A 125,298-nucleotide genomic window follows, 5' to 3' on the forward strand; every position below is an offset into this window, starting at 1 on the left:
ATATAATTATTTATATATATATAAATATATATTATTTATAATAATATATATATATATTATATTATATATATTATAATATAATAATATATATATATAATATATAATATATTATATAATATATATATAATATAATATTATATAATATAATATATAATAATATATATATATATATTATATTATTATATATATATATATAATAATATAATATATATATATATATATAATGGAATACTATGCAGCCATCAAAAGAAATGAAATATATATATATATATATATATATATATATATATATATACCACATCTTTTTTATCCATTCATCTGTTGATGGACATCTAGGTTCTTTCCATAGTTTAGCTATGTGGACACTGCTGCTATAAACATTGGCGTGTATGTGCCCCTTTGGATCACTACTTTGTATCTTTAGGGTAAATACCCAGTAATGCAATTGCTGGGTCACAGGGTAGCTCTATTTCCAACTCTTTGCAGAACCTCCATGCTGTTTTCCAGAGTTCACCAGCTTACATTCCCACTAACAACATAGGAGGGTTCCCCTTTCTCCCCATCCTCACCAATATCTATCATTTCCTGACTTGTTAATTTTAGCCATTCTGACTGGTGTGAGGTGGTATCTCACTATGGTTTTGGTTTGTATTTCCTTTATGTTGAGTGATGTGGAGCACTTTTTCACGTGTCTGTTGGCCATCTGGATTTCTTCTTTGCAGAAATGTCTGTTCATGTCCTCTGCTCATTTCTTGATTGGATCATTTGTTCTTTGGGTGTTGAGTTTGATAAGTTCATTATAGATTTTGCATACTAGCCCTTTATCTGATATGTCATATGCAAAAATCTTCTCCCATTCTGTTGGCTGTCTTTTGGTTTTGTTGACGGTTTTCTTTGCTGTGCAAAAGCTTTTGATCTCAATGAAGTCCCAATAGTTCATTTTTGCCCTTGCTTCCCTTGTCTTTGGCGATGTTTCTAGGAAGAAGTTGCTGTGGCTGAGGTCGAAGAGGTTGCTGCCTGTGTTCTCCTCAAGGATTTTCATGGCTTCTTGTCTCACATTGAGGTCTTTCATCAATTTTGAGTCTATTTCTATGTGTGGTGTAAGGAAATGGTCCAGTTTCATTCTTCTGCATGTGGCTGTCCAATTTTCCCAACACCATTTGTTGAAGAGACTGTCTTTTTTCCATTGGACATTCTTTCCTGCTTTGTGGAAGATTTGTTGACCATAGAGTTGAGGGTCTATTTATGGGCTCTTTACTCTGTTCCATTGATCTATGTGTCTGTTTTTGTGCCAGTACCATACTGTCTTGATGATGACAGCTTTGGAATAGAGCTTGAAGTCTAGAATTGTGATGCCACCATCTTTGGCTTTCTTTTTCAACATTCCTCTGGCTATTCAAGGTCTTTTCTAGTTCCATATAAATTCTAGGATTATCTGTTTCATTTCTTTGGGAAAAAATGGATGGGCTTTTGATAGGGATTGCATTAAATGTGTAGATTGCTTTAGGTAGCATAGACATTTTCACAATATTTGTTCTTCCAATACATGAGCATGGGGCATTTTGCCATTTCTTTGTGTCTTCCTCAATTTCTTTCATGAGTACTTTATAGTTTTCTGAGTACAGATTCTTTGCCTTTTTGGTTAGATTTATTCCTAGGTATCTTATGGTTTGGGGGGCAATTATAAATGGGATCGACTCCTTAATTTCTCTTTCTTCTGTCTTATTGTTAGTGTATAGAAATGCAACTGATTTCTGTGCATTGATTTTGTATCCTGACATTTTACTGAATTCCTGTACAAGTTCTAGCAGATTTGGAGTGGAGTCATTTGGGTTTTCCATATAAGGTATCATATCATCTGGAAAGAGTGAGAGTTTGACTTCTTCTTTGCAGATTCAGATGCATTTTATTTCTTTTTGTTGTCTGATTGCTGAGGCTAGGACTTCTAGTACTATGTTGAATAGCAGTGGTGATAGTGGACATACCTGCTGTGTTCCTGATCTTGGGAGAAAGGTCTCAGTTTTTCCCCATTGAGAAAGATATTTGCTGTGAGTTTTTCATAGATGGCTTTGATGATATTGAGGAATGTGCCCTCTATCCCTACACTTTGAAAAGTTTTGATCAAGAAAGGATGCTGTACTTTGTCAAATGCTTTTCCAGCGTCTATTGAGAGTATCATATGGTTCTTGTTCTTTCTTTTATTAATGTATTATATCACATTGATTGATTTGTGGATTGAACCAACCTTGCAGCCCAGGAATCAATCCCACTTGGTCGTGGTGAATAATCCCTTTAATGTACTGTTGGATCCTACTGGCTAGTATTTTGGTGAGAATTTTTGCATCCATGTTCATCAGGGATATTGGTCTGTAATTTTCCTTTTTGGTGGGGTCTTTGTCCGGTTTTGAGATCAAGGTGATGCTGGCCTCATAAAATGAGTTTGGAAGTTTTCCTTCCATTTCTATTTTTTGGAACAGTTTCAGGAGAATAGGTATTAATTCTTCTTTACATGTTTGGTAGAATTCCCCTGGGAAGCCTTCTGGCTCTGGGCTCTTATTTGTTGGGAGATTTTTGATGACTGCTTCAATCTCCTTACTGGTTATGGGTCAGTTCAGGTTTTCTATTTCTTCCTGGTTCGGTTTTGGTAGTTTATATGTCTCTAGGAATGCATCCATTTCTTCCAGATTGTCAAAATTTGGTGGCATAGAGTTGCTTATAATATGTTCTTATAATTCTTTGCATTTCTTTGGTGTTGGTTGTGATCTCTCCTCTTTCATTCATGGTTTATTTGGGTCCTTTCTCTTTTCTTTTGGTAAGTCTGACCAGGGGTTTATCAATCTTATTAATTCTTTCAAAGAACCAGCTCCTAGTTTTGTTGATGTGTTCTACTGTTCTTCTGGTTTCTATTTCATTGATTTCTGCTCTGATCTTTATGATTTCTCTTCTCCTGCTGGGTTTAGACGTTCTTTGTTGTTCTTTTTCCAGCTCCTTTGGGTGTAGGGTAAGGTTGTGTACTTGACCTTTCTTGTTTTTTGAGAAAGGTTTGTATTACCATATACTTTCCTCTCAGGACCATCTTTGCTGTGTCCCACAGATTTTGAACAATTGTGTTTTCATTTTCATTTGTTTACATGAATTTTTTAAATTCTTCTTTAATTTCCTGGTTGACCCATTCATTCTTTAGTAGGATGCTCTTTAACCTCCATGTATTTGAGTTCTTTCCTGCTTTTCTCTTGTGATTGAGTTTTACATTCAGAGCATTGTGGTCTGAAATATGCAGGGAACATCCCAATTTTCAATATCGGTTGAGACCTGATTTGTCACCCAGGATGTGATCTATTCTGGAGAATGTTCCATGTGCACTAGAGAAGAATGTGTATTCTGTTGCTTTGGGATAGAATGTTCTGAATACAGGAGCCAGAATTTCTAAAACAAACTGAAAGCCTATGCTATCTGAGGACCTCTGGCTACCGCATTGCATCAAACCTAATATGCCATCCATTGTAAGACATGCCATTATTTTATGCAGCACTAAGGAAAACCTCTATAGTTGTGACATAATACTTTCTTAAATTTAGGTTTTTTCAAATTTGTTATTGAAATAGTTCTTTTAGACTTATTTGGGTTTACATTTTCATTCTATCTCCTTTTTAGGCATAATAATAGGGCACATGGGAACAAATTTAAGGTCATCTCAACACTTCACACTTAGTCTGACTCTCCTTAGATCTAGGATATGTCATCCTTTTCTGTGCCAGTAAGGCCACTGGTAATGGTGTTTGTTTTTTTTTTTTTTTTTAAAGGAATGGTCCAGTGTTCTCTTTAGGACATTCCTCAAACCCAGTGGCACCCATTCTTCAAACATCAATATGCATATCGAGCAATGACCATGTCGCAATTACAGCCTGGCCACCAGTGATTGTAAGACACATTGAAATATTAAACTATAGAAAATGTGGAATATAGTGTATGTGCCATTCTTGTCCTGTTGCCATGGACTCTACCTATCAACCAGTGAACATGACCACCAAGAAACCACCCTACCTCTTGCTATCACAGGGCTAAGTGCAGCTTCAGAATCAGGTCCAACAACTGGAGAGAGAGGGCCAAAAAGAGGGTCTGAGTTGCAGGATCTTATAAGGCAACAGTGATTGTTGAATGATGAATCATTGGTGAAACTTTATGCCATATCAGAAAGCAGTTTTTCAAGGCCATGGCAACTGGCTGGTAATTGGGATTATAGCCACATTATAATTCTTCGTCCAACACATCCAACCTGACTGAATAGTGTCTGACATTATTTACCACAATACAAAGAGGAATTTGGTATCAGTGGTTTAGAATACAATGTTTTTAAGTTAGTGTAGTAAGTGATGGTCTATGTCCAGAGTCATTTAAAAAAAGATGTGTTTATCACAGAGTATGGGGGGGGGAGCTTGGAAGCAATTTTTATAAATTAGAATACAATTTAAGAATAAATATATTCAAGCTAATAATATATTCACAAGGAAAAGAGAGACTCATCTTGAAATTAAATGTCCTCTAAAATCGGTCGTGTACAGTGAATGAGTCCTCAGGATGAGGTGGGCACTTTGAATATCATCATTTCCTAAAGGAGAATGCTGAGGCTTGCAAACATTAGGGAACTTGTATGAGGTCTCTCGTGGGGAAATGGCAGAGCTAAGCTGGGTCAGACCTGGTCTTTTGATCGACTAAGCCTAGTTGCTTTCCCTTACACCTCACTGTCCATTGTTGCTAATTTGCAAGGTGATAAAATAAAACCCGGGGTCCCAACTGAGCCTTCAGTGAAGATCAGAGGGGTGCTTTGTTCAACTCTCACCCAAACAGTAGAGTCCCCTGCATTGATTTAAACATGTAGCTTACTCAAATTTTGGAATTCCTCATCTGAATTGGGATATGTGAGAAATGGTCGGAGGACCCATAATTTATACATTATACATTGAGGGCAGGATTGACAACATTTAAATATATTCTTTTGTTGCCATTGACAACAATGGGCAGTACCTGGTTGTATGGAAGTATAAAGAAAGAGAAAGAGACAGGGAAAGAATGAATGATGACAGTGAGGACAGACACATGGATATAACATATAATTGGACTTTTTGGAGCATTTTATCATTTTTCTCAGTAGCCATATTCAGGGCTGCCTATGGCATAAAGTGAGGCAATCTTAGGTTCAAGCTCTTGCTTACTGGTTGCGTGACCTTGGGCATATCTTTAAAAGACGGAATAATATCTTCTTTTCAGAAGTTTAGGACTGGTATATATGATATGCCTTACATAGTGTCTGACACATCCTTTCACTCACTCAGTCTTGGTTTTTTACTCTTCATATTAACTGAGCACGTACTATGTTTCAGAAATGTCTCTAAGTATCAAGGATACAGCAGTAAGTGATGAAACAAATTAAGACACATACCATACTCTGATGAAGTTCATAATTTCGTGAGGAAAACTACATTATATAAAGAATTAACTGTGAAAACTATACTCAAACAGAGCAATTTACTGAAAAGAGCTCCCAACGGCCAATTCTGGAACAGCAGGAGCAAGAAAACAGTCCTCAATTATAACCCAAAGTATAAAATAAATATTCATGAATTCATACAGATAGAAACGAATGAATGAATGAGTAAATGGGGGAGAAGAGAGAAATCTCCAAATACGAGCACCTGGGTGGCGTAGTTGGTCAAACAACCAACTCTTGATTTTGGCTCAGGTCATGATCTCAGGGTTTTGGGATTAAGCCACCATTGGGCTCAGTGTGGAGTCTGCTTGTCCCTCTCCCTCTGTTCCTCCCCCTCCCACCTCTCCCCTGTAATATAAATAAATACACAGAACATTACCTCTGTGATCTTCCTAAAAAACCATCACTCCAGTCTAATCATGAGAAAAACTCCAGCTAAATTCCAACTAAGGGACATTCTACAAAATTCTTGATCAGTACTCCTCAAGACTGCCCAAGGTCCTCAAAAAGAAGGAATATTAGAGAAACTGAATCAGCCAAGAAGTTGAGGAGACATGACGAGTAAATGTATTTGGTGTCCCTGGGTAGGATCCTGTGACAGAGAGAAGATTAGGTCAAATTTAAGGAGATCAGAAGTATTGATTTTCACTAGAAATAATTTATCAATATTGGTTCATCAACTATAACACATGGGCTATATTAATATAACATGCAAATAACAGTAAAATAGGTGCTGGATATACAGGAAGGTACTATCTTCACAAATTTCCCAAAATATAAAAACTGTTGTAAAAATAAACTTTATTTTAAGGAAACATCTGTAAAAAAAAAAAAAAATCCAGAATGTGCTTGTTCTAAACTCTAATAATCATTCTTTTGAAAGTTTTTTTAAAAGTGCTCTTAGCGACAGGCATCTGGCAGTAGGAGAGCAGGAAACTGCTAGATTTGACTTCTGACTTCTGTTTTTGCACATTTATAAATGGTTTTCCTGAGGCGGTATTGGAAGAGCTGAATTCAGGCTCATTAAAGAGTAGCTAATATTTTAATTCTAAGATTTGCTTATTAAAAAAAAAAAGAAAGAAACAAAAAGAAGAAAGGGGGAAAAAAGGATCCACTCCCTTAGCCAGAAATCTATACCACGCACTGCTGGAGTCACTCCTGTGAGTCAGTCTTACCCTGGAGCGGCTGCCTGGGGGAGCAGACGTAGCCCACTCAGGGCATGACGGTTTTTGTCCAAAATGCTTCCACCAGCCCATCAGCCTACGAAGGAAACTAACATGTAGTAAACGCCCGCGTGCCCAGCATGGAGGTCAGGTCCTCAAACAGAAAATCCTACTCTTGTATAGCACTTCTGAAGATAAGTGTGGAAACCCCCATTTCACAGATGAGGAAACTAAGGTTCAAAATAATGTGACAGACCAGCCAGAGCTGGTTCCCTGCTTTTTCTACCTGACATGGAATAACTGTTTACTCTCTACAACTGTTTACTCTCTACAACTCTCATTAGGAGAGTCCTAATGAGAGAGAATCACTTTTAAAGGTCTGTCCTAGCTACAGTCATATGAGAATGTACAAAGTTCACAGAATGGTAAAAATGTCAATCAACTTTTCTTGCTAAAAATTAGAAAAAAGAAAGAAAAGAAAAGAAAAACAACTCTTCTGGCATAGTCAGTAGTCAGATGTTTGAACTCAAAGGAACTCAGCAAAGTAGGTCTTGGTGAATTAAATGTGCCTTTAATTGGTGTTTTGGTTGAATGTCCCTTTTGCAGCAGAAGAATCCCAAGTAAGTGCCATTAACATGGAGCTCGTTTTCCAACTGAGTGAACAGGATTGGGGGGAGGTTGTAAAGTTTGGTTTTTCTATTTTCAGTGGTGCTCTGTTGTGTGAAGTTAATGGGTTAGAAGTAATTTGTATGGACAGGCCAAAATCTTTCCAGCAACCAAATCCAAAAATACTCTAGCTGGCCAAAGCAAACACAACCTGTTCTGCATTTTACACTGCGAGTGGCCTTCTCCCAGCCCAGGGCTCGGACATCACAGCGCCCCCCCCTTCCCCCCCACCATCCCCCCCAATACCAAGCACACCGTTGTGTGTTCTGACACAAACTGCATATTCTGCGAGCCATGACACAGTCTCTTTTTATGTGAAGGGAACTCTTCCCTTCCCCCTTCCTCAGTAAATCTTTCTGGATAGGGAAGTAAATCATTGGAACTCCTGTTTTGCTTCAGTAATCTATAGCTAACATCCTCTGAATATTTCAGAGTCTGCCAGACAAAGGTGAAGCACTTTATATAATTATTCTCAGACCACCTTGTTTTAGAGAGAAGGAAATTAAGCATCAAGAATGGAGGGGCGGGGCGCCTGGGTGGCTCAGTGGGTTAAGCCTCTGTCTTCGGCTCAGGTCATAATCCTGGGGTCCTGGGATGGAGCCCCGCATCCGGCAGAAGAGTCTGCTTCTCCCTCTGCTGCTCCCTCCCCCTGCTTGTGCCTGCTTGTGCTCTCCTGCGCCTGTGCTCTCTCTCAAATAAATAAACAAATAAATAAAATAAAAAAAAGAAGAACGTAAATAATTTCACCAAGATATCCCACCAGTGGGTGGGAGAGCTACAGTCACAGCGAGCCATTCCTGGGACAGGAACAAAATATAAAGCAAGACTTCCCGCCCTTCTCTTTTCTTGACCCAACTTCATTCCAACACAACAAATTCCGTTTTAATACGTATTTTTTTCACTAACCAGTGTATTCAGGGAGCACTTCACCAACAGCAGTATGTAGCTTTTACCTGAAAAATAATTACTATTATAAGTAATAACCAAATGCATTCTTATTATCAAAATGCAAGTGACACTTAACTATTTTTAGCTGCCCGTCATTTCTTTTCCATGGTAACCTCTTTGTTTTAATGAAGGTGAAGATGTTTCTACCGGATATCTCTGAGGCCGGTAAGACTCGGCCATTCCAGGATGTGAACCTGCCGCTTCAGCAAGGAGCCGCCTCTTCTCAAATGTTTTTGGACCTTTACTCTTCGTTTCTTAATTTCTTCATCCCTGGCTTGTGATTATTGAATGTCTAATGCAGGTTGTACGGTAGCCTGCCTCTGGTGCGCGTGCGCGTGTGTGTACATGAGCGAGTGTGAGCGCTGGCTGGTGGCGGTTCCTTAGTCTGTGCTCTGTCTCCCAGTCACAGGGGACCCGGGGCAGGTCTCTACTATTCTAGGGCCCCCTCCCGCTCGCTGAGGGTTTAGAGAGGGTCACACGCAGCGTCATCCTTTCCCCCTCAGAGTGATTTCCCACATCTGTCCAGCAGGATCTAGACCTCCTCTCAACTTGTATCTTCCATGATCTTTAAACTGCGTTAGTCATGGTATGCCAGAGAAGCAGAACCCACAAGACGGGTGCGTGCATAGAAACATAATTGGAACTATACGTGTATACACACACACACACATATGTACACATACGTCTATGGGAGACAGAAAGAGATTTTAAGGAATGGGCTCATATGATCTTGGAACTTTGGCAGGTCCACCATCTTCAGGATAGACTCGCAGGCTGGAGCCCAGGGGCGGTCAGCATTATGGAGGGTGATCTTCTTGGCCCTAAGTCTACTAATCTAGACGTTAATCTCATCTAAAAAAAAAAAATATCCTCACAGCAATATCTAGAATAATGTTCGACCAAATATCTGGGTACCATGGCCTAGCCAAGTTGACCTATGAAATTAACCACCCCCCCACACACAAATCCTCCCCCCCCCTTTTTTTTTTGATGGCTGCAGGTAAGAGAAGTGAGATTTGGAGACAGGAAATTTCTCCCCAGTGATTAAGTTACTATGTATAGGACAGTATATCTCTCAGGATAAAAGTCTCATGAAAGCCAAGACTGTGGGACACCTGGGTGGCCCAGCTGGTTAAGCAACAGCTCAGGTCATGATCTCAGCGTCCTTGGATGGAGCCTCACATCGGTCTCTCTGCTCAGCAAGGAGTCTGCTTCTCCCCCTCCTTCTGCCTGCCGTTCCCCAACTTTTGCACTCTCTCTCTCTGTCAAATAAATTTAAAACATCTTTGAGAAAAAAAAAAAGAAAGAAAGAAAACAGATGCTGGGCCCGCTGCCTCTAGTAACCCCAGTATCAAGTGTGACGTAAGCACACTTGTGAAACGGTTCCTTCTGCTGCAATCCCATAGGCCAGACATCTTGATAAACTTCTCATTATGGAAAAGACTAGTTACCCACCCAAATCTGTCTTCATAGTAAAAGAACGTTATCTTATTTGGGGCATCCTTGGAAGGACAGTACCCCCCAAATAGAATCTGGGCAAGGTCATATGACCAAATTGTGACCAGTGAGATACAGCCGGAAGTGTTGAACAGGACTTTGGGGATTTAAGAGAGGGACACAATGTCTAGCCCCTTTCTCTACTTGCAGTCTGGATTACACAGATGATGATGAGCTCAGTCAGGATCCTGGCACAGGACGTAGCAGGTCGCACCCCAGCTGAGGGCAGGAAGGAGACTGGGCCCCTGATCAAATCTCACAACCGCTCTGCACCCCCCACCCCCCGCAACGTCTTCCTCTAGACTTATGTTACATAAGAGAGAAAGAGACTTTTATTCAGTTTAAATCCCTGCTATTTCCTATTATAAGAAACCAAACAATTCAAATTAATATAATTCCCACTAAAAGAGCTGGAAATGTGGATAGAATATAGCACATTCACATAAATGCATAGCTGATCTCATAAGACAGAACACAAATTTAAGGAGGGTTTAAAAAAAAAAAGTCAGGGAGCCAGGATGCTTAGATGAACTGCACCAACCAAAATGAAACGTGGTCTGGAAAATGTTTGCCCCTGGCAAAGGAAAATGAAAATGGAATTTGCCTGTCTCCATCTTCACTCTGGATGAGATAAAATTTCTGCTAATTTTAACCATGGACCTTTCCTTATACAAGTATTAGGATATATATAAGATGTATCTTACATCACTATATAAAATATATACACTTACACATGCATACACATATACGTACATCTCATCTACATTCCATGTCATCTCAGAAAGCCCGAGGTAGGAAAATTAGGATAGAAATGTGTCCCCGAGGGGCGCCTGGGTGGCTCAGTCTTTAAGTATCTGTCTTGGGCTCAGGTCATGATCCCGGCATCCTAGGATCGAGCCCCACCCACATCAGGCTCCCTGTGGGGAATCTGCTTCTCCCTCTCCCACTCCCCCTACTTGTGTTGCATCTCTCACTTGTCTCTCTGTCCCATAAATAAATAAAATCCTTAAAAAAAAAAAAAGAAAGAAAGAAAAAGAAAAGAAATGTGTCCCAGAGAAAGCAAATGTGAAACCTCTTTGGAGGGACCCTCTCTCACAACCCAGGAGGCAAACTCTGGTGGCCCAGGATTTCCCCATCTGAAAAGCCCCTATTGAATATAACCTCGAAACCTAAAATGACAAACTTCGAGGACACAAGACACTTTCAGAGAGCGAGGACAGAAACAACAATTCGACCACAAATCGCCTCCTATCCTATAATTATCATGCATAGTCTATAAAAGAAAGATGTTCGCCATGTTTATGAAATAAAAGATGGAATTTAAAACAAAGGCAAACAAGACTGCACAGCTCTGTCAAAAGAAACCAAACAGAGGGGCACCTGGGTGGCTCAGTGGGTTAAAGCCTCTGCCTTCAGCTCAGGTCATGATCCCAGGGTCCTGGGATCGAGCCCCGCATCAGGCTCTCTGCTCGGCGGGGAGCCTGCTCCCCCCCCCCCCCGCCTACTTGTGATTTCTCTCTCTGCCAAATAAATAAATAAAATCTTAAAAAAAAAAAAAAAAAGAAACCAAACAGAACTTCTAACACACAACACACACTGCATCTACATTCGTGCATATTCATTCAGCCAAGTTTTAAAATTCCATGGATGGATTAAATGGATGGTTCTAAGGCAGATTAGAGTGTGGAGAAGGAAATTCATGACCTGGAAGGTGTAGCTAAAGAAGTTACCAAAATGTGGGGTGCCTGGGTGGCTCAGTGGGTTAAAGCCTCTGCCTTTGGCTCAGGTTATGATCCCAGGGTCCTGGGATTGAGCCCCACATCGGGCTCTCTGCTCCGTGGGGAGCCTGCTTTCCCCTATCTCTCTGCCTGCCTCTCTGCCTACTTGTGATCTCTGTCTATCAAATAAATAAATAAAATCTTAAAAAAAAAAAAAAAAGAAGTTACCAAAATGTATCTAATCTGAGTTTTAAAGAGATGAGAGAAGCTCGGTCCAGAGACACGTGAAGCTGTGAAAGTCAAGGATGTTAGAGAAATGAGGGAAGACGCGTGTCAGCAGGTGCAGGAAGCAGAAGGCTTCTCGAACAGTCTGTGGAGACAGGTCTGGCAGTGGGGAGCCATGCGAGAAGCCAGGTCTGCCCCGTCTGCATGGACCACGGTGCAGCATAGCGTGTCCTGGAGAAGAAAAGGAATGTACCAAGTGCCAGGCATGGCACAAACACATCACTCGTTTAGTCCAAACAAAGTACAGTGAGCCAGAGATCATCACTCCCATCTCACAGAGAGAAGACCGATGTTCAAAGACATTAAGGAACCTTCCAAGGCGACTCAGAGTGAACAGTAAAAGCCCGTTCCTTTCACTCCACCCCTGTGCCATTTCCCGGTGCGAGACCCCCTTGCACAAAACATGAAACCCCTTCTTATCTCATCTTCTCTTCTTCAAAACAAGAGGAAATCACCCTCCTGCTCTAATCACTTCCCAGAGGGGCCACAAGGATAAAACACAAATACAAGCAACTTCTGAAATTCTAGAGACCTATGATTCTCAAAGCACATTGACGTTGCTGACCCTCCGGGGTTAACACATGGTGTTGCTACCCAACCGTGGCGATGACCTTGGAGCACCTCAAGGGAGGCACTGGTTTTCACAGTAGTGCATTTTGGGGTCTCATAAAAATCTCAGTTTTCTGGCTGGTGTGATAAGGTAAGGACAGTTAAACTTCAAGACTCCTTATAAAATGGATTAATGTAAAATTAACATAGATAAAAATTTTCTATGAATCTGGCTCTGGGCTAAGCATTTTCTGCACCTTCTCTCCTATGAGCCTCACCTGGACCTAGGAGGTAAGTGTCACTGTTGTCCTTATTTCCAGATGGGAACAGAAGGGCTCAGGGAAATTAGAAGACAAACGTGAAGTTAGCTCGCTGGTCAACCGTTAGTTGATATATCAACCCAAGTGACTGGACGGTAAGGTCCATGCATGTTCTTAAACATTATACTCCACCAACTCCTAATACTGACATGGTTCTTGAGAAGAACCAACAAAAGTGCTTTGCAAAGGACAAGAACACACTCAAAATCTAAGTTTCCATTTTGTGTAAACCACAATGAACACACATTAGGGATTAGGCCCATTTACAGCCACAATCTCAATTTTGTTTGAAAAGTTAATGTTCTCTTTACAATAATCTTGCCATTGACTTCAGCTTTATCATTTGAAAAGGTATTAATGCACAGAATTAACATTTTTTTAAAGATTTTGTTTATTTATTTGAGAGATAGAGATCACAAGTAGGCAGAGAGGCAGGCAGAGAGAGAGGAAGGGAAGCAGGCTCCCCTCTGAGCAGAGAGCCCGATGCGGGGCTTGATCCCAGGACCCTGAGATCATGACCTGAGCCGAGGGCAGAGGCTTTAACCCACTGATCCACCCAGGTGCCCCCAGAATTAACATTTTATTATTCTACGTCTGCTATTAACTCCCAAGTCCTTCCAGTCTTTATAAGAATTTTTTTTTTTAATTGATCAATGTTTTCTTACTTGGATGTGGAAAGCTTGGGTTTGCTGAGTTAGCCAGAGGTGGTTTCATTGCAAAAAAAATTCAATATGCCCTAAATGATACCACATATAACTTCTCAGGTCCTTCGTTCACCTGAAGAATTCAAAATATCCATTGAGAGCGAGGAGTAGTGTGCTTGTGTGAAAGGGAGGGAAACGTCATGGTTAGGGCATAATTATTTTGTCTGGGGTGTGTGTATGTGTGTTGTGCACCATACAGATATATATATGTATATGTTTTAAAGTAGAATTAAATCAAAAGTAAAGTAAACTCAAGGAAGTAGATAATGACATGATCATTTAAAAAGAGATAATCTGGGGCACTTGGGTGGCTCAGATGTTTAAGTGTCTGACTCTTGATCTCAGCTCAGGACTTGTCCTGAGTTCAAGTCCCATGTTGGGCTTCATGCTGGGCATGGAGCCTACTTAAAAAGAGAGTGATCGAGAGAAAGATGATGTGATGACCCTTCTGAAGAAATTATCTGAAAGTTAGCAGAGATTTTTCTGTGGGAAGTTTATCTTTACAGTAAAGAAAATAGAGCACAGCAAATTACACAGATTAAAGACCATGATTGGTGTTCTCTAATATTAATAAAGGAAAATACTGCCTTGGTGCCAGATTTTTTTTTCTAAAATTGTTCTTTTACAAAAAGCAGTATTTGCTTTTGCTTTGGGGCTGAAATAATATTGCTTAAAAAATAAAACAATGAGACATCTGGAAACTCTAATTTCAAGATCAATTATCAAACCCAAGAATGACTACGAGAAGGAACAGGGACGGGGAAGAGGGAGCTTCTCCACTCATGTTTAAAGGACAGAATGTGGAGGGTCCCACTGGCAGCCATGATTTTTAGAGGGAAGCTGGACTAGATAAATTCTCGAGTCATTTTATCCTACAATTAGGTCATATTGAAAATACTATTCAAAGGTGTCAGGAGGACCAAATGCTATTTCCTAGAACACAAAGCAAAAGAGTGTGTATGTGTGTGTGTGTGTGTGTGCGCGCGCGCACGCGTGCGCATGTGAGTGCATGTACACATGTGCATATTTTAGTCAGTTCAACACTAGATGGCTCTAGTTACAAAATCAGTACATTTCACAAGTCTAAGATCCTGAGATGTGACAGCAGAGAACAGATGGAGTCTAACCTTGTGGATCAAATTCTGCTCTCCTCCCAAGTCTTGGAGGCATTAAGAACAGCACCAAGCTTTTATTTTTAATTTTTTAAACGACTTTATTTGACAGAGAGAGAGAGAGAGAGAGAGAGAGAGCACAAGCAGGCAGAGCGACAGGCAGAGGGAGAGGGAGAAGCAGACCCCGCTGAGCAGGGACCACACCGTGAGGCTCAATCCCAGGACCCTGGGATCGTGACCTGAGCTGACGTCAGCCGCTTAACCAAATGAGCCATCCAGGCGCCCCGAGCACCAAATTTTTAGGTTGCAATACTGTGCACCTCTGGAAGAGAGGGCAGTAGAAGTCCTTACGTCACAGATTCAAAGGCTGCACCGACACAGCCTTGAGGATGGAGGTTAATTTGCTCTGTAATTCTTCCTCTCCATGCTCCGACAGTTCGCTATTATTTTCAAACCACTTTCACATATGCCAATTCATTTGATCCTCTCTCCAGGACCATGAGGGAGATGTTGTCCTCATCAAAGGCAAGGACACTGAGACTTCCACAAGGAGCAGAAACTTGCTCAAGGTTACTCATAAATAATAGCTCATACGTGATATAGCACCTAAATGATAACATTAGCACTGGATTCCCCAAGTACCAGCTCCCGGTTCAGAGTTCTTTCTACACCCTAGACATGGAGAGAGAATTAGACGTTTGCCCTATGTAGTGTGTCTGGCATGGCCCTTTCATTTTCTAGAATACTCCACTCCAGTTCATTAAATACCCCCATCAAACACCCAAAATATATTTTGAATTCTTAAGAAATTGAGAACAGTGAAGAAAACTTTTATGGAGGCAGGAGAGGGAGGATTTGGGCTAAGAGGGAAACGTCTCGTTCTTGGTAGTCTTTGGCTTTAAATTACCTTCGAAGTTCTTTTTAAGCTTCATGTTTTACCTAAACCATCAATAGATAATCAACGCTTTTTACCCAAATAAGCCAGCTCTGCTGGGTGACAAAGTCAGTTTGATATTTAAGGCAAGATTAGTTAAAATCCATAAGACAAATAATTCACATGCAAATAATTGCTGAAAGCTAGCATCTAATGAGCGCTTATGGTGGACCACTCTGCAAATCTCTCCCTTCACCCACTCTTTCTTGCTCTAATGCCACCACCCTAATCTCAAACCTTCCATCTCCTCTCTAACTGACCTGTCAAATATGTCACCTGCCTAAAATCCAAATCGCTAACTCTTATTTGAATATATATTCGACTATACAACTCTAAGACAAGAAACTCTAAGACAAGAAAAGGGGAGAGGCAATGTTATCTCAAGACAATTTATTCTCAAAAAAAAAAAAAAAGACAATTTATTCTCAACCTTATACCCAAAATAGACAAATAGATCGTGTGGTTCACTTCCTTAAAATCCTTCCAGTGACTTCCCACTGCCTGGGAACAGCACTGGAAATCTGTGGCTCCAGGCTCTTCTCCCGCTCACCCCTTACACTGAGCCTTCTACTGGTTATTCGAATGTGCCAAAGTCATTCAAACTCAGGACGCCCACTGTGCTACTTCCACCTGCCATGATGTCCACCTCCAACATCCCACCCCCCTTGGGTCTCAGAGGTTCTGGAAGTTTCCTCAGCTCCCTCCCAGTTCCACACTAGCTTAGGTCCCCATGGGGAACGCTTTGTGTACCATCCCGTCTGTACCCCTTTGTAATACTTATTCCAACTCCATTTAATGAAGTATCACGAGGAGTATTTGCTCGATCTACTTGGTCCGCTCCTGAATCCCTGAAGGCTAACGTATTATTTTGAAGCTTTTAAAATTGTGCTTCACAATAAATTTTAGATCATAAAGGTACACACACACACACACACACACACACACAAAACTGAGGAGTTTTATGAACACGCCCCTTCTGCATACAATTCACTTGATAATTTCTACTCTGTTTTAAAAATGTTGGCTGCAACCCGGTTTATTGAGTTTACAGCCACTAAGAGACTCAAACCTCATGTGAAATAAACTCATCTAATACAGTGCTCAGCAGATAGTAGGGCCTTGGTGATTATTTACAGAACAGACAAATGAAAAACATACTCACCAACCGCTACTTAAAATGATTTGGTTTTGTCTGCATTGGATAACAGTGGATTGATTACGACTTTGTCCCTCCCCAGGGAATGCGGCCCCAGAAGGGCTAACCCCGGCCACCCTGGGAACAGTTATTCCCCTTGACCAGAGTGATGGGATCAGGTCATGGGGTGATCTCCTCTTGCTCCCTTACCCCAGACTGTCCCCTGAAGTACCCTCCAGAAAGAGAGACTGTTCATTATTTCCCTGTTTACAACAGACTGTTATATCCCTATCCCTGCAAAAAAGAGGACTTAGAAAGTAAAGAACTTTCCAGCAATATCTTAATGACACCAAATGCCCAGAAGAAGCTTTCTCCAGAAAAACCAGGGAAACTGCTCAGTGGGGGCCTGGTCCAGTGGTTTGTCCAGGGGTGTGTCCTTCATGCATCTCTAGGTCTGCGGGGAACTTGAGTGCTCCCCCACCCCCATGAGCTCACTCCCAGGGCACAACTCCAGGGCAAAGCACGTGTTCTGTCACCCCGGTCATGCAACACTTTGGAAGAAGTGGAGATAAACCGAGGCTTCCACGAGTCTGAGAACTGAAAACCGGTAGCAGAACTAACATTCCAGCAATAAGCATTATGACCTGCATTTTAGATTCCTGTGTGCTTGGTTGATGCCTCATTCTCTACATCCATATGATGGAAGGATTGTTCATTCTGTGCGTTTTTGTGGCCCGCATGCTTCTGTTAATAGTTGGCTCCTAGAAAATCTGACTCCTCTTACTTGAACTGAAGCCAGGTGAGGGTAGCTTCTATTCTACAGGGCCTGCGGTTCCCAAACCCTTAAGGCAAAATGTACTCAAAATTGGGAGGGCTTTGGATTTTTTAAATTTTTTTTTAAAGTGGGCTTTATACCTTTAAGATCTTCCTCTATAGACTAGAGCTCTTAAGGAAGAACTTAGAATCTCAAGGTTAGATCTTTGAAAATGTCCCTTCCTTTATTCTTCAAGAATCACGGTTACCACTGAGGTTTCAAGCCAGCAACAATAGCTTTGGATCTCACATAACCCAGTCCACAGCCGGTGCCCTCTTAAAACCCAGATGGGCAGCTTGCATAAAAAAGAAGCCCATTTCCCCAGCCGGATCAGACCCTATTTACTTTGTTATGTAAATGCTTTGTGTATTTCGGTTTTTGTAAGCCAGCGTTTATCTGCATACTTGACCTGAAACTCCACACTTTACTACATGTGAAACAGTGATCTAAAACAGCATGAACAAAAGAAAGGAAGACAAGACTCTCCCAGATTTACCCTTAGACTTAATATCCCTTCCACGGAACAGAGAACAGGGGAGTTAACATAAATAAAAGCCGAGCTACCTGAACTACAGTGAGTTCCGCTTTTTAAAACACGTTAACTCACGATGACAGCTTCAAAGGCAATATTCACATCAACGGTTTTTAACACAGAATATATTTTAATGTCGTCCACTAAGGAGCCTGGCCCTTTTGTAAATTCTGCGGCCCCCGTGACCCAGTTATCTGGTCAAAGGGCTGTATGGATGCAAGGGACAGAGCGAGTTAAAGTTTAACTCCCAGGAATTGTAAACCAAACCTAAAGCCACTGAACCTTTGGAGTTTGATATGTTGATTAGAGCATAACCAGAGTGACACGTTGAACTCGCCACAGCCAAGGAAACCTTTTCCGGGTGGGGACCTCTGCAATCACTCAGGTACGGTCCATGTGTTTGGCTTTTTCTTGCTTCAACTCTGTGAAACTGTGCATTGTGGCTCAGTGGGAACGCAGCGAGAAGAGCTTCTATCCTATTTCCTAATGCAGGGAGCTTTCTGGCTGGGTTTATACTAATGGAGCAACCTGAAAACAAGAGAATATACTTCAAGAGTCACATAATCTCAGAATGAAATGGCTGCCATCTTCTGGTCCTCGATTTAATCCATTTCTGAGCTAAAAAGTAGACTTACCGCCTTGGGTTCAAGAGTACGGCTAACGTTTCTGAGAAGTTTATTTAGCTGGGAGCGTTGCGGTTGACTGTGGGTCCTGGTCCTAGGACCCCCGGAAATATACAAAATGTAATTACAAGAAGAGCATTAACATCAGTGGTAGATTCTGATTTCTCTGTGTAGGTCGTAATTCCTCTCATACCTTAGCTTTCGTATTTTTAATTCTCTCCTTCCCTCCCCTTTGCCCTTTGCAACCACCCAAAATCTCAAAACCCCACAGAAAAGAAACCCACCCAAAGTCATCTTGGTGGATTCTTGCTATCTCTTTGGCCAGAATCCTACTCACCAAAGGAATGCCTTAAGCTGTTCCCTTTTTCATTCTAGCAAAAGAAAAAAAGAAAGGAAGGAAGGAAGGAGGAAAGAAAGAAAGAAAGAAAGAAAGAAAGAAAGAAAACAAAAACAGACATGGAAAACGACTGGCTTTGAATGTGTTAAAATCTCAGCCTTGGGCATAGCTAATTATTAGAGATTTTTCTCGGGCTGGTTTGGGCGACAGTACTGCAGTGGATATATTTTCCCGTGATCATTTTGTTCCCTCCAGAAAGACGATTTGCAACCAAAATAGGCTACGATTGTATCTTAAGAAAGGTGTCAGAGCACGTAACAGGAATATCCATTCCTGCCAGAAATCTCTTAAACTCTGATTGAAATACTTTTGTTCCACAATTACAAAAATGAATTCCAAGGAGAACGGGCTCCAAGTTAAACAACTGTGTTTACAGGAGGACTGCTGAGCTATGTCTTGCTTATTTTCCAGAAGGGGAGGAACACGGAATTATTTGTGCCCTGTGCAAGATTAGTGTTTTGCAAAATATACACTGACAAGCTCAACTTTCGTTAGAATTTAGAAGCTTCAAAGGTGTGTTGGTCTGGTCTGAAACATCCTTCATGATTATGTGCTGGAGCATACACAGTAGGAACAGAGGTCTGGAGAGAACAGTGAGTACTAGAATAAACATGGACCTGTTGCAGGGCAAAGACCTTCCCCTGCTAAATACAGAATAATGGACAGACGACTTATGGGTTCACATTTTAGGGCCATATTTTCTGGAATTTTATTGATAGTGCCCATTTGAGATAATTCTCACATTTTGCTGTTCCAATGTATTATTTATTGGGTATAAGGGAAGGGGAAGGAAATTTGGAAAAAGAGAGGAAAAGAAAAAAAAAAAACTTAGTGGGCAAATACAAACTGACATGATGGATAGGAATACGCTGAATATTTAGTTATTATTTTTAACGGGGCTAATCCCAAGTTGTTTTGTGCCGTTTCAAATGTGACATTTCCTACCCTATAGTCAGTGGATGTTCATCAGTGTGGCTCAAAAAAAGTGACCCCATTGTCAAGTGGAGGAAAGGCAGTCAGATACTTTAAAGCAGGTCTTGTTATCACGTGGACGTTTGGAGTGAAACTAACAATGACAGATGTTGGTTGAGCCTTATATGGGCAAGCGTAGTTCTCAGCACCTTCCCGGCATTCGTCTATATTATTCTTAAAACAGTCCTATAAGGTAGATACTATTATAATATTTTACTAATGAGAAAATTGAGCAGGGATTAGTTACCTTGCAGACCCAGCATCACCCAGGTGGGGAACAAAGAGCCAGATTCCCCAGCCAGGTGCATGGACCCCGGAGCCCAAGCGTGTCACCATCGTAACTGTCTTCACAGGCACTGGGGAGTTACTGTGTGTGTATGTGTGTGCATTTCTTGTGAGCATCTGGCAGCACGAGATGTTTCGTTTCCTCGCTTTGTTTACAACAGAACGGCTTTCAGGAACGTCTATTAACGTGTCTCAGAAAGGGATTCCACAGAACGCAGATTAAGAAAGAATAAATCCTTTCGAGAGCTCACACCCAGTGTTCATAAAACCAGATCCCACTGAAATCACCAGTGAAACCATCCGAGGGACCTGAAGGTCTAGCTGTCTTCCATCAAACAGGACCATGCCTCTTTTAGACACTTTCCAAATTCATTCTAGAAAGAACACTGGACTCCTCTCCTGACAGAGGGTGGCTGGAAGGCAGGTGCCCAAGCCCCAGCTCTGTGGCCTCGGGCACACTACTTAACGGCTCTGAATCTCAGATTCCTTGAGTTTGCCGTGGGGGTAGAAGCCACCTTGCAGAATTCGGTGAAGATTAAATGAGATGACACAGCAAAACAGTTGAAGCCGGTCCCTGGCGTTCAGTAGGAATTCAGCGAAACTCTCTTCCCCTTCCCATTTCTCTATTTGTAACAACCTCCAGAAAAATGTCCAGAGGCCTTCCAGACTTACCCAGTAGCTGTTCTTTGTCAAAACTCTACTGATAGAATAATAATAATAAAAAAAAATTCTGCTGATATAGTCAATCAAAAACTATACACAAATAATAAAAGTTCTGATTAGTCACCAAGAGTAACCGGGTTCTAGACACAAAGACAGAACCTCTTATTTTCTCTTATTCTGAAAAGACAGCAGCAACAAAAACACAACATAGCACGCTTTTATTTTAGAGAATGTTGCTCAAGGAAACTCTTAGCTAAAGTAGCCCGGTGCCCTTTTCCCCAAAACCCACCGGGCAGCCTGTGGTGGCGTGTGTTCATTTCATCACACAGCCAGTTGATGTTACAAATCTGTTTCAATAACTGTCTTTTAAAATACTGTCATCCCTCGGCAAGCTGGGGAGGACGCTGGGTTCTGTTGCACAATTGTTGTCATTACCTTATGTGTCTCTAAATGACTCAATCAGTTCAAACAAGACGGTATTGATCGATGGAGGATAAACACCATTTGATCTTACTCATGGAAACAGTAACCAGGCTCCTCTGAAGTGTAGTTCTAACAGCCCAATGCTCCCCTCCCCCCCCCGCCCCCCGCCCTGGGGGAAAGCATCTGGAAAAGGGGAGACACCACTGCAGTGACATTACCTATTAGAAATCTGAATCCCATCTGCTCCTTGCAGATCCTATAGGATGCAGGTGGTTGTTAGGGAGTATTTCCTGCTGATTGGATCGGGAGAGAGAGCTCATCTATCATTTGAGTCCATCCGACTTAATCTAATCAGAATCTCAGTCTTAAAAACTACATGGAAGCTTTAATTGGATAAATTAAGGTTTTGTGTTGAATATTTTTGATTCATCCAAATCAAAAATTTAAATATTGCCTTTTATAATAATGGCTGCTTGGACTAAAATATGCTGGTAACTTGAGCTCCCTAATTTGTTTTTTTAAGGTTTTATTTATTTATTTGAGAGAGAGAGGGAGAACACAAGTCGGGGGAGTAGGAGAGGGAGAAACAGGCTCCTTGCTGAGCAGGGAACCCCCCTCCATACAGGGCTCAATCCAGGACCCCAGGTTCATGACCTGAGCCAAAGTCACACACTTAACCAACTGAGCCACCCAGGCCACCCAGGGTCCCCACTAATTTAATTTTTTAAAGATATATAGACTCATCTTTTTTTCTTTTCCTTATACAGCTATGCCTGTGGAATTTTATAGGGTATTAGAGATCCTGTGGAAAATATTTACCAGGTTTATTTCAACAGGGCTCCATCCCTGGTAAAAGGAGTAGGAAGGCCATAGTATGGACTAAGATAATCCCCTCCAGTCTGCAAGGGTGTGCACAGTGTTCTGCCTCCAGCAACCATATGGCTACGGAATTAGCACATGACAATCTGGCCAGACAGAATGACCAAGAGAGCAAACTGGTTTGCAACTCTCTAAAATCTCACCTTCGGTGATGTAGTAATGTCTCCTCTTCTTCCAGTAGTTAAAAATGAGCATTGTTTTGGGATGCCCAACCGATTCAGAGAACACTACACTTAACATAGCAGAATCCACTACTGTTGCTACCTTATTTCTATAGAATATTCTAGTTTACTAAGCATTTTAGACAGAAGCATTTAGACTTTTCTTTAAAAGATTTATTTATTTATTTATCCGAGAGAGAGAGAGAGAGAGAGAGAGAGCATGAGAGGCAAAGAGAGAGGGAGAATCTGAAACAGACTCCCCACTGAGTGCAGGGCCCAACCCAGGGCTCGATCTCACCATCCTGAGATCATGACCTGAGCCGAAATCAGAAGTCACACACTTCACCACCTGGGCCACTCAGGGACCCCTAGACTTTTTTAAAGCCAGATTTCTTCATGGTCAGTGCTGCACGCCTACCTTCTTCAAGGTAGCTCAGCCATCACATCTCATTCCAGTTGTGCGAAGCTGGTTAAATGTAAGACACTCACACAGAGTCCAGAAGCCTAGCGGGGCTCTCGCGGCGGAGGCAGATCACGGCCGGAGCTTCAGCCACCGCGCAGGACATGACTGCCCCGGTGATGAGTAACTAAGAGGTTAGATGAAACTGGGAAGAGAGGGTGAGAATCCCTGCGGAAGGTGAGAGGAAAACTAGTCCCATAGGAATCCCCGAAGGAAAGAATCCTACAAAGATTTCGAGCATGGCACATGAAAGAAGTGAAGGGAGGGAGCCGGGCTCCCTCCTGGAACATCCGCTGGGTGTTTGCAGGGTTTTTGTATCAGGGCAACTCTTCCTTCTTCCTCTCAAGTGATCTTTCATATTCTTCCATGCAGCTTTTCTGTTAGGACTGGATTTAGGGCTCCTCCTTCCAGCTGGGGGCGTCTGCGTAAAGTAAGCTGGCTTCTTAGATTTGTTTAAGCCCGAATCCCTCTGGTTACTTTCCCCAGCAGTCAGAGATCAGATGCTGACACCATACAGCGAGAGGCTGTGTTGGCACATGGACATGACCAGGTCAGGTACCCTCTTGCCTGAAGGTCCCCAGCAAAGCCTCACAAGGCAGGCATTGACTGCTGGCCAGTTAGAGTCGGTGCCCTATGACGATGATCGTGACAATGACACGAGTAATAGCTCTTCTGGGCTGACATAGCTCCTGCCACATGCCAAGCACAGAGATGGACTTGTTCAATGGGATTCTGTGGAATGGGCTCTATGGCTATGCTGTTTTTCCAGTAAAGAGGTCAAGCCTCAGGACCATGGAGAAACTTGCCCCAGGTCACAGGGCTGGAAAGTGGTGAAGACAGGAGTGAACCCCAACAGACTGGTGTACACCACTGTGCAGACAGAGTGTGACCAGAGCGTGGAGAAGCACTGGATCTTGGAACTGGAGCTAAAGTTTGAGGTCCTCTACTGGACAGAGAAGAACTAAATGAGTTTCCCCAAGGACAAAAGACATTTTTGTTGTTGTTAGGGAAAGAATCCAAGTGTAGACCCCCCGCCCTCAGTAACTGCCCTAAATGACTTGGCTTCCTAATGCTCAGATTCTGCGAGGGTCTGAACACAGCACCTCCCACCCGGAGGCCACGCGCTTCTCCCCCGGGAAAGAAGAACTGGGCTGCTAGGTCTGTAAATGCTCAGGGAGCCCCAGATTTAAACTGCCCTAGTTTGGAGCTTTAAATGGAGACCCAGAAGTTCCCAAATAGCAGCTGTACCAGCCTCAATGGAATTATTCATTTAGGATACCAAGAGCGTGCTTCCAGAAGTTCCTTGTTAAAATACACATTAGTTGGGAGACAGGACGTGAGTGATAGGGACACTGTGAGGTATTGACATTCAGGAACCCATTAGCCTAAAATCACTTAGCAAATTAACTAGCCTGGCAAAGCCCGCCGAGAAGGGCGTTTAGGACTAGTCAATTGTGACGGTAGGAAGAGAAGACGGAGAGGAGAAATGGCCAAGGATAGAGGTGTCGTGGGGAACAAGAGGAAAATGTAAGGTATCTGAATGATGGCTATTTGTCTGATCTTTGAGGAAGAATTTACTTATGAATTTCAAATGATTATTAAAGACATTTGAGCATAACACTTACCAGATTCCTCCCTGTCTGCCCCTCACTACAGAACAGAGAGTTAAGACAGGTGTCCTGGCCAGAACTGGAATCTTCCAATAATGTTAGTACCTGGCCCTGCTTTTCCAAGGCAAAGATGTTCTCCATCATGGACAAGGGCTCCTAATTAAGTCGGGATAAAATAATTGGAAGGAACCTGGGTCATTAGCAAGGTAGCAGAATAGAAATCCAGATCTTCACACCAGAGGGCAAGCCTCTTGGCCTGTGTTGTTTTCATGGTTACTACGAAGAACAGAACGTCAGGACTCAAAGTCACTTGCAAATAGCAGGGTTATCTGCCTGACAGAAACGCAGGTATGAGATAATATAACCTGTCCCCAAATCAGTCCCCTGCAGAGGGCACAGCAGAAGACCCCTGAAGAGAAAATTATGGGGGCAGGGGCTAAGCAGAGCATCAGGACAGAGGAGGAAGGGGCTAGGGATTAGCGTCTTCTTCAAGGGATTAGCTGCTGGATGGAAGGGAAGGAAGGCGATCCCTTGGGATTACTGCGTTAATCTGTCCGCTGGGACTGATTGATGGACTCCGTGCTTGTATTCAGCATTATTCTAGTCGCTGTGTTGGAAACAAAGATGTATTGCACTTTTGTCTCTAACTTCAAGGGGCCCAGGAAGGGTTCCCCAGGGTTCCTATCTCAGTCTTAGGGTATTTATTCTCTCCCTTCTCCAAAGTCTCTTACTTTGCTGGAGAAGGAATACTATATTAGTGCTACACTGAGGGTTCCTGAAAGGCAAAAAAGTTATCCTATTTCTTTTTCAGTGTGCAGACCTACCGCCTTGCTCTACACAGAACAGATTCACACTATTGTTTGCTGAATAACAGAGCCACCTAACTGGGGAGAGCAGGACAGGAGGTAGAAGAGGCCAAGAAAAACAGCATTGAGTGCCTGGTACCCCACTCTGGGCTGTGTACTTGTCCTATCCTTTTGCATCACTCTGTCAACACCATGAGACAGGTATCCTGATCTCCAACGTTGAAAAGAAGAAGCCGGGGTCTGGTGAAAACAACTTGAGCCAAGTTTACAAAGTTCTTAAGGGTAGAGCCCCCACATTAGAACCTGAGTCAGTCTAAAACCATGATCCCATGGTGTGTCTACTGGGCCATGATCCCCACTTGGGAATCAAAGAATGAACAACAAAGGGGAAAATACTGTGTGCTTTATTATTATGTGGTGAAACGAGAAAATTAGGAGGGAACCAAGTGTGGAGTGGTCCAAGAGGCTATATGAAATTCCCATTCAGTCCAGCAAATATGTATTAACTGTGTCTACTAAGTTCCAGGCTGAGTGGAAGGGCTGGAGATAAAAAGATGAGTGTCCATCCTTGGCGAGGGGATGGTCCTCCCTCTCTTCCTTTCCCCACCTGTCCCTAAACTAACCCTTCTGCCTCCAACACATTCTCAGCAACACTCATGGAGTTTCCTTCCTAAAGTGCAGAGGGGCCCATTAGAGTTCTTCTGTGCTGACTTCGTGATAAAGCAAGAACGCTCTGTCCTGCCGGGATGGACATCATTTTTGCCTGCCTCCCCAGTCTCACCTGTTGTCCCTCCCACTCCCGATCCCCTCTGTTCCACTCACGTTCAGCATCCCAACATACTCACCTTCTCCGTTGTCCACGCTGTTTTCGCTTCTGCCTCTGTCCCCTAGAGCCCCCATCTCCCTTCTTCTCCTGACTCCTAGGCTTCTGGACCAGTCTAAGTAGAGGAAAGTTATCCCCTGGAAATTAATACAAAGTTGGGTACTTTTCATAGGTGATGACATTGGTTGCTAGCGCTGGTGAATATGGGGCCAGGGGAAGTCTTCGAATAGGAAAGTAACATAATAAAATGGTCGAGAAAATTAACAAGTGTGAATACAGAGGATGTTAGAGTTAGAAAAGGTAAGACAACAACCCAGGTATGAAATGATAGTTGCAAACATGGTAATTAATGGCCATGGGAATTCAAAAGAAGGGCAAGTATCAGAACTCAGGGGCTGACTAGACAGAATGAGAAAGAATTTAAAAGGACAGTTTATGCCAAGCTGTGAAAATTAGCATACAATCAGAACTTCTGTAATCTGGTCTCAAGGATTTGAGCCCAGGCATTCTGGGTCTGGAAAGGGAACATAAAGCTGTCTTTTCATTGTGCGTGTCACGTTCCCTCAGGGCTACTGCGCTATAGAGCTCCAGAGAGTTGGATTTTTGTAAGCTCCACTCAAGGATCAAAAATATTTTATTAATCAGTGGTTGGCCGTCTTAGTGAGAATTGAGTGTTCGGCCTAATTTTTCCAAGTTGGTCTCAGGAAACCAGATGCAGCAATTAAGCTCAAAAGGACAATCTCAACTAGAAAAAAAGAGACATAGTAACATGAATCCAAGAATGAATGAAATACAGCACTCACAGCTCATCAGGCCCCTGTAATCTGCCACACAAATAATTGGTCCCAGGCCTATGGAATAAAACATCTGCTTTTAGGCTGAGACACATCTACGTGGCACACTGGGATTACCACTTTCCCAATTTGTAGGTCAACTTAGAAATTAAACATATATGCAAAGACTTTCTACTCTTCTTAGGATATGCCATTCTAGAATTTCTAACCTCTGCCAATCGTCTTTCCCAGGGATCCTCAAGAGAGTGGGGCACAGTGGGAAGACTGGGGTATCATTACTAAGTGAAGAGAACACAACCACCATCTGTAGCCTCATCTTACAGTTACTGGGAACATGACCACACTGAAGCCATTTATGTATAGGTATTAGCTAGGGTTCTCCAGAGAAACAGAACTGGTATTCCAATCAGTGCCCATACAAAAATGGTTTTGTTGTTGTCACTGTTCTAGCACCTGTAAGATACCAGTACTGGCCACTCGCACCTCTAAGATATATCTATCTGTCTATATCTATCTGTCCATCTAAAGGGATTTATTGTAAGTGGTTGGCTTGCATGATTAAGGAGATTGATAAGCCTCAAACCCTGAAGTTGGCAAGCCGGAGACCCAGGTCAGATGACATCTATTTCCAGCCTGAAAGCCAGCAGGCACGAGACACAAGAACCAGTGTTTCAGTCCTAGTGAGTCCAGAAAAGACGGATATCCCCGGGAGGGCAGAGTTCTCTCTCACTCAACTTGTTTTTGTTCTATTCTTGTCTTCAATTGATTGGATCGGTCTATATTTAAAGTTAATCTCATCCAGAAAGACGTTTACAGACACACCCAGAACAATATTTAGCCAAACATCCAGGCACCCCGTGGCCCCATCCAGTTGAGACATAAAATTAGCCATCATAGTAGAACCTTAGTGGAGTAGAGTTCATATGTTGTCTGGTTGTAAAGCTCTGTGTTTCTTCCCCAACACCCACTCCGCCCTCCAACACATGCCATTTCCACCTGCTGTTCAAGTTTTCCCAAATCATTTTTGGATTAAAAAAAAAAAGTGTTCATCTCTCAATCTTCAGTGTTACCAACGAAAGCTCGCATGTGAGGGTCTTTCGGAGTTTCTGATAGTCCTGTTCAAGCTGACGCGAGGCTGTAGGATTTGAGCAGGTCACAGGGTCAGAACCAGTTACAAAGGGAAGGGGAGTATGGAGAGGTCTTCTGTGATATTGTGCTACCAACACTGGCCACCAGGCCAGTATAGACACCCACGTGTCTATATGCATTCATGTCCTCACACGCAGGCTTGGGAGTTCAGAAATATATATATACTCCTATAACTATGCACCCCCCAGAGGGAGCGGCTGGAGTTTGTCTCATTCAGGGAGACTGTGGAAAACAGCATGGAAACTAGGCACAGCAAGTCACAGCGGGAATATCAACAACTTATTGGTCGGTCCTCATGGAACCATGCAAACTGATCACGTGAGCCAGAATCTAGTAAGAAGGAGATTTTTTTTTTTTTTTTTGGAATTTCTAAACACTATCATTAAGGAAAACACATATTCATTAGGAATGATGAAAATGTAAACAATTACTAGAGAAAAATATGGAATCATCCACACATTTTTCCTATCATCTAGTGTCTACCTTTCTTTTATAGGTTTTTTTCTTCTCTTTAATACAATGTTCTTTACATGATATCTATCCCGTCTCTTCGGCAGGTGGGATAAATTCAATGACTGTCCATTGCTTTGTTTTGACATTTAACACGTATAGGCTCGAGCTTCATTCAGCAGTTCCCAACTCAGTGGCGAATTACGGTGACTTTGAAGGCTTACAAAGTAACCATGTCCAGCCCCCCCACCCCAGACCAGGAGAATCTGGCCCCCTCTGGGGTGAGGAGGATCCTGCCCCAGTGCAGATGATTATAACGTAAAGCCAAGCAGGGAGTCTGTTCTTTCTCCATGGCTCCCGCTCTCTGATCTGCTGTCAGCCCTGTTGACTAAAGCTATTCTTAGATGATTTCTTTTTAGTGCCAGCTTGGAGTGTGCTGAATAGTGGTACAATATTTTAAGGATAGGGCCCTGTTTAGCAAATGATGGCAAGTCACGATTAAGGAAAGCGTGCAAACTGGACGCATCCTCTGAGAAGAGTACAGTGAAGTTGTTTTTTAGATTATGATAAGGGGTGCCTGGGTGGCTCCGTCTGTGAGGCATCTGCCTTCAGATATGGTCACAATCCCTGGGTCCTGGGGTTCGAGCCCTACATCAGGCTCTCGGATCAGCGGGGTGTCTGCTTGTCCCTCTGGCCCTCCCACCCACACACTCCCACTCAGGCTCATGCATGCTCTCTCTCTCTCTAATAAATAAATGAAATCTTTTAAAAAATTGAGGAAAGGGAGATTTAACAGAGTGCATGTGACTTGCTAAAATCCAGAACTGCTTGCGATGAAATCTGAGAGTTCTATTTTGACAAAGCATGTGTAGGTTAATGCTCTCTCTCCTGCATTTCCTTGTGCAATTTACAGTTTCAAGCTAAATCCCAGGGATTTAATGCCTTCTTGTTGATATTTAAAGGGCATTTTAAGCAAATAAGTGTGAAATGTCTTTTGAAGTGGATCAAATGTTCCTAATCTATTCGATCTACTTCAAAATATGCTAAAAAGCAGGAGGTGTTCCCATTGGACCACAAATTGTGCAGTTTTAAATACACTTTTTAAGTGAAAATACATGGTTCTATTTGAAATTAATGTTTCTGTCAAACAAAACAAAACGGTGGTCTAGGTGTCAGGACTGTTTTGCAAGAATGATGATCTGGGCATCAGGTGGACATGCTTAACTCTCCCGAGAGTCTGGGGACCGTTTTCTTTTCAAATGAGACTGTATCTGATTCCCAGTTTTGAATTCATACTTACAAAAAAAAAAATAAAAAGAAGAAAAAAAATTTGAAGGACACACCTTCTCACTCCTTGCATGTTTTTTTTTTCCTTGCATGTTTATAATGCTGAGATTTAGTCCAGGTGCATGCGTGCGTGCATGCATGTGTGTGTGTAGATACATAAGTGTATACGTATCTGCACAGACAAGGACACACACAAAAACTACAATACAGTCATTTGTCTCTTATACCTCTGCTCGTTCCCTTTCTCTGATAATGTTAAGTCAGTAGTTTCCCAGTGGAATTTTGTCTGGTATAGTTTTATTTTCTCCATAGATATTTTTGCAGCAGTGCAATTTCCCTAGTGTCTCAGGTTTTGCTATTTTAAGTTACTCTATCTAGGACTTCAAATGACTCCAACTAAGATGGCATATAGATTTAAGCATCAACAAACAGTCCTCAAAGTAGCAGCTGGCCCAAAGCATCTTTGCCAAAATAACTGTTTCTTGTCAAAATTACACCCATCAGCATCGCTTCATCACAGCTCTTAACACCTTTGTCTTAAAAGCAGGCGATACCTTCCGGGTGGAATCAGCCACTTCGTTAGTCAGGGCTGTCACCCAGGGAGGAGAGAGAACAAAGTCGAGGATTAAAGAGAGTAAGAGACGGGAAAAGGCAAAGAGGAACTATATGGACATTTGAAGGTGGGGGCAGAGGGACCGGGAGGAGCCCCGCCCCCAAAACTGTTATGTTTGGTGCCTACTGGAAGTACCTGTGTCTGTTAGCTGTCAGGGCCCCACATCAGATGTTTGGCCCACAGCTGGCTCCCTCCCCGCTGGCTGTCTACGAGTCAGAAGAGCTAAAGGTCAAGGGCAAGCAGGAACCAACACTTCAAATGTAAGAATACAAATTAACATGGACTCCAAGTCACATTCTACCAAGTGACACATCACCTGGTCATCTCTGAGTGATGCTCCCCATTCTGCCAGCGAGCACGAAGGCTGAGGTTTCAGGGGGGTATGACCAAGTGCATAGCAGAGAGCTGGCAATGACCAGGTATCCACTTTGGACCATGTCCAAAGGGGGTCAGACCCTGAATGTGTCCAGGTGAACCATCACACGGTCTACCCACAGCACTACTCAGATGGTCATAGGTCATTTTCTTTCTAGCAAAGAGGCTAAGTTACCGTAGTGCTTTAGATGACCAAAACCATCTGGCCCTATGGAAGAAGACACAAACTCACAGTATCTGCCTCACCGGTTTCCTCCTGTCATGGGGTTCTCCATAGAAACTCTTTGGGAAAAGCCGGATAGATACTATAATCTCCCTACTTTTTCTGTGCCATTCACCTATTTCCGAATATAGTAATGAGGGACACAGACTCTGACCCCAGAGTACCTGGATTCTAATTACGGGTCTCCCTCCAGTTACCTGAGTGACCTTGGACAGACATATTAACCAACCTCCCTAACTTGATTTATTACCTGCATCATAGGAATGATAATACCTACCCTCACTGAGTTTTTATGAGGATTAAATGAATTAGGTTTCAAGTTTCTGGAATATAGCATATAATACGTGTTCAGGAAAGGTTAGCTCTGTTCATTATTTGAAATCTTTTCGAATTTTGCTATGTAATAGGCAAAGCCAAGGTATCTTGGTTTTTTGTTTTAACTTACCTTTTCTGAGCTGATGACTACATATAAATAAGTTTACAAACTCTTTTTCTTTCTTTTTTTTCTGTGAATTGACTGCCTCTGTACTTTGCTGATTTGTCCACTGATGTGAGCAAATCATTATTCAATCAATTTTTATTATTGATCTAAAAGTATTCCTTGTATATTACAGATACTGATTCTTGGTCTATTACATAAAAACAGCAATGATTTTCTTCCTGTCAGTGGTTTCCTTTCAAATTTATTGTACAGATGTTTATAATATTTTTAAAGATTTATTTATCCGAAAGAGAATGCATGCGATGGGGAGGAGGGGGAGTGGGAGAGGGAGACAGGGAAAATCCCAAGCAGACTCCCCACTGAGCACGGAGCCTGAGGCCTGGCCCCATGGGTGCTCTATCCCACAACCCTGAGATCACAACCTGAGCTGAGACCAAGAGTGGGATGCTCAGCTGACTGCGTCCCCCAGGCACCACAAATCTGTTAGTCTTTTCATTTGTGGTGGTTGCTATGCCTGGTTAGGAAGCTCTTCTGCATCACAAGATTATAAAAATGTTCCCCCACCTTTCCTTCCAGTAGTTTCACCGTGTTTTTAAAGGCTTTTCCATTAATCCACTTAGAATTTCAGTATACGCTCTGATAGGATGGGCCAACTTTTTTCTCGAAGTGTCTATGATCTATCCTTCGAAATAATACCTACTGGCAGATTCCAACATAAACAGGACTATGGGTCTAGGCTTCTTTGTTTCTTTCCATTAATCTATTTGTCCATTCCTATGCCTGTTTTAATTTTAACTTTGAATTAGGCGGGTTCCCAGGAATACTATAATTCAGTACACTTTGTGGCATTTCCTGAATGTTTTTCCTGCCAGGTGAACTTTAGACTCATCTTGTCAAATTAAAAAAAAAAAATTATTGATTTTCAAATTTGTTTGCATTAGATTAATCATATGGGAAGAACAGATCCTTTTTAATAATAACACTTAACATATATCCGGGCCTTAGATCCTTCAATATAATTTTATTGTTTTCTTCATAAAGAATTTGGGTACTTCGTCTTACATCTATTCTTACGAGTTTTGTTTCTATTGTTCAGATCTTCTCATTTCATCTGCTATTTCTGCTTCAATGATGAACTTGTTTTGACTGTTCTTGTGGTATTCCTTTATTCTAATTGTTCTGCACAAGAAGCCGCAGTAGCCTAATGGATAAGGCACTGGCCTCCTAATTGTTCTGCACAGTTGATTTACTTGTCTTTAATGAGAATGATCTTAGGCGCCTGGGTGGCTCAGTGGGTTAAGCCTCTGCCTTCGGCTCAGGTCATGATCTCAGGGTCCTAGGATCAAGCCCCGCTTCAGGCTCTCTGTTCAGTGGCGAGCCTGCTTCCCTTCCTCTCTCTCTCTGCCTGTCTCTCTGCCTACTTGTGATCTCTGTCTGTCAAATAAATAAATAAAATCTTTAAAAAAAAAAAAAAGAATGAATGATCTCAGTGTTTTAGTACTAAGTATGTTTTCTGTGTGTTTCTGATGCTCTTCATCAAATTAAAGATGTTTTATTCTATTACTAACTTAGCAAGTTTTTTTTTTCCTAAACCAATAGTGGGTGTTGAATTTTATTAAGTGCCAGTTTTAATTTAATGGGATGATCATGCTTTTTCTTCCTTGCCACTGAAATGAATTAATAGAATACCTAAAGTTGCACAGTATTAGTATTTTGGTGATAAATGCAATGTGTTTATTGTATATTAGTATTTTAATACCTTGCTGTATGTGTTTCATATCTAGACTTACATGTGATATTGGGGTTCACAGTTTTCTATTTTGTGATCTATTTGTCTGGCTTTATATCAGAGATATGAAATTGACAGATTTAGTATAAGTTCTCCTTTATTTTCTATGCTTCAAAAGCTTTATATAATGAAAGAATTATTTGTTTCTTAAATGATTTATAAAAACTGCCCAATAAAACCATCTGGACCTTGCATTATTTAGGAAGAAGACAATGAGTTCTTTCATTACAGTGTGTGATTTTTAGCTCATTCAAATTATTATTTCACCCTTGAGTTTTCTAGATAACTGATCACTGCATCCATATTATCAATGTATTAATAGAAATATTAAGAGTCAAGAGTCTCTTATCTGTGGTTACAACCATTTTTCCCACTTTTTTTTTATAAAAATATTTTGTGTAGTGTAAAAAAAAAATAGAGAAGATAAAGAATAAAGCAAAATAAATGCATGATTTTATAGGCGAGAGAGAACTTCTGTACCCATTTGGACTGTTTTCTTCCTGCCCCTTTTCCTAGTATTTATGTATCACCTGTTTTCAAAATGGGTTTCTCCGTCTTACTTTGTCCTGGTGCCCAGAGGTGCTGATTCACCAACCTTTCAATCAGCCCTTACATTTATCAAGTCTGCGGATTTTTCAGTCTTACCAATTCACCTTTGATTCCTTCTGATTTCGTTATGTCTATTGTGTTTTGTCCCTGGCCTCTTTAGCCAGACCCTTGGAGTAATTTTCAGCATTTTTCTCTAATTAATGATCAACAGGTTCCCCAGAATAGAACCATGACCACATCTCAGTCTTTGATGATTTGTTCTCATTGGCAATTCATTTATTAGAAAGATTTAACTTATTTTTAAATTATTAGAGTGAGAGCTATATATTACAGAAAGCTAAAAATAGTCAAAGGAGAGTGGCAAACTGATCTGTTTACCTAGTCAGCCTTTTATATTCCCTTACGAATATGAAAGTTAACACAAATGAAATCAGACTATGCCTGCTGTTTTCAGCCTGCCCTTTAACTATTCTATTCTATTCACAAATATCTGTCTGAACTGTATGTTCTACTAGAACAGTATTATTAGATGCATTGTACCACTACTTATTCCCAATTCAAATATTTCTTAATCACTGATATTTAGGTAGTGTCTAATTTTCATTACAACCCCAAGGTGCTCTGGGGCTCCTGGGTGGCTCAATCATTAAGCATTTGCCTTTGGCTCAGGTCATGATCCCAGGGTCCTGGTTTCGAGCCCCGCATCGGGCTCCCTCTCCCACTCCCCCTGCTTGTGTTCCCTCTCTTGCTGTCTCTCTCTCTCTGTCAAATAAATAAATAAAATCTTAAAAAAAAAAAAAAGGCTCTAACATGCTCGCTCTCTCTTTCTCTCCCTCTCACACACACACACACACACACACATACACACACACACTGAAGACCTTAAGGATGTTTTCCTACTGAGAAGTGACAACAAACCCAAGAAGCCACCCGATCAAGTACTAAAGCAACATGAAAGAAGACAACATAACACATTCCAAACAGCATTTCTGTGTCCCTTGGACAGTTTCTGGAAAGGATAGCCTTGCAGAAGAACCCAGGTGATGCTAAGATGAGTCAACCAAAGCAGCAGACAAGGAACAAGAAGGAAATATTTACTGAGCATCATCCAAATGCCTGGCAGTTTATTAAGTTCTCTCCTATCCATTACCCGATTTATTTATTTATTTATTAGGTTCTCTCCTACAAATATCTGATTTATCTTTGCTAAAAGATAAATGGGTCAAAAAACAAAACAAAAAAACCTTCAAGTTAGGTATCAGTGCTCCTGTTCTTAGAATAAGAACCAGAGCCTCAGAGAACTTAAAATCGTGGGGGTGGGATGGAAATTTCAATGCAAGCTTATCTTTCTCTGAAGATGCGCAACCTACGATAGACAGAGGATATTTTCCGTAATTATAAGTCAGTGTATCTACTAAGAACGACTTTAATTTTTCTTTATGTTAAGCCTTGACTAGGCACAAACTGACCAGGCCCCAAATTAAGGTAGGATTGATTACTATTGCCTTAATAACGCAGAAGGGATTCTGGTTACCTTAATTTTTTGGCTGACAATATATTGATTTTTAAAAAGAAGGTGCCACATTTTGGGACTTGGTGGGGTGTTTTTAGGCCACATTTTGGAATTTTATGTATTCATATTCTCTAATTTTGCTGTGGTTCACGATACATGGCCAACTAGAGAGCTATCATGTGAATTCACTTCCAAAGTAAACTTAAGACCGATTGTAAACATTTCCAGAGAGAACATTAGAGCTAGTTTCTATTTCTCTATCAAGTAATGCACGATAGTATTTACTTAGCATCAGTAGGCAAATGCATAAACTTTGGTCATTAATCCTTCACAGACCACGTCGATACCATTGGAGCTCCTTCTGTGTAAAATTCCCAGGACATACTAAATGCTTGGAACTCCTTATAAAACCAGTTATACAACTTGCATGCTGGTAAGAGTTACCATGCAACATCAGTGCATAAACACTGGGGAAGCCTGGATTGGGTCTGGAGAGGTCCCATTGGGCATGAAGCCATCACTGACCTTGCTGGCACCAACCCCAATGTCTCCCACCTGGTTACAAAGGAACGTCTCTCCTCCACTTACCAAGTCAGAAATAATCTTTCCCCCCACTCTGTGTCCTTATCCCTCCTCTTTAGAAAAGTCCATAAAATACATACAGAAACTCTAGCAGTAACAAAATGACTCTATTTCCCAACTAAACCATCTAACACAGTGCCCGGCACATTGGAGATATTCCTTTAATACTCATGGGAGAGGGAGAAGCAGGCTCCCCGCTGAGCAGGGAGCCTAATACAGGACTCGATCCCTGGACCCCAGGATCATGACTTGAGCTGAAGGCAGGCACTTAACCGACTGAGCCACCCAGGCGCCCCCATTGCATTTTTAAACCAAGAAAGCTAATCACTTGAACCTCTGTCTTCCGTCCCTCTTGTCCTCTTCCTCACACCATCACACCTGCCTTTGCTTTTCCAAGCTTCTCTTTCTGTGCATGTTCAGCGGGCCTGCCCTTCTCACCTTTGTCTGTCTTGCCCGATTTACTATTTTAAAAAAACAAACCTGTTTTCCCACTTTCTCTGTTGCCACGGCCACCAACTGCTGTCCCGCTAGGGCACTCATCTTCCGACACTGCCCAACTTCGGGCAAATCTAGGTAAAAAATATCACTTACAATCCCCTTGTAGTTTCCCTTTCACAACGTGCAAGCCAATTTATATGTACAACTTTCCCATATGCTTTTCTTCTTTATAGCCTAGGGTAGTAAAGAAAGGGCAACTCTACTATCCTCCTCGCGGCTGTGGGGGCAGAAATGCTGGCATTTGCTTCCCTAACTGCTTCTCTCTCTTGCCTCCGTATCTTTGTCTCCCTGCCACCTTCTCGGAGCCAGGACCCACTGGTACCTGAGGCCACCAGGGTCAAGGGTCAGGAACAGCAACTCTGACCTTGCCCTACAGTGAACTCTGGAAATTTCTACTGAAAAGTCTCGACCGAGGTGAGGTGTTCATTCCAATCCATGTGTAACTTTCAGGAAGGCAGAAATCTTGAACCCTCAATAACTTCTAGACCCTTCTCTTCTGGATCAAGTAGGCTCCAATGTTGCAAATAGAAAACCAGGAAGGCACTGGGAAGAAGAAAAGGGAATTCAAATATCAACTCTCCTTTTCAATCACTTTGCACTCTCGATTTTACTCTTTTTGTCTCTCTTCCAAAGACGAGAACGTATATGTAAACGCAGTGAAACCACTGACATCCATCTTGCACAAAAGGTAGAGTCACAACTCCAGGACAGAACTTTCTAGAAGTGATTGGAACAAGAAGAAGAATAAATAGTAGAAGATTAGATGCAGATTCAGTTGACTTCAGATCAAGTGTAAGTTACTGTCATTTATAAAATGCTAGTCCAAGGTCTTTCAATTGTTCTCCAAGTTATTTACTGAGCACTTAGCACAATGCCAGGCTAAGAATTTTGGGCAAAGAAAGAGGAGTACAGCACAGTCCCCACACTGAGAGAGCTCACAGTGTAGCGAGACTGACAGCCGTGCAAGCAGATAATTACAGTATCATATGCAACGGTACATGGATGTACAGACTCAGTTGAGAGTATTAAGGCTGTGGCTCCTAGCATGACCCTGACAGGGTATCAAAGGAAGGCTCCCAGAGCAGACCTTTCCATCCAATCTAGAAGGAGAACAGGGCCAGTGTAGCGAAGGTTAGTTGTGGGAAGGGAAGGGGAAGGATTGACATTCCAAGCAGAGAGCCAAAAATACAAGGCAGCATGGGAGCCCCCAGCGGCAGGGAAGGGAATGAGATGGCTGGAAGGGAATCTGGTCCTGGAGGGACAATGTATTGTGCTAAACATGTAAGATTTTATCTTCCCGGAAAGTGATTTTGAAATTTTGCCCGTTGGAATTAGAAATTAATTATAATAAGAATTAAAACAGTATAATAGGTAACCCTCACCAGGCAGTTATTAAATGCCAGGAACCACTTTAAGTATTCTTTTTTAAGATTTTATTTATTTATTTATTTGACAGACAGAGATCACAAGTAGGCAGAGAGGCAGCAGAGAGAGAGGAGAAAGGAGGCTCCCTGCTGAGCAGAGAGCCTGATGCGGGGCTCGATCCCAGGACCCTGGGGTCATGACCTGAGCCAAAGGCAGAGGCTTTAACCCACTGAGCCACCTAGATGCCCCCACTTTAAGTATTTTAAATCTATTCATAGTTAGTCCTTAAAACAACCCTGTGAAGTAGGAACTGTTGTTATCCTCACACTTCATATGTAAGGAAATGGAGACTCTGAGTCTCCACCAGAATGACTGGAGACAGAGGAACAGAGGAGGGGACCATGTCTGTACAGCAGGTTGGCTGCGGAGTGTCCATCTGAACCAAGCATCACTTTGCTACGAAAACACACGCAGGACCGGGACACACCAATGGCCAAGGAGTTGGCAGAGCCAGGCGAGTCCCCCAGATCTCTGGATTAGGAGTCCCTCCCTCACCTTGTTCCAGACTGAAGGCAAGGGGCAGGGAGAAGGGACGGGACCTGTGCAGGGTCCTGCCTCATCCAGCGGTGATGGGGGAGGCTTTTCCCCAAGTTGCTGGGCTGCCCCCGCTCTGTGCCTTCTTCTCTCCTCCAGCTGGAGTTACTGGCGGTAACAGCAAGTTACTAAAAGATGTCAGTAAGCCCCACATCCCCCCAGCAGCACTGCCTGTGAGCCCCATTCACATGTAAGCAAACTGATCGGGGGCCCCGCGTCTTTCCTGTAGCGCTGATGCCAGCAGTAACTTTTCTCCAGTGACTTCCATTCACTGCCCCTCTCTTCCCGCAGCCATTCTCATCTGGGTAACAGTGCCTTTGCACAAAACCGTGGAATGTCCTACTTACTGCAGAACCTGAGAAGTTGGGGTGCTCAGTCACTGTCCTGTCTCTCCCTTCCCCCCTTTCTCTAAATCACCAATATCTGCATCTAACACTAATCTCGCTATGTGCCAGGAACTCTCTCAACGCTCTTTCGATATATTTATTCACGTAATTAAATTTATTCATGTAACTCACACAACCCTGAGAGAAATATTACTGCTTCCTGAGTTCAAAATACATGGACGCCACGAGGTTAAGGAACTTTCCAGGCACACAGTAAGAGGCAGAATGAGGATTTGAATCCAGATGTCTACATCCCTATTCAGGCTTCGTCTTACTTGACGCGACAGTGTGTGTATTTCACATCACTCATTTGTTCTCAAAATCCTTTCTTCACTTGGCTTTCCATCCACCTCCTGCTCCTGGCTGCTCTCGGACTTTCCAACTGTTCCAGTTCATTCTCCTCTATGGCTTCCTCCTTGTCTCCCTGACTTCCAAGAGCTGGAGTGACCCAGAGATCCGTCCTTGGACCTACTTTCTATCCTCCACTCGTAGATGATCTCACCTGATTCCATAGCTTCAATGTCACCTCTAGGCTGATAGATTCCCAACTAGTATCTCCTGCCTGGAACTCTCCCAGGAAATTCCAGCTCCTGGAACCAACTGTCCGCTCAGCCTCTCTGGGCTCATGTGGCTATCTGCTGGGCATCTCAAAATCAGCATGCCGACAGCAGAGCTCCTGGTCCTCCCCAAATCTGCTCTTCCCCATCTGAGCTAATAGGTCTATTCTTCTAGCTGCACAGACTAGAAAACTGGATGTCATCCTTGACTCCTTATTTTTTTCCTCATTTCCAGATGCATCCCATGCATCCGGAAAGTAGATCCAAGATATCCGCTCTTCACCACCCCTGGTCCACCGCTGCTCCCTCTTGCCCAGAAGGTGCGATGGTTTCTGACTGGTCTCTCTGCTTTGCCCCGTGAGCTCTCTGATGACCAGAGTGAGGTCAAAGCTGAGCAGGGCCCTGCCTCCAACGCAACACGTAAGGACATTGAAAAACTCAGGAATCAAGACAAGGGGTGTTTTCACACAGTATTTTTTTCAAATCAGAATCCATGCCAAAAATATCCTAATGAACAAAATAGCCAACTCTTGCACGAAAACAGAACTAGAGTGTTGGCATCACTCCCCTCCGTCCCAGCCCTTCTCGACGGTCTTCAGTGGTAGACAGACCCTGCTAAGCATCTCATTGATCCTCTGGCTTCCCATCTCAGAGCAAAAACCAGTCTTCACCTTGACCTGCAAGATCCTTTATGGCCTGGGCTGCCATTATCTCTCTGATAACTCCCACTTCTGACCTCGTTTACTCAACTCCATGCCCTCCACACAGGCCGGCTCCCTGCCCCATCAAGGAGCTCCCACCTCAGGGCCCTCAGGCTGGCAGGCTCTCTGCCCAGAATGGTCTTCCCCAGATACAGGCCTCACGTCACTGGGTCTCCTCCCAAATCCACCCCCCTGGGATCACCCCATCTATCATTTCACTCCCTCCTACCACACACAAACTTCATATTCCTTTTCTCTTCATTTTTTTTCTCCTCAGGAACTATCTTTAGCACCTGCACATTTTACTTGTTTACAGTCTCTCTCACCACTAGAAAATGCTGTGAGATTTTGGGGAGAGGGGTTTGTTTTGTTCTCTGCTATTTTCCTAGTATCTCAAAAAATTCTTGAATGACAGTAGGTACTCAGCAAATTTTTTAATGAATAAGTGATACTTATTGAGAAGTATATTCAAATATTTACTACTCACAAGTGCTCTCTTTCGATGCCAATGTTCCTAACACCTACTTTGTATCGGTTTTGAATCCTATTGCCTCCATAAATTACCCTGGGAACGACTCTTTCAAAAGGCAGTGGTCTTGGATCTGAACAATTTTGGGATATTAGAAAATGTATTGCACAATCTTTCTTCTAAATAGACCAAATTTAACAGACATTTGACTTGCTTAAAAAAATATTTATCTGGGATCCAAGTTCATCCCTCAGATCAGATCAATGTTGGGAGAGGGGCCTGTTTTTGAGAACTAAACATCAAAGATGAGGTGTTTCTTGTAGCAAATTCTGAATTTTATTTCTATTCCCTGACTTCTAATGACTTGACGCTATGTCAAGATGTTGTTGAGATTTTTCTCAGCAATGTCAGAGTGAGTTTCTGTGATCAAAAGACCTTTCTGACGTGAAAGTGTCCTCAGGTCCCTGTTCTAATCATTAACCAAAACTAAAGGTAGGTCTTGCATAAAACTTGCCATTTCACCATGAACTGTTATGTTTTGATGGAAAAGATGAAGCTCAGCAAAGAGTAAAACTACAACTTGGCCAAAAACACAAGAGACTTTGCCTCCAGACATCTGGAAGACACTTGATGACCAAAATGACTAAGCTCACCACATCCCAGTTCACTGGTGGCCTCCCTGCTTCTGCAGATTAAATCCATAAAGGGGCACCGGGTGGGGGGGGGGCAGGGGAGGGTGGTATTGAGAGTGTCCTGATGAAAAGACAATTTCAGCAACATTTGGAGAAAGTGCAAGACTTACGTTTTGTCCTAAAGGCTCGTTTTCTTCGGAAATCCTCCAAACGCCTTTTGTAGTTTTATTTTTTAAGAGGATTTATATGGTCTCATAGAGATTTCTAGAACTGTAGTCAGCAGCCAGTTAGCCTTATAAGCTGAACACAGGTTTCCTTTTGCCCCGCTACCCTGTAGCATCCCTAGGAAGATGGTTTACACTGTAAAGTTGTCAGGGAAGCTACAAGTCCCAACCTAGATGTTAAATGTCTATCCAATCACCACTATCTGAAAAATGGTTTCAAATTTGTCTTAGCCAAGATACAAAGTTAGGATTAGAAAAAAAAAAGAAAGAAAGAAAGAAAGAAAGAAAGCTAGCTCGCTCATTGCCTTTTGCAAAGGACAGCAACAGAAACTGGTACATTAACTTAATAGACATTCCCTAACACACGGTGCCTTAAAACAAGGCAGAGGGCAAAAGGGGCCATCTGGCACGGACTTGGTACCACTTGAGAGAATGAATGAGTAAGAGTGGAGCTGGCCAGGGCTGGAAGCAGGCAAGAATTACTAGAACAATCAAGGGCAGGAATGGCCATGCTTACACATGAGGCATGAAATTATTCTGTCCCGGTAACAGCTGATGAGTCGTCCCTCTGAAATCTCATTTTTCTCTTGTCCTCTATATCTTTTTAGAAGTATTTACTTTCTAGACAATGCTAGATGATGCTTGCCTATGCATTTGTTTATTAGTTATTACCTTAATAGAAGACTTTGAATCTCTTATTGACATGATCACCCCAGCTTCACTTTTCACTTTTTTACACATTTCCTACACTATTAATGGCCCATTCGTTCTGAATCTTTAAATGACCACCAAAAGTAGCATAGAATACCCAACTTCTGTAGCAACATGGACAGGACTGGAAGAGATTATGCTGAGTGAAATAAGTCAAGCAGAGAGAGTCAAGTATCATATGGTTTCACTTATTTGTGGAGCATAACAAATAATATAGAGGACAAGGGTAGATGGGAAGGAGAAGGGAGTTGAGGGAAATTGGAAGGGGAGGTGAACCATGAGAGACTATGGACTCTGAAAAACAACCTGAGGGTTTTGAAGGGGCGGGGGGTGGGTGGTTGGGGGAACCAGGTGGTGGGTATTAGGGAGGGCACGTATGGCATGGAGCACTGGGTGTGGTGAAAAAACAATGAATACCGTTACGCTGAAAAGAAATAAAAAATTTTAAAAAAAAGAAATAATAATAAAAATATTAAATAAAAAAAAAGTAGCATAGAAAAGCTCAAGGCATAACAGAAAAGCCTTAAAAGGGCCTATGTTGAAAGGCATTCAATCCGCATGTGATTCAGATCACTGCGAAACACCCTTCTTCGGTCTTGGCTGGCAGAGCACAGTGGGCAGAGCAGAAGCCCAGCACAGAACCTTCCTGAGCCCTGACACTAAGTGAGGTCAGTGTAAGCCCTTCTGGGCATGGGAGCCTCCAGAGCCTCCCGCCACCACAGCCTGGACCACTCGGGATGGCCACACCCTCGCCCTGTGAACCTCTAGGTAGGAACAATTATCCCATTTGCAATGGGATTCAAATCATGCTCCCAAATAAAAGGTACAGATGAGAAAGCGCTGAAATTGCATCTTTATATCTACATAAGCATGGAGATGTGTAAACTTGTAGAATTCCTTACATTTTTTTGCAAAGGGCTTCCTGTCCTTTCCTGAGTAGTCTAAGTGACAGATGATCTTAGTGTCAGTCGGCCCCTTCTAGCACCACTTAAAAAAAATCTATTTTTCTTGTTTTATTAAAACCCATAGGACACCTTTATTACACAGACTAATTTGCATGATGATTCCTATAGATGCAATAGAGCACACTCTGTTCTAGAAATTTATCTTTGGTGAATAAGTAGATAAAGGTTTTAGGTACCACACTGAGTAGAGAGAGAAAGCTCAATCTCTCAGGATTTTAATACTATATCCTAGTTGATTTGATTTAATCACCCCGTTCTCTTCCCACATCTGCAAAGACCGTTCTGCCTATTTTTAATTGACAGGAGCTAATTTGTTTTTGACCATTTGGTGACATTCCCAAATAATTGGATTACGCTTTACTGATCTGCGTTCTAATCGGAGAAGGGGGATTACTCGTTTGTGACTTCCGAATTCCAACTAAAATTGAACGTTTTTTTTAAAAACGCTTTTTTAATGAGAACACTTCACCAGCCGTGTTTGTGTGTGGCTGTTCGTTAACGCTAACCTTAATGACTTATTTACAGAGAATGTTTCCTAAAGATGTCCTCTGTGAGAAGGACAAGTTTGGCAACAGTAATTTACTTAATTTATCTTAAATTTGGTTTCAGTGAGCAACCCTAATTAACCTGATTTTTTGCTGATAATCACTCTCAATGGAATCAAATCACAAATCCGGGGACGGATTGAGCGGCACCCAGAAGGAAGCAGCCCTCCGCGCCCTGGTCCAGCGCACAGGATATAGCTTGGTCCAGGTAGGAACTTCTTGTGACCTCTGCTGAGATCCAGCACTGAATTCTCTGAATGGTGGGAATATTCGTGGTCCTAAGATGCAAAATGTGAATGGTCAGCTGTGTAACTCTTGATGGATGTTCGTTCCCGGGGGGATGAAGTTACATCATTTCAGTGTTTGTAGGTGACCGTGCAGATGATTTTCTTTCCACTCTGGCTCTCGGCTTCATCTTAGCTGGTCCTTTGGAAGCAGAATCCACATTCACAGTCATTGGGACTATCATAGCTTTAAAAGACCACTTAGGTACATGAAAAGCCAATTGGAATTTACTACCCAAGGTATTCTATGAAGTAGAACCACGCTAGTGTTGCAAGAATCAGCAGAGAACAAGCTATCCTGGAACTAACTTTAGTTTCCCGAGAGCTTCCCTACTTCTAGACTTCTAGGGGGATCCCAGGACTGACCTGTTGGTCACCTGAGCATTCCATGAAGCTTTCTCAGAACACCTCCCCAGCCAGCTTTAGGATCTCTAATAGTTTCTCTCCATGTCCGGCATTTTTAAAAAGGAAAAAGTTCTACAACTGACTATTCATAGATGTTGGTTAAGAATTATCTATATAGATTATTGCTGTTTCTATGAAAGCCTCCTTTAGAGAGGTTACAACACACTGAAAAGAAAGCTAATATTAAGCAATCTTACTTGAAGAAATAATGTTGCCCTTTTTACCATAAGACAAAGTGTAATCTCACTACTTTCTACACTTGCGACAGTTTTTACACACACTACACTTTTCATTCCCAGCTGTAATCTTTCCCCCACATACCTTTTGAACTTAATCAAACCCATATGCTATCACAAATACAAGTTTCATTTGGATAACAATAAAACATGCAACATGCTATTATTACATAATCCTTTGTCAGATCATTATAAAGAGTACTGCATTTAGTTATGTTAGATACGTTACCAACAATACTTAATTTCTTTTTCTTTTAACCTTCTTTGTATCTGAAGCACTTATGCAAAGATGGTCATAGTAGAAAGCATTTAAACCCTTTTGAAAAGCAATTAATATTTATACCTAAGGATGTTTGCCTTCTGAAAAATAAATCTGTAATGGCCCAAAATATAATGATAGGAATACATATAAACCTGTCTGGCATGGCATTATTTTTAACACCTCAATATCACACACCTAACTGGATAAAGGAAAATCATTAAGTAAACTATGAATATATAATCATTACATTCAATAACCAGAACTTCATGAGAATTAACCACAAAACATGTAAATTGTCTATTCAGTTTTATTCAAAGCACTAGTTCTTCCTTTTCCCCAGATGAAATTCAGGGCATGTCTCATGACTTTTCTGGTAACTCTCAGGTAATTAAAAAAAAAAAAAATCTTCCACTAAATAATGGTATGTCCACTGCAGTATGATAAAAACTTCAAATTATAGCTATTTCCTTTCCCATATATGTCAAGGTAGAGGGTGATTTCTATTTTCTTCCTTTATGCTTTCGGAAGCATAATTTCCCATGCCAGTCTGCTAACTACGCGTTCGGACTCAGAGCTGAGACAGAAGGAAGGGATCAAAGCAAAGAGTGGGGGCAGCGTGTGCTTGACCCATAGCCAGCCCTGGGCTCTCCGGGCCCTGCAGGCAGGCAAGTAAGATCATCACAGACTTCCTTAATTCCATTGTTAGGCATCTCTCCCCTGCTTCATGCTCCTCTGGCTGGCCACTTTCCTGGGCCTCTGACCCCTTCTGCAGAGTTCTTTTTGACACTCTAAGCAGCGCTCCTGGGGAGGAGGGAAGATAACCCCTCTACATGGGGCCTACATGTGGCCCCCTGAAAGCACTCACATGTTCTCTGACCAGCAAAACCTGGAGGTACGGTTTCCACAAAACACCCACCTCTCCTTCTCGCCAACATCAAAGCAGGAGAACCCACCGCTTTCACCATCAGGCATTTCAGGAGGGAGCTAGACCTACCAGCCTAGTGTGCTCCCCAACACAGGGGGTGCATCTCAAGCTCTCTGAGCGGCTTCCTTATTGCCCCTGCCACAGTTCATTGAGATGCACCTCACAATTCCTCTCACATTGGGGAAATCAGAATCCACAACTCACCAGCAGGGGTGTCCAAATAGCTCTGAATGGACTCCACAAACCCCTCCCAGACTCCCCCACTGCTTTCCTAAACCCAGGGATGGGGAGCGGGGAGCAGCGAGGAGGTGTTGCATCAAGAACGTAAACAATTATAGCAGTTTCCTCCTACCTCTTCTGCCCGCTTGGTGGTCCAGTAACTTGGTTCCATATCCAAGCCAGAGGCCAAAGAGAGTCCCATCCATCTTAAAATCCTGTTGCAAATTAAATAGCATTCGGTCATGAAGTAATCACTTTAAAAAATTCTGGACAGAAAATTGTAACGTCTTATTACAGCTATGTGAAAAGTTTACAGATCGTATATGTTTTAAAGACTCAAATAGCAAAGGAGATCGTTTTACCAACCAAATGCAAGGATGTAAGATCATTTGCAGTATAGACAGAGGGAGACCAGTAGGGCTCTTTTCCTTTTATAATGAGAAGTGAGTTGGGGGAAATCGGAGGAGGAGACGAACCATGAGAGACTGTGGACTCTGAGAGACAAACTGAGGGTTTTGGAGAGGAGGTGGGGACGGGGTTGGAGGAGCCTGGTGGTGGGTATTAAGGAGGGCACGGATTGCATGGAGCACTGGGTGTGGTGCATAAACGAGTTTTGGAACACTGAAAAGAAAAATAAAATGAAATGAAAAAAAATGCTTCCCAATCAAATCACCCTAAAAACATATGGCCGATCTGCATATTACTTTGAATTTATATATTCAATTACATTCAGAAAATGTCAATAATGGAATTATTGACATTAATTGACATTAGTAATTGACATTAATAGCAATTAAATAACAACAGACATTTAGTAGGCACTTCTATTCTAGCTGCTTTGTATAAATTCATTCACTTGATCCTTACAACAACACTATGATCATCTCCAGCTTCCAGGTAAGAAAAACAAGGCACAAGGAGGCTAGGTACCTTGCTCATGATTTATAGGCTACAATTCCACTGCTACTGGCCAGAATTTCTGGCAAGATTTACAGAACTAAGAGAAGTTACAATATTATCTTTCTGATTGCAATTTTAGGCATTAGCATGACAGGGCATGCAAAAACTATTTTGTTGAGCCTAAACTTTATAATGGGATTCACTTTCAGTAGTACTATTTATTTGCTAACAGTGACTGACTGGGTCAGAAATTCTTCCATAATGTAAAACCTAGAATGCTAAAACCTACCTATCTGGACTTAAACCCTCTAGTCAAGGTCTACATACATACAGGACTTGGTTCAATCATTTTGAATGAATTGGAAAATCCCTCCTGATTTTGGCTGCAAAGTATAGGAAGTCACCCAAGACTTTAAATGGGAGACCTGTGGTTTAACTTGTTCCTTGCCACAAGTTGTATGATCTTCAACAGGTCCCTTAAGCACTCTGGGTCGTAATTTCCAGAATACTGGCTAGGTCCTGCCCCCATTCTACTAGTCATGTTGTTGCCATCCTGGGATCTGCCCAGTCCAGTCACTGGTCTGCAGCCCAGATTAACTGGCTGGAAAAGGAGAGCAGCATGTTGAAGGCACCGCCTCAGCGCTTTGGGACTTAGGGGAGACCTTTCAGCCTTCTCCATACTTTAGCCTTTGCAAAGAGGGCAACATCGGGTTTCCTTTTTTAAAAAATCTCTGTACAAAAAATTAAGATAAAGAAACAGCTTAATACAATTCTGGGAGCATACCCATAAAAAAATCATTTTAAACATGAAGGTATTTGCTAAATTAGGTGTTGGAGAATTTATTTTGTCGCATCTTCACAGCCTCTGAGATTGAACATTGAACACTCGCAAAAGGAGAATTCAAAAACCAGAGGGTGACTAATTTGTGTTCTCTTATCACCAGCAGGACAAATACAGCAGTCAAAAATAGAATTTTGCAGGTTACTTAATAACGTGAGCCAGTTATCCCAACTGATGCAACACTTTGTGCCTGTGAGCATTTGAATTATTGTGAAAAAAAAGAGAGAGAGAGAGAGAAAGAGAGAGAGATCACAAAGTATATCTTTGGATATTGATAGCTGGAAATTTCATCAAAGTACCTTGGAGAAAATAAAAGGAAGTTAATGCCATATCCTGCATTTAGTGGACATTCAATAAATATTGATAAAAATTGTGTAACATTGACAAGTTAGACCTTCAACTTCACACTTGTGTTAGCGCCACATAGAAATATTTTGGAAGGAATTATGCTGCGACGTTGTTGCTTTGTCAACAGTCTTTGTCTCCAGACAATGGAATTATGGGTGGTGATTTTGTTCCCCTACTCTTTCATTCTTAACTGAACTTGCCAGATTTTCTGAAACAAGTGTATTTTTGAGAGTGAAAGAGAAAAAATCAGATCATGCTGATCCTTTCTTCAAGAATGCTTTAATGATGTGGGTCATGAACTCTGACCTATGATGATCCTTCCATCTGGAATTTTCTCCTTTATGCCAGAAAAATCATTTTCATAGATGAGCATTTTCCGCAAACTTCCCACCCAACATGTGATTAGTTTACATGAATTTTAATTCTAGTAAAACTAAAACTAAAAATATATTTAATAAACATCACCCTAGAGTAGTCCAAATATTTTTAAAAGTAGGATACTTCTTCATGTATTATTATTTTTTCTTCATGTATTATTTTAAAATACTTGTATTTATCATGCATTTTCCATACTTAAGTATTATTTTTAAATAGTTCAAAATATGGTGTGTATTAGCACTGTTGTCTGATTACCCCGATAATCTATTTTCTAAAAATCATTACGACACACACTTTTATGTAGTATGACAGTCCCATCGCTTTCTTAATCCAGTGGTTATCATTAGTATACATAAAGGATTTTTTGTTTTTCTGTTTTGTTTCTGTAGTCCATCTCATTGAACACAGTGTGTTAGTAGGAGGCCTTGGGATTATAGAAGTAGAAGATGCAGTGTCTGCCCTAAAATGCATATAAAGTAGTTGCAATGAAATTGAGTTTATCCAAAATTAAAAATGGTAACATAAGACCCATTGAGTGAGCAATACAGCTGTGGGTGCCCCCTTTCTGTATGGAGCCATAAAACAGACCGTTCCCTCATCTAATGAGTGGGGACAAATACTTAGACATAAGGATGTTCATCATAGTGGAATTTATAATGTCAAAAACAGATATATCCTAAATGTTCAATAAAAAAATTACTGGCCACAAAAAATATGGTCACCTTTCTATTTCCTGATTATGTAGTCAGGAAGTAGGATTTCAAAGAAAGCCATGGAGCGATGTCCAAGCATGAATGTTGACCTAAAAATGAGAATGCAAAGCTGTATACAGCTTCCAAATAATGTTCTGAGAAATTCTTTACACACGGTACAAACACTGGGAAAATAATAAAATGTAATCTCTGGTTAGAGTTAAGTTTTTCTTGCTTGATGCTCTTTTTTCCCAAACTTTCTATAATGAGCATGGACTACTTTTATGATAAGGGAAAAAAAATTCTCACGAAGTGGAAAAATGTTCTAGGCAGCATTCAGTCAGCAATTAACAAATTGGGAAATTTTCATGGAGAAAACCTCACTATTAAAGGTATAGGATAGTTCCCTCGGTTCATTAGGCTGGTCTTTCAAATCTTTGTAGTGTTTGAAATTTGCTTAATATTGTTATTGTCCAACCTTTTCATTTTGCAGCCAGAAAACAAACCCCAGCCTTCCACAATTCAGTAGACACAGGAGCCAGAGGTCAGCCAGCTGAGCTGAGACTCAACTCTGGCTACCGCCTGTTTTTGTCATTTTTTAGATTTTTTAGATTTCTAGATTTTTTAAGAGTTGTTTTTTAGAAAGCCAAAAATATCAACTACCTGGCCCTTTCTAGAAAAATTTGCTGACTTCAACTCTAATGTTTACTCTAGTACTTTGAGAAGCTAATTCACAGGTTTTAAAGAAAAGTCCCCATTGCATAAATGAGTGTTTAAACTCCCTTAATAGGAGCGGGCACACCCTCTTGGTCTTACCCCCTCCTGCCTGCTTCCGCCTCAGCCTGGTTCACTCATCCATTCATTGGTTAACTCCACAAAGAGGGCCAGGGTTCCTGCCTTCATGAAGGTTAAGTTATCCTCAAGGGGAGGCTGAAAATAATCAAGTAAAGAAACCCCAAAAATTACAGATCGTGGTAAGTGCCATGAGTATCATAAACTGGGCAGTGTGACAGAGCAGAGCAGGGAACTCTTCAAGCCAGGGGACACTGCAGCTGAAACTTGGAGGGTGAACACAAAAAAAGAACCTTGGAAGGAGCTAGAGACAAAGGAGCGTCCGTGGCCATAGCACTTGAACAGCAAAGTGTGCCTTAATTCCAAAGACCCAGTAAGACTGGGCCAGGCGAGCCCTTCCCTTACCCTACTAATCAGCCATGACTGGGTTCCTGGGAACAGTTCCCTCAGCCCACAAACAAAATGCGGCTTCATTCCCACCCCTCCAACTTGGCTTGCTGTGCCCGTTCTCTTATGTGGAATTCCAATACAACCATGTATTTTAATTCCCATTTGCTCATCTCCTCAACAAATATGTACAAGTCAGAAGGCAGAAAGGCTGATGGTAGATCAGCATATAGGGGATTAGGATACCGTCCTTCTCAGGGTGCCCCAAATTAACCCCCTTCATCTCTCTGGTTTTGTGTAATGTCCTCCACTAATTTCACTTGGGTACTGCTTAAGTTGCAATGTTTTTCTTATGAACAATGCAATGAAAATAAGCCACTTAGGATTCCCGTATTTACAACCGGCTCCGTCTACACGAGCACAGGGAGAAGCAGATGGAAGAACACTGTGGCACTGACATTCTTTTCCAATCGCCACACAAAAATCCTAAGGACAAAAATAGGAATTTGACTTCATGGTAAAAGATAGCTCCCGGCTCCTACTTTTTCTTCCATCGCCTCGTACCACCTGCTCATGTCCCTGCTATCCAAGGACTTAAGTCATTCACCAAGTGTGTTAATACTAATTCTTTAAATAGGTAGACTGAGCATGAGAACAGAATGGGGCCCGTAGATCATCACAGACACGTGTTTCCCTAAGCTTATCACCCCAGCCACCCACAGAGCAGCTTTAAAACTCCTAAGAAGCCTTTGCTTTCACTAGCCAGAAATGCCGAAGCACAGAGTGGAAGACTCCAAAGGAAGGAAGAGCTCTGTGAATCTTTTTGTGGAAAACGTATGGCTGTATGCCTGACAGGTGATGGCAACTTCAGGATCCCAAGAAATGGAAATGGAGCCCTAAAGCTATATTCAAACAGCCATGAATTTCTCCTAAAATAGCGTAATAGAGAATTGATTATATAGGAGATCTTCAACTGAAGGTTGAAAATCTTCGCACACTAAGCCTGAGAGTATTTTCCCTTTAACTAGAAGCACGTGGGGTTTTCCATTTAAAACCAGGTGTGAGTTTCATGATTTAAATAGGCGGAAACATGGACAGCTCTTTGGGACTATGGACTTTGCCTGTGGGCAACTTGAGCATTTCTTAAATTGTTACCTGTCTACTACTGATCAAAATAAATCATATTACCCAAATAAGTATTTTTAACAGAGAACCAAAAATAAATGATTCTTTATCTTCAGAACCCAAAACTTTATCAGGAGATTCAAAGATAGCTATCTAACATAGGCAAGGCCAAGGACAGTGAGATCACAAGGCCATACCGTCATGAATTGCATATGAGGTCAGTAGTTATGACTCTTTTTCACCTTGTTTCAGAGGCACAGGGTGGAGAGGAGAGACAATGTTGAATGGCGTGTTGACACAGCATTAAATGACTCTAAATCTCAGAGTAAGAATTATTCTACAGCTGACCCTTGAACAATGTGGGAGTTGGGGTACTCTTCCCACACACACAGTCAGAACTCTGCCTGTTGACTTTTGACTCCCCAGCAACTTAATCACTAGTAGGCTACTGTTGACCGGAAGCCTTACCGATAACATAAACAGTTGATTAACACATACTTAGTATGTTGTATTATATATATACTGTCCTCTTAAAATAAAGCTAGAGAGATGTTAAGAAAATCATAGGGAAGAGAAAATATATTTACAGCCCTGTAAAAAAACTGCCATGTAAGTGGGGCTATGCAGTTCAAATCCATGTTGTTCAAGGATCAACTGTACTTTGCATTCTCTTTCAAATTTTCTGATAAGAAAAGTTAGTTGCGGTGGGGCGCCTGGGTGGCTCAGTAGGTTAAGCCTCTGCCTTCGGCTCAGGTCATGATCCTAGTGTCCTGGGATCGAGCCCCACATCAGGCTCTCTGCTCACCAGGGAGCCTGCTTCCCCTTCTCTCTACACCCGCCTCTCTGCCTACTTCTGCCTATTTGTGATTTCTCTGTGTCAAATAAATAAATAAATAAATAAATCTTTAAAGATTAAAAAAAAAAAAGGAAAGAAAAGTCAGTTGTGGGAGGTACGTCTTCAACACCTCCCCTTAAACACCTTCTTAAACACAGAGAACAGGACTTGGGCTCAGAGGTTTTAGAAAACAAGCCCAGCTAGAATGTGATCATGATTTCTCTCTCTGATCCCAATATTTCACTTACAAGAATGATTATAATTTTTATATGAGTTTTTTTTAAAAAGGAAATTAAATCAAAGACTGCAAAGAAAATTGATTGATGCAAACAAAGTAATAGAATAGGCATCAAGAGGACAAGCAACAAGAGACACATTGATTTTTTTTTTTTTCTTAATCCCTACAACATTCCCTTTAAGGATCCTTTTGATTAACTCAGAAAACAGTCTCTGAACATTTTCCCACCTTCAACTGTGGAGTCAAGGGCGGCTTCCCTTTCACCAGCATCTTACCACCCTCACAAGATCTTTGCCAGTAGCCGGTCAGCCCTGTCCCTTGATAATGAAGAATTTACATTCGGGAAAGGATACGTGCCTTGCCATATCCCTCACCTCATCAGAAATTAAAAATCATGGGGGATTTAGTAAGGAGAGTAATTACTGTATACAATTCCTCTCATGCCCTCCAAAACCAAGGGCCTTAGATGGAATTCTTCTTGGCCCATGTTGAACTCGGTAGAATAGGAGGGCGAACATCCAACCCAATGGTCTTGCTTGCACCGGGACAAGTGTCTTTATATGTGGACAGCTCTCCATACGTTAACCAGATCTCCATCTATTGTAGTATTCCTCAATTCAAAAAGGCAGATTGTACCTATAATAAAAAGTTGGAGGGGCCTCTTGAATAAATTACACGTTCTGCAAGGTGAAAGCTCCCAGATGGATAAAGGAATCACCAAAGCTTTCACCCAGTTATTTCTTGGTTGGGCGGAAGAGGCTCCCGCAGGTGACAGCAGTCACCAACAGACATGCGCGGAGCCGGAAGCCGGAAGCCGGAAGTGAGCGTGAGCACAGCGAAGCCAGTCTCGTTCCAGTGGCTGCTGTACGGTCCCTCGTTAAGTAGATTTCCTCGCAGAATGTGAGCACAGGGCCTTAGAAGCGAGTTGGCGTTTTACTTTCCCTCTTTTGGAAAAACAAATACACTCCAAAAATTTTTCCTGATTTTGAATTGTGTGTAAGGATATCCTTGAATTTAGACTTCCCATGAACTGGCCAGAAACTAGTATTATAAAAAGCTTTACAAAATACAAGCTATGCTGAAAAGCCTGTTTGCTTTCAAATACTTCAAATGTTGAGATGCTGAATTCCAAAATTTTGCCACACATAATCCTTGAAGGGAAAGGACAAGTATTACAGATTTTTAAATGCATCATTTGATAACATAAATTATTTCTGCCTCTAAAAGTGAACAACCTGAGATGTTATTAGGAATATTTTGCTGGGCAATAGGGCTTCAGTAGTTAGCTTTCCAAAGTGAAATGAACATGATTCCTAATTTGCTAAAAGTCATTTTTGTGGAAGAGATGTATCATACTTTTTTTTTTAATAAAATGTAAGGGCTCAGTGGAGAGTGAAACAAATAATTGTTAAGAGCCAAAAGCTGGGTGCATTTTTCATTGTGATTTTTGCCAAAAACACATGCCAGTAATACTGTTCAGAGTTCAATAAATCAACTCTTTCTAGTCAGGTTAATTTTTAAAAGTAAACTTTTTCTCACATACATAAATGGAAAAGCCACGGGTTGTATATGGTAATTACATGTTTTCTAATGTACAATAAAATGCATACCTATTCAGATAAACCAATGGCCTCTAAACTACCTAGTATCACACACAATGTACTTTCAGAAACACTAAGCTATAAGAGGATAAAGTTAAATTTATATCTGCCTATTACGTTCATGATTTAGCTTCTCCTCTCAGTTTCCAGACGTAGTCTCACAGTTCTATAAATTTTAACATCCTATTTTTTCAGCCTTTACATCACAATTATTAATGTTCCTCTATTTTTAGAAAAATAATACCTGACATGCCTATTGGATATGCTTTTTAAGGACTCTAAAAAATAGAACTAATAAGGGTAATGTCAAGTTCCACAGTACATAAGTTAAATAGACTCTGCTTTCTAAAATTTCTCAGCCTAAAAGAGATTTCACTAACGTAAGCTCATTGATCTTATGATATAAAGGCAAATAAATAATATGAAAGACAGATCGTTATCTTTACACAGAGTTAACAAAATGAGTATTCCCCATAGCACTGTCTATTGGCATCAGGGAACAAAAAAGGTCATAAGCAGACCAATGGTAAAATCACATCTAGGAGAACCCTCTTGGTCTCTCTCATTTAAGTACTCCGAGATTCGGGTTGAACTCTACTACATATGACATGTATAGGTGGTCTCTTGGTGAGAATAGAAATAATGTCTAATGGAGAACTTTATTCAATCTCACAAATCAATAACTGGGGAAATATGGTATTAAGTCACAAACTTCAAAAGACACAGTCCTGAAACCTGTTCTTGATACACTGGTACCAGCTGTTGAGAAGTCTCCAAGGGTCTGGTCACAGGACCAGTGTCCTGGGCATAGCCCTGGTGACTACCATGCTTGTGAAGGTGACAGATGCCACCGAGCACAAATGGGTTGTCCAGCACCTGAACTAATAGGAACAGAAATAAATATAAACATAGCCAGTTGGAAAATGGGCAGGAGAACATCTGAAAGCAGTTTAGTAAGGGAACGTACACAGTTTCTTCCCCTTGGCAAGAAAAAACAAAGGACCAAAGAGAACCACAAAAGAGGATTACAGATGATTTCCAAAGAATCATTCAAGGAATAAAAATTACTACTCAGGAAACTTTAAAAAAATGGACTATATAAAGGTTTATTAATTAATCTCCTTCTGTTTATAAAGGGGCTCACTTAGAGGAGAAAACAAACCATCTGGTCTCCATGTTTGGTGAAACGAAAAGTAGGCAGAGCACAATACAATGAATTAAAGATCATGAGCCTGAGAAAAATGCTGTCGTGACTTGGGACAGTCTATAAGCCACAAAATTCACCAGACTGAGAATCAGAGTGTTCAATCTGGTGTTTCGTGCAATAAATTAAATCAGTGTGACTTTAAACAAGTCACATAATATCTCTGGTGTCAGTTTCCTTGTTTGTAAAACAAGCGTACTAGGCTAATATAAAATCCAAAGAAAAATATTATTACAAGCATGGGCTTGGGTTTCAAATTATGTCTTCATCACTTACAGCTTGAGTGACTTTGAACACAGTCTATGCGATGGATTTCTCATCTATAAAATGAATAGCATCACCCCCATAGGTTTGTTGAGGAGATTAAACGAGTTAATAGGGTCAAAAGCCCTTAGCACAGTACGTGATCCAATTAGGGTTAACTGTTGAGGCGGTTTTTTGTTGTTCTTGCTATTTACATGTAACAGAAGTCCACTCTCCTCATTATGCAGGAAAGGAGTTTATTAAAAGAATGTTTGTTTACGGAAACTCTGATTTGGAGAACTAAGTGTAAGAGTAAGCCTTCAGGAAGGTTTTCAAGGTTTTGAGGAAGTAGGGCTTTAGGAAACCGCATCACAAATCCGGAATGAGAAGAAAATGCACCATGGGGTGTTCAACACTGAAGTTTGCACCCATTATGATTTCTGCGCCAGAACTCCATTTTACTTCATTGTAACCATGACTATCCCAACAGCAAAAGAAGCTGGAAGATCAACTAACTGGCCTTTTTTAACTCCTGTAGGAAAACTCGATTTGGCTCAGATTCCCCGATGCATAAAAAGGTCAGATGCCAGATGGCCAAAATGAACTCAGTCCATTTGGCCTCAGCCAAGATTTATTGCTTACAATCATTTATGAAAGTTTGGGTGGTTTTATTCATCGTCAAGAAGATGGTATACATCATTTCTTAGAGTCTATGATTCCAAAATGAAAGGCTTAAAATATCTGTGACAGAGGAACATCCAAATACTCTTGATATATAAACTGAGTTACTAGGCGGACTCAGTGTCCAGTATGCGAATTACACCCACGGATTTATAGTTAGAATTAGGTCTTCCCTTTTTAATTTACATGGTTGAAGGTTTCTATTTATGTGCTATGAGAGAGTCAATAGTTTCCAAGTCTTTGATTAGAAAAATACAAGTTCCCAGAATTTAATGAACATTCCCTCATGAAAAGCAAAAACCTATATTCTTTCTCTCGGAACTATTAATACATTTGTGCTACCGGGGGAATGCATCCCACGAGGAGGACATCAGCCAGGAGGGGAAAGAGCCATTATAACTGGGCTTTATCTATTTTAAACTCCTCGACTATAAAAACAGTGCCAAAAATACTAGCAATCCAGCTCCCAACTGTCCTTTCTGAGTAATGGACAGCTATTCTAATCCCATGACTAACGCCCCTCGCTGTCTTAAATGGGCACAGATGACCACCCCTTGTGCATGCCAAGCCCAGAGGCTGGTGTGTAGAGCGGATCCCCCCATGCATGAGCTTCGTGACGTCTCTGAACCAGCCAGACTCTGTGATCCCCCAAAAAATACCCTTGGGGAATTTTTGTCCAGTGTTTATGGAAACCATAGAAAGACAATTAATAAGCTTTCCTGCCCAATCATTTTGGCTCATAAGCAGATGAATCCTCCTATTCACGTGATAAGCATAAAATAGTCCGGTGATATTTTTAGCAATTATAGCAAGAAAGAAAAACTTTAAAGGCCAGTCTGCTGGTTGCCTATTTTCAAACTATCAGACAAAGCCTGTCAAATCAGAAATTCTGGAATAGCTACTTTGGTATTATGGGAGGAAAGTTTGGTTTCTTCAATCTAAAGAATAAAAATGCTACCAAATTTATACTATGTTCATTCTAATAATCCACTGGACAGACCTCTAGACATTTAATATATACAAAAATGGCCTCAGAGGGATCATTAGCAACCAAATGGACTTTTAAAAAGTGGACTTTAGCCCGGCAATAGAAATATGTCTCCTTATAAGCAACAATTAGCAGATCCGTCCTTCCAAAATTTGTGTAATAAAATGATTGGAAAATGGAAAGGATTTTAAATGTGGCGGAGTGTTTGCCATTTACTGGCATGATCATTTTTTTCACAAGTGAGTATGTAAAGGTATGGATCTGTTATAAATGATTACACTTCCATATTACAAGGCAAAATGTGGGGATTAAGCTGATGGTCTCGAAAACCAGATGGCCTGAAGTCAAATCCTGGCTTTGCCTCTTCCCAACCATGTGACCTCAGCACAGTACTTACTCTCTCTGGACTTTAGGGTTTTCTGTAAAATGGGGACAGCAGTAGTCCTTAACCTCTGACACTGTTGAGGGTTATAGCATTGTCTGGCCTGTGGCAGTGTCATATAGGTTTTTGTTAGAAAATCAATAACATTTAATATATCTTTGAAAATGTCAACTTCATATTTTTCAGCAAATTCTTGGTTGAGATAGAGTTCATTCATTCTAGAATTCTTAAGGCATTTTTTTCTCTAAAAGTAATTCTCAGTGCTACAGAAGTTCTGCTGCTAGAAGATTCTGCCAAGAATATAAGGGACAAAAAAAAATACAAGAACTCTTGAGGCAACTATTTAATTAGTAAAATAAATAAACACCCAATTGTTGGAGGCAAAAAATAATCAAGGCAAGGTAGAACACCCATCTGACACCTTTTTTTTAAAATTTAAAACACTATTATATAAATTAGGAATAAAAAAAGCAATCACAACCAGAGACATAGTTTATACCATGACCGAAAAGCCTTTGAGCTAATACTTACAAAATACTTGAGAAAGTCCCAAGTTGGTTTGTATAAAGATTTAACAGTGAAACTGGAGTGTTTTACCTTAAATTTTAAACTATCATATAAAACAATGTCTTTAAACAACTGAAATATGACTTTTCAGAACACACATAGAAAAACATTTGGAAAAGCAAATAAATTTAACAGAAACTGCTTCAATAGATGGGCAGAGTGACACATTGAGGAATGTTTCTCTTTATCTGATACATAACTATGTTTTTCGCCTTCTGCATTATAGTTTTTTCCAACAACATGTATCATTTTATAGTATAAAACTCCTTAAAGTATTACTTGAAGAAGTTAGCAATAAATGCTGGTATTTGGTCCCTTATATTCACTTTCCTTCAAAAATCACAGTAAAGTCTAATGACCAAGAGCTCTGGCTATACCTACGTGGGAAGTAAGTGTACCTTTCCCCAGAAAGCACACTATTGCCAATCAGCAGCAATGGATCTGACCCATACTCCACTCGGAGCCCCTGAAGTTGCTTTCAGGTCTTTAACCTCTAGAAAAAATAAAGATAGCACTGCTGTCTTTAATATCTAATATTTAATAATGAGAAGAACCAAACTACTCTTCCCCATAAAACACTAAGTGTTTTTACCAAGGGTTGGTTGGTATTACCAAGGGTTGGTTGGTGTTACCAAGGGTTGGTTGGTATTACCAAGGGTTGGTTGGTGTTAGCAAGTATTGGTATTCTATTTGAGTGGAGAACAGTATTTCTTCCCACAAAGAGAACTAACATCAGTAAACTCCCCTTGCCATATTGTCAACTTTGAAAACAGATTTAAGTCCCTCACTAGCTACCCCCAACATCAGCCAGTCCACTTCTTCAAATGTTAATCTTCATAATGTTTCTATTTAGGGGCTTACATGGACTTGCTTGGCCATGAGACAGCCCAAATCCAAGAAGGCAAGGAGAGAATTAATAACTGTTGACTATATATCTCATGCCTAGAACAGTGCCAGACATATTTGATGTATTAGCTCCTTTAATCAAAAAGCCACTATTATCCCCACTCTGTGTATGATAATACAGAGGTTCTAAAAAGCTAAGTCATTTGCCCAAAGCCCCATAGCTAGTGAGTCAGAGAGTCAGGCAGGCCAGCTCCAGAGTCCTCACTGCCATACCACAGACACTCAATGTTACAGCAGAGCCCTGGATTCAAAGTAGAGTCAGATCCTCTGATGATCAGGCATTGGTGAGACTGAATGACAAAAATCATAATTAATTTGTCCAGCACTTTACATGTTCTCACAACACTTACCACAAGCCAGTTGCCGAAGCACAGAGCTTGGTATTAACAAGTCAGGAAAGGACAGATGTTGGCAAGGTTGTGGAGAAAGGGGAACCCTCCTACACTGTTGGTGGGAATGCAAGCTGGTGCAGCCACTCTGGAAAACAGTATGGAGGTTCCTCAAAAAGTTGAAAATAGAGCTATCCTACAATGCAGCATTCACACTACTGGGATTTACCTCAAAGATACAAATGTAGTGAACCAAAGGGCCACATGCCCCCAAATGTTTATAGCAGAAACATCCAAAATAGCCAAACTATGGAAAGAACCTAGATGTCCATCAAAGGATGAATGGGTAAAGAAGATGTGATATATACACACACACACACACACACACACACACACACAATGGAATACTATGCAGCCATCAAAAAACCCACAAAATCTTGCCATTTGCCACGACGTGAATGGAATTAGAGGGTATTATGCTAAGTGAAATAAGTCAATCAGAGAAAGACAATTATCATATGATCTCTCTGATACGAGGAATTTGAGAGGCAGGGTCGAAAGGGTGGGTTGGGGTCATGGGAGGTAGGGAAGGAAAAAAATAAACAAGACAGGACCAGGGAGGGAGACAAACCATAAGAGACTCTTAATCTCAGGAAACAAACTGACGGTTGCTGGGGATTGGGGGTGGGTGGGATAGGATGGCCGGGTTACAGACATTGGGGAAGGTGTGTGCTATGGTGAGTGCTGTGAAGTGCGTATGCCTGACGATTCAGAGACCTGTACCCCTGAAACAAATAGTACATTATATGTTAATAAAAAATAAATAAAAAACAAATCCACATAAAGGAGACTTTGATTTTATCCTCTGCCCAGTTCACTATTATTTGGCAATGATAAACAAGTTCCTTATCATGATTTTGAAAATAACGGAGGAACTCAAGCTAAAGGTTTTATTGTTTTCTTCTCTGCCTCATATATTCCACCCGGGATTTGCAGGAAAATGGACAAAGGAAATATGGCGGCCCCCCACCGGGCTGGGATGCAGCACCCCCAGAAAGAGGCTGTGAAATTTTTATTGGAAAACTTCCCCGAGACCTTTTTGAGGATGAACTTATACCATTATGTGAAAAAGTGAGTCCAAATTTCATGTTTTCTTCTCTCTCCAGGGAAAAATACTATACACTCTGTTTATAGTGCCCGTTCTTCTTGGTCGGGGATGGCTTCTCTTCCGATTGCCACTCCTCAACATGGACAAACTCAAAACCTTCCCCGTTAGTGGCTGTCCCCTTATTGTCAGTGCCTCGAGGTCGCTCTTCCATTCCTGATGGCTTGAACTAGGGTTCCTGCTAATATTCAAGTTCTGATCCTTGATCTGCATAGGCGCACCGAGTTTGCAACAAGTGAGCCATCACTCTATCTTACTACTACAATGATCTCTCCAAAATAAGATATTGCTCCAACTTGACATTCGAATATGGTTCTCCCGAGTGCACCATTTCACATCCAAAGAGCATGTGTAGGTTTGCCAGCGCTCTTTGTGTACTTATACATAATGGTTCAGAATGAAATTGCTTCTACAGGTTTCATTCGGCTGCCCTAATGCATCAACAAGATTAAGAATGGGGTGTCTCCAAGTCATTACATAATTAAGGAACACATTTCCTCGGTTTTAATGCCAAGTTATATATTGTAGCTAAACCCAAAGGTACAGGGAGAACAGAAAATTACAATCTGTTTTCAAGGTTTTACCAAGTGGTGTTTCAACAACCACATTCCTGGAAAACTTAGAAAAATTAGAGTCTAGCTCTTTCTTTCCCTAAATGCCAAAATCAGTTGTGTGTTTGTGTATAACTCAGCCTCTGATTCAGAACCACTCCTAATTTTATACAAACAATCTCATTTGGCATGTGCACAAATTATGAGGATTTGATCCTGTAAGAATTTTATATCCTGACCTTGAAAATGAGCACCGAGAAACACCTGAAACAGATGAAACATGCTTGAACTCTTTCCTAATGAGCCCTGGATAGATAGGCGTCCACCACCAAATACCGTGGGGAGGGGTGAGAGGGTGCCGGTGGGGGAGGCTGAGCCGGTGGGTAACCAACCACCAAGAAGCACACATTTAATGACACCTCTTCTCCCTGCACGTGCCTGTCCTATCTCTTAGGGCCACTGGTCATACAGCGACCAGCAAGAATAAATTACTGAGTCTGGGTTGCTGGAGAACATCTGGGGTAGCAGGAAGAAAACAGAAAACCTGTAGTCAGAGGGATAGAGTGAGTGGCCTCCGCTGTGAGCTTCTGATCTTGGGCTGATTATGTAAAACTAGCATCTACCTTCAGCCTACAGATGAAAACAGCCCCAGATCATCCTCCGAAACACATCCTCCCTGGACATCTTGAGGTCATGGTGGGAGAAAGACACAAGAAATTGGTTAGCAAGGTTCCAAGTGAACGTCCCAGGTCACTGGTAGAGTACGACCAAGTAAAGATAAAACTATGGAAATTCGAGAGGCCAAGGTAGAGGGCAAGGACAGATCTATCGTGAAATCGTGCTTCTGATGACAGATGCGTTCTCCGGTTCCAAGGATGGTGGATAAATCCGCAGATAATTGTGTGATGGAAGGCCATTTGCTCTGTCGAAAACCTACTCTGTTAAGTCAAGCTGAAATGCACTTGTACATGTTTTATTTAACTTGACTTTGCCCATGAGTCAGGTAACAGATCTGAACCCAGCATGAAAATATTCAAACCATTCCACACAGGATGCAAATGCCAAATATGGCAGAGATGAGGCTTCGGAAAATAGTGTGTGTGTCTGTGTTCCCATTTGGAAGTACAAATGGACAAACGTGGGTTCTCTCTCTTTTACTTGTAGATTGGTAAAATTTATGAAATGAGGATGATGATGGATTTTAACGGCAACAATAGAGGGTATGCCTTTGTAACTTTCTCCAATAGACAGGAAGCCAAGGATGCAATCAAGCAACTTAACAACTATGAAATTAGGTAAGAGACACTTCTTCTGATTAAAAGTGAAGAGACAATGCACCTGTATTTTTCTCCCACCAAACTTATCTAATATAGTATAGGAAATACACAGGCAGATCAGAAATAAAAAAGGTTTCTTTTCCTTGGTGAAAACCAATTTGATACAATATGTATTTAATGTCAACATTATTTAAGGTGTCAAACTAAGGTTTATGAAACGCTCCAAGAAACAAACATCATTCATTCATCTGTCATGAATATGTTGATGGACACTGTTCAAAATATTGGGAATACCGAGATGCCTTTTCCTAACCTCAGAGTAAGCAGATGGATATATTTTTACGAGTATGAAAATCATACGAGGACTCTAAAAAAGCAAATAAACAAAAAGCAGAACCAGACCGATAAATATAGGGAACAACCTGATGGTTGCCAGAGGGGTAGTGGCAAGGGTAAGCAACATGGGTGAAGGGGAGTGGGAGGTCCAACCTTCTGGTTCTGCAATGACTCGGTCACAGGGATGCAAGGCACAGCCTTTGGAAGGTAGTCAGTGGTATTGTAATAGTGTCATACGGTGGTGAGCAGAGCATGACATACAGAGAAGTCAAATCACTGTGAAACTAAGGACACATTGTGTATTAGCTACACTCAAAAAAAAAAAAATTAGGTATGAAAAAATAAAACCACCTCTGAGGAGGTAGCTACCCTAACTTGGCGTATTTAAGATACTCTCCAGGAAAGTACAATTTTACCTGAGACTTGAAAAGACTTGAAAGAAGAGTCGGCCGTGACAGCCTGATCTGGAGGAAGATTATTCTAGAGAATAAGAGCAGCATGTGCAAAGTTGCCCAAGTGAGAACAAGCTCGAGGTGTTAGAGGACAAAGCCAACGAGGTAGAAACAGAGAGGAGAGCTGACAGCAGTGCCCTCTGAGAGCCTCATAACCCATGATTCAAAAATTGCCTCTTCTTTTAATAAGGAAGAGAAAATGTTTCATTAGATTCATGCTTTTAGAAACATAACTCTGGCTGTTGGGTGAAGAATGGACTGTAGCAGGGAAAGAGGGAAGCCAGAGGGAAAGACACAGCGGAGAGTAGTCTAGCAGACAAGGGCTGACGGCAGGGGCACGGCGGCTGGTGGTGCAGGTGGCCGGAGGGGTCAGACCTGGGATACGTTCTGCGGGTTGAACAGGCAAGACTGGCTAAATACTGGATTTCGAGTGAGACCGAGGTTAAAATTCAGGGCGGAAGGCAAGGATGTTGGTCCCCATGTCTGTAGAAGAGATAGTGTCCTTGAGATGGGAACACGGGGAGAAACACCGGAAATGTGAAGAGCTTAGTTTGGGGGAATTTACATTCGAGATTCACATTAGACATCCCCACGGGAGCTGTTGGAGAGGTGTCCGTACGATACTGGAGCCGGGAGAGAGGTCACAGGGCCTGCCAAACCCAGGTAATATTGCAAATCATGGGACTGGTGGTGGATTCTGGGGCGCAACTGACCCTGTGCTATCAATAGCTGGTTTTAATCCACTAGAAACAGGGCTAACGTCATGAAATTGTCTGAGTTCTGAAACCTCCAGCTAGAGAGGGAACAGTCCTCGGTCCTTTCTTAAAGGAAGCCGTGGGGCCCCCTGGAGGAAAGGTCAGTGAAGCAGTTGGAAAGCAACAGCCTTGGGGTCAGACAGGTTTCACCTGAGTGCCGGCCTCTCCGAGCCTCAGTGTGCTCATCCCCAAGTGGAGCTCCTCACACTCCCGTCAGAGGCGTCCTGGTGTTTGGAACATGGTAATAGGTCAACAAATGATAGAACTCATACATCTTAGCACATTCGGCAATTCTAAGATGTAATTGCCATATACGTCCTTTCTGCATCTTAAAATTCATGTCATCCCCATGTGAGTACAGAGGGACTCCCTACCGTTTACTGGCTCTCACCTTCCTACAGGCCCCAGATAAGTCCTGCATTATGCGGAGAATTCTGTCAGTCCAACAGTTAACTGGGTCATTTTCCTTAAACCCCTGAGCTACAGAAAGATGCACACAGTTGGTAACCATAGTAGCTTACCCACTCAGTCCCAAGGTCGGATCCTGGAACGGAGTTTTGGAGGAGAGTATAAAGGAAGTTCCTCTCCCACGCATGCCTCCACGAATCCAAAAGAACTCTGTCTGGTATGTGGAGGGTTGTCTGGCACGGGAACCGGGGGATCAGAGCCATGGGCTTCTTCGGACAAATCCTGGGACCGTCAGCACCTACTAAATCACACCTTCTCAGCATCTGTCATAGGAGATGACAGACACTAAACTGTTTTTGGAAAGGGCTCCAGAAAGCTCTATTTTAATATAGCTTTTTCATAGGACACGTACAAGGTTTCAGGGATCAGCAGTGTCCCCATTCCTTGGTCCCTCGTGGAGCCTAGATATCTGGAGAGAGGATTACTCTCAAAATGGCTTTTAGGTTAAGATGGATGGAGACTTGGCCACGCAGGGAATCAGCCCAGTTTGCTGTATGTACTCGACACTTTGTTACACACTGGGGCCTGTCAACGCTTTCTGAGAACAGATAGGGTGTGGAAAAGGAGCACAATCAATCCATGCCAGTCTTTGATAGGTAAGAGTGTGCTCTGCGAATGTCAGTGTCTTCATCTATAAAGGAGAGAAAGATATACTTATCTCATGGGGGTAGTATGAAAAATAAACAGATAATGCAGGCAAAGCTCACGTGGTCTAGGAGTGTTTGCTGATGATTATGGGGGAGGAGGGAGAGGAGGGCGGGGTGGGGAGGAGCAGGAAGAGGGGGAGGGGAAATGTCACAAAGCATTTGGAAAGGGTAGGCTGGTGGCCACATTCCAGTCAAAGACCAGGCTGGAAGCCAGAAACAAGGGGGCGGCGGGGAGGCAGAGCAGTACTTTAAAAATCAAGGTGTAGTATAAATAGGATATGAAATAATAGCAGAATAGATAACCCAGAGCCAAGCTCTCCTACTTCCACTCCGTCCTAGATCAGTCCTGCTAGAAAGAACCTGGCCTGCAGAGAAGACGATAATCTTCGATTGGCTTTAACCACTATTTCTCAGGGGATAAATAATGTTCTTATCCGGAAAAGACCCATAATTGTCCTCTCATCCTCCTCATCATCAAATATTCACTGAGATTTGTCTAAACGCCTGGCTTCTGGAGACACTGGAGCTGGGCCCTCAGCGTGTAAGGGATGGCTTTTCGTCTCCAAGCAGTTCTGGGAAAGCGCCTGACAAACCACACAGATTTAAAAATAGGACACGAGACACCAGGCTCCACCTGCTGGTTAAGGATACCCCACTGGCCCTTCATCAAAAATAATAGAATTTCTAAAGAAATAATGTTTTGGAATAGAGGGGTTTCTTTAAAAAAAAAAAAAAAAAGACAAAATCCCTAAAAGAGGATTTTATCTACCCTTCCCTACCCACAAGGAAAAGCACATTCCTCGGGCGATGGTCACCAGACTATAAGGGACCTGTCACAGGTCTGCTAGGTGGTCCTCAGTTCTCCAGAAAAGCATGGAGGACAAGCAGGACAGGGGCCAGTCCTGGTGAGCGTGCCCGCCACCCCACTGAACGCCACTAGTTCCAAGAAATCAAACAGCCTCCCACTCGCCCGGCTGAGTACTTCTCTCCATGACATGTGAGTAGTTTCTGTGAAAGGAACTTTACCCATTTTAACCACTTTAATAACTTTGTGCTATTACGAAAGTCACACAACAAACAGCAAAAAAAAAAAAAAAGGCGATAAAAATTCAAACCATTCCACCACATTCCCATGGCCCCAAGATAATCACTGTGCTGGTGTTTTGCTTCTTAGTATCTTTCTAGATTTTCAGTACAGTGGTCATCAAAATGGTCTCCTCTTACACTTATCCTGAAGTCTTTGTTTTTTAAGCCAGTAGCCTAGGATGAACTGGTTTTTTAACCAATGAATATTCTTCTGCATTACCATGTTGAAATGACTATCGAGAATTCTATGGTATAAATTCCCAGGTTTTTAGTATCAGTGACTCTCAGCCAGGAACAGTAGCATCCACCCCAGGGAATATTTAGAAAGATGAAGAGACATTTTTAGCTGACCTAACGGGTAGCTGTTGGATTGAGAGCACAAGAACCCAGGGGTGACAGAGATACTACAGTGCACAAGGCAGAAAGACCCAGCCCCAGGGTCAGTATTATCTCAGCCAAGATGCATTAAACTGGTCCTGGATGGTGGGATATTTTGGTTATTTCCAATCTGGGGACTATTTTAAATAATAGCAGTGAATATCCTGATACAAAAATGTTGGTTCATTCCTTTCCTAAAGACACCCTCCCAGAAGAGGCACTATTTGCCCCAAAATTATGTACAAAAGATTTTTGATACATTTTCCCAAATGTCCCCCAGAAAAGCCTGATCAGCCCTCTCCCAGGGAAGGCAGACATGAACCTGCTCACTAGCAGCCCCAGGCAGCAGAACCAGGAATGAACTGAGAGTCTGGAGGCCAATTTCATCCCTTAAAATCCACAAAACCTTAAGCAAGTCATTCAGTTTCTCGGGATCTCAAGTTCTTCATCTATAAAATGGAAACAGCACCTGCTCTGCCCATCTTCCCTGGGCAGGTCAAGTAAGGGAATATGTGAAAGCGTGTTCAGCATAAGGGACAATTTCTAAAAGCGGTCATGTTGGAATCGCTTCCCTACTGGGCTGGGAAGAAAAGGGAGCAGTGGGCTCATGACCTCACAGCCATGTGTGGCCAGGGGTTAGGGGGGACTACGTGAGGGACGGGGGCAAGGTGCATGGGCCTTGGGACGGGGGATTGTTCCTGGTGGTGAGGAAACACCGGGAAGACCAAACATCCCACATCCACGGGCCAGATCGGGTCCAGAGTCAAAAGTTTTACAACCTCCCTCTTAAGCCTCAATCACACAAGGATTTCTTGCCAAGCAGAAAGAATGTCTTACCACCCCCCCCCACCTTTGTTTGTTTGCAGAAACGGGCGTCTCTTAGGGGTGTGCGCCAGTGTGGACAACTGCCGATTGTTTGTGGGGGGAATCCCGAAGACCAAGAAGAGAGAAGAAATCCTAGCAGAGATGAAAAAGGTCACCGAAGGAGTTGTCGACGTGATCGTGTACCCGAGCGCAGCTGATAAAACCAGAAACCGGGGCTTTGCCTTTGTCGAGTACGAGAGTCATCGGACAGCTGCCATGGCCCGAAGGAAGTTGCTGCCAGGTAAGCACCCCATCCTCAAAGAGGAGACCCCCCCCCACTGTGCTACCTGCCTGCCGCAGGCCACTGTGTGCCCGAGAAAAGGAGACAGAGGCTGGGTGTTGTGTGTGTGCTCTCGGACTTTGCTTCCGGGCCACTTTAAACCCCTTCGCCTTCTCATCTAGGTCACGGTAGCTGCAGCTCCTGGCAGGTTCTGCAGACTGGGTTCTGGAACACGGGCACGGAGGCTAACATTCATGCACTAACCCTGTGATGAAAGGTTGAAGAATCTTCTCAAAAGTGAATATATCTGCTGTTTTTCTGCACAGACGTTGTTATGAGGCTTCTAGGAACACAGTAGATTGTCCATTATGATGTAGAATGACCCATGATCCCAACGACAGCTAAGGGACATGAACTCCTATTAGGACTGCCTAGTGTCTAATCTTCTCTAATTTGGGGGGAATAGAATAGCCTCCAACTACAACCACAACGTGGGTCCCATTTGGGCAATGCCCTTCAATCCCTGAGTTTTAAGGACTCCACACCAAAGCCCTGGTCAACTTTAGGGAAATTTTTGAAAATCCTCTGCTCATTCTTAAATATTCACTAAAACTTAGACAAAGGTATTAAGATGAATCAATATTAACATAAGAGGATTTCAAGAATGACAGAGTGGTGACATTGACATCCATTCTTCTCTTGAACCCCATGGGAGAGCCACCAGAATGAAAGACAAAACCAACAGCACCTAGATTTATATCGTCTCTGTACATAAGCTCACAAGCAAACCATGAACGAGGAAGTCACAGGGATGAAAGGTACAGTGTGGGGAGATCGTTAATGATATTGTAATAGCATCGTATGGTGGCAGACGGGAACGACACTCGAGAGCACAGCGTAATGCCCTGTGGGCCAATCGCTAGGTCGTGCCCCTGAGTCTAGTGTAACAGGTGTATGAGCTGTACTTCAACATAAAAGAAAATTTAACCCACTGAGAGGGTGAGCCCTCTAGAAGTTTTCAGAATTGGAAGATGGCTTCTGATCTGCGGAAAGATTTATTTTTTAAGACTTATTTATTTGGGGGGGAGGGGCAGAGGGGGAGGGAGAGAATCCCAACCAGACTCCCCGCTGAGCACGGAGCCCAACGTGGAGCTTGATCTCAGGACCCTGAGGTCGTGACCTGAGCCGAAATCAAGAGTCAGTCGGAAGCTCAACCACCTGAGCCACCCAGGTGCCTCGGGGAAGATTTTTTTTATTATTTTCATGAAGGCAGCTCGAGTGAAAAGATAAGAGATGGACCCCGAAGTTGCCAAATCCATTAATGAGATGGGGATTTTTCAGGTCGACGCTTCCTTTCCCTACTATGCTACCACACGATGGTCAGACCCTGTGTCACACAGGCACAGAAAACCCCCAACGATCCTCCTGAGGTGTCCTTAGCCCCTCGTTGACCCGAACTTAATCTTTGGTATCCTCGATGACTCGTCTCTCTTCAACGGTTCTGCCATGAAAAAGTCCCTTGTGTCCATCCTGATCTCAGACCATCACTGGAGTCGAAAAACATCTATTCCCAAACCGAGACTGTTTTCAAAAACTCCAGATTATTCTCCCAGCTCTGTTCTCTTTTGGATTACCCCACTCTCTGCCTCCTCCTCGCCAAACAGATCAGTGTTCCTGAAGTACCAGGTCATCCTTTCGACAATTCTGGCCAATAGCAGGACTTGGATCCTATTGGATCCTATTGGAAGGGGAGCTGAATGGTCCTGCTCACTCATCGGTTCAACAGTGATCACCTGCTGGCTTGGGGCAGCAGAGACAGAGGGAAAAACCGAGCCTGTTACTCAAGGCTCCAGTCCTTTCCACACATACTGGCTACCTTCCATTTCCCCACAAAAGCCTTCTTTCCAGCAGGACCAACTCCCCTATGTTCTAGACAGCGCCATGCTGATTGGTGTCTCCTTTATTCTGAAAACTGTACCCCCCACCCCGAGAATGGCCAGCAGCCTCCCCTCCTCCTCGGCCCCACGGCATTCAAAGCCCCAGCTGAGCTGCCCCGGGGCGGAGAAACCAGCTGCCGCTCCCCAGCTCCCACTAACCGCTTCTCCCCATGACCGGTGAAACCAGATACGTGCCATCTTTTGGGGGGTCAGGGAGGCTAGCGGTGAGAGAGGGTACAATATGGGAGAAAGATAGTTTTCAGGGGCTAATCAGCATCCCTAGAGAACCAGAACTTTCGCTCAGCTTCCGCTCTTCCACGAAAACCTACTGACCCACCAAAGAGTTTCTCCCCACCTGAACCGAGCTGACTAGTCCCACCAGGACGGGGCAGCCAGCCCTCAGGAATTCTCTGGAACTTGGTTATGCTTGCCCCCGAGGCCCTGACTTTTCCTTAAGAACGTGCCTGCGGATACCAGCGGCCTACAGGCCCCCTCGGTCTCCCCGGCCACTGCACCCCTTCGTGAGGACCAAGGTGGCCCCCCCATCGCCTCCCCTGGAGGGGCTCTTGGCTGAGCTGTTTCTTGGGCTGTGCAGGAGTCTCCGGGCGTCCTGGGCGGACTGGCCGCGGATCCGCCAGCCAGAGCCGACTGCTCGTTCCTGCTGCACCCCGCGAGCAAGACCGATGACCCACTGGGACAGCCTGTTCCCTCACTGTAGATTCAACAACAGCAAAGGATTTGGGTCACTGGCAGTCCTCTGGGGAGCCTGGTTGGAAAGCAGGGATCTTTAGCAACCATGATAAGAGCCGCAAGCAGCTTTTCCTTCTTAACCCACCCAGACTTGGAGACAGAGACGACTGCTGTCTAACGAATGTGGCATGGGGGGGGCCAGCCACTTACCTCCCCGCCAACAGTGGCCACTGCCTCCCGGCCCTGCGTCCTTCCAGAGGGGTGTGTGTCCCACAGCCCCGGTTCCGGGCATCCGCCTCCCAGGCAAGCAGAGCGTGGTAAGGGCGCTGCGAGGCAAGTTCTCGCCGTGGCTCCACCATCAGCCTGCGCGGGGGTCACCTGCAGGGCTCGTGAGAGCGCAGCCAGCGGGGACCCGCCCCGCAGTTCCCGGCTCAGTGGGTCTGGAGGGGCCCCCGCTCATTTGCATTCGTAACAAGCTCCCAGGATGCCATGCTGCGGAGACCCAAGTTTGAGAACGCGAGATCTAAGTCAGCAGCCGTCCGCTGTGGGCTGCAGATGCGAATGATAGGAGGAGGTTTTGAAACAATACCAGAAACCAGATCAACCTCTGATCAGTTGAACTGGCTTCCTGGGGCCCTGGTGTTTTAAGTTTTCTAGGTGATTTTGTTGGGTGGCCCGTGTTGTCATGCACTGCTAACTCCATCACTCAAGATACTGGCCATTACCCGAGGGGAGGTTGGTAAGAACACTTGGGGGAGTAAATGGGAGCCTTTACTACAATGGGCATTGCTCCCTTCCAAAGGATACGCCTGGGGGAGTAAATGGAAACATTTACTAAGCAGGGACAATGGGCATTGCTCCCTTCCAAAGGAAATGCTTAAAAGACAAAAAACAAAAACCAAAAAAAAAACCTATCTATTTCACCCAAAGAGTAACTCTGAAGAAACTATGCATAAAGGAGAGACCAAGAACCCCAAAACAGTCAAGGGAGAGCGCATCCCTGGAAAGTGATTAGGTCCCTTATGTGCACCATCTTTTATTTCCATGACACTAGGTAGTACTTCCATTATCCCCATTTTGTAGATGAGGAGATCGGTGTTTAGAAAGACAAATTCCTAGTCAGGATTGTGATCTGACCTTTGAACTTGAACTTCAAAGCCTATGTTCCCAAATCCTTTGGCAGCCCCGACTTCCACGGGGATGTTGAAGGAGATCACTGCTTACCCTACCTCCTCCAATTCCGTCCACCGCAGCCTTCTGCAGACCTTCTGGCTGGCAGACGGCCTCCTGCAGTCCCAGACCAGGATGGCAAAGGCCAATGGGCTATAACAGTGTTCTCTGAAAATGCAGCAGTCCAGCAGAGCAAGCGGAAGGGGACCGGGTCCAGCACACCTATGAGTGGGACTCAGGTTGGGTATTTCTTAAAGCTCTTCCAAAACTACTCACAAAAACACACATAATTTCCAAATTTAGAAATTAAGTTGATGCCCCTCCCCATGGAGTGACTGTGAGCGGGAACCGAGGTAGCAAATGGAAAACACATTCTATAGGGCAAGCTGCACAATAAATTGCAACTTCAGGAATCCAAGAGTAGACGTAGTCATCGTAAAGAGTTCATTTTCTCGTCACAGACCCTCCCATTGCTCTGTCTTCTCGAACACAGTAAAATGTTTTTCTGCAGATTCCCAAGTTGTCCATGTGCGGTCAGGGAAAGAGGAGGGGGCAGAGCTGATGAGAGCCCTGACGAAGTGTAAGGGACAGAGAACATACTAGGGGACCCTGTGTCCCCACTCACTCTTGCCCATACACCAGTTTGAAGGTTGGTGGTGGCCACTGGTCATGCAGATCCCAACAGCGGCAGACATACTTCCTACTGACCTTTTTAATGCTTCGTGAAGTCAGACTCTATGTCAGAGCCCTAAATCCATTTTGCCCTTTCTCCCCTCCTGCCACCTCCCTTTCAACGACTTTTTTCCTCCCCCTGTGAGAGCTGGTCAAAGACCCAAACCTGCCCATTGCTGCCTCATTTCTGTTGCACTTCAAACCACATCCTAGTTCCCTTTATGCTCCATCATTATGATAAGCCGTCTGCCACAGAGAATCCCTTCTAGCCACCTCCTCCCTCTGTTTGGAAGTTTTCCTAAAATCAATCATCAGCTCTTGAATATCAGTCTTCGTACTCCACTAAGACCTCAAAACATCGGTTGCATTTAAAAGGCCATCTCAGCGAATGGAGATGATGTTGTCCTGATTTCTGCATAACTAATCATACTTGTGATCCTTTTGAACAGGAAGGATTCAGTTATGGGGACATCCTATCGCAGTAGACTGGGCGGAGCCCGAAGTGGAGGTGGACGAGGACACGATGTCTTCCGTGAAAATCCTGTACGTGAGAAACCTGATGCTGTCTACCTCGGAAGAGATGATTGAGAAAGAATTCAACAATATTAAGCCAGGTAGGACATACCAGAGAAGATGAAGTTTTTGAGATGTACTTTTTTTTTTTTTAATTTTTTTATTTTAATAAACATATAATGTATTTTTATCCCCAGGGGTACAGGTCTGTGAATCGTCTGGTTTACACATTTCACAGCACTCATCATAGCACATACCCTCCCCAATGTCCATTTCCCCACCACCCTCTCCCATCCCCCTTCCCCCCCGCAACCCTCAGTCTGTTTCTTGAGATTGAGTCTTTTATGGTTTGTCTCCCTCCCAATCCCATCTTTTCATTTTTTCTTTTCCTACCTCCCCCCAAACCCCCCCACCTTGGATCTCCACTTCCTCATATCAAAGAGATCATATGATAGTTATATTTCTCCGATTGACTTATTTCGCTAAGCATGATACCCTCTAGTTCCATCCACGTCGTCGCAAATGGCAAGATTTCATGTCTTTTGATGGCTGCATAGTATTCCATTGTGTATATATACCACATCTTCTTTATCCATTCATCTGTTGATGGACATCTAGGCGCTTTCCACAGTTTGGCTATTGTGGACATTGCTGCTATAAACATTCGGGTGCACGTGCCCCTTCGGAGCACCACGTTTGTATCTTTAGGATATATACCCAGGAGTGCAATTGCTGGGTCGTAGGGTAGCTCTATTTTCAGTTTTTTGAGGAACCTCCACACTGTTTTCCAGAGTGGTTGCACCAGCTTGCATTCCCACCAACAGTGTAGGAGGGTTCCCCTCTCTCCGCATCCTCGCCAGCATCTGTCATTTCTTGACTTGTTAATTTTAGCCATTCTGACTGGTGTGAGGTGGTATCTCATTGTGGTTTTGATTTGTATTTCCCTGATGCCGAGTGATGTGGAGCACTTTTTCATGTGTCTGTTGGCCATCTGGATGTCTTCCTTGCAGAAATGTCTGTTCATGTCCTCTGCCCATTTCTTGACTGGATTATTTGTTCTTTGGGTATTGAGTTTGATAAGCTCTTTATAGATTTTGGATACGAGCCCTTTATCTGATATGTCGTTTGCAAATATCTTCTCCCATTCTGTCAGTTGTCTTTTGGTTTTGTTAACTGTTTCCTTTGCTGTGCAAAAGCTTTTGATCTTGATGAAATCCCAATAGTTCATTTTTGCCCTTGCTTCTGTTGCCTTTGGCGATGTTCCTAGGAAGAAGTTGCTGCGGTGGAGGTCAAAGAGGTTGCTGCCTGCATTCTCCTCAAGGATTTTGATAGATTCCTTTCGCACATTGAGGTCCTTCATCCACTTTGAGTCTATTTTCGTGTGTGGTGTAAGGAAATAGTCCAATTTCATTTTTCTGCATGTGGCTGTCCAATTTTCCCAGCACCATTTGTTGAAGAGGCTGTCTTTTTTCCATTGGATATTCTTTCCTGCTTTGTCGAAGATTAGTTGACCATAGAGTTGAGGGTCTATTTCTGGGCTCTCTATTCTGTTCCATTGGTCTATATGTCTGTTTTTGTGCCAGTACCATACTGTCTTGATGATGACAGCTTTGTAATAGAGCTTGAAGTCTGGAATTGTGATACCACCGACTTTGGCTTTCTTTTTCAATATTCTTTTGGCTATTCGAGGTCTTTTCTGGTTCCATATAAATTTTAGGATTATTTGTTCTATTTCTTTAAAAAAAATGGATGGGATTTTGATAGGGATTGCATTAAATGTGTAGATTGCTTTAGGTAAAATAGACATTTTCACAATATTTGTTCTTCCAATCCCTCTAAGCAAAGAGAGACCCTAAAAGTAGTAGATCAGAAAGAAACAGAAACAATATACAGTAACAATCATCTTACAGGCAATACAATGGCACTAAATTCATATCTCTCAATAGTTACCCTGAATGTTAATGGGCTCAATGCCCCAATCAAAAGACACAGGGTATCAGAATGGATAAAAAAACAAAACCCATCCATATGCTGCCTACAAGAAACTCATTTTAGACCCGAAGACACCTCCAGATTTAAAGTGAGGGGGTGGAAAACAATGTACCATGCTAATGGACATCAGAAGAAAGCTGGGGTGGCAATCCTTATATCAGATCAATTAGATTTTAAGCCAAAGACTATAATAAGAGATAAGGAAGGACACTATATCATACTCAAAGGGTCTGTCCAACAAGAAGATCTAACAATCTTAAATATCTATGCCCCTAACATGGGAGCAGCCAACTATATAAACCAATTAATAACAAAATCAAAGAAATACATCAACAGTAATACAATAATAGCAGGGGACTTTAACACTCCCCTCACTGAAATGGACAGATCATCTAAGCAAAAGATCAACAAGGAAATAAAGGCCTTAAATGACACACTGGACCAGATGGACATCACAGATATATTCAGAACATTCCATCCCAAAGCAACAGAATATACATTCTTCTCTAGTGCACATGGAACATTCTCCAGAATAGACCACATTTTGAGATGTACTTTAAAAACACTTGGGCTACAGATGACTTCCCGTGACTTTAAACAGAATAGCTTTCCTTTAGCATACTTCTAATTGCATGTAGACTACAAAAACCATATGCCAGCCCTAGGATTAGAGAAAAAGGGACACATGGTCCTAAAACATTCATTGACATAATAACTCTACAGTTATCTGTGTGATTACTTAATTAACACACAACTTCCTTCACTAAACTGTAAATCCTATGAGGGTTCTTTGGCTTCTGTCATCTCCTCAGCCCCAGTCTCTGGGCCTGGGTCATAGTAGATGCTCAATAAATATTTACTGTGTTGAGGAATGTATAGCCAGAACTATATTGAAGTCGGGGTTTCTCAGCCTCAGTGCTCTTAACATTTTAGGCCAGATAATCCTTGGTCGTGGGGGTTCTGTTCTGGGCATTACAGGAATTTTAACTCTATCCCATACCTCTACCCTTTAGATGCCAGTAACAACCCCCAAGATGTAATAGCCAAAAATGTCTCCAGACATTTACTCTGGAGGGCAAATTTGCCCCCATTTGAGAACCACTGGTTGAATGGAATATGATTGTTACTTCAGCTACATAAATAGGGAGATGAGAATTAATTCCAGGAAACTCATTTGGGTGAGGAGGAAGGGAAAGGAGCAGAGGGAGATGGAGGGGGATAATTATTGCTGCTCATCTTGTCAGTACTTTGCAGTATCAGTTTTATACCATGAGATTCAGACCTTGTCGCTTTTTCTCCTGTAGGAACTACGATATTGAGACAGGTCAAGCATTTCAGGAAACAATGTCCAGATGAACATTTTCCAAAGCCAGTTCTGCAGAACATTAATTCTGTGGACACTTAGTAGATGCTACTGATAAAAGGGGTCCATGGTCAAATAAATCCATAAACACAAGATTCAGGACAATTAAACAGATTCTTTTTTCATTGCAGAACTTATCAGAGTCCTTAACCTTCAATGTGCTTTGAAAGTCTCCAAAGGGAAATGTAGGATGGCTCCTTTCCCAAATTTTTGGACCATGGGTCTCTTTTTGGCCAACCATCTTGTGGAATTAACATGTTTGGGAACACACTCTGGCCTAAGTTTATCACTATGATAAAGTTTTTCCACTTTCATGGCACAAATCACCCTAGGATGTAGGTTACTGTGGCAATTCCATTACTGTAAAGGTGGGAAAACCAGAACACAGAGCAGTTACATTGCTTGCTCAGGGTCATACAACTATTAAGTGGCAAATCCCAGATTTGAATCCAGGTCTGGGTAAGACCACGTTCTTAGCCATTCGGAGGTCTCCATGCCCCATCCTCATTCCGCTCACTCACTCGTTCATTCAACTATCATTACTTTAGTAGCTCCTATGTGCCAGGCACTGTGGGAGGAGTGAACAGGTGTAATGTATGTGTGGAAGGAGTTTAAGATGTTCCAGAAGAGTGGACACCCTCTCCCACCGGTGACTTAGCCAGTTAAGTGTCCAACTTTTGAATTTGGCTCAAGTCATGATCTCAGGGTTGTGAGATAGAGCCACGCATCAGGCTCCGTGCTCAACAGGGATCCCGTTTGAGATTCTCTTTCACCTTCTCCCCACCCCACCCGGCCAAATGATACTACAGAAGAATAACAGCCATGAAAGCCTACCCTTGGGGCACGTATAAGATTCATGTTTAAGAGAAATGACTTGTGAGCTAAAAAAACATTAGAGGAATATACAGGGTAAAGCTTCATGACATTGGATTTGGCAACAAATTCTCTGACCGTATTAAAAGTCCAGGCAACAAAGAAAAAATAGATTAATTGAACTACATCCAAATTAAAAACTGCACCAGAGGACACTCTCAACACTGACAAAGCAACCCGCAGAATGGGAGAAAACATCTGCAAACAATACGTCTACCAAAAATTAAATAAAAATTCCAATGTATATTTGTCCAATGAACAATGTTGTGCGATTGCTGTAGACACAAGGTCAACACTCACATTAAAAGATGTTCAACGTCACTCGCTATTCACCTGGGAAATGCAATGCCAAAACATTGCCCACTGACCAAAATAACAATCGCAGTAGTAGGAGCGATCCTCAAAGATGATGACACAGATGCTGGGAGAAGTTGGAGCAGAGAGAACCACCTGCCCTGTACACAGAAATACAAAATAATGCTGTCACTGGGGGAAACGACACCCTGGGTCCTGAAGAACAGATAATCACAGTAGCTGCCCAGGGACAGGGGAGAAAGGACTCAGAAATGATTATTTAATAGATCCAGGGTTTCAGTTTGGGTTCACGAAGAGGTTCTCGAAACGCATGGTGATGACAGTTGCAAAATACGTATCTTCCTTTTATCTAATTAAAACATTACCATTTTTGCTTTGTTCTGTTTTTGCTTTTTGGAAAAGGCTGGAATGAGAAATGACTCAAAGACTGCTTCCTGTCCTAGTCCCCTGGTCATCAGCTTATCCCATTAAAGGGAGACATGAGCTCATGTCGTCCTAGTTATAGTGAAAATAATAAATGCAGGCTCTGTCTCCCTCTCTCCTCCTCTCTCCCTCTGGTGGCACAACTCAGGGCTCTATAGTGATGTGTGGCTGCTTCTTGGCACTCCACAAAAGAATATAAACTATAGAGGGTAGAGGACTAGCAGACACCTGCTGTATTAGGAAGAAAAAGTCAGAGCTGACTAGTTTATTTTCCAGTGGAAAGGGTGTGTTTATACTTACCTAGGAAAATTTTCCAGAGAGAATAGGAAAATAACCCCTTAAAGACCATATTGAACGCTTGGATCCCTCAAAGGAGCCCAAATATTCCTGGCAAATATTTGACCCTCTTATTTTAACCCTGATTAACCTAAAAATACTCTACTGACATTCAGAGAAATAACTGATGATCAGAACAGAAACAGGGGCTGAAAACCTCAGTTTTTTCCCTGTGTAGCCTAAGGCTATCTGCTGAAATTCCAATTATAGTCATTCTACAAAATCTGATCTCCCTAAAGCAGTTTCACATCCGAATCACCAAGAGGGCATAAAATAGATTGCGGGCTCTTCCCCCCGGCGTTTCTGAATCAGTGGGTCCAGGGTGGGGCTCGGGGAGGCCGGGCATTGGCATCTCTCCTGAGTTCCAGCGGGGAAGCTGAGGCTGCTGCCCTGAGAACCGGGGCCTTTGGATAGCGGCGTGTTTCTCATCGGGTAATTGATGCATTGCTGACAAGTGGATCATGAATCGAGTAATATTTTTTCCAGTTCCCTACATTATGACTTCGGAGTCTTTTTACATCGTTGCTGATGATGACCACTGGTATTTTATGGCTTCTGCCCTCTGCCAAGTGATGGTCCATTAGTAAACAAACTCCTGCAGACTGAAGAAAGGCCATACCATCATAAGCCACATGGTGAACACTATTGTAGGGAAAACCACGCTCACTTGCTAACTTGTTTCATGAGGCTAGATCTTCATTCATTAAGATTTCCAAAGTCAGGTGCAGCTGAACAGCCTAGCTTAAAAATCCAAGCCAGGTTCGTTACCTGCGAGCAGAGCTGGGGGACATTTAGATCCGTAACCATCCGAAATGCCACCTAGCGAATGTGAGTGCTGGAAGCTGGAGCGTGAATTGACTGGTAAGATTTGCTCTTCCCATGTATTATTTGTAGAGCAGCCTCTGCGCACATGGTACTAGGTAGGACGTGGTGATGATAATATCAGGACGCCCCTGAACCAGATCCTGTTCTTGGGGGGGCTAACGGTCCAGAGGAGCCTTGATGAAGGACAGCACTGAAGAATGAATGGAGCCAAGACTGGAAAGATAGAGACCCTCATTGGCCTCCCCTTTCACTTCTCAATGACCAGGACAAGCCCTGGGGTTCGGTCATGGTAGTTACCCTACCCGACCCTGAAGGACTAAAGAGACCGTGCTGGAAGGTCGGTTAATTCCATGTCCCCTGCTTCATGGTCTCCAATACCTTCATGTCCTTCCTCAGCCTCGCCAGACAGTTGTGCTCTGGACAATGACTGCCGTAAGAAGTCAAGGGTTGAACACTGAGGGACGAGAGGATTACCACAGGTTTTTCAATGATCCCTGCATTACAGCCCTGCCATCAGTCCAAAAGATGACAACTTACAGCCGTCCAGCCATTGTGGGGGAGTAAAAAGTCAAATTGCCTTTGTGATCTTGAATCTAAGAGGATAGATGACTGAACCTTGATAGGAGAGGACAAAGGAGAACGCTTATCTGCTTTTCTCGTCCTTCCTAGGGAAGGGTCCCATTGTAGGTTCTGTGTGGTGATTAGGGTAAGAGAAGGAACCCAGTCTCTCGAGACACCCCCAGAGTCAGATTCACTAAAAGAGGACAATTGGCATGCTAAACGGTTAACTGCTAACAAGTTACACAAGTGTCCATTTCACCTTCACTCCAAGAAGAATAACTTACTCTTAAGACTGTGTAATCAACAATATTCTCTAGCAACATTTTAGTAATAAAATGTAAGTTTCAACTGTTTTGGTAAAACTTTTTTTATACATGTTACCATCAACATATGCAGCAGTTCCTCTATATAAAAATAGATTAGGTTGATTTGTTATTTTTTTATTACACAAATAGTAAGCATTGCAAATGTTTGCAAAATACCAAGGCATATATATTAAAATATGAAATTTCCCTTTATTCTTTCCAAATTTTCTCCCCATCCCTGAAGTAATCTCTATTTTAAGTTTGGTCTCTGTCTTTCCAGTTCTCTTTATGTGTGTATATCCTTATTTATGTGTGCACATACGTGGGTTGGGATTTTAAAAACATAAATGTTAGAGTATTATACTTATTATTTTACAAACTTTTAAAATTTAACAATAGGTCTTAAATCTTTCCACGTAAGTATACATAGGTCTATTTGTTCTTTTTTTTTTTTTTTGAAGATTTTGTTTATTTATTTGACAGACGGAAATCACAAGTAGGCAGAGAGAGAGGAGGAAGCAGGCTCCCCACTGAGCAGAGAGCCCAAGGCGGGGCTCGATTCCAAGACCCTGGGATCATGACCTGAGCCGAAGGCAGAAGCTTTAACCCACTGAGCCACCCAGGCGCCCCCTATTTGTTCTCTTTAAATACTCATATTATTTGATATGAATGTATTGGGTATAATCAACCTCATGAGAATGGACTTTGGGTCGTTTTATTTTTGCTATTTTAACAGCGGTAATATTATGTCTTTATGCATGATCCTTTTGCTTCTCTAGCACTCCAGGAGTGTTTCTATAAAAGACATTTCTCAAGGTAGAGTTGGTGGATATCTACATTATTTCCAACATTTAAATATTACGAACAGCATCGCAAGGAACTGTCTTGGTTTTCTGATATTCTTTCAGAAACTACTTTTTTATAAAACATATAATGTATTATTTGTTTCACGGTACAGGGCTGAGAATCTTCAGTCTTACATAATTCACAGCACTCACCATAGCACATACCCTCCCCAGTGTCCAGAACTACTTTTTTTTATCAAAAGAACATCAGATAAGCAGTTAAGAGATCTGCGTTCGGGTTACTAGCGGTGTCAACTCTTATGAATCTCACTTCCCTTGTCAGAACCCTAGATTCCTAATCTAAGTTAAAAATACTTACATTAAGGCCAAATAAATTTTTTAAAAAGCTTAAAGTGAATCATCACTAAAGTCTTTCCTAATTCTAAAGTTTTATTCCATAAATCAGAAGATGAAACATTTTTCTGGGGAAAAGCCATAAAATTTTAAAAGGTAATCGCCTAAGTAGAGATTTATAGGATGTCCAGTAGTTAAGTTCAAATCAATTCAATGAATATTTCACTGAGTATAAGTTACTATCTTTTACATTTTATGCCAGACAAAGTAAGATAGTGCTTCTATCCTTAAGGATCTTATAACCTAGGAAGTGGGAAACACTAATCCATAACTAACAATAAGGCAGAATATAGGGCATGTTAAAAAAAATACAAATAAATTTCCATTGGATGTGTAGAATTGTAAACCTGGACCTAGTGAATATTCTCACTAAGATCTTAGCTAAGTAGTGAGTCTCCCAGAAAAAAAAAAAATCAAATCATTCTCAGGGCTCTCTTGGCTTTTGCTAATGGGGCTACTATCTGTTTCTAGGTGCTGTGGAGAGAGTAAAGAAGATTCGAGACTATGCTTTTGTGCACTTCAGTAATCGAGAAGATGCAGTAGAGGCTATGAAGGCTTTAAATGGGAAGGTAAGGTAGGACAACACGTACACACACACACACACACACACACACACAGGTTTCACCCAAGTGTGTTGCGTAAATTTTATTCAGAAGCATGATCCTGCAAGTCTGTGTCCCTCGGGCTTTCTCTACTTCTGACAAGACTGCCTGGGTCCCTCGAGGATGAACAGAAGAGAAGTGACAGAAACACAGTGCAGATGTGGCTCACGTATCTGGCTCTATCTCTAATTTGGGGTGATTTGAACAAGTCCCTGGCTCTCGATTTCCCTACAAAGTGGGTGATTAGAGTACATTATTTCAAGGTATTTTTCTCAGGTCCAGTTTTCTCTCATTATCTCAAGAGATTATCACCTCATTACTGCGATATTTTGGAGGTTGAAGACCAGAAAACAGGCCAATTCTGTTGTCATTCTGCCCTCAGAGTTTGCTTTTCCTACTCTGAAAGGCTCTGGGTCTCTTCCCCTTGCCAAGAGTGGTGTCGGGGGGAAATTAGCTTCTAAAATCCTTTCTCCTGACTTGTACATAGAAACCAAGATCATATTTACTTATCGATGCAATAAACATTAAAACCTTTCTATAGACCACTTACTTTGCTAAACAATGTCTGGGACAAAAAAAAAAAAAAAAGATACTTGTCAGCAAGGTAGAATTTTACAGAGGAATAGGACAGGTACACAAACATCTTTCATAGTTCAGCCAAATAAGTTCAGTTTCATTACATTTATAGATAGAGAGGCGAGAAAGTCCGAAGGCATCAGTAAATCTTCATGGAGATAAAAATTAGACAGAATTCCCAAAGGAAAAAACTGCAGAAACGGAGAGGCAGTCTCAGAGACACGGAATTTGGAAAGAGCAGGAAATGACTGAGGAACAGTGAAAATAGACGGATTCAGTTAGAACATCACACACGTAGGGCCGTGTCGCCCGCCTGGCTTTGCACAGTTAGTCCTACCGGCAGACAGATGGTGAAGGGACTAAGGACAGAAGGGTGAGTGTGGGGGAGGGAACTCAAGAGAGGAGGAACCAAAGCTCAGAGCGCCACCGGAGTCAAGGCAACAGGGGGCAGGAAACGTAGTGGAAGCCTCACGGAGAGAGCGCTGTGCAGAGCAGGTCTCCTTGGGAGAAGTAGGGATCTTTGGCCAAAGGACACAGCCAGGGGCTAAGGGAGCACCTCTGGTGCAGGTCCTTTAGTCACAGGTGGCTGGGTTTAGGGGCCAATCATATGTTTGGGCCCTGGAGTAAAAAAAAAAAAAAAAAAAAACATACTGCCTCCAAAACACAAAAACTGTAAAGCAAAAATTGAATGCAAATTTAAATACATGTCCATGAAGCAAAACAGGATTTAGTTTTCCTTGGTGATGACATTTAGTATCATAAAATTGTTACTACCTTGAAAACAATCTGTAGGTTCATTTCTCAATGTGAAAACATTCCTGAGGATACATGACAATTGCTGAGAAGGGACTGTCAGTCATAAATTATGTGCTAAATAATTACATTGAAATAATCATAATGGAAAAATATTCAAATGGTTCCCAGTATTTACAGCTAGACATTTTTATAGCAACATGTATATATCATGAGGTTAAATATATATTCAATATGTTAAAATATGTACCAAATATTATAATTATATCTAACTATAATGTTGTATGTGAAAATGAAAAGTAAGTTTGCCTAGGAACTATGCAAGGTTTGAGTATACATATGCATATTAATAGTTGACCTATTAGACAGGGTGAGACTCTAAAGCTTTTTGTATATTAGAGTAATGATCACATACAATTTAGGGAAATGAATGTACTAAGAGTTGTAATTTTATGGAGTAGAAAGAGAGGTATCATTGGAACTTTTTGAAAAGCTATTACAGTCACACAAATAGGAAGAAATAGGGCTTGACCGAGGGCAGGAATACAAAGTAGGAGAAAGCTCCACACAAGGGCTATGGGGATGAATTCAAAACACCCAGGAAATGACTGGATGTTGGAGTGAGCAAGAGTCATTGGTTTTCAATATGGGAGACCAGGATGACATGGTCAGGGAAGGCAAGAAAGAAAACCTATTTAAAGAGAAAGGTGATGAACTGAGCTTTGCATTTGTTCATTTGTTCTGGAAATACTTGTGGATGTCTGTGATGTGCAAGGAATTTTGCTGGGCTTGGGGATACACCGATTAATAAGATGTCCTATCTCTTGAAACATCTAGACCAAATAACTAAAATATAATAGTGAGTTTAAAACACTATTACAGGGACAGATAAATGCAGTACAAAATCTATTACAACACTAAATCTGACTTTGCAGTCAAGAACCATTCCATTAAAAATGTCTCTTGATATGGAAGGACCTAGAAGCAGAGATCTATTTGGGTGTCTCACCTTCCTCCAGATAGGACTGAAGATAAATTTTTTTTTAATTTTTAAATTTTTTAATTAACATATAATGTATTATAGCCCCAGGGGTATAGGTCTGTGAGTCGCCAGGTTTACACACTTCACAGCACTCATCATAACACATACCCTCCCCAATGTCCATAACCCAGCCACCCTCTCCCTACCCCCCTCCCTCTGGCAACCCTCAGTTTGTTTTGTGAGATTAAGAGTCTCTTATGGTTAGTCTCCCTCCCGATCCCATCTTGTTTCATTTATTCTTTTCCTACCCTCCAAAACCCCCACATTGCATCTCAACTTCCTCATACCAGGGAGATCATATGATAATTGTCTTTCTCCGATTGACTTATTTCGCTAAGCATAATACCCTCTAGTTCTGTCCACATCATCGCAAATGGCAAGATTTCATTTCTTTTTATGGCTGCATAGTATTCATATATATATATATATATATATATATATATATATATATACACACCACATGAAGATAAAAATTCTTATATGTAAGACCACTCTGTTCCTTTGGACACTCAGATCTGTTTCTTCTATTAACATCAACACCAGTGTGAAATAGTTGAATTTCATCAGGATTCTCTCTCTCAGTGTATTCCAGCTAATTTGTTAAATACTGGCTCTTGCTCCTAGAAAATCAGGCCGATATATGAAACTAGGAACAAGTGACAACCAGGAAGCACAACTTTGGCCAGCAAACCTCAATTGTCTCAGAACCACTGAAAACTCACAAAATGGCAAGCAGCCATGGCAGGGAATTCTGGAGGGAATGCTTCATATTACTTGCTTTCTTTATAAAAATAGAGGCTTATACTAGTCTTACACAGAAGCAGCTACAAGTGCTTCCTCACAACACCTTGTCCCATCAATGAGAACTACCTCAATCCTTCAAGCATTTGTTGAGAGACATCTTTGACTCTTATGGACACAAGCCATACAGGAAAGTGAGTCATGCATGGAGCTCTCCCCACAGCCCTTCTCGCCAATATCTGGATCTGTTTGCAAACTGTCCAAAACTTGCATTAGGAAAACAAACAAAACCTCTCCAATAATCCTTGAGGACAAGTTTTAAGAACTGTGTGACTTGAGAAATCTCAGTACTGCCCCTGCCATCCCAGCCAGTTCCCACCTCTTTTAAGCCCCTCTTCTCTTCCAGTGAAAACTTACCTTTTAAGTGGCTGCTCTAAGGAGTAAATCATCTAGCTGGCGGGTGGCCCAAAAGATCTGATGAGACTATCCCTACAGTGTTAACAATCGACAAGATTTCCTTACTGGCTTCCTACCAACATCCCTGTGCTGTGCTAAGTAGTAGACATTATATTCCACCCATTATTAACCTAAAATTTCTTAGAATTATATAATATGTAACTTAAAACATATATCACGTAAAACTTTCACATAATTCTCTGTCACAGGGACTGTATCACATAATTTACAACCTGAATATCAGGGGTCGGTGCCCAGTTTGTTCCCATCAAACCTGTTGCATATCATATGCAATTTTCCAACAAGACCACTCAGGAAAACTCAACTGGCACATGAACATGAACCCATGAAGAGACAAGATATGTATAAGTGAGACTGTGACCAGACTGTCAAATTGACTAACACCCAAGAGACCAGGGCTCAGGCACACTTGGCTGTCTTCGTATCTTCTCATGTTGCTTCTTCTTTGCTCTCTACGACAGGTGCTGGATGGCTCCCCCATTGAAGTGACACTAGCCAAACCAGTGGATAAAGACAGTTACGTTAGGTACACCCGAGGCACGGGTGGAAGAGGCACCATGCTGCAAGGAGAGTACACCTACTCTCTGGGCCATGTTTATGATCCCACCACAACCTACCTTGGAGCTCCTGTCTTCTATGCTCCTCAGGCCTATACAGCAATCCCCAGCCTTCATTTCCCAGCCACCAAAGGACATCTTGGCAACAGGGCCATTATCCGAGCCCCTTCTGTTAGAGGTAATGCTCATCAACTCTTGCTCTAGAATAACTCTACACTTTCAAATGATTTGTATTGCCACATCCTTAGACAAACGGGATGGACCCAGTGGGAGAAAAGGACTGGGAAATCATTTATGAGAAATTAAGAATTATTATATCAATAGTTGTCCTTCCATAAAAATCTTTTTTCACATTACAACTGGTTATTGAAAAAACTTGGTCAGAACATAGCACAAATGGGTCTAATGCATACATTTGATCATTGCCTGGGCCCATAAAATTTGTGCACACTAAGTAGTTAGCTTCTCCCTTATCACTGGACCACCATACTACAGTCATATGGGACTCATTAGAAAACCAAAGTGAAAGCAGGATGGTCCAATAGAAACCAATTATCTCAAATAGCAAAAAACAGGTCAAGGCACATGTATATTTGAGGGTAACTCAGTGGCATCAAATTCATACATAATCACAAATTATCATACATATTCTAACAGATATATGAGATACTTTCAGCTGACCTCGCCCCAGAAATACATGCTGTGCCTTCTAAAAGGCCACACTGTTGAGGAAATCAACCTATTTCTCCAGGATATGGGGAACTAAATAGTAAAGTCCAAATAGTGGAAGACTGACTATCAAACAATAAATCTTTCCTGTGTAATCCCACAGAAATTCCAAGTGTTCACCCAGTTCTCTGGGCTCAGTTCAAACAATATAGACATTAAGGAAAGCATTTTTATTTTGAATAAACTACCTTGTCTCTGCCTAATGGGATCCTTCTGAATGGTTCTGCTAGGATAGAGTTAATGCCAAAAGAATGCCAGTTCTATCTTCCAAATAGGACACCACTCTGGGCAATTCGTCAATGAATTGTATTTAACTCTATCCGTGGATTTTACTTAGAAACAAAGGGGCATATCCAGATTACTGTGAAAACAATTATCTTACTATGTTTTGCTATTTTTCAGGAAAACTGAATTGACCATCCTAGAAGCTCTAGTCTTCAACAGCCTTAAAAGTTCCACAATCATAATAAAATCACTCCACCCAAAATTATAATCATCAGGTTTTCCTCCAGGATAATTTATCTATGTGATGACAAATTATGTCGTTGAAGTACTGTGCATTTATAATCTGAAATCATATTGTTAAATAATCTATACATTAAATATAAATTGTCAACCAGTTGTAATGTAGGAAAAAAAGTTCACTCTAAGGGGAAAAATACCTTATAACAAGAAAGGAATCAAAGAATGATATTCATGGATGAAGGGTAATCAATTTAATTTTTTTATCACTTTACACCACCAATAGGAAATCAAAGTAGTAACATGGCAAAACAAAAAATCAAAAGGAATCTATTAATGAAACTCAGTGGAAATAAAAGCCTCAAATTGTCCGAACATAAAACAGAAAATAGTGAACAGATAAACATGGTTTCTAAATGGTCAATGTTTTCCAACCGATCATTGGGATTGGGATTATTGGGAAAGCTAGAATTCATTTCTGATCTACTGATCAATGATAAAAAATGCAAGACTTATTTTAATACATGTGGTCATACCATGCTGGGATGTTTAAATACTTTCCCAACATTTATTAGCCTATAGAGATGTGTCAACAAAAGGTCAAACGAAGATAGAAATTACAAATTTTTTCTCTGGGCCAAAGTTTTAAAGTTGCTCATATATTTATCAGTACCTTTGGCAATATGGCTTTCTTCCACAGATTTAAAAAACAAAAACAAAAACAAAAACCAAGACACTTACTGTGAACTCTATGTTGAGTTTCATTACATTAGAATCCTAGAGTTTTCTATGCATCTTGAGGGCAATGATCAATGTGACTCGGGCTAACTTTTCCATTACAGTAAGATTCAGGGTGATCTTCTGGTGGTTTGATTCAGTTTAATGCCTTCTTACGTTCCTAGAAATTTACATGAATGTACCTGTAGGGGCCGCGGGAGTGAGAGGACTGGCCGGCCGTGGCTATTTGGCCTATACAGGCCTGGGTCGTGGATACCAGGTCAAGGGAGACAAGAGAGAAGACAAACTCTATGACATGTTACCTGGAATGGAGCTCACCCCAATGAATCCTGTCACTTTAAAACCCCAAGGAATTAAACTTGCTCCCCAGGTAGGTAATGTTATTCCAGAGATAAGTTTCCTTCTGTTGGGCCAAAGAACAACCACATTTGCCTCTCATCAAATGATCTGACTTGATCCCTCCTTGGGCTATTGTTTGGTTTGGTTGGGTTAAAGAGGCCAAGCGGCCAATCAGCATAACGTATAGTGAGAGAATGCTGCCCCTTGAAGGCCACTGTTCCATCACAGGCATTCTTCTATTTCCTAAACAATCTGAACAAAATGGAATGTGAGGATTCTGAGAACTATTAAGAATTATCAACTGATATCTTACATGAAAATAACATGAAGCAAAGACCCTATTTCAAAATAAACACCTGCTCTGTAGGAGTCGGCTAATGGGGAGTATTCATGACAGGAAATGAATAGGCCACTTAGGACATCTTCTATGGGAAACACTGTGTGAGAGAAAACACCATACCACCCCTGGTGATGTCGTGACTTGTATTAACGATAAGATGCCATCGGTCATATCCCATTAGGTCTCCCACGAGGATTTTGCTTGGGGAGGGACATGATGGTGACTTTGTAATGCTTTCATTCCACAGCTCTGAGTTTCCATGTTTCCACATGAGGCTGTGGTTTTTATTATTGGAAAATCGGAAGTTATAAAAACTGTTCCAGGGTGGAAAGTGAATAACAGGGTTAAAAATAAAACAAAACAGGATCTATGTGAACCCTGAGCCTGTTGCCTGGGGCTGTGCACTACATATCAGACTCTCTGTAGAGACACTGGCTGAGGAACCCATGACAGTTGTTCAGAGATACAGTTAGGGGACCCCAAAGGAAACATCCTTACTCCAGCCCCAAAGGGGTAAGCCCCAAATGTATGGAAGTAGCCTTCTGACTGTGATCAAGCAGAAAGCATGGTTTTCTAAAAGCTCATCCTGAGTATTATTTTTGTAGGATCAATGGGGATCTTGTACATACAGATTAGTTCATCTAAGGCTTCTGCTAACCCTACCCAGGCAATTAAAAATAAGGATGCCTAGTAGAGTGGCACACAGCACACATTTGTTTGATCAAAAACCATCTATTGGGCACGCACCAGATACCATGTTAGGTGCTGGGCATGGAAAAGGGAATATAATACAGTCTTTGCCATCAGAAATCACATGGGACTCCAGTGAGAGGATCCGGACAAATCAACAGATCATTACTGTAAACTCTATTGAGTGTCATGGTGAAGCTTTGCCCAGAAAACATGAAGGCTTATCATCCAGTCGATCTTGGGATAAAATATAAAATAAGGAACCTCATTAAGGAACTAGAATACTTAGAAACCATTTAAGAAAATAAAAATAATCATCATTATCAATTCCATGTAATAGTTCAAAGAGCCACCATAGTGTGAGGAATGATCTCGGCTTCTTATATTAAACCCAGGTTAGAAATTGGTCATGGTCTGTGAAAAACCCACAGCGAATATCATTCTCAATGGGGAAAAACTGAGAGTTTTTCTGCTAAGATCAGGAACACAGCAGGAATGTCCATTATCACCACTGCTATTCAACATAGTACTAGAAGTCCTAGCCTCAGCAATCAGACAACAAAAAGAAATTAAAGGCATCTGAATCTGCAAAGAAGAAGTCAAACTATCACTCTTTGCAGACAATATGATACTTTATGTGGAAAACCCAAAAGACTCCACTCCAAATCTGCTAGAACTTGTATAGGAATTCAGTAAAGTGTCAGGATATAAAATCAATGCACAGAAATAAGTTGCATTTCTATACACCAACAACAAGACAGAAGAAAGAGAAATTAAGGAGTCAATCCCATTTACAATTGCATCCAAAACCATAAGATACCTAGGAACAAACTTAACCAAAGAGGCAAAGAATCTGTACTCAGAAAACTATAAAGTACTCATGAAAGAAATTGAGGAAGACACAAAGAAATGGAAAAATGTTCCATGCTCATGGATTGGAAGAACAAATATTGTGAAAATGTCTATTCTACCTAAAGCAATGTACACATTTAATGTAATCCCTATCAAAACACCATCAATTTTTTTTCAAAGAAATGCAACAAATAAACCTGAAATTTATATGGAACTAGAAAAGACCTCGAATAGCCAGAGGAATATTGAAAAAGAAAGCCAAAGTTGGTGGCATCACAATTCCAGACTTCAAGCTCTATTCCAAAGTTGTCATTACCAAGACAGTATGGTACTGGCACAAAAACAGACACATAGATCAATGGAACAGAATAGAGAGCCCAGAAATGGACCCTCAACTCTATGGTCAACTAATCTTCCACAAAGCAGGAAAGAATGTCCAATGGAAAAAGGACATCCTCTTCAACAAATGGTGTTGGGAAAATTGGACAGCCACATGCAGAAGAATGAAACTGGACCATTTCCTTATACCACACACAAAAATAGACTCAAAATGGGTGAAAGATCTCAATGTGAGACAGGAATCCATCAAAATCCTTGAGGAGAACACAGGCAGCAACCTCTTCAACCTCAGCTGCAGCAACTTCTTCCTAGAAACATCGCCAAAGGCAAGGGAAGCAAGGGCAAAAGTGAACTATTGGGACTTCATTGAGTTCAAAACCTTTTGCACAGCAAAGGAAACAACAGACAAAACCAAAAGACAACTGACAGAATGGAAGAAGATATTTGCAAACAACCTATCAGATAAAGAGCTAGTATCCAAAATCTATAAAGAACTTATCAAACTCAATGCTCAAAGAACAAATAATCCAATCAAGAAACGGGCAGGGGACATGAACAGACATTTCTGCAAAGAAGACATCCAGATGGCCAACAGACACATGAAAAAGTGCTCCACATCACTCGGCATCAGGGAAATACAAATCAAAACCACAATGAGATACCACCTCACACCAGTCAGAATGGCTAAAATTAACAAGTCAGGAAATGACAGATGCTGGTGAGGAGGCAGAGAAAGGAGAACCCTCCTACACTGTTGGTGGGAATGCAAGCTGGTGTAGCCACTCTGGAAAACAGCATGGAGGTTCCTCAAAGAGTTGGAAATAGAGCTACGCTGTGACCCAGCAATCACACTACTGGGTATTTACCCTAAAGATACAAATGCAGTGATCTGAAGGGGTACGTGCACCCCAATGTTTATAGCAGCAATGTCCACAATAGCCAAACTATGGAAAGAACCTAGATGTCCATCAACAGATGAATGGATAAAGAAGAAGTAGTATATATATATATACAATGGAATACTATGCAGCCATCAAAAGAAATGAAATCTTGCCATTTGCAACGACATGGATGGAACTAGATGGTATTATGCTGAGCTAAGTAAGTCAATCAGAGAAAGACAATTATCATATGATCTCCCTAACATGAGGAATTTGAGAGGCAATGTGGGGGGTTTGGGAGGTAGAGAAGGAAAAAATGAAACAAGATGGGATCAGGAGGGAGACAAACAATAAGAGACTCTTAATCTCACAAAACAAAGTGAGGGTTGCCAGGGGGAGGGGGAAGGGAGAGGGCGGTGGGGTTATAGACATTGGGGAGGGTATATGCTATAGTGAGTGGTGTGAAGTGTGTAAGCCTGACAATTCACAGACCTGTACCCCTGGGGCTAATAATATATGTTAATAAAAAATTAAAAATTTTAAAAAAAGGAAATTGGTCATGTTTATAGGGATATGTAAGGAACCACCTCTCCCAACTAACTAATGAAAGTTCTTTATTTAGTCTCTGAATCTCTACAAGGATGGCTTAGAAATTGCAGGCGATGCCACTGCAAACCAACATAGATAGAGTTTTAACAACCCCATGGCGAGGTCAAGGTCATCAGACAAGAGCCAGGAGACCAGGCATGCCCAGCAGAGTCAGGAGTTAGAGTCCATACTCTCTGAGTGCGTGTTTGCATGACAGGCTCAAAGAGGAAGACAGAATGTCTGCCAGCTAAAGCAGTCGACTGGTGCCCAGGACCCTCCAGGAATGCTTTGTAGACAACAAGAGATGCTACAGAGCCAAGAGTCGTAACAAGCAAAAGTCAGTAGAGGATATAGGAGCAATCTACAAATTTAATAAACTGGAAAATGCCCTGCAATTGCAGCTGGATTCGTGTCAGAACCAATGAGATAAGAAGTTCCATGGAGTCAGCTCGGGGCACTGGTCTGTCCCCAAGTCTTATTCTTTTCACATTTAGGCCCTTTTTTGCAGTTTCCTGAACCTGCTGACTCATGGGAGCACTGGGGCTGGTGGGTCACTGAAAATGACTGCGGGATAAAAAAAAAAAAAATGGGTGCCTTGAGACAAGATTCAGCTTGGAGTAGTGAAAAAGGCAGAAAAAAACAAGCAGGAAGATTCTAAAACTCAGATCTTTGTAAAAACAGCCAGAAGTGGTATTTTGCCAAATAAAGACATTGCAGCTGTCCACATCCATCCATTAATGCTCACCAGTAACTAATAACCATTAAATTTTAACTCAATTTTTTGTGAAAATGTGAAGTTAAAACCCTATGACAAACGACAGGAAGTAAGTATATTCTTAGGTTATTTTCTCTAAACCATTATAAACAGAAGGATTGACAGTAGTCATGAGGAAATGCAGCCACGGAAGTGCTGAAATGTCCGCTGTTTTTAATGGAATAAATTCATCAAACAAATCGTAAAATTAAACTATTGGTAAAAAAGTTACAGCTGATGAACTCAACTAAAAACATATTAGAATAAATGGTGTGAAAATGATTTTTGTGAATTAATCGACATAACATTTTAAATGGAGTTCAAGTTGAGTTCATCCTAAATTTTATGAGTCATTAAACCCTGTGGCATTTTCTATTTTCTTAACATTAGCTTAAATGCTGAAGATTAGAGTTTAAAACCCTGAAATCTGGAGAAATCATGCAAATGTGACATTTGAAAGGGAAATCACTTTTTTTTTTTCCCACTCTCGTAGATATTAGAAGAAGTTTGTCAGAAAAACAACTGGGGACAACCAGTGTATCAGCTACACTCGGCCATTGGACAAGATCAAAGACAACTTTTCTTATACAAAATAACCATTCCTGCCCTGGCCAGCCAGAATCCTGCAATGTGGGTAACATCTCCAAATTCCTAATCTTTAACGCTTTTTAGAATAAGAGTCTCTTGTAGATCAAGTGTATTTTATCACTACCCCAATAAGCGAAACACTTGGGTCTGCTGCTCGCTTGTGTTTCATTAAACACGAACGCTGAGATGTGTAGTTGGGATTTACGTGCCCAGGGGGATCTGACATCTCAGAGGCCCGGAATTTCACACAATGTAGACTGCGAAGTGTAAACAACCAGTAAAAAAGTGCGGACATAAAATGCAACAGAAATCGGAACTAGAGTCCATCCTTTTATCTGCGTAGTATTTAGGTTGAACCATATGAAATTGCCATTTGATCCATGACCACAGCCTATGCAAGGTCACTTACATTTTGGATCAAAGGTCCTCTCTGTGGGTGAGTATCACCGCCTGGAGCCTGACTGGGTACACGTTTTAGGAACCATCCTGTTTCACGTGTACCTTAGAAGAGCCGTGTGGTGAGTTCCAGGTGTGCTCCAGAAATGTCCTCTCAGCCCCCACTGTCCTCGGCGAATACACCTGTAGAGGTCTTCAATGCAAAGAGAATGAAAACCACGCGGATAAAATTCCATCATCTCCTCCCCTTGGCCCACAAACAGCGACTTGGGTTTTCTCCCATCTCAGCTCCTCAAATGTAACGTCTGACTCTGCCTTGCAGCCACCCCTTCACACCTCCAAAGTTAAGTGCTTACGTGGATGAAGCAAGGACCTACGCGGCCGAGTACACCCTGCAGACGCTGGGCATTCCCACCGACGGGGCCGATGCCCCCACCGCGGCGGCCGCCGCCACCGCCTTCCCAGGTAGGGAACATGGCACCCTGCCCGGGGTGTTTGAGAAACAGCACCCCCCCACCCCGATACCATGAACTCTGAGAGTTTTTTTTGAACTCCACCCACAATAAATCCGGTTACACATTCTGTGGCCAAAAACACGGGGCAGATGCGGGAACCATCAAGGTAGGAGATAAGAGTGAGTGGGGAGCAGAAGAGGGGTCAGCCAGCTGCGTGACCTTGAAAGAAGCAGTCTCTGTGCCTGGATGGGTGGGGTTTTGACCTTTTTGGTCAGAGAGTTCGGAACTACCTAGCAATAGTTGTTTTTCTGCCTGCCGGGCATTTCCCTAAATGCTCAGCGTGGGTTTTTTTATGCCAGGAATGGTCCTGACGCTGCAAGAAGTAGGCTGTAGCGCAGTGGCCGGGTACAGCAGGTGGACCCCAGGACCGGAATGATGAAGGAAAGGGGCCAAGTCAACTGGCTTTTAAGGAGTCCTGGAACTCAGATCTTTGACTCAAGCTTTTATTGCTTTGCTTTCTGAAAGAAATCTGTAGATCACATTTTTCTTTTATTTTTAAGATTTTATTTATTTATTTGAGAGAGAGAGAGAGCAAGCACAAGTGGGATGAGGGCCAGAGGGAGAAGCAGGCCCCCTGCTGAGCGGGGAGCCCAACGTGGGACTCGATCCTGGCACTCTGGGATCATAACCTGAGCTGAAGGCAGATCCCAACAGCAGAACCACCCAGGCACTCTAGATCACGCTTTTCTTAAATTGTTTTAAGTCAAAAACTGTGTGTATGAGAGAGAGAGCGAGCAAGAACCTTTCAGGATGTAGATAATCAGCTTTCATTGTTCTCTCCTATAATTTTGGACTGGAGCCTATGCTGTTTGTTCAGAATAAAGCCTATCTGTAGATCAGCATGCCTTCAGGGTCCTATTTAAAAGGCTTTTCCCCATTTGTTATGTACCTACAACAAATGCTAATAATTTTTTAAAATGAACCCTCTAGAGATTAAAAGTGACCAGATAAGGAATTTGTTTTGTAGATCCTTCCTTAGCAGTTAGCTTGAATAATCCCATTTTTTTTTTTAGCAACCAAAGTTCATTTCTTTTGAGGACATTGGTCACTCCAACGTGTCACTATGTCAACAGACCTCCCTGAAGACCAGTTCAGAGATCTGACTGGACCCAGACACAGGGCGTTTCTATCAGTCCATCCTGTCACGTGCTGGTCCCGTTCAGCCGTGAGAACTGCTGTATGCCTCCCATCTGTAACACCTGGGCTCACTCTCGCTTTCTTTTGTTTCTCAAAAACTGCAAATACGCTTTCCATCCCAGCAACTAAACACGTTTCACACGCGAACACGACCTCAATTCCAGCTTTGTTCCATAGAACATGGGGAGGATGGGTCATGCGCCCCCTCGAGGTTACCAAGGCAACAGCTGCCACCACAGAGGGCAGGTCCCCTGGGCTGGACTGGGGCCATCAGTCCCAGGCTTGCTTTCCACAGAATGTGGTGTCGACATGTCCATCTACTGGGGACCTGTGCCAGGGTTTCTCGGTTCCTGGAGAAGGCTGAGCCCCCGTCTCATGGAAAGCTGCTCCCCAAAGACAGCTAACTAATGTACTATAAAAATAAATGAGCCCCTGTCAGAATGTTACAGTTTGCTTGCACATTGGAAAGGATTCACTTTCACCTAAGAATGTTTGATCTTGTCCTCTCTCCTGTTTGCTCGTGCAAGAAGTAGGAAATATTTAGGGCATGAGAGTTGTCCTGGGAATGCCTAAGAATTTGAGAGCCTCTCTTAAAACTTTGCTGTGGAGTCAAGCAAAGGATAATAGGTTCCAAGGGAAGAATCTGTTTAAAGTCCAAATACTCTTGCACTTAAGAAAGTGGCCAAATTGAAAAAGAAAATTCAAAATTCCCAAAGATAAAATCCACACGACACACACACATACACACACACTCTCACACGTGGGTCTTTCTTACTCACTTATTTAGAAATACTCTTTCCAAAATCACGAAAGTAATTGGTAACACATTTCTCACATCCTTGGAAAACATACCAAACTTCAGTAGTGCGTTAGTCAACATTACTGGCCAAAGTGCCCAAGCCAACGAGTGGATTTAATTTTTTAAAATATAGTCCAGCCAGCTTCCTGCCACCACTTCCTGAGAAGCCCCAGAAAGAAATCAGTGTGTCTGGGCTTGGGATGACTGCCATAGCACATAATCCAAATGGATGGTTTTGTTGTTGTTGTTGTCGTTGTTTTAAATCAGGACCCCGTTTGTTGCTTAAGTAAATTTTTCCCCTTTTCCTTGTCATCTTCACACCTTTTGGATTATCTCAGAATTAGCTTAATTTTGATCTAAAACATTACCAGGGAAACATTGCTTTTGTACAATAGCGGTTATGCCCTTTTCTCTAAAAGTGAATGTCCCTCGGCCAGACCTGATCCTAATGGGACCGCACATGGTGGCCTCCTTACCATGCAAAGCCCTACAGCTTGGTGGTGAAACAAGAGGTCTTGGCCCTTCACGGTTGGGTCTAAATGTAAACAGACCAGGTATTTGCTTGTATGGGGCTATGCAGAAACACATTAAAACTTTCCAAATTATTCCTACTGGTCTACCCACTCCTTATATGTCTTCGGTAAAAGCAATGGTTTTTAACATTTCATTTAGATGGGGGGCATGGGTCCAGCAGCAGACCCACAGAGCCTCACCTCTCAGCCCAGCCAACCCGTCAATCACCTCCCCTCCATTATAAACTCTGAGAGCCTCTGCAAAAGTTCTCAATCTCAAGCTTTAACCAACTTGGCATCCTGTTAAGTTTCCGTTTCTTGGACTCTCTCCCCAGGGTTTCCAGTTTTCTAAGCATGAAGCGGTTCTGGTACAGGCAGCTGACCTCACTTTGAGGCCTGCTGTCCCCTAATCAAAGAGCCTAGGTATTAGGTCCCCTGAGTTCACTTTTTAAAAACCTACATATTAACTTTCGGCTTTAAGTGAGATTAACTTTTCGTCTTCCCAAGAGAAGACAATAAAGCAGGAGGGAACAAATGTGCATGGCTTCTGATAAAGTTTTCTCCACCTCCTCCTCCAGGATATGCTGTCCCCAGTGCAACGGCACCCATATCCGCAGCCCAGCTCAAGCAAGCAGTGACCCTCGGACAGGATTTGGCAGCATATACAACGTATGAGGTCTACCCCACTTTTGCAGTGACTGCCCGAGGGGATGGATATGGAACCTTCTGAAGATAGCTTTAAGTTAAGAAAACACAGAACTCTATCCAGAAGAAATAAACCTCTCGCTCAGTTTCCTTATATGATCACAAGTCCTACTTTTCCTAAAAAGATGCCTTTCCGGAGACTGCACAGCTTATGCTAATGGTAGAATCAAGACACAAGGACATATTCCTGGTGATATCCAGTATCAAGAAGCCTCTTGTCCACCAGAAAGCTTAAGAGCCATTGTCCCCAAAAGTTGGTTCTCCCAGGTTCCTGAGGGTCTTGGGTGTGTGTTTATGTTCCCTGACAACGTGGTGAGAGGTCTTTTAACCAGCAAGTGTTCAGAGGCTGAGCCGACCTGGCCAGTCAGGAGCAACAAAGGGAGGCAAGCAAACTCCAGAGCCTTAACCCCAGCTCACGGCTGCTTCTGTGATACACAAAGTCATGACCAGGCAGCAGGAGGGTGAGAGGCTGATTTTATAGAAATGCTTTCCCTGTTGCCCACCACGTGGAGTATATTCTCAGGCCCGAGTCTGTGAAAGACAGCCCAGGGTTTGATGGGGCCAGCATCACTTCCGTCTGAAAACGACCCCGTCAATCTGTCCTGGGTGTCCATCTCCCTGTCCTTTCCATCTCCCAGGGACCCCTTGGAAATCCATGTGATGTGTTGCAGATAAGGATAAAATTAGTCCAGACCCAGCATTTATTAAACTCATCAGCCCACACCTCTTCTTCCCTGGACCCCCACCCTTCCGAACGCTTCTTCCCTGGACCCCCATCCTTCCGAAGCATCCCCCAACACGGGAAGCACCCCAACTTAAAATGGACTCTTCTCCCTTTAAACATTTTGACTTTGTCCACATGGATTTATTTTCCATCAGTCTCATTTTGGTCATGTCAAATACCATAAAAATGTACACCCAACCTATAGGAATATCACTTAGAATGCTTCTTCCTATGCAGCAAATGGGCTGAAAAGTCATTTCAGGGAAAGAAGTGAAGGTCTACTCTCATTTCTTTGGTGTTTTTGCAACACCCTGACCACCATCCAGCATTCAGAGACAGTTATCTTAATGTGGGGTTGGCCTTGGATTGTCTAACCCACTTATAGTCAGTCTGCCAAGAAATCTACCTTCTCTTCCTTCCACTTTCCACGGGTATCAGGTGGCTTTACCATATCTGAGCCTTTTGGTCTTGAAATGGACACAGAAAACCTTACAGACACATACCCTACTACTGATTAGAAGTGGATTCTTAGACCCCAGCAAGGGTGTTTGTGACCCAACTTCCCTAGGGCTTTAGGCCTCTCTCCAGGAACATCTCATGGGGATTCCAGAGCTACAAAAACTGGGATGGAGAGAGCGGAAGGCACTACTTTCTTGCCATACTTGTAAATGACCACTTTTTGCTCAAAATTAGAAATAATTGAGGTCTGAACTCCAAATACCTATCACTACTGCTCTGTCTCTTTAGCGGCTTAAGACATACAGCACCAGAATTTCCAGTTAAAAAAAAAAAAAAAAATCCCTGTGCCCTGGTACAATTTTACAGGACTCAAAGGAAAACATAAACCCAAAGACAGAAAAATTTGTCAACTCTTGAATGGAATCCTGTGATCCAACATCAGCCCAGATTCCAGGCAAAATCAGCTAAATTCCAGTAACAATGAAAAGTCCCTATAACCTTTCAGTTCTGTTAACTCCAATCAGACATCAAAGGCCTCGAGGCTGTAGCTCACACTCTGAAAGGCTTGGTGCTTTTGGCTTTACATGTTCCTCATAGTCCATAGGCCAGTGGTTCCCAAACTTGGCTGCACGTTAGGAACACCTGAAGTGCCTTTCAGACCACCAATGCCAAAATGGCGCCCAATCCCCCATTACATGAGAATATCATAGGGCAGGAGCCTGGCCCCCACATTTAAAAATCTTGGATTATTTCAATGTGTAGCTAACTTTGGGAATGGCTTTATTCTTTCTATTTCAATGCTACCCCCTAATGTTTTCCTTATTTATTTCACTTGCATTAAATAGAAAAATGCAAAAAAAAAATTGTCCAAGTTAAAACAGATAGCCAAATCATATTTTTATAAATATTCATCTCATTAAAAGTAGGAATTTGAATGTAATTCATATTGGCTTCAAACTAATTCTTGGCCCAAACTAATTCTAAAAATGAGAAAGTAAAAAATTCCTCCATCAGCAATTCTTAAGGTCCAAATCAACGTTCCCCTACAGACCTGCTTTTATACTCAAAAAGAGTAATGACGTTGGGGCAGGCAAGTTCCTACTTAGTCCAAAAAAGCATTCCAAATTCCAAGAGCAAAAGTTTTCATGTTCTTTAAAATCTTGGAAAATAGAAAACAGTGCTCTGAATGTCTAGCCAATGCCAAATGGAAGGTCTGATCCAGAAGAGTTTTAAATGTAATCAGAGTGAATAGTTAGTTAATACAGGAATGTTTTATGAGAAAAATCTTTATTCCAGATTAAATTATTATGATTTTTTTAAAAGGCTCAGAACAGAAACCTAAATATACAAAAACTGGCAAAGTGTCGAGAAAATTGCCCCCAGAACACCATCTCATTTCTTGCTTAGGGAAACACAAGTATTTGTACATTTACCTCCTAAGGACTGATTTTTTCAAGTGAGTAGATGTGGTTTCACTCTATTAAAATCTAGAGAATACTTTGAATTCCACTAGAGCATATTCATAGAAAGTATCAATGTGTCTACTGTGCCATCTGTATTTACTTTGCCCAAATTAAGTACTGTAGGGCAACTACACAGTTCTACAACTCAGGATAAAACTATACTGAGTGTGAAACTTTAAAAAAATGGGATTTTTAAAAATCATGTGTAAAACCAAAGGTTTATTTTGCATGATGTTTATATATTTTTAGACTTCGGAAATTAGCACCTACTTATGACCTATTATATTTTGTGTATCAACCTCTATTTTTTTGTTATTTGTTACTTCATTGTTTCTTAGAAAAAAACTCTTTATATAAAGAGGAAATTTAAAGTGAGTCAACCAACCAAAAATAAAAATAAAATGAGTCAACCAACCAAGTGATAACAGAATACCAAAATCAAAAATTTGGAAGCATCTAGCAAGTTAGAACGGAGTTTCTAAGTTTTGGTAATTAACAGTTTAGTGAACATTAAAAGCAACCACTGTTACTTAGGAAGAAGTGGACAAGCAGTGAGATTGGACATGTATTTTCTTACCTGTAAAAATGCTGTCTGTTCCCAAATTCCTATACTTCTCTCCCAGCCCATTACTGTAGCTAGAAGACCACCTTTAACTGTAACGAAGTGACCATTCCCCTACATAGCTAGTTTTCTCCTCCTACTCCTGCCCCATCCTGGTATCATGCCAAACCACACTGTGTTTGGATAAAAACACCGAAAGTGCTGCTAGAACGCTACCTCGTGTGAAGAAAATACTGACTTCAATACATATCTAACAAACCAGAATTCCTTAACTTTTTAATGGTGGATGGAAAGCACAGTATAGCTATGTATTGGAAAGTTGGAAAGTTATTTTAGTTTTATATAAAAGTTTTAAGAAATACACATTCCTCCGATCACATAGATTAGCTTTTCACAAATATTGCCTCATTATAATTTTCAATTTATGCTGTTTTCACTGTATTTTTCAATGACTGTTTTATAGCTCTGCCTTGGACAACTGAGTCACGATTTGAATCCATGGAGGACAGGGGATTCTCTAGGGTGCCTTTTTAAGAATGAGGGTTAGTAAAGAAAGTTATTTTGAGTAAATTGTCTTTGCAAAGCTACAAAGTTTGATAAAATCTATTATTGTTGTCCAACTCCAGGCCTATCCAAGATTTCCCAAAAGTAACTTACAACTAAAAGTGAACAATGTGTCCCAGGATACACAGGAGGCTATGATCTCTTATCCTCTTCCTTGCATTCACACAGAAATTCCCAGGAGATGAAATGTACCTACAACTTAACCTGGAGATTTGGTACTTTTTATATCTTGTGGATACATTTTTACCTATTGTAGATGCATCTGTCTAAGATGAAACTTAAGTTTCAAAGGTGACACCTTAAGTGAACTTTGTGATAAATATTTTTTTTTTATTTTTAAAGATTTTATTTATTTATTTGGCAGAGAGAGATCACAAGTAGGCAGAGAGGCAGGCAGAGAGAGGAAGGGAAGCAGGCTCTCCGCTGAGCAGAGAGCCTGATGCGGGGCTCAATCCTTGGACCCTGGGACAATGACCTGAGCTGAAGGCAGAGGCTTTAACCCACTGAGCCACCCAGGTGCCCCTGTGATAAATACTTTTAAAAGAAAATATTAATAGCATAACTTAATGTACTTACTGGAAAACAAGAGAAACTAGGAAATCAATATTCCTACTTGATTAACATGATCATCAAATTTGAAGCTGAGATTTTACTTCACTCTGGTGATGTCTTGAAAATGCTTCAGGCTTTGCAAGAACATAGCCATAGAAATGTAATGTGTCCACCAGGATATATGTTTATACTTGCCAACATTAAAACAAAGCAAAGCCAATGAGTAAAACCATAAGAAAAATGAGATTTTCTGACCCCCGTGCCCTATCACTTTACTTACAGAGTGAAACATTTTTTAAAAATTTGATTGAATAAAAACATGGTTACAGAATATTCTATAGTTCCCAAAATGCGCATTCTAAAAGCCATTTATTTTGTACAGTGTTTATAAGGAAAACAAAATATGTGAGTTTAATAGGGACAGCAGTGCATGCCTTGAAGAGACAGGCTCATTTATGGGAGAACGCAAACCTTATGCATCCCCAGGTCACCTCAGTTCTGTAGGAAAGTTAAAAGAAAACGTTAAACTTCACCTAATAGTGAAGAGAAATTAGTAATCCATATAGAAGTAAGAAATAATTCACTTATTTTTCTGGAATTGTGCCTGGAATGAAATCTAGAACACTTCTGCATCGCCCCCTCTCACTTTTCTCCTATTGAATATGACTTGTTCGCTTTTCACAATTGTTACTTTGTCTAAGGGGAGGGGAGATGCCAAGAAACTGTGCTTTAAAGAAGCTAAGCTCCTGGACAGAACGTGTTGGAGCCTGCAGAATGTCAACCCCACCCAGGGTTCAGCAGCCTCTCTGGGGTGACGGTCCAACCTGGCTGGCAGGGACAACCCCAGCTTATGTCTGTGGTCTCACTTCATCTATTTTTTTTTTTTTAAGATTTCATTTATTTATTTGACAGGGAAAGACAGTGAGAGAAGGAACACAAGCAGGGGGAGTGGGAGAGGGAGAAGCAGGCTTCCCGCTGAGCAGGGAGCCCAACTCGGGGCTTGATCCCAGGACCCTAGGATCATGACCTGAGCCGAAGGTAGATGGCTAATAACTGAGCCACCCAGATGCTCCCCACTTTATCCATGTTAACGATAGCCCTTGGTACTCACAAATGTGTCCCAATTCCAATAACATACAGTGACCCCATCTTTACGGCTCCTTTTTTTTTTTTCTTCTCTCTTTTTTAAATCTTGTAGAATTGGGTTTATCCTCTCCAGAGCAAGTACACCTTAAACAAAAAGGCCCAACAATTTCTTTCTGACTGGGACGGGAGCCTCATGAACAGAGAGGAACATATCAACTTCTCCTTCATGATCACCCTCAAGCTACCCATTCCCTTTTCCCTTCCGTGTTTCACAGGTTTGCTCAAACTCTCCCATCTCACTTTGTTGTTATGGTTGCTCATGAACTCTCCCCTACAAAAACCCTCATAGAAACTCCTATAAAGTTTCAAATATTTTTTTAAGGATTTTATTTATTTGACAGAGAGAGAGAGATCACAAGTAGGCAGAGAGGCAGGCAGAGAGAGAGGAGGAGGCAGGCTCCTTGCTGAGCAGAGAGCCCAATGCGGGGCTCGATCCCAGGACCCTGAGATCATGACCTGAGCCGAAGGCGGAGGCTTAACCCACTGAGCCACCCAGGAGCCCCAAGTTTCAAATATTTCTTAACAGAAAATAAGATTGACAGATATTTTCCTTTTTTATAGAACTTCTTTTTCATTATTTTCATTTATTTTCTTCACTAAGATTAATTAAACAAATTATTATCCCTCCTGCTATAAGCCCACAAGCCTCTACTTCGTAGAATGCACGATCAGTCTGCATTTACCACGTACCTTCTCTTATGCCAGAAACTGCGAATGTGTGTGCGTATTTCCTCGGGGGGGCTCACAGTCTAGCGATCCATTCTGCATTTTTGTAAACTGAGTATAGTTACACTTGGTAGCTTGTTTCACTTAGCTGGAATCCCCACAGTTAAACCAATTCTCTAAATTTTAAGCTTCAACTATTATTGCCAACTGCTAGGCAGGCACAGGGAGCCTTTTAAAAGATTCATGTAACTCTTCACCTCTAATTACTGCTATTTATGTTAGAGGAGTTTTCAAATATGCTCCCCCAGGAGAAATACACAAGACAGTGCAAAAAATAAAAAAGAAGAAACAATTTTCCTCAACGGTCCAGAAGCTTTAAAATATGCTTGAAAAGGTGGAATTGGCAATTCACATACTCATTTATGACATTAAAGAACAGATACCTCCATGGTTTGTCATTCACTTGAAAACACTGTGGTTATTAACTATTTCTGTTTTCTAAATACACCCATATTTATAAAATTCCAAAATCTTTTTAACAAACCTTATCTACACCTAGTGTTTTGCAATGAATGGCTTGCAATGAGGCATACATGCCCCTTACAAATGTCCTTTTTATTTTGACATTTGGTACTTTGTACTGTAATTCCTAAGAGATTTGGGGGGATCTGAGCATCTGAGAAGAAGAGCCACAGATAAATGTATTTAAGATCCATCTATCATTGTCCCTGGTTTAAATGTTTCATAGAATTATTGGTATTTTTGTTTCTATGCCTTCATGAGGTCTTTTTTTTCCCTCCCTACTTTTCTGACTCCAACAGAGCCAGACATCACCGTCCCCTGTCAACGAAAACAATGCTGTCAGCAGAATGCGTTTCTGGTTTCCACACGATAAACCATCTGTTGCTTCTCCTTGTTATTATTAATGACTTTATTTATGTAAAGTTAGTTAGCTGAGGTACCAAAAAAGAGGGCGAGATTAAAAACAGTATTAAAGAATGTGCATTGGGCACTTATTTTTGTACCGTGAGTACAGTATTTTCTAGAACGCTGATCGATCTAAATATGCCAAGTAAAATCACAACATCCGTTCATTGGGAAAACGATCATGGGTTTGGAAGATACAAACATAATGGGACCACAGAATCATAAATCACATGAAATGAGCCATCATACAGTGTAATTTCAGTGACAAGTGTAATTTCAAGATGACAACATGGTTTTGATTGAATTTGGAAGTAACATTATAAAGTTTTAAAAAGTACCAACGTGAGTTGATTTCTTTTTTTCCTCTCCTGAACGCCACATTTCTACTCTTTTTTGAGTAAATACCTCAACATTAATGACCTATAATTGCAGGTATGCTTTGGTAATCTCTTTACATTCGCATCTTTTATAAAAGTTCCCTCTGGGGCATCTTCTGAGAGTAAAGGTAATTTAGTTTAGTAATTAGGTGCATTATTTTCCAATCAACAAAGAGAACAAGAGAAATACCTAGAGACTACAGGTAAAGAGAAAGCGTGCCAAGGAAAGGTCAGTGAGCACTGAGGCCGACATTTGCCCATCCTTAATGGACAAGACCAGAGGTCAGAAACCATCGCTCAAACCCCAGAACCAGCTGCCTTTGTGAGCTTTTCAAAGGACTGAGCTCAGACATTTTTTACATTTTAAAAGGCCGTTTAAGCTTAAGGGAAAATCTGTGTCAAGACCATGGATGGCCCACAAAGCCTAACACATTTACCGTCCCGCCCTTTACAACTGAGTTCAGCAACCTGCATAGGCCACACCTCCTATTTTGGCCTCTGTTACCGGTGGCACCCCACTTCCAAGTACTAAGTTCCAAATGCCCTCAGATTGGGTTTGGCAGCCAAAGACACTACCCAAAATGGCAGTAGTTTAACATCAGATAACAATTACCCGCCCTCTCCCCAGAAGTCCCAGCAATGTTCAATGTTCCTGATGCCTTGAAGCATTATACCACCAAAGGTCTTTCTTCTCGTCCTTACCAGTAGGCTCTTGATCTCATGGCTGAGATGGCAGCATGTACATTCCAACTAGGAGAGAGGAAGGTGGAAAGAAGGAGAGGGAGGGAGCCCTCACTAGCCTTCCCTTGAGGAGACTGACTGCACGGTACCTCTCTTCACAGTGGCTGACACCCCACGGGGCAAAACCTAAGCACGTGGCCATGCCCAGGCACAAGAGAGGACTTGATCTGGGAAACCATAAAAAATCATTTTGCTATAGGAGAGTGGAAAAATGCATATTAAGAACTAGCGGAGCCCCGCACCACACCAACCCCCGCTCCTGGAAAGCTTCAAGGGTGAAATGAGTTTACAACACATCGTGCTTCTCATCGCTCCAGCCTCTCACTGGGTCTTACTCGCTCACTCTGATAAAGCCAGCTGCTGGGGCCTTGTGGTGGGCTGTGCAAAGGCCCAGAGGTCAAGGAAACAAGGCAGCCTCCAGCCAACAGCCGGTGAGGAACACCCGGCTGCCGACAGCCACGTGGTTGGGCTTTGGAAGCAGGTCTGGACTCAGGAGAGACTTGACTGACCACCACCTGAGCCAACACAGCGACTGCAGAGGGGGAGAGCCCAGAGCACAGGCTGGAGCCATGGGCCCCCCGGATGTCTGCCCTAAAGAAGCTGTAGGCATAGTGAGTGTTTTCTGAAGTGACTGGGTTTCAGGATCATGTGCTATGAACAATAGATAACGGATACAAGAGTAAAGAGGTAGAAGGTCACCAGGAAAGCAAATGTGTTTGTTAGCAGACTTACTGAAGCTGTTATGCAAAATCAGAGAAACCAACCCAATTTTCTTTTCAGTTTTTTTTTTTTTTGAACTCCAGTGAGTTAATACAGTGTTATGTTTGTTTCAGGTGTATAGTACAGCACTTCCGTACAACACCCTGTGAAGCCAACCCGATTTCTGAGTTTATGAATAACTTGCTGTTGTCAGTATGTGGGGCCATAGGCCCAGCATGGAGGAGAATGAAAGCTAAGGAAGTTGTATGCACCTGGTAGGAGGTGCTCAGAAATGCTGATGGAGTGGGAAGAAAAAAGAAGGGAGTGGGGGAGGGATGAGAGTGAAGGATGAAGGGAAACAAAGAAGGAGGGAGGGAGGGGAGGAGGGAAGGGAGGGGAGAGGGAGGAGGGAGGGAGGAGGGGAGGGAAGGGAGGAGGGAGGGAACAAGGGAGGGAGGAAGGAAGGAAAGAAGGAAGAAGGGGAGGAGCAAGGGGAGGGGGAAAGAGGGAGGAACCGAAAAGGAGGGGGGAGGAAAGAGGAGGGGAGAGGGGGAGGAACAGAAGGAGGAAAGGGAAGGGAAGGGAAGATACTAACTTACGTCTCTTCTCGCCATATCCTCCTCCTTTCTCAGCAAGCCCGTCTATCATCACTTCTATGGAAATATCTGGCCAAACATCAAACAGACTCCGTGCAAGCCTTTCTGGCTCTGGTTTTCCAAAAGCGTTAGCAATTCAAAGAATTTACAGGGTCTTGGGAGGAAGTTAAAGAGTCGGAGAAAGTGATTTATGGTAGAGACAGAGTATCATGGGAAAGCAAGGGAAGACTGCACACACCTCATCCCCCAAATGGAAAGGGGACAGAGAGAGAGAGAAGAAAGACATCTGGAAAACTAGGGACACAGGGAATCTAGACCCATTCCCACCGCCATGTCAAGTCACGTTAAAGAAAAAGGACATTCAGCGTCCACTCCCTGTAGTTCTGATGGCTCTTCTGGATCCCAGGCCCCCCGGCAGAGTGGCTGGGAGCAGGGGCTTGGGAGCCCTTCAGATCAGAGTCTGTTCCACCAACAACTAATGGCCGGGAACATGGGAAAGACAGACACTGCTGGATTCTGTTTCCTTGTCTAAACAGAAATTATTGTATCTCTTTTACAGGGTATGGCAAGACTTTATTGAGATCATGTACATTAGAATGCTCATCCTGGGGACTGACACGGTAAAAACCAGATAAGTAGAAATCGTTAGTATTACAAAGATCTGGAAAGAGGACATAGGGCTCTAATGGAAAGTTCCAGGCTCACTTCTCTAAGGAACGAGGGAAAAATCAGGCTCACAGACTCCTGGTGTTGTACAAACAAGTAACCCAGCAACATTCTATTTCCCCCATTGGTTACAAAAGAAAATGCTAGCAGGCACCACAAGGTGGAAAGGCAAAACATGAGGACTGATCCAAATGGTAGTGACTTTTCTGTTTTTTGTGTTTTTTTTCTCTCCTTTATTTCCTTAGGATTTAATGTGAGGGTGACCTGAGTCACAAAATTTTACAAGTACAAACCCTAAAATCTCCAAGAGAAAGTCCCCTTTCTAACCGGAGGCCCAAGAAAGGAAGAACTAGACAGCATGGGGGAGGCTGAAGGACTGTCTTCATTTTTTCCTTTTTTATTCTTTTTCTCTCTCCCAGTCCTTACCTCCTTCCCAGGATGCAGCGGCAAGAATGGCGGCGGCAACAGCACACACAGCCGCCCGTTCCCCACACCCCATCTCCTCCCCACTGACCCCAAGAAGACTCCTCTATCCAGGCAGAAGAGGAAGAGTAGGAAAAGAAACTTCACTGTAACTATTTTTTCTGGTCACTTTACCCAGCGAGCAGACCCAGTGGTGTGGAGACGGATGAGAACACAGGAAGATAAGACACAGAGACAAACACACCCTTTTAGCCCAAGGGAAAAGGCAAGGAGTCCCTGGAAATGGAAAATAAGAGAAACCCCAGAATGGAGAGTGGGGAAGGGAAATCCCTCAACCTGAGTATTAATGGACGTAAGCTCCAGGTTCACCGCAGGCTGCACGTACTCAGGAAAAAATCTCAAAAAAGGCATGTCAAAGATTATGGCCAGGGATCAAGACATCTATTTCATAATGATAATGGATTTAATGTGAAGAAGACAGACGATCCTGAATGTTTATACACTTACTAATAAAACTTCAAGGTACATGAAGCAGAAACTGAGGGAACTGAAATCATCAACAAATTCATGATTGTGCGTAGAGATCGAAATGTACTCAATAATTTATGGAATAGAAAATCAGTGAAAGTATAACAGATTTGAAAAACGCTGTCAACTAATTTGACCCAACAGCAGAATATGTATTCTTTTCAAATGCACAAAGAATATTTACCCAGATGGACCATATTTGGGGCCATAAAAGAAATCTTAGTGAGGGGTGCCTGGGTGGCTCAGTGGGTTAAGCCTCTGCCTTTGGCTCACTTCATGATCCCAGGGTCCTGGGATCGAGCCCCGCATTGGGCTCTCTGCTCGGCAGGAAGCCTGCTTTCCCCCCTCTCTCTCTCTGCCTGCCTCTCTGCCTACTTGTGATCTCTGTCTGTCAAATAAATAAATAAAATCTTAAAAAAAAAAAAAAAGAAATCTTAGTGAATGTCGAAGAAGTCCTGTCATACAGAGTACATTCTAATCACAATAGAATCAGATTGAAAATCAGTAACAGGAAGATATCTGGAAGGGGCACCTGGTTCGTTCAGTCAGTATAGACCATGTGACGCTTGGTCTCAAGGATGTGCATTCAAGCCCCACATGGAGTGTGGAGCCTAGTTTAGAAAACAAAAAAGCAATTTAAAAAGAGCCAAGCCCCCCCCCCAAAAGAAAATACCTGGAAAATACCAAATATTTAGATACTGAGTAATATATTTTTCAAAAAAAAAAAAAGTCAAAGAAAAAGAAATTAGGATGTAAGCTGAATGGAATGGAAATGAAAACTGAACATATTAAAGTATCTGGGATACCACAAAAATGTACGTAGGGAGAAATGTATAGCAGGAAATACATATATTAGAAAGAAGTCCTCAGATCATTTTTTAAAATAGAAAAAGAAGACACACTAGAGCATGCAGAAGGAAATAATGAAGACAAGAATGAAAATCAATGAAACCAAAAGGCAGCTCTTTGATAAAATCAGTAATATTAGTAAACCTCTAACCAAACTGATCAGGAAAAAGAGGAGAAAAAACAAATGAACTTAAACACCACAGATTCTGCAGATATTAAACAGATAATAAAGAAATATTATGAATAAATATGTTAAAAGAAATTTGGCAGTTTATAAAATAGGCATATTCCTTGAAAGACACAAGTTACCAAAGTCTAATCAAGAAGAAATAGATAGCATGACTAGTCCAATGGCTATTAAAGAAATTAAACTTGTAAAATAAAAACAAACCCACAGGAAAACTTCATGTCTAGATGGCTTTGCCAATGACCTCTACCATATATTTAAGAAATTCCAATTCCACATAAACTCTTCTGGAAAAATCGGAAAGGAAGGAATGTTTTCCTGCTTCTTCTGTGAGGCCAGCTTTGCCACAATATCAAAATCAGACAAAGAAACTCTAAGACCTTATGATCATAATAATGTTAACCCCATAGGAATTAAAGAGAACTTCCTCAAAATGTTGGAGAGCATCTACAAAAACATCTACAACTAACTTGATATCAATGGTGAAAACTCCAGGCTTTCCCTGTGAAATCGAGAACAATTCTATCACTTCTTTTCAGCACTGTGCTGGGGAGTGTGGGGGGGTCCTTGCCAGTACAATAAAACAAACAGACAATAACAAATAAGCTCTGTATGTGAATGTTCATCACTGCTTTATGCGTAATAGCCAATAACTAGGGAAAGGGTTTATTGACAGATGGATAAAGGAATAAATTGTGTTTATACAAGGAATGTGCTCAGCAGGAAAGGATCAACTATGGATACAACGTATCCTCTATGCAATGACATAGAGGAATCTCAAAATAAGTGTGCTGCATGAAGAAAGCCCAAGAGAGGACACACTGTGTGATTCCATTTATAGAAAATTCCAGAATATGCAGTCCCTCCTGCAGTGAGAGAAAGCAGATCAGTGGATGCCTGGGGATGGAGTCAAGCAGCAGCAGCACATTCTGAAGGGGTAAGACATCTTCTTAGCTGCTATGTTGGTTTTGTGAGGATATATATGTCAAAACATCAGATTATGCCATCGTGTTATGTTTTTAGTTTATGATGTCACCAAGACCCCAATATAAAAATTTTTAAAAAACAAAATAAAAAGTAAAAAAATAAAAAACAAACAAATGCACATAAAAATAGGAAAAGCAACAGGATAATTAGAGAAGTCAAGAATTGATTCTTGAAAGATTCTGGTAATCTGGGTACAAGAAAATATATTAGCAGAAAAAAAAAGAAAAGAAAAGAAAGGGGAAAATATTGGCTCAGCTAATTGTGACCACCAGTAAGTCCTCTATTACCTATGGGCCTGCACTTCTGGTCCTGTGATGTGAGATGGCCGGACGTGATGGTCTTCAATATTTGTTCTAAAGGCTGTGCTATCTTCTTTCATTGACATCAGGATTCTTTGATAGCAGGCTTTAAAGAGACTGCCAGTGTGCTTTCTTAAGAACCTTCAAAATTCATGTCAACTAGCGAGATAAGCATGGCTCCCCCTCCACATTTCCAGCCCCCCAGGAAGGCACTGTATCCTCCCCCAAAACGTGTGGAACGGTGGAACGAGTGCCCTGGGCAATAAAACGTTTTCCAGGGAAGCCTGATTTCCTCTTATCTTGGTAGATCCTTCAGGCGATTGGATTCTGCTGACATAATCCCAGAAATAACCTTCTGTTGTCCTAATGAGAACCCAGGGAAATCTCATTTTGAGAGATAATTGCCCTCTCTGACCTGCTCTTTCCCAAGGCAGTGGGTAGCGTGTGAACACTATTAGCTTATCCTCCATCTGATAGTTATGAAAATTTAAGTGTGAGTGTGAGTGTGTGTGTGTGTGTGTGTGTGAGTGTGTGTGTGTGGTGTTACATTGTAACCTATTAGTACCCAGAGTGAGTTCCGTTGGATTGCTTTTTCTGATAAGAGCTGGGATAAATGATGACCCTTGGCTTGTCTTACTAGTTTCCTGTTAGAGGTTGTGGACTTTCTTGTTAGCCTAATAGATCTCTGCTAAGTGCCTTGGGAAACGTGCTCTAGTGTCCAGCCACAGTCCCAACCTCCCAAACAAATTCATGGGCTAAAATATTCATTCTAACACCGATGCGAAAGCCAAGATATTCTGAAGCTCGTCAACTGGACAGAGCTTAGGACAGAACGTCAGCCTGACATGGGTGCTTCTCACCTGCTTCTGCGCAATAGAAATGTCCTAAAGGTGCTTCATCTTGATTTAGCTAGAAAGTGCCGGGCGCCATGCCAGGGGCCAACCTGGGAGTCGAGTGACAACAGTTCTAGTCCTACACTGGCTGTGAACTTGGAGCCTGTGTCTTTGCTGAAACCATGAAGGCAGCTGGGTGGTGAGTTTCCTCAACTATAAAATGAGGTCAGGGGCTCCTCACTTTAATGCCTCGAGCCCACGTGAGTGGGAGCCCAAGGAGGACTGTGGGGAGTAGGACAGTCTTAATGCATTCAAGTTTCACTAAAACTGAAAAGAGTAGAACACATGCGAAACAAAACTCGCCTGTGGCCTGCAGCTGGCTCTGGTTTCAAGGATCACCGCGGTCTACTCCGCCTCAAGGAGCCCAAGACCGGCCCAGCCAAGGTGCAGCAGACACTACATGTGGGAGCTAACTTAGACCAAGTGTGACATCCAGTGGTCTACTTGGCTAATGACACTTCGAGGCTTTGGACCAGCCTGGGGAATTCGGACCTCGAAGGCACCCAATCTTACTGAAAAGACTTCAGTTGAGGAAAGGGACTTGGAACGAAGTAGCCTCTACTCGGTTGCCAGACCCTGCGAGGGGAACTTCCCCTGTGTGCCCTACCCACACTCCACTGCAACAGCGAGCCCTAGGTCACTATCCACCAAAACGGAGAAGGAAACAGAAAGTTCACTAACTCACGCAGCTATCTTGCCAGCCCGCAAGACAAGACAATAGGGAATCATAAACAGTCTGGGACCCGAGTCTGCCTGCACTCAGCACTCTGGGACCTCAGGTTTCCAAACATCTGTTTTCTAGATGCAGAAATTAGTCTGACAAAGGTTGTGTGATGCCAAAAATATTATCTACTTGGGGACGGGACTGAGGGCAGAAGCCAAATCTTGCTGAAGACCGACCTGTTCATTTTCCCATAATTAACTGTCCATACTAGAAACCTCCTCTAGCTCCTCCCAGGCTTCTGAAATACAAACTTACCACAAAGACGCTTTGCTTTCATTCAAAGACAAACCCCCACCTTGATAATTGGCATTAGCAATGACCTTACTAGCAATGACCTTACTGCTTCCTATCAAGAGTTGGCAGCAGCAAGGACACAAACAAGAACTAATAATAATAATTTTAAGGAACTTGAATGTGTAGGTAGTACCATTAGTCCAGGGGCATAAGGTCTGATGCACTTTAAACTCCAAACATTTCACTCTATATAACCCGGCCTGATAATTAATGTCCGTGGTGATGACCCTGAGCCATTAAGAACAATTCAATGATTCTTAGAGTCCTATGCTTAATCAAGTAACGAAATATGTAATCTAATTTAGAAAGATTTACCCTCCAAAATGATGAGCGTGAACATTTTCTGGACAGTTAAATAGCTTATCTTGAAGACCGACATGGGTTTGCTGTACTCTCAACCCTGGAAGACCGTCTGCAGCTGTAGCCAGGGGACATGTCCCCTCTGGCCAGAGATCCTCCTACCTTCCATGTCCAGTTTATGCTACAAACATGGGGGCACTGTCAGCAATCGGCGCTGTTGCCAACAAATAAATAAACCTGGCCCTAATAAAACCTCGTTCAGTCTCCTAGCAGAGTCACATTCGAGAAACAGCTTATAAGGAATTCCACTCACTCTCTTTCCCAAGTGACTCTGAAGACCATTCAGCAAGTCCACAGGACCTTGGTCAAAAGTATCATCTATCCTATTTTCTTTGCTTACACACGGCACCTGCCCTGGGACCCACCTCTTCAAAACCCCCAGAAAAACTTGCCCTGCCTCTCTACCAGTCGATCTTGTCTTCCCCCTGGAATTTCTCCCCTACGTCTACCTCCCTTCCTGTCCCCCTTATCTTGTTAGCTATTCCCACTTGTGTGCTTTAGGGTTCAACTCAAATACAGTAAAACCTCGCCCTTGGAGAGGTCCTGGATCCTGTCATTGAGAAAAGTCCCCTTCTGCTATCGGTATCTGCACGTTCCGTTCCCGCCTTGCCTATTCTCTCATGTTCTCCCAACCATGCCTTCTATTTCTTTTATCTTTTAAGACTTTATTTATTTACTTGACAGACAGAGATCACAAGTAGGCAGAGAGGCAGGCAGAGAGAGAGGAAGGGAAGCAGGCTCCCCGCTGAGCAGAGAGCCCAACTCGGGGCTTGATCCCAGGACCCTGGATCGTGACCCGAGCCGAAGGCAGAGACTTTAACCCACTGAGCCACCCAGGCGCCCCTTCTTTTATCTTTTTAAGATTGTATTTATTTATTTGACAGAGAAAGAGAGAGAGCACAAGCGGAGGGAGAGGGAGAAGCAGACTTCTCACTGAGCAGGGAGCCTGACGCAGGACTCGATCCCAGGACACTGAGACGATGACCTGAGCTGAAGGGAGACATTTCACTGACTGAGCCCCCCAGGCACCCTCAAGCCTTCCATTTCAATTATTCGTCCTATCTGCCATATTGCCCAGTTAGAATCTGAGTTCCCTGAAAGAAGGGGAACAGAACGAAAGGGACCCCCGCGGTAGCCACACATTCCAAGTCTAAGAGGATTTCAGAGAATTCGCAGAACACTCCTGAGTGACCTGTAAGATGGCACCACGGGATCAGCCAAGTTTTACAGTGCGCAGAGGGCACTCTTCAGAATCATTTGTCAGGTGTATGAAGAGGAATAGAGTGGACACACTCCCGGATTTCCTAGAGCAATGGGTAGACTCACAGAAGAGAAAAGGTTCTTGAGCCTCCGATCCTGTTTTGTTGATTGGTTCAGCCACCACTTCTGACATCCCTGCTGTGTCCCACGCTGTGCCCTATGCATTTTCCACCTCGGCACTCATTTTAGCCTCATGGCTTGCGTGGGAGACAGGCACTCTGAGCTGTATGATCTGAGAGGTGACCGCTAGGGCTTACAGAAATTGATCACACGGGGCGCCTGGGTGGCTCAGTGGGTTAAAGCCTCTGCCCCTGGCTTGGGTCATGATCTCAGGGTCCTAGGATCGAGCCCCGCCTTGGGCTCTTTGCTCAGAGGGGAGCCTGCTTCCCCTATCCCTGCCTACTTGTAATCTCTCTCATCCTGTCAAATGAAATAAAATCTTAAAAAAAAAAAAGAAAGAAAGAAACTGATCACACGACTACTAAGCGGCACTGTCAAATTTCAAACCTGGCAGCTTCCCTCCAGAACAGAGGACATTGACTTCTGCAGTGGCCGTGGAGGTAAGACCCTCAGACCTCCTGGAAGGGAGGAGCAGCAGCCACAGCGGGACCTGCTAGCTGGCTCACGACAGGGCCACACCTTCCCAGGCCTGCTCCCAGACACTGATCAAGCCCAGCAGGAGGGGAGGGCCAGACCGCCACGGCCCAGCAGGGGAGTCACCTTTCCAGCAAGCTTTGCTCAGTATTTCCCCATCAGCCTGACCGAGACTTCCTCAAGATGCGCTGTGGTCTGAGGATCTTCAGATGCAATCCCTATCTCCCCCCTCCTCTCCTTACACAAGCGCCAGATCGGCCCTGTGGTCTGCAGCTTCTCCTTCCGGTTTCTGCTCCCTCCCCTGGATCCTCACGGGATGGTCTCTTGTGGGTCTGATCTCCTTGGACACACAGGTGATCCCAGGATCGGGCCAAAAAAACCACTCTTTGTCGATTTGTTCAGCTCCCACTGATGATGCCCTTGCCGTGTGCCAATATTGTGAGGTTTCAGGACTGGCCCCATCGTGACCCAATGGACAGGGAGGACTCTGTCCTCAATGGCCATAGGGCACGGAGCGTCCCTTGCAGATGGCAGTCTCCTCGCTGAAGAGTTCGCTGGGGTAACCCTGGGCAAGCGCCCCGATGGAAGTGAATGCCTTCGACAGTCCAGTGACCCCGGCGTTTGCAGGATATTGGGGAACGAGTGTTGCACAGACAGGAGAGTTGGTGAGTCCTTACCGGGTTGAATTAATGCTGTCCAGAAGGACAGGGTGAAACTGAGGCGGGGGGACCAACAGCTCTGGGCTGAGAGAACCCAAGGACCTCGTCAGTAGCTTCTCTCTCACAGTGGAAAAGCAAGCAGCTGAGGGGACTATTCCAAACCCCCTCGAGAGCTGCCGAACTCCAGAGACATTTCCATAATAACGCAGGATTAGTGGCTCTAGAATCTGTTCTCGTCTTTTCTCTAAGCGTACCTATGGCTCTTGGACTATGGTAGAGTGTCCCTTCCTCCTCTTTACCTCACATTTACTGAGTCTACTGTGCACAGGATAGGATTTTGCTGGCTCTCGGAGGGCTGTCCTTGAATTTGCACCGTGACTCACATTTAAACACTCACCCAAAATAGGTCAGTTAAGCTGAAACCATGTCTCTGGTCGGGAAAACATGGGACCTAGGAATACGGGACAGGGACGTCTGGGTGGAGACCCCGAGGGCTCTTGGCTCTACAGGTCCCCTCCCCCCTCAACAAAAGTTTGCAGCAGTGGCCCACCCTCCACAGAAGAACTAGCATGCCCCCTGTGTGGAAAGACACCGAGGGAACTTCTGTATCAGGCAACGGGCGTCCCCCTAAGGCGATGCCCCCACTCCTCGCCTGACTTTCAGGCCTATAGAAAGGGTCAAATGCAGCGTGACTTGGCTTTGGACTTGCTGGGGCTGATAGAAAAGAAGGTGCACCCCTACAAGGAGTGGCAGAAATTACCCAGCAGATACAAGCAGAAGCCAAAGGAGAACCCCTGGGGTTGGACTGTGTGGGGGCCGCCTTCGGGGGCCAATGAGTCAGGCTGGAGAAGGCAGAGTCCATCGTCTTGAGGCACTTTGAGCCAGAGGATTTAACACGGCGGGACAGATCCCTGAGGGAGGGGCGACCTCACGGCGGGGGCTGTGTTAGCTCTCTGCTGCTCTAACAGATCGCCTCAAACCGTAATGGCTTGAGACAACACAGATCTCATACCTGACAGCTGCAGAGACTGCAATCCGAAATGGATCTGACTGGTGAAAATCAAGAGGTCGGCAAAGCCATGTTGCTTCTGGAGACAAGGAGGAGATCTGTTTCTGTATCTGCTCCTGGAGGCTGCGAGCGTTCTCGACCCCCCGCCATGAGTAGCACCCCCCCCTCCCCGTCGCGCTCTCTGACCATCCGCTCCGGCTTCCGCTAGTAAGGACCCTCGTGATCATGTTGAGGCACACGTGGATGACTGAGGCTCTCCTCCCCATCCTCAATCTTAATTAAATTAAGGTCCCTCATCGTAGCTGTGAATGTCCCGTGGCCAAGGAAGGTAACATTTTCACAGGTTCCAGGGATTAGGACACAGACATCTTTTGGGGGTGAGAGGGGCATTATCCTGCCTTATTCAAATGACCTTTTTTGGACATATAACATCGCATTAATTTAAGGTATACAACATAATGATTTGGCATATGTATATGTTGTGAAATAGTCACAACAGGCCTCGTTAACGTCCACCACCTCACACTGTTACAATCTTCTCTTGCGATGTGAACTTACAGGACTGAATCTTAGCAACTTACAAATATGCAATATGGTGTTCTGACCCACGGTCGCCAGGCTGTCCCTTACAGCCCTAGAACTCATTCCTCGTATAACTGGGACCTTGTGTCTTTCAACCACATTAACTGACCTCGCCCACACCCCACTCTCCACCTCTGGTAACCTCCTATCTGTTTTCTGGATCTAGGAGTTCCTTTTTTTTTTTTTAAAGATTTTATTTATTTATTTGACCGACAGAGATCACAAGTAGGCAGAGAGGCAGGCGGGGGGTGGGGGCGGGGGAAGCAGGCTCCCTGCTGAGCAGAGAGCCCGATGCGGGGCTCGATCCCGGGACCCTGGGATCATGACCTGAGCCGAAGGCAGAGGCTTTAACCCACTGAGCCACCCAGGTGCCCCTCCTTTTTTTTTTAGATTCCGTATATAAACGAGATCAGACAGTATTTGTCTTTCTCTTTCTGGCTTATTTCACTGTCAAGCTCCATCTATGTGGTTGCAAATAGCAGGATTTCCCGCTTTTTTTGTTTTGGTTTTGGTTGGGTGATCTTCCATTGTATGTAACAGGTGGCTCTTTTTTTTTTAAGATTTATGTATTTATTTGAGGGGGGAGGAGCAGAAGGCTAGGGAGAGAGAGAAACTCAGGCAGTCTCCGAGCTGAGCACAGAGCCAGACACAGGCTCTATCTCATGACACTGAGGTCATGACCTGAGCTGAAATCCAGAGCTGGACATTTGACTGATTGAGCCGCCCAGGTGCCCCTCATGTAACAGATGACTCTTGAGCCTGGAGATGACGATGACTCACTCCAACTGAAATAGACCTGCATTGCCCTGCAAAATGCTAGAAGAAATCAAAAGGTTGAGAGGTGGCCTGCCGGCTGGAGATACTATGAGTCCAAAGTCGCAGCAGGGGAGGGCCCAGAGCACGCACCATAAGGGATATGCTAGCAAGTGGTCCTCCTCTGCCAGCCAGGGCTCACGGTACAGTATAGCAGGGTGACGGGCCCCGCAGCGACAGAGGCCAGGAGATCGTGCTCCCACACCCGAAGCCAGGGAGCTGCCTTACCTTAGTAACCAGCAACGTCTGACAGGCAGCCCAGGGACCCTCAGCCACACGGAGTTGTGGAAATGGTTAATAGGATATTCCTTATGCTGATCGAATATCCTCTTGTGTCCCCTCAAGCAAACTAGGCAGGCAGTGAGGGTGTAGAGGAAGAGGAGGCCGAGAGCTGTTCCCTCAATAACAAGTCAAGATCCTTTGTTCAGTTCCCAGATGGGAAAGAATTTTCAGATCCAAGACCCACTGACCGAGGAGATGGCCAGATCCCCAAAAGGAAAGACCCCGCAACAGTGTGGCCAGAATACGGTGCAAGGATTGCCTTCCCAGAAGAGACCTAGCTGGTTACTGGGGTGACTGCGGCTGGCGAGGGGAGAACTCAGAGGGTCAGAAGACGATTGCCCACCGGTCTGCGGGGACACCGACGCCCAGAGTCCCTACAGTATCATCACTGGCTCCTGTTAGAGTCGGGCTTGTGGAGTATCAGGTAATAAGCAGAGATGGACTCAAGTCTGGCTTACCAGGGCTCTCCCGCGTCCACAGGCCCCCCTCTGGCCACTTCTGGTCATCTGAGCCAGTGGCGGTGAACACCTGCCTCTCTGAGGGGAAAACATGATGCCTGCCAGGCCTCTCGGGTTCTGGAACCAGTGCACCCCACGCTCAGAAATACCGCTCTTGCCCATGAAGTTGAACCGCCCAGCACCTGCTTCCGCGGCCGGAGCAGACGCAATCCCTGTGCTCACGACGATCGCCGGTTACCGTGTCTGTCCTCCCAGACTCGGGATGGTCCCAGGAGGCTAGGGCTTGGTTTCAGTGACTCCCCCAAAACAGAGAGGGGTTTTGTGGAGAAGCTGAAGTCCAAGAGTCAATTCTCCCTCGAAGCTCCTGGACTCCTCACGCAAGTAGACCTCTGGTAGGCTTGCCCGTCCATCCCCGGGAGCTGAACCTTTGTTCTGGGGCCCCTGGGGTAGTTCTTCACTACTCTGCCATCTGATGCCAGGGAGCCAAAATCCTCCCCGCCGGCTCTCTGTCAAGGCCAGAGCAGCTCAGAGACAGGTTCTGAACATGGAGGGTGACAGGATGACCTTGAAAGTGAATGTGGGCCAGTTCACCCCAAGCCACACAAATCTGTAGCTTCTCCCTGAGACTGTGGGAGCAGAGGATGTCTTCTCACTTGGGTACCTTGAAGGGAAGGGAGGCACCAGCTGACCCATGTGGGCACCTCGCCTCAAACCAAGCACACAGTCCGGAAGGAACATAACACACACGCATCACTTATGTAATATAAATTTATTTTCGTGATGTGCCATAATCCTATTTCTCTTTTTTTTTTAATAATTATTATTTATTTATTTGACAGAGATCACAGGTATGCAGAGAGAGGGGGAAGCAGGCTCCCTGCTGGGCAGAAAGCCCGATGCGGGTCTCGATCCCAGGACCCTGGGATCATGACCTGAGTCGAAGGCAGAGGCTTTAACCCACTGAGCCACCCAGGCGCCCCCGTAATCCTATTTCTAATCCACATGAAAAGTCTGGATTTCCTCCTGTCTCCTCAAACTTCTTAATTTCACCTTCATTTTAAACCACAGTTTGAAGAACGGGGTGGTGTGGAATCCAGAATGTTCTCTAGAATGCAGGTCAGACATGCAGTTTTCCACATCCATGTCAACATATCTTGTCAGCCGTTTTTTTCTTTTTTCTTTTTTTTTTTAAGATTTTTCTTTCTTTCTTTCACGGAGAGGGAGAGAGAACACAAGCAGGGAGAGCTGCAGAGAGAGAGAGGGAGATGCAAACTTCCCGCTGAGCAGGGAGCCTGACTCTGGGCTCGCTCCTAGGACCCTGGGATCATGACCTGAGCTGAAAGCAGACGTTTAACGCACTGAACCACCCAGGCACCCCACTGTCAGCTGTTTCTTAAGTGGTCGTCTTTGTTAGGTTTCATGGGCTTGTAACAATTTGGAACAAGAGAACAAAGATACTCGGGACCTCATCTGGTCCTCAGTTCAGCCTGAAGAATGAGGTACATTTGCCTCCTTTGGCCATGTGACAAAACCAAGACTCAGGGTTGCAGAGCGTGAGGGAGAAGCCAAGTTCAAAGAGCCCGTCCCACCCTGCACCCTCTCTGAATGGCCTGCTCTCATTCAACTTTCATCTATAAAGCACCCAAAATAGTCTGCCTAAAAATAGCTTCTGGACAGGTGACCTTCTGGAACAGCCTGTTTTTTCACAGCTGCGCCTCGTTGGTAAGGTACAAAATCTATAATCCCTGCAGGAAATGCCTTTGAACCTGAATCTCAGAGAATCTGACTATAAATTTTGCTTTCATGGCCAAGAAACCCAAGCCCAGTACAGACCTGGAAAGGAAGGGGAGCATATGTTGCACAAATGAAAAATTCCCGGAGACATCCTTTCTCTCCAGATATCCTCCAAAATGAGGCCAGCTTTGGAAGGAGATGGCTGAGTTTGTGAAGAATGACACAATGCGCCTGTCACAGGCAGGCCATGTCTAACACCCAGGAGAAGCAAATCACTTGCTTCTCCAACAGGAGCTTTTAAAGTGTTTCTATCCCAGGGAAAGGCCAACTGAAAATGGGGGCTCTTGTGGCCATGCTTCACCTTGCCAAGCAGAAGATCCTGCCCTCAGCCATGTGGAAACTGCATTGGTGTGTCCAGAGTCCATGTGGTGAAGTTGGGGACAGCTTACACTTAGGTGTCAGGCAGGCCTGGCTTTCGGTTCCAGCACTGTTGCTAACAATGTGCACTGCAAAAGTCCCCTCAGCGCCCAGCTCCCTCCTCTGTAAAACCACAGGCTGTAATGATGTGTCAATCAGCTCACGTATGCAAAGCACCTGGCACTGCGTCCAGCATGTGAGAGCCCCATGTCTGAAGTGTTTTAAAATAACTAAGTCGTGTTCAACTAAGCTTAGGAAACATTGAAATACAATTAAACAGATTTCTCGCCATCAGAGAATCTAAAAACCTCTACTATCCAAACGTGCGTTGTGAGTTGGCAAGAAAGGGATCAGTACGTAGTAATTCTCAAATTTACTAGATCATGGGACTCTTTTGTGATGTCAACAGTCCTGGGAATAGCAACTTGGAGAAAAATATAATAGACGTTTGACAAACATCACTTGTCTTTTGTTTCTCCCTCCCAGACTTGTTTGCCTCCTAAAACCAACGTCCTGACCATGACAAGGATATTAGAAGTGTACAAAGGGGGCTTCGGGTGCTTAATCTTCAATTCTATCATTTAAATAATCATTTTTAAACACGAAACAATGACTCAACAGGTATTGACGACCTACTCACAATTGTTGTTCATATTGAATTCAAAAGGGTGTAACACCTTCTCAAAAGGATTCACCTATTAAAAAATTATCATGTCCACGCAGCTCAATTTGGAGCCGAAAACATGTGGTCTTCAGTATAAAGCAAAAGATTTCCCCTCGCTGTGATCACACGTCCTTTCGCAGGCTTGGCATCGCTTCCTGGCTGCTTCAGTAGGTGGCACTGACGATTCAGTAGAGAGAAAAGTCCCACAGAGTCCACGTGGATTCATCCCAGGGTGAATAACCGGTTTGTTTCATACCCTCTGAAATCTCTGATGCTGCCCATCAGCCTGGAGGAAATTGGTCTATTTTGCTGGAGGAACTAAGGAGTAAAGTAGTGTCCGAAATGTGTCTCTGTCCCTCCTGGAAATTCTGCCCATGTATCTAATCCCCTTGAAAATGGGGGAAGGGGAGCTGTATAATTCTGGAGATCACGATGGGCAAACAGTTGGCCACTGGCCCCCATCATGTCAGCGAGTGTTAGTGACTCAGAACACACTTTGCCCCGGCCCCAGACACGGGCTCTCAATCTTTTCCAACACGCTTCTCCAGCAGCTCCTGTGTGAATCAGGCGACAGAGACGCCCAGTGAAATCCATACGGTTCTGAGACTTGGAAGATCAAATCATTGACAAGAATCAGAGTCTTTAAGAAATGTATCCCAAATTCACCAGATGCTTTGCAGGAGAAACAGGATGGGGACCCAAGACTTCTGAGTCCCACAGAAGAGTTCTGAATCCGCCACGATTTGAGCCTCTACCACTGGGGGTCAGATTATTTAAACAGAAGCCCTGAGGACAGGCCCAGATGATGGAGCCTCAAGGGTCTGTCTGCTGTCTCATGGCCCCTTCCTCATTTGGAGAAGGGGCGGGGGAGGGGAGGGGCACGTTAAGTCCAAAAGCTGTCTGTTGCGGGCAGGGGAAGGCTGTGTCATTTGTGCAAGTTGGCTGGCATGTCAACCTTACTTGGAGAAGCAAGTCGCATTCTGCTGGCCCAGAATGACCCAGTCGTCCGGATGCTCCTGCCCCAGAGCCCCCACCTCCATGCCGAGGCTTTTCACCCTTGGCTTTGAAGCCATTCGGGTACCCATCTTGAGCTAAATGGCAGGTCCCTTCATCAATATTGTATTTTTAGGAACTTCCTATGGTTTTTGTATGTTTTTCCCCCATGGTGTTTCAGCTTCGAAATTGTCGCTCTCAAGTGCTGCAGGAAGAGCTGAGCGTGAAGCCCGTACACCACGTCCTGCTACTTCTCTTCTCAAAACCACTGAGGATGCAGAATGAGCATTCCTAATGGGCTCAGGGGCACTCGTAGATGACTTCCAGCCAGAATTTCAAGTGTCATGTGCCCAAAAGTGTTGCTGTCACCCTCCGGCTCCTTCCTGATTTTCACGTAACAAGTGCAACTCTGCAGGGCACTGCCATTCACGGGTCACCCAGATCTGAAATCGCAGCCCTTCTCGGCCCCCTCGCCACCGCACCCCATTGTCACTGTCACCCTAATCCCCATCTGTTCTGCAACCACTCCTTTTACAAATGCCAGTGCATACGGAAAAGACCAAAAGAATAATAACATGAGGGACCCCCATGTCTCCACCATCAGCCTCTAGCAAGTGGTTGTGCTTTCCCATAATTATGTCACGTGTCCTTATTTTTTTTACTTTAAAATAAACTGTTATTTTTTTATTTTAATTCCAGTGTAGTTGCCATAGTGTCCTATTAGTTTCTATAGTATTATATTTGTGTACTATAGTGATTCAACCGTTCTGTGCATTACTCCATGCTCAACGGGACAAGCGTTCTCTTCATCCCCTTCACCTGTTCCCTCCATCGCCCCACCCACCTCCCCTCTGGAACCATCAGTTTGTTCTCTATGGTTAAGAGTCTGGTTTTTTGTTTGTCTCTTCTTCTCCTCCTGTGTTTCTTAAGTTCCACATGTGAGTGAAATCATTTGGTATTTGTCTTTTTCTGACCAACTTATTTCACTTGGCATTATACCCTCCAGCTCCATTTACATTGTTGCAAATGGCCAGATTTCACTCTTTCTCATGATTGAATAACATCCCATTGTATAGATGTCACATCTTCTTTACCCATCCATCAACTGATGGACACTTGGGTTGCTTCCAGATCTTGGCTAGTGTAGATAATGTGCTACTATAAACATAGGGGTGCATGTATCCCTTTGAATTAGTATTTTTTTCTTCTTTGGGTAAATACCCAATAGTGCGATTATTGGATCATAACATAGTTCTATTTTTAACTGTTTGTTTTAACCTCCATTCTGTTTTCCACAGTGGCTTCCCCAGTTTGCGTTTCCCACCAACAGCGCATGAGGGTTCCTTTTTCTCCAGATCCTTGCCAATACCTGTTGTTTCTTATGTTGTTGACTTGAGCCATTTTGACAGGTGTGTGGTGATATTGTGATTTTGATTTGATTTTCCCTGATAAGTGATGATGAATATCTTTTCACATGTCCACCGGCCATCTGTAGGTTTTCTTTGGAGAAATATCTATTCATGTCTTCTGTCCATTTTTTAATTGGATTACTCACTTTTGCGTGTTGAGCAAAAGAAGCCAGCAAGAAAATGAAAAGGCAACCTACAAAATGGAAGAAAATATTTACAAGCCATACCTCTGACAAAGGGTTAATATCCAAAATATATACACACTCATACAACTCATCATCATCAACAACAACAGCAAAACCAATTTAAATTAAAAATGGGTAGAGGAACTGAGTAGACATTTTCCCAAAGAAGACATACAGATGGCCAACAAGTACATGAAAAGATACTGACCATCACCAATGACAAATTCAAATCAAAACCACAAGATATCATCTCACACCAGTCAGAATGACTATCATCAAAAAGATGAGATAATGTGGTAAAAAACGTGTAGAAAAGGGAACCCTTGCACACTGTTGGTGGGAATGCAGACTGGTGCAGCCACTGTGGAAACCATTATGGAGCGTCCTCAAAAACCTAAAAATAAAACTACCGTATGACCCTGCAATTATACTTCTGAATATAGATCCCAAAGAAATGAAAACATGATATCCCAAAGATATGCACCCTCTCATGTTTATTGCAACATTACTCATGATAGTCAAAATACAGAAAAAAATCTAAGTGTCCATCAATGGATGAACAGATAAAGAAGATGTGGTTGAAATACGCAATGGAACATGAGTCAACTGCGAAACAGAAGGAAATCCTGTCATTGGTGACAACATGGATGGACCTGGAGGGCATTACTCCAAGTGAAATAAGTCAAAAAGGGAGAGACAAATACCACATGATGACACTCACACATGGAATCTTAAAAAACAACAACACAGAAAGGGAGTGTGGAATGGTGGTTTTAAGATATACACAAAAGTCTAGAAGTCTAAAAAGATTCATTTTCGATCATCTTTAAAGCATTCTCTTATTCACAAAAGCATGTCTTGAAATCGAAAGCATTCATTTATGTCAATATTAAGTAAAACATTCATAGAGGGAAAAACTCACTGCTCCTACTTTTTGCAAAATTACCTAGTACATGGAAACAGCCATCTTCTGCCTTGATTTGAGACTGGCACTACCAAATTCCTAAATTATATTAGGATTCCTTTCTAGCTGTGTCTCCATGTAAACAGGAAGATAGACTCCATACTGACATGTCTCTCATTTGCTGCAAAGCTCATCATACTTGCATAATAGATTGGCGACGAAAAAGCCCAATTTAGTTCAATAAGAACTGAGAATAAACATGCATAATTATATTTGTCCTGATTCTGTCATCTTATAAATATATGTAATAGATATTCCTAGTCTCACCCACAGCCCATAAAAGATCAATTCCCCAAATCGAAGAATGTTTACTCTCCATAAAATTTTAGTTAGAGCTGCATCATAACTGATTCATTTGGCTTTTTATGATATGTAGATTAGTTTTAGAATTTACTATAGTCTTTGACAGTGACAGATGAACTCAGAGACAACCAAAGACAGATGAGACCAGTTGCCATAAAATGACCGTATTATCCCAAAGAGTAAAGAACAGATATAATTATTACATCTTCTATACTGGATGGCACCCAAGAATCTCTTCTGGTGGGCGTCTATAGGGGTGGAAATTAATCCATTGGCCAGTATGTTCATTTCCCAGGACTGCCATAACAAAACGCCACACACTGGGGGTTTAAACAACAGTAATTTGTTGGCTCACTGTTCTGGAGGCTAGAAGTCCAAGACCAAAGGGTCAGCAGGTTGGTTGGTTCTGAGGGCTGTGAGGGAGAATCTGCTCCATGCCTCTCATCTTGGTTCTGGTGGTTTAATTGCAATCTTTGGGATTCCTTGGCTTATAGACACAGAACTCAGTTCTCTGCTCTTTGTTCACATTGCGTTCTCCTTGTCTGCAGCTCTGTACATGGCATTTTTAAAAACAAAGATATCTTTATTAAAAGTCATATTGGATTAAGGGCCTTCCCTACTCTACCATGGCCTCATCTTAACTAATTACATTT

The 125,298-nt window shown here is 42.7% G+C and overlaps 1 protein-coding gene across 5 annotated transcripts; it reads left to right on the plus strand.

Annotated features, from left to right (window-relative positions):
- The first annotated feature begins 18,151 nt into the window (after nucleotides 1-18,151).
- A1CF (APOBEC1 complementation factor) lies at nucleotides 18,152-97,495 on the plus strand. 5 transcript variants are annotated; one of them, XM_080823026.1, is made up of 12 exons: nucleotides 18,152-18,250; nucleotides 43,445-43,588; nucleotides 60,145-60,279; nucleotides 62,029-62,159; nucleotides 67,130-67,368; nucleotides 72,266-72,430; nucleotides 80,993-81,090; nucleotides 85,174-85,447; nucleotides 87,363-87,568; nucleotides 92,475-92,611; nucleotides 93,288-93,430; nucleotides 96,507-97,495. In XM_080823026.1, the coding sequence occupies exons 2-12, from the start codon at nucleotides 43,490-43,492 to the stop codon at nucleotides 96,656-96,658; spliced, it is 1,779 nt and encodes a 592-aa protein (XP_080679152.1). In that variant the 5' UTR covers nucleotides 18,152-18,250; nucleotides 43,445-43,489; the 3' UTR covers nucleotides 96,659-97,495. The 5 variants fall into 5 exon arrangements, with proteins under 5 accessions (XP_080679152.1, XP_080679154.1, XP_080679155.1 ...); XM_080823028.1 differs by having other exon boundaries at nucleotides 87,387-87,568; XM_080823029.1 differs by lacking the exon at nucleotides 43,445-43,588.
- Nucleotides 97,496-125,298: the final 27,803 nt, after the last annotated feature.

Source organism: Martes martes (genome assembly GCF_963455335.1).
Source record: "Martes martes genome assembly, chromosome: 14".
In the NCBI taxonomy this organism is placed as follows: Eukaryota; Metazoa; Chordata; class Mammalia; order Carnivora; family Mustelidae; genus Martes; species Martes martes.

Excerpts from the sequence above, each read along its gene's own strand:
- A1CF (XM_080823026.1), top strand. The coding sequence starts at position 43,490 with ATGGAATCAAATCACAAATCCGGGGACGGATTGAGCGGCACCCAGAAG. Across the intron at positions 72,431-80,992 it reads ATTCAACAATATTAAGCCAG|GTGCTGTGGAGAGAGTAAAG; the intron begins GTAGGACATACC and ends ATCTGTTTCTAG. Across the intron at positions 85,448-87,362 it reads CCGAGCCCCTTCTGTTAGAG|AAATTTACATGAATGTACCT; the intron begins GTAATGCTCATC and ends TTACGTTCCTAG.